The sequence below is a fragment of the Papaver somniferum genome, chromosome 10 (assembly GCF_003573695.1).
Source record: "Papaver somniferum cultivar HN1 chromosome 10, ASM357369v1, whole genome shotgun sequence".
NCBI lineage: Eukaryota > Viridiplantae > Streptophyta > Magnoliopsida > Ranunculales > Papaveraceae > Papaver > Papaver somniferum.
Window position 1 is genome coordinate 107,264,852 of NC_039367.1, and position 144,179 is coordinate 107,409,030.

At 36.9% G+C, this 144,179-nt stretch overlaps 2 pseudogenes; one reads left to right on the forward strand and one right to left on the reverse strand.

Moving 5' to 3' along the window:
• Window positions 1–46,736: 46,736 nt before the first annotated feature.
• LOC113316064 lies at window positions 46,737–104,013 on the reverse strand (annotated as a pseudogene).
• LOC113319414 lies at window positions 52,970–53,998 on the forward strand (annotated as a pseudogene).
• Window positions 104,014–144,179: the final 40,166 nt, after the last annotated feature.

The window sequence follows — 144,179 nt, forward strand, 5'->3', positions numbered from 1 at the left end:
ATATCTTGACAAGATTTGAATATATCTTGGTAGATCCATATTATCTTCCCAAGATTTGTGTATATCCCCACAACATTCATATTTATCTTGAAAGATCCATATTTATCTTTCAAGATTTGATAACTGTCTTGGGAGATCCTTGTTTATCCTCCAAGATTTGTGTCTATCTCAAAATGACTTCCACAATAAGTCATTTGGGCTTCTATAACAAGCTAGACTGGGTTTTTTTACTAAGCCATGTGGATTTCCTCAATAAACCCACAGTCTGGTTTCCTCAATAAACCTCTGGACTTCCTCAATAAGTCCGGCCTGGCTTCCTCAATAAGCCTTGTGGGTTTCCTCAATAAACCCACAGTCTGGTTTCGTCAATAAACCTCCGGACTTCCTCAATAAGTCCGGTCTAGCTTCCTCAATAAGTCATGTGGGTTTCCTCAATAAACCCACAGTCTTGACGCTATTAAACAGCTTGTGTGGCACGCACGTACACTATTTGAATAGGGTACAAACATCTCTCCCTCTTAATTCTCAACTTGTTGACGGATTAAGAAGACAATGGCTACATGTGACGGAGGCATGTACATAATTGCTCAAATGAATCATGGCACATCCTAGTGCATATCCGACATGGTTTTACCTGTAAAATATTTTCATGCTAATTTACCACTCTTAAATAACGCAATACGTACCTGGAATTTTTCTTCCTAAATACGCAGCTTGCCAAGTCCATGTCCGTCCTTGTTGAACTTTCTGTGGGCTTCAAACGGTCACTTGGTGTCATAGGCCCAAGTTCTGAATTCATTAATCCAAATTATGTATCCCATATACTAGTAAAGAACACGTTTGTTCATGATCTTTATACGTGCCTTCACTTCCTTTTTGTGACCAGATTGAGGAAATGTTAGCGCCTCCCTTTTGTGGCCACATGAGATGATGCCAACCCTTTCCAATTGGTGCATACATCGTCACGTCTTAACTTTGGAACATTTGGTTAACGCTTACGTCACCATTCGTCCCTCGTAGTACAGAAAAAACACTTTTCATAACTTGTTCAATCAGTGTCGATATCCACGGATGATAGTAATCAAGTTACTCATAGAACTGCGAATTTGAATCCTCTTAAAACTCCTTTCTGTTTAACTACGAGTTCTACAGCTCGGTATACCTATGCGGCGTTTCCATAGCTGGCAGAAATCCAATCCCTGTTTGAACTTACAAATTTGATTCTTATTGAAATTCCATTACTATCAAACTCTTCGAACTGGTTACTTGCGTGCCACTGTTCTTTTCCAATATAAATATGGAAGAGAGATCACAATCCATGTCACTTCTCCTATAAGTAACAACTCGTCTTGCTACCAGTGTTTTCCAACTTCCACGTACTAGGTACACCCGCTAAGGTACGTTCTAATGGCAACTGCAAGATGAAACTTAGCTTATATAAAGACAACTCTCTTTATTGATGTTTACAAAATCTCTCAAAACTAAACACAAGCTCTAATCTTTCTCATATGATCAACCACAACTTTGGTGATCATATATATATAGAACTATGAATTCCTTTTCCTAGTCCTATTACCTTATTACATGTCTTTCCTTTTCTTAGAACTAGATGACTTCTAATTCCCTTAGGATTACATCAATTTCCTAATCTTGTCCTAACCAGCTTGTTAGTGACTTCTATGTTGAAGTTTAACCAACATTTTCCCCGTTAAGCTTCAACCTTACCCGTGACATATCTTGTACTCCAATCAATTGTATCATTTCTTCAAACTTGATCCGAGCTAATTCCTTTGTCAATATATATGCTTTCTGCTCAGTTCCTGGTATGTGTTCAACGTTGATGACCTCCTTCTCGATGCATTCTCGTATGAAATGATACCTTTTGTGAATATGTTTCGTCTTCCCATGAAACACTGGATTTTTAGTGAGTGCAATTGCAGACTTATTATCAATCTTGATGAGAAATTTTTCAGGTTCTCTTCCTTTGATTTCACCAAATAATTCTTGAAGCCATATTGATTGTTTAGATGCTTCTGTTGCGGCCATAAACTCAGCTTCACAGGATGAGAGGGCTATAGTGTCTTGCTTCTGTGAACACCATGTAATAGGTGCTTCGCCTAGATAAAATATATGACCAGTTGTACCTTTTCCATCATCTTGGCCAATATTATGACTGCTGTCACTATACCCAACAATTCCTTTTGATCCTCCTCGACCATACTTTAATCCACAGCTGATTGTTCCTCTTAGATATCTCAATATCTGCTTTATTACATCACCATGAGACTTGCGTGGACTCTGCATATAACGGCTTGCTACTCCCACAGAGAAATCCAAATCTGGTCTTGTGTGTAATAAGTATCTTAGGCATCCAACATTTCTTTTATAACTCGTTGAATCAATCTCTGCTTCTTCTTGTGCCTTTGAAACTTTAAGTCCAAACTCCATTGGTATCTTAGTTGGATTACAAGTTTCAAGTCCTGCTTCTTTCAGAATTCTCCTTGCATAAGCTTCTTGGTTAATCTGAATCCCATCTGGCTTATCAACTAGAAACCAAGTCTTGTTTCTGTTTATTGAAATAATTTATTCTCTACATGCTTGTGTCCATTTAGTCGAGACCTTTGCTTCCTGAAAATTCCTTGGTTCATCATTAACAGAAAGTAGCATAATCTCACATTCTTCTGCAGCTTGAAGAACATAATACTCCATATACTGTGGCTTTTGTATCTGTCTTGTTGATTTTCGCAGTGGAATGGGTTGAGTTATTTCATTATTCTCTTCTTCTTCTTGATTAACATCATTGTTTCCATTGGTATTGATGATTATGGGTCCTTCGCCTTCATCAATTACTTGACCCCATCTCATGTGAAAAATTCCTGGATCCCTACTTGGTCCGTCATTAGTTTCTTTCCAGTTCCAGTTTGCTTTTTCATCGAATACCACATCTCAACTCACTATCACTCTTTTCGTTGTTGGATTGAATAATCTGTAAGATTTGGATCCAGGCTCAATTCCTAGATGCACAAGAGTCTGAGATCGATCATCCAGTTTCTTAAGAGTTGCAGAATCAACTTTTGCGTATGCTTTGCAACCAAACACTCTTAAATGATATATGTTTGGTTTTCTCTTTCGCAAGCTTTCATATGGAGTCATGTCTTTCAGAGCTTTCGTAGGTATCCTGTTTATTAGGTATGTGGAGTGTCGTAAAGATTCTCCCCATAGATAATTAGGTACCTGCATACCCTTTAAAGAACTTCTTGTCATCTCCATTAGAGTCATGTTTCTCCTCTCCACCACTCCGTTTTGTTGTGGTGTATATGGTGTTGTGAGTTGCCTTTTGATTCCATTTGACTCACAGAACTTGTTGAACTCTAAGGAAGTGAACTCTCCTCCTCTATCAGTTCTAAGCATTTTGACCTCCTCTTTTAACTCTTTTTCTATCATATTTCTGAAAGCTTTGAATCTGTCAAATGCTTCAATCTTTTCTTTCATAAGAATAGACCACATATATCTTGAGAAGTCATCTATAATAACAAATATGTATTTGTTATTTGCAAGGGTTTGTGGTGTAATAGGACCACATAAATCAGCATGAAGAGGCTCTAATGTCTTTGAGGCTCTGAATGTTGTTTCTTTTGGAAAACCTTGACGCGTTTGTTTCCCAACTAAACATGATTCACAGATCCTTGATTCATCGTTTATCTGTGGTAGTCCTCGAACCATCTTGTTCTGAGACATAGTTTTTAAGGTTCTGAAACTTATGTGTCCTAACCTTGTGTGCCACTTCCATGTCTTATCTTCCAGTCTCATATTCAGACACAATGGCCTTCCAATCATGAGACTTATCTTGTAGAGTCTATTATGTGAGCGTGAGACTCTAACTAAAAGTCTTCCACTTGGGTCATGAACTGTTAGATAATCTTGTCGCATTCTAATATCACATCCAACTTTTGTAGCTTGTCCTAAACTTAGAATGTTGCTTTGTAAGTTTGGGATGAAGTAGATTTTTGTGACAAGCTTCTGTTCTCCGGTCTTGCTCTGAAATAGAATTGATCCTTTCCCTTCAATTTCTACAGAAGATCCATCCCCAAACTTCACTTGTCCTTTGATTTTCTCATTGAGTTCAGAAAAGTAGTGTCTCTTACCAGTCATGTGATTGCTGGCTCCATTATCTAAATACCATATTCCTTCTTCTCCATCCTTTGATTCGTAGTTCTTTGGTATTAGTTTCCCTTCGTTTAAGAATACAACTTCGTGCATGAAAAGAGTTGTATCTGCTTCCCTTGTTTCATTCTTGTTTGCTTCTTCCATCTTATGTATTCTTTCAGGGCATGCAGAGGAGAAGTGTCCTGGTTTATCACATCTGTAACAAATAATGTTTGATCTATCCTTCTTTTCTTTCCCTTGGTTTTGATCATTCTGATTTGTTGTTCTATCTTGTGAGTTAAACCTTCCTCCCCTTCCTCGGCCTCTGTTTCCTCTACCACCTCTTCCTCTTGTCGCAGAGTTTTGTTGGTAAGAGTTTGTGTACAAGAGTTTTTCTTGAGTTTCTCCATTGTTTTCTTCATCAAGGATTCTCTCTTCATATGCTTTCAATCTTCCAATTATATCTTCATAGCTAGTCTTCTTTAAATCTAAGACTTGTTCGAGAGAAGCTATGATATGAATATACTTGGATCTTGGTAAACTATTGAGAAACTTCTTTACCAGTTTATCTTCATCAATGGATTGTCCAAGTGACGCAGCTTTTGAGGCTATCTCTGATAGCTTTCCTGCAAAGCTATCAATAGTATCAGTGTCTTTCATCTTCATTCTTTCAAATTCAGACATTAAGGTCTGCAGACGGGCTTCTTTAACTCGATCAGCTCCGAGATTACGTGCCTTTATTGCATCCCAAATTTTCTTTGAAGTTTCCTGTTCACCAACTTGTAGAACAAGACATTCTGGTATTGCTTGAAAGAGTAATCCAATGGCAACATTGTTTTTGTCTGGGTCCAATGTACCAGGATCAATTGTTTCCCACACCTTGTAGATTTTCATCAGTACCTTCATTCTCATGGCCCATACTGTGTAGTTTGTGGCGTTGAGGATTGGAACTTGTATTGATGGTGGCGTGAACTGTTTTGCACCCACAATGGTGGTTTCATTTTCCATGGCTCAGAAACAAGCTCTGATACCAATTAATGGCAACTGCAAGATGAAACTTAGCTTATATAAAGACAACTCTCTTTATTGATGTTTAGAAAATCTCTCAAAACTAAACACAAGCTCTAATCTTGCTCATATGATCAACCACAACTTTGGTGATCATATATATATATAACTATGAATTCTTTTTCCTAGTCCTATTACCTTATTACATGTCTTTCCTTTCTTAGAACTAGATGACTTCTAATTCCCTTAGGATTACATCAGTTTCCTAATCTTGTCCTAACCAGCTTGTTAGTGACTTCTATGTTGAAGTTTAACCAACACGTTCCGCACTCCATCACTCCAGCGCCAAACTCCATGGCCAGTGAGAGTTTGATTCTGCGTAAAACTGTGGATTTGAATCCTTGTAAAACTAAGAAATCGACTCCCTTTGGTCTCCACTCATGTTTACCTTTTCAAACTCCTAGCCAATATTGTATACGTCATTGTTAGACTTCAAGCCCAGCGTGTTTGTATAGCTCTTCCAACAGTCCCTTGGTGGGACCTTTCTTACTCCACCACTTGAGTCATGAGCCCATGTGTCACAAAACACGTCCCCACATGACCCAGTTCACGCCACCTCCTCGCAAGTGATCAAACTGGTTACGCTGTTAGCGTTTTCCAACTTCTACGCGTACTCCAGCTACGGTGTGTCTCATACCGTGTTCAATCAGGGACAATTCCCATAGCCGAGATCCAATTCCCTTTCGAACTAAGAATTTGATTTCTATTGAAACTTCAATCTTACCAAACTCTTAGGCTTTATTGCTTGCATGTCACCGATATTTTCCAATATAAATGCGGATGAAAAATCATCGTAATATCACATCTGAAGCAAGGATTTTGCCGTGAGTGATCCCATTGTTGCTCGTGGAATCGTCAAATCGGGCATGCCGCCTGCTGACAATCACTCCTACGACTCCTTGCTATTTTCAGGGGCTTTCCCTCCTTCAACGAACTGGACAATTTTGTTCAGAATCCATAGCCAACCTGGAAAGGATCCAGGAGCTTGCATTGTAGAATTATCAGTATGACAACGTAAGGCTTAAAGATCATCATGGTGCTCACGAGATTAAAAATGTTGAGGTTAATGAAGCTCTGGAAGTCATGCACGGACAGCGTGATCAAATTCGTACTCGTCTTGTACGCGCTCGATCTCATGGGTACGGAGGGCACGCCAATGACTCTTACAATGATGAGGAAACATACGACCCTTCTGGAGATGACGAACCAAACGACCGTAACGAGTAGTTGATATTTTAAAAATTATTTCGCCACTCTGTAGGCTTCTTTAGGATCTTGATCTCCCACTTTCAGCTTTCGTAAATGTAGTTGCGGGAAATCCTACACTACACCCCTCATATGATTTCATTATTAATCAATTCATTTTTAGGTTTACACTCTTAATTTTATTGATCAATCTTTGAATATTCTTACAAAAAAAGATAAAGAAATCAAGAATGATCTCTGCTCTAGACTTTCTCTCTCCTATTTACTTGTTTCTTACTCAAAAAAAGATCTCTCCCCTCTTTACAACTTTGAACGACTATTTATAAGGAAATACATAGTGGATGACAGCTAATCTGTCCTTTATTTTCGGGTATGGTCTGCGACATTCTCGCAACCTTACAAATGTTAATTTCGCAAGCTCTCTAATTTTCGCAGGACTATCATATCTTTCTCGTGATCTTAGCTGACGTCATTTATTTTATTCTTCCTAAAATTGTTCTGCGACGCTGTTGTATAATGTTGTTGATAATTTCGCTGAAATATTATCGTTACGAGATTCTGATCCTATATCTTGCCTCTTCTCATATCTTCTCTGCAAAGTAGAGAATGATGTGAGAAATGACGCAGCTGTTCATCTTTTCATATTCTGCATTTATCACACGTATTCTTTCTTCCATTTGTTTCTTGACACGTCTTCTGTAACCGCTGCCTTTCAACCGCTCACGTCTTTTCGTCTTAATGGTATTTATTTCTTCGAGTAAAAAAAATCTCCTTTATATACTCTTCTTACTCTTCTTTCCACTTTTCTTTTTACTTTCTCTTCTATTTTTATTTTCTCATCTCTGCAACTCTGTTATTCTTCTGCAAGTTCTGCTGCTGTAATTTCCCCCCCTTCAATCCTCTTACTTTTTATTCATTCCCATACTCTATATTCAAATATGGCTCCAAGTGGTCATAGACATGAGAAGAGTTTAAAAGATGTCCAAAAAGATCTTGCTGATAAAGGTTTCACACTCTCCACCATTCCTGGTGAAAATGCCAAATCAATTCTTTCTGTCAAAATTTTCTCTGACCATTATTGTGATGATCAATCAATCATAATTTCGCTAGGTCAAATTCTCGAAGGTCTCCCTATTCCTCTTTATAACCTAAATCTTCCTTTATTTTATGAAATTATCGCTCACTCGGGATTTTCGCGAGCTATCTTCCAACTGAGTGGGGACTGCATTCGTCTGATGCTAGAATTCGCTACCCGTGGTGCTGGTAAAGGATCTCTATACTCCAAAGAACTTAGGGATCCTAAATTCACATACTTAGAGATAATTGCTGAGAAATACACAGTAGTGAGTTTCTTTGAGAACTATGAACTGATCTCCATGAAGAAAGAGAATACTCACTGGGATATTCGCTTAAAAAGGAAAGATAACATTGATGAAGCCAAAATTCTCATGCAAGATATTGACTGGCATTCTGGTAAAAACACAACTCCTCGCCAATCCAAAGATGATAAATGGTGTGTTTTTTCTTTAATGCTAAAAGGACCCTACATTGCTGGTCAAATGTTCTTCCTGCGAATCTCGCTGCTTATCAACCTTGGGTTTTCTCTTGGCCCGAGAAGGAGAAAGAGGTATGTTTATTCCCATTTAACTCACTTTATATTTCTTTATTGATTTTTATTATTCTGTTCGCTAACTCTTGCGACATTCTGCAGATCCAAAAACTGAATATAACAGGATTGGGAAAGCTAGTACTCTGTTAGCTCTTCGCTCATACACAGATGAGGTAAGAAATTTTCTCTTATGATTTTAAATTTTCTTCAATTTTCTCTTATGATTTTAAACAGTATACTGTTGCTTCCATGCTTCCATTTCTTATTTCTATCTGTGTGTGAAGATTATTGCTGAAGTAGAAGAATCTGCCGATGTTGCGAAGACTGGTGATAAAGGTAAAGGTGCTCTTCGCAGGGAAAAATCAACTGGTCCTCCTTCAAAGAAAAGGAAAGTTCGTTCTTCTTCTCCTTCAAATATCCCTCCTCACGAAAATTCCGAAAGTGACAAGGGTGATGAGGACAATGATGATCTTGCTGCAAGTGAAGATTCTCCACCTGAATCTTCTATGGCTAAGCTCTCTGGCCTCTTTTCTGATTCTCTACAAGGAATGAGAGATAGCCAATTCACAAATACCTGCAAAGCTCTCGCTACCCTTTGCGATGTCCCTTTACTGGATGGTGATAACTCTCTTCGTGGAGTTTCTAGATCAGTGACTCCCGACTTCTTGCATTCTCTCAATAGTCTGGAATACTTTTATCCTTTTACTTCTTCATTGTTATAACTCAAAATTTCTTTCTATATTAATTTTTTTTTTATATTTTCTCGCAAGATGGAAAAGCTTCTTTTGCTGTTGCCTCAGATCTAGAGAGAAGACGCGAAAATCTTGAGAAGAAGAATCTTCAATTTCGCAAAAAGAATGAAGAATTGGAAGCTGAAGTTAAAGGTCTTCGCGAGAAAAATAGACAATTAGAAATTGATTCTTCCTCGTATAAGAACAAAATCTCTAGTCTTCAGCAAGCTAATAATCAGCTTTACGGTATGTTACTTTTCTCTTTTCCCTTTATTAATTCATCCTGTTGTTTTATCTTATTTAAATGCTCCTTTTTGCAGACATTTATGGTCTTTCTGATGAAGCTACCCTTCTTCGTTCATTTCCTAATGCCTTGCATAATGATACCCTTCTTGAGCGTCTTAACAATTCCTTAAATAACTTCTCAAATGATAGAATTTCATCTCTTTCTCTAAATGAGCTTAGATCTAAATTTCGCCTCTTAGAAATTGACCATAGATCTAGTTTAGGCTTATCCAACCAATTTAAGCGTCTCCTTCTTGATTCTAAAGAGAAAACCAATGCGTTAAGAACCAAAATTAGCGGTCTCATAGATGATAAGGATCACATCTCTGATCAAGGTTCCAAGGCTTTGGCGAAATTCCAAGAGGCTCTTCTTGAAGTTCAACTTGAACGAGATGAAGCTAACCGCAAGAACATCGAACTCTGCGAAAGGGAAAATCAAATTCGTTCTCGTCTTCTTATAAGTAGTGAGGATGAATTTGTTTGGGCTGCGAAAATCTTAGATTAAAAAAGATTTAGGTGTAAATGTTAGTCTCCAAGTTGAGCATACAGCCTTGATTAGAGATATGATTTCTGACAGAGAAGGTTACTAACTGCTCTTCTTTACTAATCTTTTGCTTCTTCTTATGAATTCTCATCAAGTTAATAATTGATTGTCTTTTGCTCGCAGATTATGAAAATAGATATCATGAAAAGATTGAAGAACTCGAAGCTGAAAAGGAGGAACTCGCAAAGAACTTTCTTCTCGCAACGACAAGTATTCTATATTAAAGAATCAAATCAAGACCACTGTTGCGAATTTTAAGAATGATGCTATGCATTTTCGCAATCAAACTATCCAAATGGTTTGTGACGATCATAAAATCCCACATTATGATTATCCTTGTCTCTTGGAAGAAATCCCACAGAATGCTCCCAGTTTGATTATCTCTGATAGCGAAGCTGACGATGAAGAATCTGATAGTGATGGAGGTTCTGATGGTAATGAAGATTCTGACGCAGACGAAGAAGGGAACAAGTCTGATGAAGATAATGAAGGATTAACTAAGAAGTTGTAGGATCCGAATATCGCACAACAGTAAGAATTTGTGAAATTATAGATAGAGCCTGTGAAATTATAGAGAGAGTTTGCGAGAAGGTAGCGAAGCTTGCGAGAATGTAGTTTGGGCGCGAGATAATATGAGATGTACTCCACTATATGTGAGCTGGCATCCACTAGGTAGCATCCTATATAAAGAGAAAGGTAGGAGAGAGAAAAGTAACTGGTATTATTATTATCTTCTTATTCTTCCCCAAAAACCAGAGAGAGAGAGAGAGCTCCAAATACTCATTAATGGAGTCTCAATGTAATTCATATGTAATTCAATGATCATAGTGAAACCTAACCCCGTGGATGTAGATCGAATTGATCGAACCACGTAAATCTTGTGTCTTATTTTCTATTTTCATTATCTTTATCTTTATTTTCATATCAAATAAGTTTAGATCTAGAAATCATAGTCATGATAATACAAGGGGTGTGTTGTAGGATTTCCTGCAACTACATAATGACGCTAGAAACAGGGACGAGTAAAGGATTTATCCTTCCTGTAACTTGTTGATTCAAGAAATTTTCATGAAGATTAGCTACTGTTCATATTTTTCTAGATCTACAAAATTTAGGTTCAAAAATGGAAACTTTATGGAAGAAACCACACTTTCAGGGAGTAAACATCATCAACAATTCAAAGACATGAAAAGAGTGAGAGAAAAAATTAGTTGTTGTGGTGAAATTTAAGGAGAAAATGGAAGTTTCAGTGGAAGATTTTCATGTTCAGGAGAAGAAGGCAAATGTGAAAGAAGTTAAGGAAGGACGAAGAAAAGATAAGAGACAGATGCTGCAATTTCTATCACAAACAGAAATTCGCACAGGTGGTTTGAGCTGGAGCGAGTAAGTGATAGGTCACGGGTTCGAATTTCGCAGAGACAAATATTTTTCATTTTCTTCTCATTTGCATGGGAGAATAAAATAATAAGAGAAAAACATTGTGCGTTTATTTCGCAAAGAGATTCTTGAACAGTTGGTCAAGAGAACAATATGTACGTTCGTGGTCGCAAGTTCGAACTTCCCTGCGATCATAGTTTTCTTATTTTTACAGATAGAGAAGAAATGAATAATTTCGTAATATTGTTTCATTAGTTCGCAAACAAGAGGTATCACGGTTGGTCAAGCTTCGCTAGAGTGAGTTGTAAGACTCGAGTTCGAATCCCTCATCAAGCTTAATTTTTCGCACATTTTTGAAATCCTAAAGGCGAAGAAATGGAATAAAGTACAACATTGTGTGTTTCTTTCGCAAGAAACAAGTAGCGCAGATGGTCAGAGAAGGAGTATGCAAACTAGAGGACATGGGTTCGATTCTCCCTGCGACCAAATAATATTTGCTTCGCAAATATTCATTTCGCAGAGTTGATATTTGATTACTTCGCACAATCTTTGATTATTTCTCAAGAGAGGGTTAGCACAGTTGGTCAGGAGGCATGAATGCAAGCAGCAGATCGCGAGATCAATTCTTGCTTCTCGCATGTTTATTTTTATTATGCGAAATTTATACAGAATTTCCTCTTACACAGTTGGAATTTGATTACTTGGCAAGAAATTTGATTATTTCTCAAAAGAGGCTTAGCACAGTTGGTATGGTTCGAGAAAATCCAAGAGGCAGATCAAGGGTTCAAGTCTCACTTCTCACACTTCTTTTTGCTGCGCAAAATTCATACATTTCAGGGCATTTATTCACTTCTTTGACAACAACAACGATTCACATGAAATATAAGTACCACTTCCTTGAACATTTTACTTTATACTAAGAACGAATAAAAGTATTTTTGATTTGATTTACAAAATGCGAAACAATCGCAGAATTACAAAGATTTCACAATTACAAAGATTTCAGAATTATAATGTATTAGAACTTCTCTTGAATATTTACTTTTCTTCAAATGATATGATATTATGAAAATGAAAGAATGAATGAAAGAATAAAAGAACAAAGAAACGCGAAAATTTCGCAAGAGACAATCTAAGATCCATAAAAATCTAAGATTAGAATGGGGCGAACCTTTATGGCGTACACCCTAGTTCGCGAATAAAATTTCGCAAGAGGAAAATGTAAGACCTAAAGTACGTCATAGAAGGGGGTACCTGTAACATGACTCAGGGAAAAGGTTACACCGCCCCTGGAACCTGAATCATGGAGATTTGGGATCAATAAAGCCCATCCGGGAGAGGCACCTTGGATTCTCAGCTTAAGCATATGACTTAGGTTGGGCGACTAAGGTAATAAGGACTCTCCCAAGGAGTGCAGAATCTGGTCAAGGCGCCGAGGTACATGGTTGAGTCAAGAGTGCCAGCGGCGTTTGAAGCGTCCTTGCCATTCTTGACAAGTCTTGGCTGATACTGCACTCGGCCCGAAGAAAACCCCACTTAGGGTGCAGTCTCGTAACCATAAGCCCTATAGGTAAAAGGGATAAGAGACTGCGAAAACAATTGGTTGTTTTTAAGACCGGATGGGAGGAGCTAACCTTGTATGGTAGAAGTACGCCTCCTTGAAGGGGCATCCATGGGGGAGATAAGGGCGACACCCTCCATTAGGGAGCTGATAAGTGTCTTAATACACAAATGTCATGAGGCTTTTTACTCACAAGGGTATTAAGGCTTGTCATATTTGTGCAACAATCCTGAAGAGGCAATAATACTAGAGAAAAAGATAAGACGAGATCAAAGGGTCATTACATGAAAGTGTGAAGACGTCCTGCGATTTCGTCGCAAGACGACAATGTCATGGGGCTTTATTTTCGCAAGAATATTTAGGCCTGTCATATTGTCGCAACAATCCTGAAGAGGCAATAATACAAAGAAAAAGTTAAGGCAAGATCAATGGGTTTTTGCATGAAAGTGCAAAGACGTCCTGCGATTTTGTCGCAATGACAAGAGGTGGCAAAATAAAACCTTTAACTAGGAAGGAAAAATAAGACCACATAAGAAAATGAGTAAGCAAGTAATCTTGCGAGAATGATTATATGTAAGCAAACAAGCTTGCGAATATGTACATGGAAATGAAACTGAGGCAGTGAAAATGCCGCAAACTTGATATTATGATCATACTGTTATGAGATACTAATAGTGCAGGAAAAAGGAAAGATGAAACACAAGTAAGAACTTGTGAGGAACAATAAATACACGAAGAGGAATGCATACACTAAAGAAAAAGCCATAGAAATGGAGAATGGAGGCAATTTAAAGCCACATCAATTTTAGCGTGCAAAATGAGCTAAGTAACGCAAACATTAGCTATACATTGCAATAGATAAGCATTCTCATCATACAAACATCATACTCGCATCATAAAAGCATAGCATAAACATCGCATACACATTTCATAACATAATTATCACATATGCATTATATTCGCACAAGTACTTTACAAAACTGTACGGAATAATATTGCAGAACTTCGCAATAATATCGCAGAATTTCGCAGGATTATTCAGAATTTCGCAGGACTATTCAGAATTTCGCAGGACTATTCAGAATTTCGCAGGACTATTCAGAATTTCGCAGAATTTTTCAGAATTTCGCAGAATGTGTCAGAATTTCGCAGAATTTTTCAGAATTTCACAGGATTATTTTGAATTTCGCAGAATGTGTCAGAATTTTGCAGGATTATTCAGAATTTCGCAGAATGTGTCAGAATTTTGTAGGATTATTCTGAATGTGTCAGAATTTTGCATATGTGATTATTCCGAACGATATGATCATTTCGCTCAATTATTTCGCACAATTATAAGCAACTTGAAGAGATTATACTATCACATGAGCACAAAACATGAGACAGAGGAAAGATGAGAATGAAGAAACAATTCGCACATTCAATATTTTCTCAAAGATTCTACCCTCATAGATAAAGAACAGAGGCAACTATGGATTACCAAGAAAACATTTTATGTTCTTTATCTTCTCGGCAAGAATCACCAAAAATGGAGTAATAATTTCGCATGAATAGAGGCAATACTTATTATTCTCATTCAAGTACGGATACTTCTTACATTTCGAGAATTGAATGCTTCTTATACTTCTTCAAGGATACTTCGTACTTCGCATACTTCAAAAGATGATAATTCTTATTTACTTCGTAACATTCCGGAACTTCACAAAATAATAGAGGCAAGTACGTACTTTCCAAGTCCAATATTCTTTCGCTCGTTCCTCCAACGACTACAACAAGGTGGATTTTTCCTTAAAGATCGCTCTTTAAGCAATATTCAAGGAAAAAGAGGCAAGATGTAGGATCCGAATATCGCACAACAGTAAGAATTTGTGAAATTATAGATAGAGCATGCGAAATTATAGAGAGAGTTTGCGAGAAGGTAGCGAAGCTTGCGAGAATGTAGTTTGGGCGCGAGATAATATGAGGGGTACTCCACTATATGTGAGCTGTCATCCACTAGGTAGCATCCCATATAAAGAGAAAGGTAGGAGAGAGAAAAGTAACTGGTATTATTATTATCATCTTATTCTTCCCCAAAAATCAGAGAGAGCTCCAAATACTCATTAATGGAGTCTCAATGTAATTCATATGTAATTCAATGATCATAGTGAAACCTAACCCCGTGGATGTAGATCGAACTGATCGAACCACGTAAATCTTGTGTCTTATTTTCTATTTTCATTATCTTTATCTTTATTTTCATATCAAATAAGTTTAGATCTAGAAATCATAGTCATGATAATACAAGGGGTGTGTTGTAGGATTTGCTGCAACTACAGAAATAGTCTTTATTTCTTTCTTTGATTCTTTGTAATACTTGTACATTTATTTATTCTTTCTGTATATTTGTGTTTCTTTCATTTTGACCTGCATTAATTAAAACAATTCTTCTTTGCAATACAGTTAATCAATATAATCATTAATTCTTGAATCTTTGAGTAAATCTATCATATGGAGACAAATAACATTTTCTAATTTTATACATTCCCATACTTGCCTCTGTTATTTGAATCCAAATGAGAGATTTCATAAATTTTTTCTTATTTTATGTCTCAATTTCGCGGTTAATTATGTATAACTTCGCAATCTTATGCGAAGTGAATTTTGTTTCTTTTCAAAATCTCATTCCTGTGTGGTCTTATTTTGCCTTCCTAATTAAAGGTCTTATTATGCCACCTCTTGTCATTGCGACAAAATCGCAGGACGTCCTTGCACTTTCATGCAAAAACCCATTGATCTTGCCTTAACTTTTTTTTGTATTATGGCCTCTTCAGGAATGTTGCGACAATATGACAGGCCTAAATATTCTTGCGAAAATGAAGCCCCATGACATTGCCGTCTTGCGACGAAATCGCAGGACGTCTTCGCACTTTCATGCGAAAACCCATTGATCTCGTCTTATCCTTTTCTTTTGTATTATTGCCTCTTCAGGATTGTTGCAAAATATGACAAGCCTTAATATCCTTGCGAATAAAAAGCCTCATGACATTTGCGTCTTAAGACACTTATCAGCTCCCTAATGGAGGGTGCCGCCCTTATCCCCCTGGTTGCCCCTTCAAGGAGGCGTACTTCTACCATACAAGGTTAGCTCCTCCCATCCAGTCTTAAAACAACCAGTTGTTTTCGCAGCCTCTTATCCCTTTTACCTATAGGGCTTATGGTTACGAGACTGCACCCTAAGTGGGGTTTTCTTCAGGCCGAGTGCAGTATAAGCCAAGACTTGTCAAGAATGGCAAAGTACGCTTCAAACGTCTCTGGCACTCTTGACTCAACCGTGTACCTCGGCGCCTTGATCAGATCTGCACTCCTTGGGAGAGTCCTTATTACCTTAGTCGCCCAACCTAAGTCATATGCTTAAGCTGAGAATCCAAGGTGCCTCTCCCGGATGGGCTTATTGACCCCAAATCTCCATGACTCAGGTTCCGGGGGGTGTAGCCTTTCCCTGAGCCATGCAACAGGTACCCCCTTATATGACGTACTTTAGGTCTTACATTTGCCTCTTGCGAAATTGTATTCGCGAACTAGGGTGTACGCCATAAAGGTTCGCCTCTTTCTCTTTTGTCATTTTTCTCTGATTATTCTGTAAAATTCATTATCTCTGCGAGAGTCTCGCAAATCATCATATTGTATCTGAATTTCGCAATCTCAATTTTGCCATTCAATCAAATGTATTTTTGAGAATTTTACTTATTGCGAGAGTATCGCAACAACTTAATCATTCATACATTTTTGTTTTTATTACCTTTGTCATCCTCTGCTTCTTTATTATTTTCTGCTACTGCTTCCTTGGTAGTGGTATGTTCATTTTTATTCTGAGCTAGCATTAGTTTCGCAACATCTCTTCCTTTCCTTTCGATTGCATCCACCATCAACCTCTCACTTCTTTGTGTATCTTTGATTTTGTGTCGCCAGTTTTCCTTCTTGTTTGCTCTTCCTTCGCAAGATTCTATCTCAGTTTCGTAACACCTCTTTCCTTCAACCCAATCTCCCTTTATGATTCCTACACCACTGGGGTGAGGGAATTTGATGCACTGGTGGAAAGTTGAAGCTACACCTAGAATCCCATGTAGCCAAGGTCGACCAATTAACGCATTGTAGGGTGATTCTACATCAACGACACAGAATAAGATTTCGGAAGATATTCCCTTCAATGGAATTCGCATAGTAACCTCCCCTTTAGGCTTGTTAGCAGTACCATTAAAACCATATATCTTATATGTTGATGGTATAAGATCATCATCTCTTCCACCCATGGTTTTATAAGTATGATAAAATAAGATGTTCACAGAGCTTCCAGTATCGATTAGAATTCTATTGATTGCCCATGAATCTTCAGCTTCATCATCCTCATCTTCTTTCGGTTTTGGATTAATTTCTAATTTTACTACCAATGGATTGTCATGCACCTCTTCTCCTTCGGGAATTTCTTCTGCGGTAAAGAAAAAATGTCTTTTCTGCCATTCCTCTAGTGGCGAGATTTTCGCAATATTCATAATTTCTCTTCCATCATTATCTCTTGCGAACACTCTACTCAAAACATTATCATGAAAATCTTCAATTGTCTTATATGAATGTACGATAGAGTGACAGAATAGATTTTTTGCTTTTGCACCAACTTCTATGAAGAATGTTTCTTTCTTTTTCATCGTATTCACTTTGTGATGCTCTGGTGGTGGTGGCAGTGGTTGAGATTGTGGATGCCCTACCAGAAAGTCGTTTAGTTTTCCTTGATCTATCATTCTCAAAATAATTCTTTTTACATTCTGCAATCATTTCTTGTATGTCCATGAAAATGATGATAAGAAAAAAACTATGGCTTCTGTGATTTGGAGGTGTTCGTTCCCATGTTCCATGGTGTTGGTATATTTTCTATCAAGGTTATAGCTTCCCATATCTTCTCCAACTTTCATTTAGAGGTTCTCTTGATTTCTTCCCATACTACCTGTGACCTACTTGTCCTCTATTGTAGTTTTGTCTTTGACCTCCATAAGTTTCTGCGGTTTGATCGAGTCTTTGATCTTTTTATTCCACCAGATTGTAGAAATTTCTTTCTCTTTCATACTCGTCTTAATATCGCTTCCCATAGCCACCAGTTTCTGTTATGTTACTTGTCACCTTCTCTTGTTGTACTGCGACGTATTCGCCACTGTGTTATTAGCTTGGGTAATAAGCTTGCATTCGCTGTTTGTGAGATGGTGTTCGCAACTGGATATGATTCCATTTCATTTAGCCTTTCCTCTATAACAATGTATTCTTCTTGAAGTTCTCGCAATTCAGTCATTGTGATCGTATTCTTGACTCTGAAAATTTGGACATACAATAGGTTTATTGCAAACATAGCATTGATAAATGATAATATAAGATATCTCTCATCTACACGGCCAGCCATTTCGCTACACATAGTTCTCCATCTTTTAGTCAGGTGTTTCAAAATTTCGCCAATCCTTTGTTTTAATCCAAACACATCTTCTATACCAGGTCACGAGGAATTATTACTTATAAATTCCCCCAAGAATGTAGTCTGCAAATGATTGAAGGAGGTTATTGTGTTCTTTGGCAGACCTTCAAACCATTTAACGCCTCTCCTGTTAAGCTGTATGCGAAATATTTGCACAATACGGCATCATGATTTTCCCATTGTAACATGCACCTCACATAGGCTTTAATGTGTTGAATTGCAAAAGTTGTTACAAACATACTGGTTAATACGGGCAAATTGCATTTCGATGGTATTCCTCCTAATTGTACTTCCCTTGTAAATGGAGTTTTCGCAGCTTCTTCTATTGCTTCATCCAATTGTCTTTTGCCTACTTCTCCTCTATTATTTAGCATTCCTCTCATTTCTTCTAATTCTTTCAAGATTTGTTTATTTACACCTGAATCTTGATCCATTGGTCTTTTTAATTTCGCCTCTCTTCTTCTGCGTTCATGTCTATCTTCTCTCGCGAAATTTTGCATTTCTTCTTCATTATCCTCATCTCGTCTTCTTCTGCGATTCTCTTCCTCATCTCTATCTTGAATTCTCATATGATGATTACTTTCATTTTCCCCTCCATGATTTTGTTCATTTCTTATCAATTCAATTCGTTTTCTTTCAACCATCCTCTTTACTCTATCATACTACTCATTGAGATTATCGTTATTCCGGTTTTGTGTACGTCTTCTTTCTCGATTGTCGTGATTGTTCTGGCGAATTGTCTCCTGAAGCTCCTGTTCTTCCATTTCCGCTCTCAATCTTTCACGTTCGCAGATTAAACGTGCTTGTTCAGCATAATGTCTTTCAATTTCTTCTTCAATTGTCTGTTGATTTCTTTGAGTTTCTCTCTCATGTAAAATTCTTCTTCCTTCCTCTCGATTTCCTTCGTCATTTTGGTCATTTCGTCCCTGATGTTGTCCGTTCTCTTGATTTCCACCATTTTTCCCATCATCAAAAGTTTCATTTTGTGGAACGTAACGATCATCAGCTCTTTCTCTATTTTCGCGATATTCTTCATTAGGATTTGATATTTCTTCTTGAATATTGTTTCCAACATTGATTGTGGGTGAGTTTCGCCTCATTTCTCTTCTAGTCGATCTTGAATATGATTTTGTAATACTTCTCGATCTTCTATTCTGTAGTCTTATATTCTCCATCCTTAATTCGTGATTTTGTCTTGTTAAATTTGTACGTTCTTCTGCCTCAGCTCTTCTTTCTTCATGTATTCTTCGTCTCAACGTTTCTAACGCTCCAATTTCCTCATCTCCATGAATTATTCCTTCATCTGCTTCTTGATTTCTCTCTTCCTGTCTATAATTTCTGTTTTGTTGCTCTTCTTCTACTTCTTCTGCCGAATTTGATTGCCAAGTGTGTATGCTCACCCTATCATAATCTGTGTTCCTCCCTTGAACTAGTGTTTGTCGAATTGGTGGTTGAATTTGATTTTCTCTATTACTTCTCATTCTAGTAGATTCTCCCATTTCACTTCTTTCTCTTCCAGCAATTCTCTTGCTTCTTCTAACAGTAGTCGGTTGTTCGGATGTATTTCTTCTTCTAGCCATTTCTCCAATGTTAACAATATTGCAAGAAATTATGGAAAATTCTTAATCAATCACTCTAAATTTTTACAAATCTCAATATCAATATTCAGCTTTTTCTAGAATAATCTTCAATACCTCCCTGTTTCTAGCGCCATTATGTAGTCGCAGGAAATCCTACACTACACCCCTCATATGATTTCATTATTAATCAACTCATTTTTAGGTTTACACTCTTAATTTTATTGATCAATCTTTGAATATTCTTACAAGGAAAGATAAAGAAATCAAGAATGATCTCTGCTCAAGACTTTCTCTCTCCTATTTACTTGTTTCTTACTCAAAAAAAGATCTCTCCCCTCTTTACAACTTTGAACGACTATTTATAAGGAAATACATAGTGGATGACAGCTAATCTGTCCTTTATTTTCAGGTATGGTCTGCGATATTCTCGCAACCTTACAAATGTTAATTTCGCAGGCTCTCTAATTTTCGCAGGACTATCATATCTTTCTCGTGATTTAGCTGACGTCGTTTATTTTATTCTTCCTGAAATTGTTATGCGACGCTGTTGTATTGTGTTGTTGATAATTTCGCTGAAATATTATCGTTGCGAGATTCTGATCCTACAGTAAATTTGCTCTTCGTTGGACTATTTAGTGTTTCCTTTCTAACTGGCAAAGTCCGCCGATTTTCTTCTTGTTCCGTGTATTTGAAACAGCAGCATTACCTTCTCAAGGGATGGCAGTGCTCAAGGTATGAAACCTCAGTTCGTTCTCCCGTAATCGCACACTAACTTTTTGCTTCTTCATTCTCTTAACTTTAATCAGCCTAGTAAATTCACATACACCCCTTCACTGGGAATATGTAGACACTTTCTACCTTGTCCGTCAACGAAAGAACCATTGTTTCCTTGCGAAAACTCCTTCTCGAACTGTACTCCGTTTTACTGATGGTGATGCAAATGACATCACCTTGTCTCATTAATCAAGCAACCATGTTTATACATATAACTACCTTTTTCTTCTTTAATCCAGCTTCTGTTAATTGATCAACTCTTGATTTTTTTCGTTTCTAACACAACACTACAATCTTCTCCAAAGATTTACATTGTTCAAGGTATGAACTATCCTTCTTTCTCTTGTAATGACTTTGACATGCACTATATAATTCAAAGAATATACCTCTACTTAGTTGCTTCTTCCTCTATTAACCTCCCTGGATTTAGTATACATACAGATATCTCTTTATTAGATACTTGTATATATATTCATGTCTCTTGTTTTGGTTCCTTCATGCACAGAATGGCTTCACCAAAAGAAATCAATGATTCCAAGAACATTGGTCCTGTACGTCACACATCCATGATTCGTGGGGGTGGATGTGTTCCTTACACTCTCAGTCGTCGTGCAGCAGCAAGGGACTTTCCCAACACCCTTTCGAATGTTACCGGTACGTCCAATGTCGATCTCCCCACTCGTTCTGCAGCCATGGAGACGGAGGCTGCGCCACACATAATAATTATCAGTGATGATGAGGCTAATGGTGACAACGCTCATGCTGATAGTGTTCATTCGTCACCCAGCTAATCATCCCCCCAATCCCCTCCCCCCCCCCCCCCCCCCCCCCCCCCCCCCCCCCCCCCCCCCCCCCCCCCCCCCCTCCCAGTTCTTATACCGACGTGTCTAGCACGCTTTGAAGTATCCAACGAGCCTTACTTACCAGTTTGGTATAAGCCCAGCAGTTTCGTTATCAATGTTGGAGACTCCGCTATAAGAGATCCCGCCATCGCACGTAGTATGGAGAGAACAGGCATGCTGCCGGAGGATAATCATTACTATCATGCCATGACTGAGGTTTCCCAAGTACTTGATCGTGCTTCTGGTTTGCAGTATGTCTCAGCCACCTCGCTCCTCCAATTCCAACGACATCAGGAAGAAACAAACTACTAGGATGAGGACTGGTGGTTACCCATAACGGATCGAACGCCAGTTTGCTTTTCGCTGTTCTCACCTTTCCTCCCTAGATGGAAGGGCATTTCTCTTGTTCAAACAATCTATCCCAATTCCAAAGGTACGATTCTTCACAGCGTATTTATTTACTCCTTGTACTTGAGTAACCACTTACTCTCTCTGGCTCATGCAGAGGCCATTCACTTGTTGGGGTTAACTCGTCATCCCCGATCGTCTCTAGAGACGATGAGAAATGTTTTCCTATCCCGTAAGCCACTTCCATTCACCAAGCGTTGTTTGCTCCTGTGACGCTCTCAGGTGCGATATTCCCTGATCTACAGGTTGACTGCCTCCATGTCTTTGTCGTCTTTAATACGATGAGTAGTCTCCTTGTTTCTTCTATAATAGATTTTTGTCGTCTTTAATACGACGAGCAGTCTCCTTGTTTCTTTTATTAATAGAACATGACCGCCCTTAATTGTTTTTAATAGAAAAATTTCGGAGCCTTAATTTGATGCCTGGATTCAACCGATAATCTACCATTGGATTCGATAAAAATAACTTATCCGTATACAAGTAGCTCCGGTATTCAACGAGCACCCTAGTCGCCATTACTAGCAATGACGTGGAAAAAGTACATGTCTTCTATTGTTCTACTTCCTTAACCACGTTGGTTTTAATTGCATGTAGGCGTCAGTTTAGCCGCCCCAATATTTGTAGAGATACTCCCAAATTGCAAAGACGCCCTCAGGTGAGGCGGGAAATGGATCCACTATATCCAATCCTCAATTGCCGGATGGCTATGAGCTTAAGATAAGGTGTCTTCTCCGTTGCCGTCTCTTTTCTAGTAAATATAGATGATAGCGCTCCGTAGTGCTCGATTGTTAACATGTTGAGTTGAGGATTTTCGGTAAGTAATTTACCGTTCCTTCCATTAATACCGGAGCTACTTGTATACGGATAAGTTATTTTTATCGAATCCAATGGTAGATTACTTTTGTTACTTTTTCTGTTAACGACTTTTATTTCCGCAACTTTTCTGAAACAGATCTTCAGCAACTTCTAGATCGCAACGTTCAGACTTTTCGAAACTTTCCTGGTCGCAACGTTCTGACTTTCTACAACTTTCTGGGTCGTACAGAACTTTCAGCTACTCTGGGGATCATAACGCTCAGACTTTCTGCAACTTCCTGGATCGTTCAGAACTTTCAACAACTTTCTGGATCGCTACCTTGAGACTTTCTGCAACTTACTGGATCGTGCAAAACTTTCAGCAACTTTTGGATCTTCTGCAACTTTTCTGAGGATGTTGTAAACTTTCAGCAACTTTTCAGAAAATTTTGTGAACGTATTTTTGTTCTTCTCCAAACGTTTTTTGAAACCCCGACTTTCAAAAATACTTGGAAAACAAAACTTTTCTCAAAGGGGGAGCACGATCTTTTTTTTCGGGTCCCCTTAGTCGGCGCCAAAAGATGTTGGTGCAAAAATTAATCACCCCAACAATCTTCGAGATGCGTGTAAGATGATCCAATCGCCGTCGTTGATGAAAAACTACAAAGAATTGTTAATGAAAAGTGGTGGGGGTACCTGCAAAGACACTCTGATGCTAAAGTCAGAGGGTATTCTAAGCAAGTGAGTTGCAGAGAAAAGGAATAGAATTGTGTACCTTTTGAGTTAGGTTTTGCCTCTATTTATGGGCATAAAACCCTAATTTGGTTCCATAATAACCTAAATTTGTAGTTATCTAAGATAACCACCTGGATTTGTACTTATCCTTGAAAATCCATGTTTATCTTGTAAGATCTTTGTATATCTTGACAATATTTGAATATATCTTGGTAGATCCATATTATCTTCCCAAGATTTGTGTATATCCCAACAACATTCATATTTATCTTGAAAGTTCCATATTTATCTCTTCAAGATTTGATAACTGTCTTGGGAGATCCTTGTTTATTCTCCAAGATTTGTGTCTATCTCAAAATGACTTCCACAATAAGTCATTTGGGCTTCTATAACAAGCTAGACTGGGTTTTTTTACTAATCCATGTGGGTTTCCTCAATAAATCCACAATATGATTTCCTCAATAAACCTCCGGACTTCCTCAATAAGTCCGGTCTGGCTTCCTCAATAATCCCTGTGGGTTTCCTCAATAAACCCACAGTCTGGTTTCCTCAATAAACCTTCGGACTTCCTCAATAAGTCTGGTCTGGCTTCCTCAATAATCCCTGTGGGTTTCCTCAATAAACCCACAGTTTGTATTCCTCAATAAGTCCGGTCTGGCTTCCTCAATAAGCCCTGTGGGTTTCCTCACTAAACCCACAGTCTTGACGCTATTAAACAGCTTGTGTGGCACGCACGTACACTATTTGAATAGGGTACAAACAACTGGTTTAATCATTTTAGTAAAATAATGCTCGCATGAGCGTTAGGCAATAGAGCCTAATTATGAAGAGATAAGGGACCGACCAAGAGGTCATGGAACCGGCCCTGGTTGTTCATAGGACCGACTGACGATCGTTTTATGAAATTCCAAGTTGTTTGGAAGAGTTTCAACCTAATGTGAACAAATTAGGTCAAATTATGAAAATATGTGGGACCGGCTTCTTGCAAGCCAAAGGTCCAACCTTGGTCGGTCAAGCTAATATGACCATGTCACCAAAGTGTTCGTGTCTCAGTCCTGAGAATTTTGATATTTTCTGATGCGCGTTCGAGCAACATTTGAGAAAATATGAAGAAATCAAGGTTTTGCTCAAACTGAGGAACTTCATAAGATGAAGGAAATAATAATAATAAAATAAGGAATCATAAAGTGTGGGACCGGCTATGGCTAAGGCATGGTCGGCCAGCCAATAAGCCCGGTCCCATGTCACTTTTTCTAATTTTATATTATTTTCATGATTTTAAGGAAATATCATGAAATCAAGGAGTTTGTTGAGACTAAGGAGTTTCCTTGAAGTGAAGGAGTTTCCATGAGATGAAGGTAACAATAATAATAATAATAATAATAACAACAAAATAAGGGGCGTGTGGGACGGCCATGGCTAGGGCATGGTCGACCGGGTAATGGCCCGGTCCCGTGAACCTTTTCTAATTTTATATTATTTTCATGATTTGAAGGAAATATCATGAAATTAAGGAGTTTCATAAGATGAAGGAAATAATAATAATAAAATAATAAGGAATCATGAGGTGTGGGACCGGACACAACTAGGGTATAGCCGGACGACTAGTAGACCCGGTCCCATGACCCCTTTCCCAATTTTATATTATTTCCTTGGTGTGAAGGAAACACCATGAAACTGAGGAGTTTCCTCAAACGAATGATTTTTGTTCAAATGAAGGGATTTTCATGAGTTCAAGGAAAAATAATAAAATAATGATAAAACAAAGAATTAGGCGTGGGACTGGCCACGTCATGAGTGGTCGGTCGGTGGGCCTAGTCCCCTAGCGCCTTAGCTAATATTTTTTTATTATTATTATTTTTCTTCCTATTTTGCATAGGTTCATCGTTCCTTCGTATTTGGGAATGCTCGTTCGTGCATTCAGGTGCTCGTTAGTGCATTATTGCTGAATACACTTGCACTATTTTGGTCGGAGCTTACTCGATAACGGCTCAGATTCCCGTACATTGAATATTTATCACTAACCCATGGAATTCTGCTGGGAAGAACCACGAATTGAAGTAATGAAATATCATGAAGGACGTAGAATATTTCTGAATATTCAGTTAATGAATTTAATGATTAGAAATAATTAATTGATGGCTCTATACTAGCAGGCATGCTGTCTAGGAGCATTAATTATTTGAGAATTGAGTGATATGAGCTTGTTGAAGCATCATATTTCTTTTATATAGTCAGGGAAAATATTGTTACATCCTGAAGACATTATTGCTCTATACTAGCAGACAAGTTGTCTAGGAGTCGTCCAATCGTTCGATTCTATATAAAAGTAATTACTGAAATTGCTCAGTATTCATAAGATATGTCGTTGCCTCAGTTGAGAGACTGCACATCTACATATGCTCTGAGAGACAGTATTCTCGGTCAGAGGTTCTTGCGACATGATCTTTCATGCTTCAATGAGAGATACATGAGCCTCAATACTCATCTGATTGTTGGATCAGGAGTATGTACAATTATGGTTTTACGATTTTAGCCTTTGTCGAAAATCCACCATCTACACATATCAAACCTCTTTAATAACTCCAGAGAATACTTATTTTGAGTAAGAAGCATTGAATTGGTGTTTGAAGTAAAAAGATCTTCTATACCCAGAAAATAAGAAAGTGATCCTAAGTCTTTCATTGCAAAAGCAGTACTTAAAGACTTAATGAATGTGGATAAAGTATCATCTGAACTGCCAACCAAAATGATATCATCAACATAGACTAAAAGAATCATCTTGACACCATATTGACTATAATAAAACATGGAGTGATCACATTCTGATTGGTTGAATCCTTGAGAGAATAAGAAATTGCTGAATTTATCAAACCATGCCCTAGGGGTTGTTTTAAGCCATATAAGGACTTCTGAAGTTAACAAACATAAGAAGGATTCTCTTTGGAAAAAAAAAACCCAGGAGGCTGCATCATATAAACATCTTTTTCAAATCTCCATGTAGAAAGGAATTGGATACATCCAATTGCCTTATTGACCAGTGCTGATTTAAAGCAAGACTTAAAACACATCTTATAGTTGTTGGCTTAACCACTGGACTAAAAGTCTCCTCATAGTCTACATCATCAATTTGATTGTAACCCTGAGCCACTAATCTTGCTTTATGTCTCTCTAGAGTGCCATCTGCCTTAAGTTTGGTTTTGTATACCCATTTACAACCTAGTACATTCATTCCAAGAACATACGACACCTCTCTCCAAGTGTCATTACTATGAAGAGCTTCATATTCGTTTTTCATTGCTAGTACCCACTTTGGTCTTTTAGCAGCTTGTTTGAAAGTTTTTGGTACATCAAGAGATTTTAATATAGCAGTGTAAGCTACTGGGATATGATGTTTAATGTGAGAATTAGCTATGAAATCTGAGCCTATGGGTTTAGGTTTTGAAATGCTAGACTTTAATCTAGTATGAATGAAATTTGTTGTGTTTCCACAACAAATTAACACATAGAACGAGGATAATTGAGACATCTGATTCAAAGAATCATCCTTAAGAAGAGATTTAGGAATAAGAATCTAAAACTAAACCATTTTCATTAACTTTCTTGAGCAGCCGCAACTGTTCTCTTATACAATTAATACCCTAATCCACTCAGAAACGAAATACAAGGACGAACCGATTATTGACACCTGTCGGCATCCCAACGGCTAAGAGGTTAGCCACTCATTCACTATTATTAGCACACCCCATTTATGTACTAGAGGCACCCCTCAGAGTAACCTAGTAATTACTTAAAAACATGACAATACCCCTCCCATGAAATAATCCTTGTCCTCAAGGATTAAAAACTGGAAAGTGTGCTGAGATATTGGATGAGTCTTCCCATGTAGCCTTCTCTGCTGTTGAGTTGGACCAGTGGATAAGGAGTTGTTGAACAAAATGGTTACCTCTGACCAACAATCTGGAGTCCAAAACTGCAATGGGAGTGACAATGACATGTCCTTCATGATCAACAACTGAAAATGTAGGGGAAGGAGTGTGAGAGACACCGATCATCTTCTTTAACTGTGAGACATGAAACACTGGGTGAATTCTGGCTTCAAGAGGCAGTTGTAACTTGTAAGATAGAGTACCAATCTTCTGAATGACAGGGAAGGGACCATAGTACTTGGCTGAGAGCTTGAAGTTGCTTCTCAGGGATACTGATACTTGTTTGTAGGGATGCAGTTTTAGGTACACCAGATCACCAACTTCAAAATCTCTGTCAGTTCTTTTAGCACCATCAAAGTGTTTCATCATTTCCTGAGCTTTTGTCAGTGTGTCTTTGAGAAGTAGTAGAATGCTCTCTCTTTGTTTCAGATATTTCTCCACTGAGTCCACTGAAGTAGTAACAGAAGGTGGAAAGGCCAAATGTGGAGCTTCATAACCATATAGGGCTTTAAAAGGAGACATCTTAAGGCTGGTGGGGAAACTGGTGTTGTACCACCATTCAGATAAATCCAACCAATGCATCTAATTCTTAGGCTGATGACCAGTCATGCATCTTAGGTAATTTTCCAGACAAGTATTGAACCTTTTAGTCTGTCCATCTGTCTGAGGGTGATAAGCAGTGCTAAATTTGAGAGCAGTACCTAAATTCTTGAATAAGTCCTGCCAGAAGTTGCTGGTGAACACTTTGTACCTGTATGACACAATAGAAGCAGGTAGCCCATATAATCTAAAGATGTGATGCATAAAGGCTTTGGCCACTGAGGAAGCTGTATATGGGTGATGTAAAGGAATAAAATGACTGTATTTTGTGAATCTGTCTACCACCACTAAAATAACATCTTTTCTGTCACTCTTAGGCAAGCCTTCAATAAAGTCCATGCTAATGTGTTGCCAATCATGATCTGGAACTGGTAAGGGTTGAAGAAAACCAGCTGGCAATGTGTGTTCTCCCTTGTGCCTTTGAAAAACATCACAAGAAGACACTAGAGAAAAAACTTCAACTTTCACGTCAGGCCAAAAGAATTGGGTTTTGGCTCTCATAGATGCCAGAATGTCCACCTACTGCAGAAGCATGAGTGGCCAAGAGAATATACTGCCTGACATTGTTGCAAGTGCCAATATAAAGTCTGTTCTTATATCTCAAAAGCTATAAGTGTATGGAAAGTGGAGGTTGGAGACAAAAGTAGTGGAGAGATAAGCTGTTGCACCTTCTGATCTTGGTCATAGCTGGAAAGTACTTCTTGTTTCCAGAGTGGATGAGAAAGTGTAATGCTGCAACAGGAGTTGTCACTGTGATGTCTTCTGGAGAGAGCATCTGCCACCTTATTCTCCACCTATTTTTTATACTGAATATCATAGTTATATCCCAGTAGCTTCATAAGCCATTTTTGTTGTATACCAGTAGTGATTTTTTGTTCTAGAGAATACTTGATGCTCTGTTGGTCAGTCTTGATAGTGAAGTGATGGCCCAATAAGTAGTGCCTCCATTTGGTCACAGTACACCCTACAAATATAAGTTCCTTTTCATAAGTAGAGAGTCCAAGTGTACTAGAACCAAGTGGCTTGCTGAAGAAAGAAATTGGCCTGCCCTCTTGCATCAAAACAACTCCAATACCAGTAGCACAAGCATCAGTTTCCAGAACAAATAACTTTGAAAAATCTGGCAGAGAAAGGACTGGAGTAGTAGTCATAGCTAGATTGAGAGAGTTTAAAGCTTCAGTAGCAGCTGGAGTCCAAGTGAAAGCATTCTTCTTAAGTAATTCAGTGAGAGGCTTGCTAATCACTCCATAGTTCCTGAAAAATTTTCTGTAGTAGCCAGTGAGGCCTAAAAATCCCCTGAGCTATTTGATATTGGTAGGTGTAGGCCAGCTAGTTATAACAAAAATCTTAGCAGGGTCAGCTACCACACCATGAGCAGTAATGATATGGCCTAAGTACTCCAGTTCAGGTAGTGCAAAACATCATTTTGACAATTTGGCATAAAGCTGATGTTGTCTCCATAAGGAAAGTGTGATATGTAGATGTTTTGTATGAGTTTCCATGTCAGGAATATATACTAGAATGCCATCAAAGAATACCAAGATGAATTTTCTCAAATATGGTTGAAAAATGTCATTCATCAAAGCTTGAAATGTTGTAGGTGCATTAGTGAGACCAAAGGGCATAACTGTGAATTCATAATGGCCATGATGGGTTTTAAAAGCTGTTTTGTAGATATCTGTCAGTGTGACCCTAATTTGGTGATATCTTGATCTCAAGTGAATTCTAGTAAACACACATGAGCCAAATAATTCATCCAAAAACTCATCAATAACAGGTATAGGGAACTTAACTTTAATTGTGATGTTGTTTAGTTGCCTGTAATCCACACAGAATCTCCATCTATTGTCCTTTTTCTTCACCAGAAGTATTCGAGAGGCAAATAGGCTATGACTTGGCTGAATGACTCCACTTTGTAACATTTCTTGGACCAGTTGCTCAACTACTCCCTTTTGAATATAAGGACATTTATAGGTCCTTTGCTTAACTGGAGTGGAGTTTGGAATGAGGGGAATGGAGTGATCCAAGGACCTTTGTGGTGGAAGTGAAGTAGGCTCAAAGAAAACATCTTGAAATTGTTGCAAAATGTCAGATATAACTGGTGGTGGAGGATCTTGGGGAGGAGTATGGGTAACAGCAAACAATTGACCCATGATACAATGAGAGTTCTTCTTAAGGAACTCTTGCAACCTTGATGAATCAATCATCTGAAGAGAAGGGGTTGTATGGGTACCCACTAAGGTGATCTTTTTCCCATGATGGTTAAAAGAGATACTTAAGGTAGAAAAGTTGAGAAGAATGTCTCCTAACTTCTTAAGCCAATCAGCTCCATGAACAACATCGCAACATCCCAATGAAAGTAGCCTTAAGTCCCCAATGAAATCATGACTTTGCATTTTCCAGTGAATGCCAGCACAAATACCAGAGATGACCGTCTTGTCTCTATTTTCCACAGTGACTAACAATTTGGCAGTAGGCTGAATAAGACATCCCAATGATTTCGCAAAACCACAATCAATGAAGCTGTGTGTACTTCCTGTATCAATAAGTATTGAAATGGTTTGGTTTTTAATAGAACCTGGAATTTTGATTGTTTCTCCAGTAGCATGGCCAGTAAGGGCATGAAGAGAGATTTCTATGTCGCTCTCAACAGTAGGAGGGTCTTCAGGTTGAGTCATTTCTTCTTCTTCTTCACTGCTTTCAGCCTCAGAGTTATCAGCTACCATTAAGAATAATTGTTGCTTTTTACAAAAATGTCGTGGTCTATATACCTCATCATAGTTAAAACACAAACCATCTTTCTTTCTCTTTTGCATTTGTTCAGGTGTTAATCTCTTAATAGGAATTGGAGTAGAGATGGGTTTTGTAGGAATGGTAGTTGGCAGTGGAAGCAAAGGTGGGAGGGATACAGGTTTGGGTGGGAAATTTTGTGAAGTGGGTTGTCTAGCAGTATTGTAAGAATTAGAAAAAAAATTGTTCTGAGGTCTGTTGTTTTTCTGCTGGTTGGCAAGGGTATGTTCTTGCATTCTAGCTAGAGAAAACGCCTGCATCAAGGTGGTGGGATGGAACATACTAACTGAGTGCTTAATGTTCGTTTTCGTAAGCGTAAAAAATAATTACACTTTCTTACTACTCAAAATATATAATGAAGCAAGGGCAAGAAAGGATCGTTCCCACAGAGAGGACTCAAGTTGTCAATATGTTTTGGTTTCCTAAAGGTAACAATGGGGTTTTTTTGATTTTTATAAACTAAGTTATACTAAAAATAAATAAAGTAAAGCAAACACGCAAATCAAGGTATAAAGATATTGGTTAAGGATATCATTTTCATTCACTAACATGTTCTTGTCTTAATAACTAGAATTGATATTTAATCTCTCATTATCAAAATCCCTAGATCGCAAGTATATCCCGCAAATCTCCTCTTGTCATCAATAAACACATTAAAAGATGTGAATATGAATTCTATCTAAGAGAACAACCTAACGTGTAAAAGCATTAATCAAGTTTAATTCCCTAGATGCATTAAGTTCTATGAAATCAGGCCAATTAAAGCAATTGAACGTGTAAAATAACTAATCCGATTTAACAAAGTTATAATTCAATTGTGATTACTAGGATGTATCACTACAAGCAATACTCACAATTATGCTACTTGCAATCAAAAATTTATCACTTTTGCGTATAATAAACTCTAATCTAGCAATAAAGATGAAAGCAAACTCAATCAATTCGTGACTTGACTAAACAAGCATTCAAATCATGTAACAATATTGATGGTAAATCATAAACGATAATACTGAGACAAAAATAATATATCAAACAAGGATTCATGTTATGTGAAATCAACTTTATCCATAACCAAAAATAATAATCTAGCTCATGCTCATGGAGTTCATAACAAGAAGAAAAGGGAAAGTTTTCATGTTTCTAAAACTTAGAACCAAAAGTAGAGGAAAAGATAATCAAAATCTTCAAATAAGAGAGATGAAACTTGTTTTATATCCCTTCAATGCCTCCCCGAATTCCAAATCCAAACGTAGCTAACTGTTTGCTTCTGCTTAGAAAGAGCCCACACAGTTAAGACCACAACTCTGAGCCCATCAGGTATTTGGCCTGTCAGTTCCAGATAACTGACAACTTAATCTCTTGCTCAATCAGTTCCTCAAACTGCCGGCATCTCCCCTGCAATTTTACATTCATTCATTCGTCCACAAACTGCGTTACTTTCAGCACCATTTCCGGTAATAATTGCTTAAATTACTCCAGATGGCGAGATGCATATACCAAGCCATCATTTCCATTGCCACAAGAACTCAGCCTTTAGTAGCACAACAACCTACTTCCCTGCAATGCACATACTCAACACAATCTCCATAACCAGCTGCTCGAACAACACAAAAATTCCCTGTGAACCTCAAAGCTGTAGATTCTCATCTTGTTTCTTTCCCAGTAGCTTAACACCATCATCTTACTGGCAGAAACACCACACAACACCCTTCAAGTCTCTCATTGCAATTTCAATTATCGATTTCCTTCATGTCCATCTTTGTATGTTGTACATCATGTCCTAACATACATCTAAGCCTCTCCATTCGTTTCTTGCAGCTGCAGTATTAATCTAATTGCTTTCAGAACCCAAAATTCATAATTCTTCCCTGAGCTCATTATCACCACCAACTGCCAAATACCCAGCATTCCACCCCTTGTAGCTCATCTGCAACCCATTGCAGCAACAACAGCTCAAGCAAGCCATTTCCATCTCCAACTGAAACAACATCACTTGTCACTTCATTCCCGCAGTTCCAGATTTGCTCATTATTGCATTATCCTTGGCTACAACTACCACTAATTTCAGCTTGAACCCATTTTCATGTAATAACAACCAGCATTCCTATTTTGTTCTCAGCCACAGTCTCGTATACTTTCAACCAACACCTGCTCTTAATTCATTCTCAGCTAAACAATCCAGCTGAACCCATTCTATGCTCAACAACATCAGTCTCCATTTTGAATCATCACCAGCACCTGACTGTAACCACCATAACATGTACTTGGTTGTTCATCAACTGCAATTTCGACCACGAACACTGCCAACCAGTTGCACATTTAGCTTCCGATCCTTCTACAGCAGCACAAGCTACTGCCAAAACCAAAGCTTATTGGTTCAACTGCAACCAAGCTCTATAATACTAAGCACCTACAACTTCACTTGCACCAGTTGCATTGCCACAATCACCTATAGCTCAGTTCAAACAACTTCACTGCATCAGCTGATGCCATAATCCCTTTTCTTCATCTTTCACAATCATCCAGCTCAAACCATTCTGAATCACCAATGACAGTCACTATTTCTTTATCTGTTTCCGGCTTACCCATTCTCTTACACTTGCTGCAAACTCAAATCTACCACAGATCCCCTTCACATTCATTTCTCACTGGTAACATCAAACCCATTCTCAATTTTCTTTCAACTATCGAACCTCCATCAATCACAGCTGTCGATCCCCTTTTCTCATCCATCACAGACCCTAACAAGGACTCCACCATCTTCTCCAATTTCTGCTTCAAACCCTCGATTTGTCACCACCAAACCAACCTGAAACTCCACAAATTCCTCTCTTAATCTTCACTGGAAAACACCAGATTCAATTTCACAACAAAGCCATCTTTTAGTTCATCATTTGCTTCTTCAAACCGACAACATCCCAGACGGCTTCTGCAACATCCCAATCAAACCCCTTTTCAAATTCAACCAAAACTTTGAATTCAGAACCTAATTATCAGCACAACACTCTCTCAATCGAAGCCACTGCAAAACCATCAGTTCCTTGAATTTCTCCCTTTTCTCGATCTCACCATTAACAACACATGGATCCCCTCCATTTTACGAACCAACATCATCTTCCACAGCTCCAAATTCTTGATCTATCTGAGATACGGTGTCGCCTCCATGTACTCCTCTCTTCCTCTCTCTGGTTCTCTCTTACAACAGTCGTCATGGCTAGCTCTCTGCTCTGAGAATGAAATTCGATCTAGTCTAGGGGCATGTACTGAACAAAATTACTAGAGGCGCCCAACAAATTGATAAGGGACATTTAAGCAATCTTTTCAATTGTCAGTTCAGTGAAACTGACAGTTTAGCTCAGTTAACAAATTCCACAACTCTGATACGCTTCAAATTCTCGCAGCTTCTTCATACAATGTAGGAATGATCCCATTCATTCGCCACTAGCTTCGTATTTTCGTTGTCTTCAAGATGATGATAAGAAATCCTTGATTTGAGCTAGTTCCACTTTATTTTTGCTCTAATGACTCCCTTGCACCTATTAAACTCAAAAGCAAATACAATTCACAAAGACAATAGTAAAGAAAGCATAAATACTATATATAAAACTAGGTGTTTACAACACCTATCAAATTCCCCCACACTTAGACTTTGCTAATCCTCGAGCAAATCAAACAAAACTAATTCTAAAATTTACATACAACTCCGTGTCGTCGAGGCTACGGTCACACTTAGCATGTATAACAAGCCTTTGAACCCCTAGGTGTCCCTAGTGGACGAGTTATATTCTCGTGAGGGCTTACTAGAGATATACCCATAAAACATACTTTTCCAACTTACTAGTTCTCCGAAATGATATCATCCAACGCGCTAAGAAGACATAGATATTATGCACACTAGTCATAAGAAGTTATACACATAAATGAACATAATCTCATCCTTAAAAGTTGAGAGAGAAATAACCATCCCTTATCGAAAGAAATTCGGGTTCGGAGTGATCAAAAGTCTCGACTCTGCCTCACAAGAAAGGGTTTTATGAAGTTGCTCTCAATAATAAATAACTTTTTATGGGTCACACATGTGTCCAGGTAGGAATGAAGAGAGATTTCTGCGACACGTTGAATGCTAGGAAGCTAAAGACCCTCCGAATTGTTTTGAAAACTCACATCTTTTATTCATTTTGAAAACCCTTTTTCTGACGATCTCTAAGAAAGGAAATCAACCACTTAACGAAGGTGAAAATATGCTTACTTACCTCGTTATCCGTTCGGCGTGCAGTTAGCACCACTCTCACAGCATCCATAGAAACGTCTTCGGTCTTCAATCGTTGTCTTCATCTTCGTCTTCGGTCTTCAACTGTCGATGATGAAATCTTGAACTTCGTAGAATCTTGACAATGTGATTCTTTCCTCTAATTTCTTGTTGCTTGAAACTTCATTATGGATATTTTTTCTTTCCATTGGCATTATTGAATGAATACAAAACCAAAAACGAACTAAACAAACCAAAATATGATGCAATGAATTTTTCTTGTCTTTTTTTTTTTCTTATTGAGACAAGAAAAATAAAAAAAATACAAAATAAAAACAAAACAAAATAACAAAACTAATAATAAACCTAACAAAATTTTCTCTTGTCTTTTTTTTTTCTATTTTTTTTTCTTCTTTTTTTTCTTTTATTTTTTTTCATTTTTTTTTTTGACAAGGGACTTACAATAACAACGACCATGTCCCAAGCTTTTTGAGAACATGAGAAAATAATATACAAATAAGATAAAATAAAAAATTCAAGTACAAAGGCCATGGTGTAAGTAGTTTACCGCTTGATTCTTCACAACTTGTATGTCTCGATATCATAAACTCCTTGAACTCTCATCTTAATAATCTTCGCTCTTGTACAATAGTCTTCAACTTGTAAAAATTCTGCTCCTTGTCTTGTTGCTTTACTTGAATCTGAAACCTGCTCATTTCTGTACTGTTGCTTGTAAACCTTGAACGTCTTCAACTTTCCTTCGAATTTGTGATGCTCCTCTTGTTAATGATGATGGTGTTTCTATGGACATGTTGGTGTAGAGAGAGATAAAGTGGATGATGCTAACTGCGAACAAGATTACAAGTGGTATGTAAGTTAGCAATTCGATGGCACCATCATGATTGACAAAATATCACTCAAGAGATCAAAGTAGTGCTTCTATTAGTGGGAGGTTGGGTAGCTCACCATTCTACCCGGAGTTTATGTACGGTGACACACACTCTAAAAGCACAAATTTAGACAGGTACAAAGAAGTGAAGGTCGGTGCCTCTCATGATGTAACATGGGTAGTCTCCACTATAGGGGACCACAACTCTAATATCGATTCATTCTGCACCTCATTTTCCACTGGCATGGTTAAATCCAACTTTAACTCTCATACAAGTAAGAAACCCGATCATGTTCTTTGTCATCTCTAAGTTCAATCACTCTTGTGAGAATATCGATGTAATCTTAGCGACATGTATACTATGTGACTCTAAACTAACTACAAGTTGGAGTTTGTTTATTCACTATTTTACACAAAAGTTGAAAATTTCATGAAAAATTTACAATGCAAATGCTTAACCACTCCCCCACAATTAAACTTTACATTGTCCTCAATGTAAATTGAATCATCCAAACAAAGTCAAGGTGGGAAATCATATAATGATATGCGACAAAAAATCAGAAAAAGTAAATACAAGACAAGAAAAAGATAAAAACGAAACAAGAATATAAAAATAAGACAAGAAATACTCATCGTATGGGTTGCATCCCATTTCGCACTTGGTTTAAAGTCGTCAGCCCGACTTGCACGACAAATTTCCCATACACCAATAATCTGAAAAGTTGGGGATCCTTTCATGTAACCTGTTTTGCAAATAGTAACTTCATACAAACATTAGTATAGTAAAGCAAAAGTGAAGCTATAGCCCAATATAAGTTTCCCCCACACTTATTCTTGTCCACACTTGGAAGTGTATAAAGAACATAAAATTCAGGAACTTCTATGGTTTCTTCTTTGCAAACTTGCATAGTATGAGAATCAAATGTTTCTAATGGCGGATATCGAGAAATAAAGTCATTCAATAATATTCTCGAAGCACATAAATTCTAACCAATAAGAGGTAAAGGAGAAGAAACAATATGCAAAGGGTTAGACAAACCTTGCACAATCTCTTGTATCACATAATCCTCTTCATCCTTGAAAAACTCAAGTGAATTACTCACCTCTTTTATATCATGGTCCTCTATCAAACCTTGCAACCATTTTTCTTCCGTTTCCGCCTTAACCAAAGTCTCGACATAAACATCATCATTACAATTCTTTGCATACTCAATTGGGTCTTCCGCAATATTGGTCAAATTGGTCACATTCTCAACACACTCGTCATCATTAGGCTCAAACCTTGTTGCAAGGAAGTTCTGTAAAACACTAGTTTCATCATACTCATTACCTTTTGAATAGGTGTTTGATCATTATAAAGATCAATAGTTGAGTCAACTACACTAATGTCATCAAATATCTCCAAAGCTTGATCCTTTTCAACACAATCATCTTCATTTTCAGACTCACCATAATAAGAATCGTCGTCAGTTTCCCAACCTTTATCACGACGCCGTTTAAGCTCCATGTAAATGATCCTACTAATTTCATCGACAAGATCTTCCGAGACTCCATCATTTTCCAACTTGTATAATTTATGTGCAAGTTTCTTGACGTTCACACGCTTACCACCGTTGGCTACAATAGGTTCTCTTTCCCATGACTCTTCCCTTTGAATGGGTGAATGAAAATAACTACGGTCTAGTCTTTGTTGCATGTCTTGTAATCCATTCAAAATCTGCATACAACTCGAATGAAGCCAATTAGAAATAGAATTATCTCACCTTGGTGCTTGACTTACATACCAACTACAAGGTTATCTAGGATATGCATCATAGCCAATAAATTGGTTTTGATTGTATCCCATAGATGGTGGGTAATTTTCATAGTGTTGAGGTTGTTGAAAACCGTATCCATTGTTCCAATATGCTACGTCCATAGAAATTGGTACCTGAAACAAGAGGTCTCAAAACTATGTCAAAAACCAGAAATAAGAAAAACTAAAACAAAAATACAAAAACCAAAAACAAATAACAACCCGCTGCCTCCCCGGCAGCGGCGCCAAAATTTTTTCTTTGTCGTAAGCGTCAAAAATAATTACACTTTCTTACTATTCAAAATATATAATGAAGCAAGGGCAAGAAAGGATCGTTCCCACAGAGAGGACTTAGGTTGTCAATATGTTTTGGTTTCCTTAACAAGGGGGTTTTCTGATTTTTATAAACTAAGTTATACTAAAAACAAATAAAGTAAAACAAACACGCAAATCAAGATATAAAGATATTGGTTAAGGATATCATTGTCATTCACTAACATGTTCTTGTCTTAATAACTAGAATTGATATTTAATCTCTCATTATCAAAATCCCTAGATCGCAAGTATATCCCGCAAATCTCCTCTTGTTATCAATAAACACATCAAAAGATGCGAATATGAATTCTATCTAAGATAACAAACTAACGTGTAAAAGCACTAATCAAGTTTAATTCCCTAGATGCATTAAGTTCTATGAAATCAGGCCAATCAAATCAATCGAACGTGTAAAAGCACTAATCCAATTTAACAAAGGTTATAATTCACTTGTGACTACTAGGATGTATCACTACAAGCAATACTCACAATTATGCTACTTGCAATCATAAATTTATCACTTTTACGTATAATAAACTCTAATCTAGCAATAAAGATGAAAACAAACTCAATCGATTCGCGACTCGACTAAACAAGCATTCAAATCATGTAACAATATTAATGGTGAATCATAAACGATAATACTTAGACAAAACTAATATATCAAACAAGGATTCATGTTATGTGAAATCAACTTTATCCATAACCAAAAATAATAACCTAGATCATGTTCATGGAGTTCATAACAAGAAGAAAAAGAAAATTTTTCATGTTTCTAAACCTTAGAACCAAAAGTAAAGGAGGAGATAATCAAAATCTTGAAATAAAAGAGATGAAACTTGTTTTATATCCCTTCACTGCCTCCACGAATTCCAAATCCAAACGTAGGCTAACTGTTTGCTTCTGCTTAGAAAGATCCCACACAGTTAAGCTCACAACTCTGAGCCCATCAGATATTTGGCCTGTCAGTTCCAGAGAACTTACAACTTAATCTCTTGCTCAATCATTTCCTCAAACTGCCGGCATCTCCCCTGCAATTTTACATTCATCCATTCGTCCACAAACTGCGTTACTTTCAACACCATTTCCTGCAAAAATTTCTTCAATTACTCCAGATGGCGAGATGCATATACCAAGCCATCATTTCCATTGCCACCAGAACTCATCCTTTAGTAACACAACAACCTACTTCCCTGCAATGCACAGACTCGACACAATCTCCATAACCAGCTGCTGCAACAACACAAACATTCCCTGTGAACCTCAAAGCTGTAGCTTCTCATCTTGTTTCTTTCCCAGAAGCTTAGCACCATCATCTTACTAGCAGAAACACCACACAACACCCTTCAAGTCTCTCACTGCAATTTCAAGTATCGATTTCCTTCATGTCCATCTTTGTATGCTTCACATCATGTCCTAACATACATCTAAGCATCTCCATTCGTTTCCTGTAGCTGCAGTATTAATCTAATTTCTTTCAGAACCCAAAACTCATAATTCTCCCTGAGCTCATTATCACCACCAACTGCAAAATACCCAGCATTCCAGACCTTGTATCTCATCTGCAACCCATTACAACAACAACAGCTCAAGCAAGCCATTTCCATCTCCAACTCAAACAACATCACTTGTCACTTCATTCCTGCAGTTCCGGATTTTCTCATTACTGCAATATCCTTGGCTACAACCACCACCAATTTCAGCATGAACCCATTTTCCTGTAATAACAACCAGCATTCCTATTTCGTTCTCAGCCACAGTCTCGTATACTTTCAATCAACACTTGCTCTTAATTTATTCTCAGCTAAACAATCTAGCTAAACCCATTCTATGCTCAACAGCATCAGTCTCCATTCTGAATCATCACCAGCACCTGACTGTAACCACCATAACATGTACCTGGTTGTTCATCAATTGCAATTTCGTCCACCAACACTTCCAACCAGTTGCATACTTATCTTTCAATCCTTCTACAGGAGCACAAGCTACTGCCAAAACCAAAGCTTATTAGTTCAACTGCAACCAAGATCTATAATACTAAGCACTTGCAACTTCACTTGCACCAGTTGCATTGCCACAATCACCTATAGCTCAGTTCAAACAACTTCACTGCATCGGTTGATGCCACAATCCCTTTTCTTCATCTTTCATAATCATCCAGCTCAAACCATTGTGAATCACCAGTGACAGTCACTATTTCTTTATCTGTTTCCGGCTTACCCATTCTCTTACACTTGCTGCAAACTCAAATCTACCACAGATCCCCTTCACATTCACTTCTCACTTGTAACATCAAACCCATTCTCAATTTGCTTTCAATTGTCGAACCTCCATCAATCACAGTTGTCGATCCCCTTTTCTCATCCATCACAGACCCTAACAAGGACTCCACCATCTTCTCCAATTTCTGCTTCAAACCCTCGATTTGTCACCACCAAACCAACTTGCAACTCCACAAATTACTCTCTTAATCTTCACTGGCAAACACTAGATTCAATTTCACAACAAAGCCATCTTCTAGTTCATCTGCTTCTTCAAACCGACAACATCCCAGACTGCTTTTGCAACATCCCAATCAAACCCATTTTCAAATTCAACCAAAACTCTGAATTCAGAACCTAATTATCAGCACAACCCTCTCTCAATCGAAGCCACTGCAAAACCATCAGTTCCTTGAATTTCTCCCTTCTCTCGATCTCACCATTAACAACACATCGATCCCCTTCATTTCACGAACCAACATCATCTTCCACAGCTCCAAATTCTTGATCTGTCTGAAATACGGTGCCGCCTCCATGTACTCCTCTCTTCCTCTCTCTGGTTCTCTCTTCTAACAGCCGCCATGTCTAGCTCTCTGCTCTGAGAATAAAATTCGATCTAGTCTAGGGGCATGTAATGAACAAAATTACTAGAGGCGACCAACAAATTGATAAGGGACACCTAAGCAATCTTTTCAATTGTCAGTTCAGTGAAACTGACAGTTCAGCTCAGTTAACAAATTCCACCACTCTGGTACGCTTCAAATACTCGCAGCTTCTTCATACGATGTCGGAATGATCCCATTCTTTCGCCACTAGCTTCGTATTTTCGTTGTATTCAAGATGATGAGAAGAAATTCTGGATTTGAGCTAGTTCCACTTTCTTTTTGCTCCAATGACTCCATTGCACCTATTAAACTCAAAAGCAAACATAAGAGATATAATTCACAAAGACAATAGCAAAGAAAGCATAAATACTAGATATAAAACTAGGTGTTTACAATACCTATCACTTAATATCATCTCTCAATCCCCCCACTGAAGCTCATCACATAGTAATTTTCATTCAACATGGGATATTGACGATACAATAGAGCTTTAAGATTCTCAAATTGCTCAAAATAGTCATCCACTGTGGTAGTTTGAGACAATTTATTGAATATCCCTAATATGTTTTCATTAGCTGGATTTTCAAATCTAAAACAAGCAAGCTCACCTAATTCATACCAAGAAGTAATATATCTACTAGATTGCAAGTTAGTCAACCACTTATCTGCTTTTCCTTCTAGGTGCATAGCTGCCATGATGACTTTCTGGTTTTCATCTCTAATGCCGTTGAGAAGGAAATAATGATCGTATTTTTGAATCCATCCTTTTGGGTTCTCCCCATCAAATATAGTAAAATATATCTTTGGAATCCTTGGGTTAGAGTTGAAATCACGATTCTCATGTTGGTAGATTGAACATCGCTCCTCCATTATTCTGGTTATTTGAGTGAGAACCATCACCACCTGAGTCTCGATGTTCATCATTCCTTTTGTTTGAAAAGTTTTCTATGTATTTGAAGATGTCTTCTCTGGATAATACTGATGATTTAAACTTAGTATCCTGTGTTGCAAGGCCATCTAACCTTTCATTGATTTTGGACAACTTTTCAGAGAACAAATCCTTAAATCTATGTAATTCTTCGTTTACTTCTTTGATTGTAGGATTTTTTTCACCACCCATGATAGGAAAGTAGGCTCTGATGCCAATTGTTGTGTTTCCACAACAAATTAACACACAGAACGAGGATAATTGAGAAATCTGATTCAAAGAATCAGCCTTAAGAACAGATTTAGGAAGAAGAAGCTAAAACTAAACTATTTTCATTAATTTTCTTGAGCAGCCGTAACTGTTCTCTTACACAATTAATATCCTAATCCACTCAGAAACGAAATACAAGGACAAACCGATTATTGACACATGTCGGCATCCCAACGGCTAAGAGGTTAGCCACTCATTCACTATTATTATCACACCCCAATTATGTACTATAGGCACCCCTCAGAGTAACCTAGTAATGACTTGGACACATGAGAACATTATACTCAGAAAAAGTAGATAACTCAGTAGGAGTAGAAGTGTTACCAGTAGGTGAAGCAATAACAAGATAAGTAGCAACTGAAGTATCAAGTGAAGGAGCAGGAAGATGTCCATATGAAGTAGAGAGCTGTGACTGGAGAAGTATATTTGAAGTCCTTGAAGTATCAGGTGAATGCAATCAACTTGATGTTGGTGTAGCAAATGGAAAAACCAATTCATTAAAAACAACATGAATAGTTGTATAAACTTTGTGAGTAGAAGGATCATAACATCTATATCCTTTATGAAAAGGACTATATCCCAGAAAAACACAAGACACTGATCTTGGACTTAGTTTATCCTTCCTAGCATGTACATTATTTGGAAAACAAAGACAACCAAAAACTTTGAGAAAAGAATAATCAGGTTGTTTGCCAAATAATACTGCATAGGGACATTTGAAAGCTAAGAGCTTTGTTGGATTTCTATTTATCAAATAAGTGGCAGTCAAGAAAGCATCAAACCAAAACCTGTTTGGAAGATTAGCTATAAAGGACAAAGTGTTACCTATTTCAGTTACTTGCCTATGTTTTTTTTCTGCAGATCCATTTTGTTGGTGTACATGTGGACAATAGATTCTAACTGTAATACCATTTGAGTCCAAGAATTCCCTAAAAGGACCTGTAACCAGTTCATAAGCACCATCAGTCTGAAATTCTTTAATCTTGTTTTCAAGAAGATTTTCCATTGAAGATTTGAATAATTTGAAACAAGCAAGACTATCAGTTCTACATTTCACTAGATAAATCCAATTGGATTTACTGAAGTCATCTACAAATAGTATATAGTATCTATATCCTAGAGTAGACACTATAGGTGCAGGACCCCATATGTCACAGTGAATCAAAGCCAAAGGATGACAAGATATAAAACTAGAAGAAATAAAAGGCAAGCACTTGCTCTTTCCTAATTGACATGATGAACAAACAACTTCAAATCTTTATTTGAAATCTTCATATCTTCAGATGAAACAAGCTTTTGAACAATCTTTGTTGCTGGCTGACCCAATGTTTGATGCAAAATTGTTGGTGAAGCAAAGATAGAACTGAGAGCTACATGTTGAGCTGATTGAAGAAGTAGCTTAGTTGATAGAGGATATAAACTGTGCTTCATCAATCCCCTGGCTAGTACTTGTTTGTTGAGAATATACTTTATTTCATAACCCCAAGGAAAGAATTCAAATGAACAGTTGTTATCAGTAGTGAATTTAGCAATAGAGATTAAATTCTGTTTCATGTTTGGAACAAACAAACTATTGTTTAACTGAAAAGAAGTAGCACTAGAAGTAGGGTGTAAAGTAGAAGATCCCGTGAGAGTGATAAGAAGTAACTTACCATCTCCCACTATAACCTTCTCATCTCCATCAAACTCTTCAGCAGCAGTTAAGATAGTGGAATCATTAGTCATGTGACTGGTGGCTCCAGAGTCAGGAATCCATACTGGACCTGTTTCATTGGTACTCCAATGACCAGTATAAGAAGAAGGATCTCAAGCATTAGACATATCAGGAGAAGAAGTAGAAGAATTTTGCATTTGGTTAGAGACTTCAATTCCTGCACAAGCTTTTTGCATAACAACAACATCAATTCTAGATGTGGAGTATCTAAACTTACACCTGTTTGCAAAGTGACCTTGTCTGTAGAAAATTTGACAAGGAGGTTGTCCATTTCCAACATTAAAATTTCCATTACCACCATGAAAATTACCACTTCCAGTAGGAGTAGTAGTAGGTGTAGAAAATGGCTTATGAGAAGGATTAAAATCACCTTTTTAAAAGAAATTACCATTGCCATTAGAAAAACCAAATGTGGTGAAAAATTCTGTGAAGAAGAATTAGAAGAACCAAAATTCCCACTAGATTGTCTAGATGAACTTCCAACAGAGTGTTGAGAATTAGAAAATCTTCTAACAAAGAAAGCAGAATTGGTAGGGTCAGACATTAAAGGTGAGAAAGAATCATGTTCTTGATCCTTAAGCCACTGTTCATGAAAGATCAATCTGGATCTTAGTTCTGCAAATGCAAGAGGAGCCTCTCTATTTTGAATCATAATTACGAAGTTAGCATATTCTCTTCCAAGACCAGAGAGTGTACATCATGATATCCTTATCAGACACAGGTTCACCAATTTCATCTAAAGAATCAGAAATAGTCTTGATTTGATGAAGAAAATCAAAGGTCGAAAGATTACCTTTTCGAATAGAGTGAAGCTGAGATCGTAATTGAGAATTTCTTGCAAACATTTTTTGAGTGAAGATCTTAGATAAATGATTCCATTTGTCTCTAGCAGTAGCTTTTCTAAGAAGTTCAGATGCAAGAGAGGCAAGAACAGTTGCATTGAACCAACAAAATGATCTAAAGCTATCCATTCCATATACATAGGATTAACATGAAAAACATTATCTTGAAACAAAAATTGAAGTTGAGGTTCGATAGATCCATCAACATAGATGTATAAATTGGTACCGATCAAAATCGAAGCCATCTGATCTTTGCATACTAAAAAATTAGATAAGTTTGACAGAAACATAGTGAGAAATATTTTGAAAATGTAATTGAAAACAACGATAATGTTGTGAATAAGGTGTAGATTATAATTGAGGTTGATAAAAAGTGTGTTTTTGTGATTGTTGTGTATTAGGTTGTAAATTTGTAGAAGAAGAAGGTTGTTGTGGATAGTTTTGAGGTGGTGGTGGTTGTGAATGATTGTTTGAAGGTTGTTGTGGTTGTAATTGCTTGTTCTGAGGTTTTGAAGGTGGTGGTGGTGGTGATTGTAATGGCAGAAAGTGATGGATGTTGTTGTTGATGAGGTTGTTTGCAGAAGAAGCAACGAAATTCAAAGAATTGTTAGTTTGTCTTCCAATTTCTGAAGAAGATTGTTGAAGAATGTTGATGAGGTTGTAGAATTAGGTTGAAGAGACACATGTAGATGAGGTGTTATGGTATCTGATACCATGAATGAACTGAGTTGTGTTGAATTATCACAGTTAAAGATTACATGGAAATAAAGAAAAGTATTTAAAGGAGACATCCGACAAATACAGAGATAAGGCAAAGACAGGTAACAATGAGTTGTCATTGGTACACATGGACACATATTATTGGTTGAGCATTGGTACACATGGACACATAGTATTGGTTGGATCATCATTAGCAACTTGCTCTTACAGAATCCAACAACATGACTGCAGGGATGAGTTAGGACTCAATGTGGAAGCCGTGTCAAAGAAGGAAAAAAAAAATTACACGAAATCAGTTCAATAATATCTACAGTTTATCATCAATATATATGCTTCTTTAAAGAAAAAATTAAAATAAATAACAAAATAAACTAGGTTTCCGACTAGTTATTTGTAGTAAATAAAATTGTACAAAAAAAAAATTAAGAAAAATAAACAAAATAATTGTTAGATACAATGCAGCTTTCTCTAAAATCTTAACAATCATCAGTAATCCAATTTATGTTAAACTCCTTTTAAATGTAATTATAAAGAGTCTGAAGATCTCATCATTCATTTTATTGCAGGGTTTAATTTTAGCAATAGATAAAGTCAAAAATGGCCGCTCTGAATTGATGCAGAAAACTGATAAAGTGGGTAGAATTAAACGATCAAGGAGGAAAATTATGGAGTATAAATTATGGTAGTTACAAACGAGCATCACGAGGTAAGACTATCGACAAACCAAAAATGAAAAACCTCTCTCCTTTCCAGCTTCTTCCCAAAACCAAAAAAAACTTTCACCACCATTAAAATGGGCTAGATCTGAGCAGGTTTCCTTTCCTTTTCTAGTTTTCTTAGATAGTTAATAGTCTAGGATAGATTTATTTAAGTTTTTGTTTCAATCTTCATTGTTTTTAGGAGATTTTATGGGGTTTTTGTGGGTGTTTTGCCCATTTTGCTTGTGTCTTCTCCTTTATGGAGATTCTTTATGCTCTTTCATGGAGTTTCTTTGTGATTTTCAGTGGAGATTTTAGGTAAGTTCAAGTATGGTGATCAAGATTCAAGACTTTGGGCATATTACTCTCATATTTTTATGAGAAGATCTCTTTTTCAAGAAGAAAAATCCCTTTCAAAATGGTTGGATTATAATCCCAAAACCATTCTCTCAATCTTAGGATTGCTTGATACTCTTGTTGGTAGTTTGTCACTTCTCTTCACAAATTACTCTTTGTTAGTACCTTTTAATTGTAATTTGATCTTTGATCTTGTTGTACTTGAAATTCATGTAATCTCTAGCATATCACGAATGAAATTTATGAGATTTATAAAAAATAAAAAATAAAAAAATAATGGTAGTTACCTGGTTGTTAATGAAAGTTGATGAAAAACTCGACAAGAGCTAAGTAGTTTAAAACATGAGATATCTCAAGTACCTGGATAGTAAAGAAACGATGAAGATGCATTGTATGTGATGACAAAGACGATGGACAATTGAAGGGAAACTTTTACAGTTTAAAAATAAAAGAAGACATTTTATGCTCTAACAAAATTTCATGTCGTGGAGTGTCAAAATTAACTAAGAATCTGCATCCCTTGCCTTCGCATAATGTAGTGATCTTCTTCGGATGCCAGAAAATTTAGCTAATAATTCCAGAAGACCAATCATTTGTGCAGTCCATAATTTGGACTTTACTGCTGAACTTTGAGAACATGAAATGCAACAACATCACGTATATTGGCCGAGTTTGTCAGAAGCATTACTAGCCTGTCAATTCCCAAGTCCCTGCGGACATTTTTGAAGAGACTATTAGAAGTATTTGTATGATAAACAGAGTTCTCCCTCTCTCTTTTACCAACATAATAAATATATAAACTTCAAATATAATTACTCATGTGCTCAATTGCAGTATTTTGCAGACCCACTTTATAAATGCATCTAAAATACCCTTGATCACCCAATTGACTAATTTTACTCAGTTAAAGAATGGTCATTCTGTGATGCCAGAGAATCAATATGGCTGGATTATGCACGTCTAGTGGCTTGTATCAACGTGTAAAAAGGGTCTCAGAAATGGATTTCTCGACTGTGATGAAAACTAAATGGGACCTAGTATAAAGAATCAGAATGTACACTTACACAAAGGATGGGTTTCTTATGCCCCTGCATCACAAATGTTAGAGCACTGCTCTGTCGAACTCACAAGCGTTGCTATCTCAAGCTTGTTTTTCAAGTTTAGTCGTCAAAATATAAGTCTTGATTTCTAATCTACTTATAAATATGTCTCGGATTAGGATAAAATGTGTAGTCGAGCTTTAGACTTCACGGCGTTCATAGATTGAAGACGAAGAACTACTAAGAGGAGCTTGTGGAACTTCATCAACAAAAGGTATGTGGAGACTTGAACTCATCTATCACTCAGAAGTCTATTTCTACTCTATCTCCTATTGAAGCAAAAGTCGTATAGCTATATAGACTTTACTTTATACACATTTGATATTTCGAGTTGAGTTTAACTTGCTCACATATTTCTCGAAATATGTGTTGGTAAGCTTTTGCTTTAGCCAAGTTCATCTTTTATTCTTGACGAAAGTCAAAAGATGATCATGTGAAAATCGCCTGGTAACATCTTACATGATTTGTGTGAGACAGTCATTAGATGTAGACTCAGAATGTTTCGTATCGATCTATTGATCACTTGAAAATTGCTTTGAAGCTAATAGTTTGTGTGAGACAGCTATTCCCGTCTTCTAAGAATGTTTCAATGATTAAAATGGAGTTTAGAACAATTAACCATTGATTGGATATAACATAGTATGCGTACTTGTATGCTAACTGTTGTAAGTTACTGTAAGTCCGGGAACCATAGTATGCATACCCGTATGCGTACTGGTTTAAAAATTGAAGTCTGGGAACTTAGTTTGCAAACCCGTATGCGTACTGGCTTAACAGTTCAAGTCCGAGAATTTAGTATGCGTACCCGTTTTCATACTAATGCATCTAAGTTTGGTCGTGAACGACAGTATGCATACCCGTTCGCATACTGACGGACAGACCAGGTCTGAAACTCTAAGTTTGTTTACCCGTTTGCATACTTGAGTGGGTTAAGTTCTAAAATCGGTTTGTTCATGAACAAATACATTTATATAATAAGGTGAAATCTTTTGAAAACCGTGGCTATAATGTTCATAAATTGATTCGAGTGAATCAAAATCTATTTTGCTTCAATTGTGTCTTGTATACTTCTTTGAGAATATAAACAATTGAACAACTCTATAACTAGTTTCATTTGAGCATTTGAACTAGTTGTGATAAAAATGAACAAGGATGCTATGAAAGTGTTCATATGGCTAACTTCGGTTAACTATTGTTGAGCCAACCAAGTGTACACGTTTAGGTACGGTTACCCATATCTAAATGAAGGCACATTTCATTAATTTGTGTATAACAAGCTAAGTTCAATCTAACGGTTGAAAGATATTAGCTTGAATCTAATCAGGTTTTTATCTAACAATGAATATTCAATGCTTTGTTACCAAGGTAGCATTGATTACAAACCCTGATTTGAAGACTATATAAGGGGAAACTCTAGCAACTGGGAAACCTAATCCCCACACCTCCTGTGTGATACTAGTTGCGACTAGAGTCGATTCTCCTTTAACCTAGGTTTTTCTAAAACCATTATAGGTTAACGACTTAAAGACTTCATTGGGATTCTGAAGCCAGACCCAACTATTTTCTCTGTTATTGCATGTTCTGATCTTACTTTGTTCTATCGTATTGAGTACTATATTCTCTAAGATTTGCTCGAGATTCAATCTCCGATAGGTAAGATAAAAAACAGTCGCAAACATCTTCGTTTCATCGTTTGTGATTCCATAATATCTTGTTCCGCTACCATACGGTTAAGATCATTGTGAGGTGATTGGTATTACTAGGTTGTTCTTTTGGAATATAAGTCTGGTGTATCAATTGGTTCTTGTTCACCTTGATTTATCAAAAGACGGAAAAAATCTTGAAGGAGGGGGAAAGTTAGAGATAGATCTTGCGCCGCTTCATAGTTTACTTTTCTCTAGGGTTGCCGGAGGAAGAGCAATCAAAGCAACGAGCAAATATAAACCTAATAAGAGTGAGAACCGAAAATTGCTAAAACGTTGGATTGCAAAAACAAAATTACATATACCAAAAGGGTATTAAAGTAAAGTGCAAATACATTTTAACATATGGGAATTTTTTTTTTTTAAGTTTATTCTCTTTAATTTTAATTAACATGGACCATTACCAAGGGGTAATTCTAGGACCATTATTCTATCTTATCAAAAAAGGAAAAAAAAAACTGGATCATAAAGACAGAGACGTCGACAAAAACACAATAGACCAAAGTGTGCCTTGATATATCTGAAATGTGATGCCAAAAATTAAGTATCGGATAACATTAATTTCACATCAAATACTAAACCACAACCGGCAAAAGAGGAACCAAACGGCGTATAAATTATCGAACCAAGCAGCAGATGAAAGCCATCAAGGATTATTCTCGACAATAATATTATCAAACCAAGCACCAGACGGAAGCCAACCAGGATTATTCTTAACTACAATATGAAACCATATTGTCCTATTTTTCTTGAACCAAAATGTATTATATAGCTGACTCCTTAGGCACAACATACTCGCGTATAATTTTTTCTAGCCTAATAAAGTTATTTTATGTTTCAAAGAAAAGTCAGAGATTATTGATACGATTTTGGACTTTGTTCGATCCCACGTGATCGCAATGGACACTAGATATCTCAGTGTACATTAACCAGGATCACAAACTTTGATTTAATCTTCATGGTGATTTTTTATGCAATGGTTACATTTTTATTGATTTTTTACCAACGTGAGACCTTGTTTGGTAGGGCTTTATAACTTTACGAATAATTTTTGTTAAGATTTGACAATTTTACTCGATGTACTAATTTTTGTTCAAGTTTCGCAATAAATTTTCGATTTACAATTAGATATTGCTTATAAGGTTTATTGGTGTATCCTACTCAATGATACTTTATTCCGTCAGATCATATTCAACATCACCGGGTCATATTCAGTATGATTTAATTACCCACGTAATTCCATCCAATACAAATTAGTTATACTCAACTTTCTTTCATCATTAGTATAAACTCTTATTTTTACTTCATCCCATCAGATCATGCTCGAAATTGCTAGACGATACTCAATATGACCCATCATCCACCCAATTCCATGTAATTCAATCCAATATGCACAATTTTCTCTCACTGTCATTAGATAACGCTTTTCTTGACTGATTGTCCACAAATTTAATCTAATTCACTTCATTTTATCAAATCATATTCATAATCACCATATCACAATCATTATAACCGATTATCCACCTAATTCAATCCAATTGTATTCAACTTTCTTCCACAATCACTGGATAACACTTACTTTTACCTATTACCTACATAATTAATCAGATTTTACTACTTTAGTCCTTTCCACCAAATTATACTCGAAATCACTTATTGTACATAATATAACTGATTATCCAGTTGTTTTCATCTAATTTAATCTGATTATACTCAACTTTCTTCGAAAATCAATGGATAACGCTTACTTTGACTGATATCCACAAAATTAACCCAGTTTTACTCAAATTTGCCCAATCCGATCGAAACATACTTAAAATCACTTGATCTTACTCAATATGATAGATTATCCACCTACTTTCATTTAATTCAAACCAATTATACTCAACTTTCTTTCACAATCACCGGATAACTCTTACTTTGACAGATTATCCACAAATTTAATCCAAATTTACTAAATTTTACTATGTTCTATCGAATCATACTCAAAATCACTATATGATACTCAGTGTGACCGATTATCCATCCAATCCCATCTGCTTCAGTCAAATTGTACCCATTTTCATCTCACAATCACTGGATAACGCTTATTTTGACTAATTATCCACAAATTTTAAGGATTCTACTACTGATCCACCCTAAATTATTAGCAAATTCAGATTATTGGAGGAACAACTCTTGCGATTGTTGTTTAAATCACATAAAGACAATATGCATGGTATTTGTTCGACCAATCATGATTTGACATGTGGTATTTAAGTCACACAAAGACAATTTGCGTTTATTCGACCAATAGAAGATCAAAATCTTTGATCGAACGAATATAAATGCAAACACAAAAATTGGATTACCATCTTAAACAAAGGAGGGAAAATTGTGAATCTCCATGGGCGGGAACAACGAAGTTTCGGCGCACTATTTCCACCTAAAATTTCAGTAATTTTTCTTTTCCCTCAAAACCCTAATTAACTTCATCTTATCACATTCCTTCCTCTTTGTTTACTCTTCTTCTCTTTCCAAGCTCGAACCCTCCGAGAATACCCATGAACATAACTTCACCACTTCCGTGTTCACCACCAGAATATCAATAAACAAGAAGTAAAGTATTTTTTCTCAAAAAAATCAGAAATCAATACCTCTATGAGTGGTTAATCAACTGTAAATCAAAAACATCTGGTAATTTTAGATCTTCTCTTATTAAGTTATATGCATTTTTCAGAGATTTTGGAGAAAAAGATGATATATGGATTTATCTTTTTCCTTTTTTTTTTTTTTTTTTGCTCGATTAGATTTATCTTTTTCCTATAATCGTACACTGATATCGGGGGTATGAAGGTCTGTATTTATTTATAAATTATGTGAATAGATTATTTGATTGGATTCATAGTTCAAAATATATAAAAGCTAGGTATCTTTATTATTCTTATATTTTTCATGACTGTATATAGATTTGATGATTGGTGTTTTATGATTATGGGTATACTTTGGTTTAAAATTTGTTGCTTGTTCAAAAATTTCATTGTAATCCATGTTTCAAGAGATGAGTCATTTTTTCTTTTTCAGAAACTTGCTGAGTACAGATGCAGTGTGGTGTCATGAGGGTTTGATTATAATTAACATGGCTTATGCAGTATTGAATTCTAGATTCTTGTAAATAAAAGTATAAGTTTTTTGAACTCCTGTAAAATTGTTGGGTGCAATTGATGAATCCTTGCATTTTTGGATATATTGTGCAGTTAGGGAGAAAGCATTTTCGGCATTTTAGATTTCAAATTTCAGGGTGGCATAACTTGACGAGAAAACAGGTGAAGAAGGAGGACATTGATTTTGAAGATGAAGAAAAGAAGGTATATAAATTTACCTTGTTCCCTTTATCACACATTGATTTTGGGGCTTTATTAATTTGATTTTTATTTTTAAAAAATTATTTGGAGGTTTAGTTATCTAATTTGATTTAGTTAGTGCTTTGGTTTAGGAGTTTACTGTGATGGATGCAACTGCACAAGTTGTTCTAACAATGTTGAGAACAAGACTTTTAGGCAAGAGACTGTGGAAGCTAATTTAGAGCTTAATTCGAATGCATTCCGACCAAAGATTGCTAGTAGTTCTCATGGAGTTCTTGACACTAAGGTATGTGGTCTAACTCATCGAGTTTTTAAAAATTTGTCCATGGGTTATTATCTTTTATTTTGTTAGATATTAATGGTTGGTTCAGAGTTGATGAAAATTGCTCTTCCAAGCCAACATTCTCTATTCTGAAAATGCATGGACTGCAAGAATTACGCTGGTAGGAAGAGAGACTCACTGTCTTCCACGGGATAATGTAATCATAGTGAAACCCTACATGCAGCAGTTAGATGCCAATGCTGCAATAACTGGGGATATTGACTCGTCTAGCTATGCGATCTTCCAGTTCTCCACCAATATCTAAGAAAAAGAAGATTCATGGAAAAACTTCTTTCCTACAACAAGATTACAGTGAGATGCTCACTATTTTGATTCTTATTCTGCGAAATAGGTTGAATTATGCTCTTACATACCCTGAAGTTTTTGCTATCTTGATGCAAAGGCATATTCTTGTTAATGGCAAGGTCAGAACATACAAGACATACCCTTTTGGAGGAATGATAAAGAACCCACGATAACTTACCTACAAAAATATTAAGAACCCACGATCATTATTGATGGAATCAACAACTAGTTCATGTTTCGTTGTATGCTTATGTAATGATTTCCCAAGACATTGCATAGCCGATTTTTTATTCTCAGTTAACAAAACGTGATTCCTATTTTTCAGATGTCATGTCAATTCCCAAGACAAATGAGAACTTCCATCTCCTTTACAACACCAAGGGTCATTTTAGACTCCACTCAATCAAGGATGAAGAGGCCAAGGTCAGTCTTTATGTTTTGTTGTTTACACAGCCGTACGGGGTATAATTAAACCTTTTATTTTGTAGCCTAATCAACACTCTCTAGATGTGCTTAGTTTTAAAAAAAGTTGTCTTCTGGGAGTTATAGACTTAAATTTCACTAAGAAAATGTGGTTCACAAAACATTTTACTGTTGCAGTTCACGCTTGCAAGGTCCCTAATGTGCATTTTAGAACAAAGGGTATCCCATACATCAACACATTTGATGGTCACACTATCCGCTACCCAAATCCCCTTGTCAAGGCTAACGATACCATCAGGCTTGATCTTGAGATCAACAGGATTAATTTCATCAAATTTGACATTGACATCGTTGTCATGGTCACTGGAGGAAGAAACAGATACTGTGTTGGTGTCATTAAAGAATAGAGAAAATCATAAGGGAAGTTTTGATACCCTTCACATCCAGGATAACACCGGTCATGAATTTTCCACCTGTTTGGCAAATGTCTTCAACAATGGTAAGGGGTCAAAGACATGGGTGACCCTACCCAAGCGAAAGGGTATCAAGTTAATCATCATCAAAGAGGCAAGGGAACGTCTTGCAGCAAGGATCCGCTACTGCTTGAGTTGCTACTGCTTAAGTTTTACTATGATGATAAAATTCTGATAGGTTTCAGATAGTTTATTAAAGATTTACTTTGGATTGCTCTCTTTCCTTATTTTGAAGTTTTTCTCCAATGCTATTGTGTTTTGTTTTCATTGGTTGGCACTGTATAGAGCAAGATTTTGTAACTGCTATTGTCACCTTATCCTAATTCTTTTGGAATGCGTAGAAATAAATGTTGTCTTGCAGTAACTAGTATAATGAGATGCTCACTATCTTCAATTTACTAGATAGTGGATTTGTTTTGGAATGCGGAGAAGTAAATGTTGTCTTGCAGTAACTAGGATAGTGAGATGCTCATTATCTTCAGTTTACTAGTACAATTTTTTTTCCCCTTAGAATTATAGTGGATTTCCATGATTCTTGGTTTTACTGGATTTTTTTTTTAAGCATGGGATCAGTGAATGAATGTTCGGATAAAGAATTTTATCAATATTTTATCGTTTAATTTATTCTGCGAAGATGTTGTCGTTTGATATAGACATGTCTAACGGACACTACATTTTGGACACATAACTTTTTTTTAAAGTGGCTAAATAAATTCTCTTTCCGTCACAGATTAATAAGTGTGTCTATTACCATCCTACACATTCGACACATACATAATTGCTTAGTGTGCCACATACGTATCTACGACTACATATAGTGGGTTTAAACTGAAACTGATGACCAAACGTTGCACGATGGCTACAGTTGATGGGTTTAGGCTTGAACCCATGACCAAATGGTGCACTATGGCTACAGGGTAGCACAAAACGTGGCTATAGTCATACCTATGACAATTAACCACGCAAATAGACTGAAACGTGGCCTATGTAAAGGTTTGTACTAGTGGATTTATCTATTCAATAGACTTTTCTGTGTGAGACAGATTTGTTTATCAAGTATTCGACTTTGGGTCGTTGCAACTCTTAGTTGTGAGTGAGGTCAGCTAAGGGAATCAAGTGCGTAGAGTCCTTCTGGGATTCAGAGGCATAAGGAACACGACTGTACCTTAATCAGTGTGAGATTGGTTAGGGCTCAACTACATTCCAGTGCGAAGTTAACTTGTAGTAGGATAGAGTATGTAGCGGTTTAATACAGTGTGGTGTTCAAATATGGACTAGGTCCCGGGGTTTTTCTGCATTTGCGGTTTCCTCGCTAAAAAAACTTCTGGTGTCTGTGTTATTTCTTTTCCGCATTATATTTTCTATATAATTGAAATATCACAGGTTGTGCGTAGTTCAATCAATTAGTGAATCCAACCTTTGGTTATTGATTGAAATTGATTGACGCTTGAATATTGGTCTTTGGTACCATCCAAGTTATTTCTCATATTAATCCGGCTCACAAATTTCTATCTGTTTGATTGTAGATTGATTTGAGAAATTGAGATATAACTCTTGGATGTATTTTCCTTGATTGAGTCTGACTATCTAGTTGATTCTTTTGGAAATATATTGGAGTTAGTCCATACAGATTGCCTAAACGAAATATTTGATGTGGTTGTTAGACCCCCGTTTTTTCAACAAAGTTAGCACATACACCATAGCCAGTATACAATAAATGGAATACAGTCCATTCCAAAAGCGGGTGGCGTTCCAATATTCCAAAGCTGTCAGAAAATCTTCTTCTAGAGTAACTTCGTAAGATTTATCATTTTTCTTTTCTCTTTCTTCTGCAGAAACGGTATGTAAACCACTTGCTTCTCTCATCTCATTATGCTGCTTCACTTGTTTTCCTAAGCGTTCTCGCTGCCATAAAATAAAAATCAGCATACTCGTAAATAAAAACCTATTTAAACAAGGTATTAAAGATCTTGACATCAGAATCCATTTTGGCCAGAAAAATAAAAGGTATCAATGAAAGAAAACATCTATTATGTCTCCATGAATATATAATTACCTGATCCGAAGGATCTGTCAACTCAGAGAACGCATTGGCAAGTTCACGTCCACAGATGAATAATTCAAATCTCTCAGTCAAACCAGCTTTACTAATGTATGTACACTTCTCATCATCCTCCACGTGTATGGAAAGAGACACGTGGAAGGCATGTGAAGCGAGACATCGAAACATGATAGCAGGAATTTCATCAGAAGATGTCATCGGTCAACAGATCTGACGATCAGAGACCGAGGACCACAGAGGTATGATGGCACAGAGGAGCACCAGATAATACCCCTTGGGTATTAACGCACCCAATCCCGAGGAAGATCCCAGATCAACGGCCGAGAGGAAGTTTGGCTGACACAGATGTGACCAGACAAAGAGACACTTGTATGACACGAGAAGACATCCATCTGCCCGCATTAAATACCAAAGAGATATACACGTGTCGATCAGCTCGTGGAAGAAGCGAGGATAACCCTTCGTGTTCAAGTTCAGGCTGCGGCATATACCGAAGACCTCTGCGTAATAGGCACAAAGCACATGAAGATAAGATTATAACGGCACTTCAGAGATGGGACCCACGTTCTCTCCCTATAAATACCCCTCTCCAATAAGAGAGAGGGGGGAGGATTTTTGGAGAGCAATTAGAGGAGAATATAGGAGAGAGAAATAGGAAGAGTAAGTAATCCATTTACTTCCGCAGACCCATGTATATTCTAAAGTCATCCGACTATCTTTGTAACCATTCAGTACATAGTGAAACACCAAACCCCGTGGACGTAGGCCTTAGTGCCGAACCACGTAAATCTGTCTCATTCGCATTTCTGCATCTTACATTCTGCGTTATACTTCATATGCATTGTATTTATACTTGTTTCATGATTTATTTCCTTGCACGAGCATTATTTATGATAATATTCGACTATACAATGACAAGCCCGAAGGCTTTGAGTCTATGAATCGATATAATCATCCCATTACGTATACGATGTACGATTCTAGAATTAGGACGTATGTGAATATTGTTTGTGAACACTTGTTTGTGATTTATGTGTTCACAATTTGGCGCTAGAAACAGGGACTCTGTCCCGGTAAAAGATTTATCTTATCCTGTGATTGCACCATAAAACGCACACTATGGTTGTGCCCTTTTCTGGGTTCAGCGTGCCTTCAAAACCTTTTTTATTTTTTTGGGTTGATGTTCTTCATTTTCAAAAACACCATTTCAAAGCAGACAAACCCGCGGCTATCTATCACCGATTTGCACTTGAGGTGTTTTCTCCAACTAAGACTTAATAATCCAGATTCGTGGGTCCTCGTGACAGATCTGCCTTTTCAAGAGTTCTTTTCAAAAGTAGTCGGAAAACAAGATTCATGATCATTTATTAAAAGATTCGTATTTCAAAAACTAGACCCATGAAATCTTTGCATTTCTCTTCTATTAAGGGCCCTTGGGCAACTCATTTCCTTCTATTCCAATAGTCTTGCGGGTACGATTGGCGCTAACCCTATCCTCGTGGATATATTTGGCTATCCTTATTTATTTCCCTATGCAGGAAAGGATTAAACATGGAGAAGATACTATAGGCAGGAAAAACCAAAGCCTCATCAAAGGAGACACCGAGGGTTACCTCGGTCATGACCCGAAGCAAGCATAAAGGAGACAAAGCTAAAAAAACTGCTCAGAGGCAGGATGCTGCGTAAATCACTTCACCTATGAACACTAACACCATAGCATCCGCGGCCCTCAAAGCAGCAGCCACGAAGACTGTTGCGGCCCCCCAGTCCGCGGAAGCTAACAAGACTTGGGTCCCAAGCCAAATCCATCAACAAAAAGAGGGGGTAGAAGAATCCATGACGCATCAGCCCGCACATCCACCAATCTTCGTAATGCCATCAACCAACGGTCAGAATCAAACCATACCAGTGCTTTTAGGACCACGGGCGGAAACTCAACCGAGGGGACCAAACTTGGAGATATCAACGATTGAAGCTGATCCTCGACCACCCTTAATACACACTGTAGACGAAAGGGGAACTGTATCCGTAGGGGTACCCGCCGGAACTCCCAATCAGGGATCAAACCAATCCCACCGAATGATAGTAGAGCTCGAAGAATTGAAAAAGAGCCAGCAGGTCTACGCAGATGCCGTAGCTCTTCTGGCCAGGGAGAACCAAGACTTGAAAGATAAGATTGCCCAAAGCATGAAGACTAGCCAACAATTGGACGAAGAAAATTCTAAAGCGTCAGAGCCCAATCGAGACCGAAGGGTCGTCCTAGCAACTGACTCCAGGGGAAGCAGCGCATCAGATCCGGAATATGCCACCGAAGAGTTAGACTATTATTACATCGAAGATCGAAAAAAGAAACTCTCAACTGAGCATGAGAACATGGGATATTACCGCGCAATGGAGGAGCTGCGTGATGATATGATGGCTAAGATCAAACAGTTAAAAGCCAGACAAGGCGGAGGAAGGCTTGAAGAGGTGATGAAAGAAGCTAACTCCACTCCCCTAACTCATCGCCTGGCAAATACCACCATTCCATTAAAGTGCCCTATCCCAAATTTTGAATGCTACGACGGATCCAGTGATCCCGCGGCACATATCCGGTATTATAACAGTATCTTAGCCCGATGGAGTCAGAACGACGCCGTCCTCTGTAGATATTTCCCTTCAAGTCTGAAGGGATCGGCTTTGTCTTGGTTTGACAACCTACCACCTGATTCCATCAACTCCTACGATAAACTCGCAGAGAATTTTATGAGGACATACATGTACAACAAAGCTGTCAACACGGGAATGGATAAGATTTTTTCTCTGGCAATTGTCTACAAGGAAAACACGAGGGAATACACTAATAGATGGCACAAAATCTGCCAAGCCATAGGGAGTGTGGACCCAGTAGTAAGTATCAACTGCTACAAGTGGGGATTAGACCGAATGAGTCCACTATTTGTCGAGATTCATGGAAGCGTGCCTAAGACAGAAGGATATCTTCGAATAATTATTGAAAAGTACGCTCATCTTGAATAAATCCAGCGTGAGAACCCGAGGGCACACACGCAGAGGTCTCACCGTACCAATTCCACAGAACAAACCAATGGGGCCAAAATAAATAGCTCAGTGGAACGGCCTCACGAAGATAGGAAGGAACGAAGAGATGAACGGCGAAAAGACGATCGAAAATTCGAAGATCAAGTTTACACGAAGCTCAATGCTAGCTATGCTCGGATCTTGCGAGAGATCAAAGGAAGAGAAAATTTGGAGTGGCCGTGGTCTAAGGGAAAACAGCCCCCAAGAACCGAGAAGTCTAAAGATTACTGTGAATATCATTGCTTCAATGGACACCAGACCGAGAAATGCAAAAACCTCAAAATAATGATCCAAAAACTGATTGATGCTGGCGAACTCAAACATTACATACGAAAGGAGGTCGCCGAGGATAGATCCAAATGGACCAAGCCAGTCCAACTTCCAGAGGGAAACCGCAAAATCAACACCATCTCGTGTTCCGAAGCCGCGGGGCCCTCCCTTACAGCGCAGATAGGAAAGAGGCTACGAAAGCAGTTCGAAGACCACTACGAATTATATAAGATTGATGGTGTAGAGGTGGACGAACACGAAGAGTGGATGGACGCACCTATTATCTTTGATGCTGAAGATATCGAAGAAGATATGGAAGATCATAACGATCCCTTGGTCCTAACGCTACCAGTGGCTGGATGTAACCTCAAAAAGATCCTCATAGACGGGGGAAGCTCAGTGAACGTTCTATTCTACGACGCATTCAAACGGATGAAGCTCCATGATGAACAACTAATGACCTCTTATTACACCATCTACGGATTCAATGGAGCACCCACAAAGCCATTAGGAGACATCGGGTTGCAGGTTAACGCCGGACCCATGAAAGTAGAAACACGATTCAGCGTGGTTGACGCCCCATCCCCCTATAACGCCATTATTGGACGAAAGTGGTTACATAAACTCAAAGGAGTGGCGGCATATTACTACCAATATCTCAGATTCCCTACACCTGAGGGAGTGATGGAAATCAAGGAAGATCGGGTCTCTACGAAGGAGTGCCAAACCACTCAGGATCGTATCAACAGCGAACAAGAAGACCTGCGAAAAACCCGAAGAGTTGAAAATAAAGAAGCTGCAAAAGAAAAGGCCGTAGACCAGTTCCTCAAGGAAACCACAGGGAGGGGTTTGACAAAAGATGATAATGTCCTAAACACCGAGACAGGTACTTCAGCAGCCAACGAAGGACAAAAACATACCAAATAGCAATCAAACAACGTCCCAGTCCTCGGGGATCCGAAGCCGTTGTTCACACCAGTAGAGCCCGTAAAAGAAATCAACATAGGAACGGAAGAAAACCCGAAGATGATCAAAGTAGGGACCATAATGGACGAAAGAAGAGAAGATTCCTTAACCAAATTACTTAAAGAATACGCGGATGTATTCGCCTGGAAGCTAGGAGATATGCCGGGGATTGATCCGAAAATAATCCAACACGAGCTGCGCATCAAACCAGGCACGCCACCTTTCAGGCAGAAAATAAGAAAAGTTGCACCGGAGTATCATAAGGCAGTGGAAAAAGAACTTTGGAAACTACTAGAAGCAGGGTTCATCAAGGAAGTCAAGTACCCTACATGGATCTCCAACATGGTCATTGTTCCTAAGAAAAATGGAGGGGTTAGGATATGCATCGACTTTACTAACCTCAACAAGGCATGTCCAAAGGACAGCTATCCCCTGCCAAGCATAGATCAGCTGGTTGAAGAAGTGGAAGGATACGAAGAGCTGTCATTCATGGATGGATATTCTGGTTACAACCAAGTAGCCCTGGAAGAAGAAGATCAACTACACACAACATTCTACACCCCACTGATGTGATTTTAATTGTTTTAGAAAAAGTGGTAATAAAGTTCGTTCAACTCGGATTGTGTAAAGGTTTGTTTTAAGAACTAAGAATAAAAATACTAAAAATATATTCACAAGGTTGTCACGAATATCGAGAGAGACTGAGACTCAGGATTCCACCAAATTCCATTCATGTGATTCAAATAATAATTCCAATCAATTATAGATCAAATATTAAAAATATGGACTCTTATTCTTTGCCAAAAAGTAGATTTTTGAAAAGTAATGATTGTAAATCAAAAGCATGATGTATCAAAAATACATAGACCAAGCATACACCATCAAACGAAATCACACCCATTCAATAAAAATCATAAATCGATTAAAAATCAATGCAAATAGTCATAAAAGAATTATTAGAATTACCACATGCGTGAAATAGAGATTCCTCCGTCATCCCAATGTTGGGGTTTAGCTCCTCATATTAATCACTTGCTCAAAATACATGTTTATGGCCCAAAAGTTGATTAAAAGAGTGAAAAGAATAAAATCAGTGAATCTGCGACCCACAGAAGGCGTCCAGAAAAGAACGATAAAACTGAAGTGATGTTTCTGTTGTTTTAAGACTGTCAAGCGTCTGTCCTTTTCACTGTAGAAGAACGACTGTCTTTGGAAGTCTGTTCTTCGTGTTCTTCGTGCTCTTCAATGGCAGCAGCAGCAGCAGAGACGTAACTTCCTGCAACTCTGATTCTCGCCTCCTGATCTCTCCTCTCGACCCCAAACCTCTATGTTCCTTCTTCTAGGGGACCTAAGCATCCTATTTATATACAAAAGGGTCATTGAATCTTTCCCGAATCGCATCAAAATCTCTTCTTTCCTTCCTTGGCAGTCACGGCAATAATTCCTTCCAGAAATTGTTTTACGCGTTTCTAAGCTCTCCCACTTATATCAAACTCTTCCTTAGATAGAATATGTACCTTTGGAACGAATTTTAGGTCTTTATTCTCTCTGATTTTCCTAATACAAATCCACATATCCGTATTTCCTTATTCACCTCTGTTTCCCTTTTCCGGCCATTCCAGCCCAATTCGATCGATCCAATTGCTTCTAGTAAACTTGTATAGCCATGAGAAGTCCAGCCCAATCAATTTCCGGTGTTGAATCTCTTTAAAACTTCCCAAATCTTCACGTCCAAAATCTGCAGACGTGAAGTCTCTTTTCCCGCCAATATTTCTAATTTGAAACGTGGAGAAGGTGGGCGTCCCCTTATCCTGTGCTGTTCTCCCTTTAGTAGCTGCCTGGAAATAGGTCACCCCTTAGTAATTAGGTTACCCCTTATCCAAAATGAGAGTCCGTATAGTAATTTTCTCCCACGAGCACAAAAACCGCTTTTCGAGCCAATTTCGCCACAAAAGCTTATTTCTCCAAAATACCTACAGGGACAAAAAATCCATAATAAATATAAAATCGAGCACTAATAATATATACAACTGAGATTATATAAGACACAAAAATGTGCCTATCAAATACCCCCAAACTTATTATTTGCTAGTCCTCGAGCAAATTAAATAGAAAATAAAATCCTAACTCACTGTCGCAGGCATCGTCGATTGCATTTAGCGTATGCAATAAGCCTTTAAACCCCTAGGTGTCCCTAGTGGCCGAGTTATAGTCTCGGGAGGTCTTACTAGAGATATACCCACAAAACCTTTACTACTCCAGACCCTAGCTATCTACAACAAACCTTGGAAGGCACTAAAGAATCTCCTTGGTTGGCATACTTATTGACTACAGGAGGAAGTACCCTGATGCGAAATTCCAATTGATGTACACGAGTTTGCACTCAAGCATACTAAAATTCATAATAAGTGACAGATCCCTACTCAGATAGTTTCACTATGGACATCATATTCGGAGTCAAAACTAATCACATGGATAGATCAAGAAGATGGATATAGAAAAACATAGATGGTTTTGATGTTTACTAAGTGAACGGCGTTTCCCATATCTGTCTGAAGGCCTCCGCGAAAATGAACCTATCCTAATGGATTGAGATATTAGTCTGACTAATATCAACACACTGGCATATACAAGGGAACCAGTGATCGATAACCTAACTCTAGGTCAACACAACTGGCATATACAAGGGTACCAGTGGTCGACTTTATTGAATTTATTCCTTTTGGTCAAATGGTCTGGTCTCAATTTTATTTTTTTATTTTTTTTCTTTTTCAACTTTTTTTTTCATGGTATCTCAATCACTCTAATTCAATCTAGCATTGGTAACAACTTGAATCGTGGGCCCCACCTATCACTTAGAGAAACATAGTTTCAAAACAAAATAAAATAAAAATAGAAGTGAAAAGGACTCAACGAGATATGGTGAAACTATCATGTTATTTCTAACAACTGAGCTCTGTGCTTTTATGAATAGACTCTTCTAGATGTTGCCATCTAATCAGATTGGTTCCTCAACTCCTACAATCAAAATGCTTCCATCCACTTAGATTAGTTAGTGCAATCCTCAATAGGCATAAATTTCTAAGATCTGGAGTTTATTTATTCATACTGCAACTAAAAAGTTTCTCCCATACCCCCAAACTTAAATCTAACATTGTCTTCAATGTTCTAAAGATGAAATTAAAAGCATGAACAAGGAGAAACTGTTACCATTTGAAGCAAAAGAGATAAGGAAAGGTATTACCGTGTCGCATGAATGTTGGGTTACCTCCCAAGAAGTACTAAGTTTAAAGTCTTCAGCCAGACTAAGAAAGGATTAGTCACCTCATAAAATCATAAAGTAATAGCCGAAATTTCTGTGGGTCATCAAAACCAAATAGAGCTATCACAAATAAAAGGAATCTGCAACCTGCCAAGAAAATTAACAAATAAAGCGCACCCTTGTCTAGTTTCCTGTTTAAGACAACTACATCTAGCTGTGGTTCAGGTTCAGGTTCTATAACTGGGTCCAAATAAAATATTTTCATGGGTTGGAATTCCTCAAAGCTAAGATCCGGTTTAGGTATTAGAGTCTGAAGAAACTCAAGTAAAAATTTAAAAGCACATAATAATAACGGAATTGCTATTCCACTCACTTGTCACAGCACTAATTGCCACTCACCCACATCTAGACCCTTGATTTTGGGAGTTAAAAACATTTTTGGTAAGCAGGTGGGTCATGGTTGAATAGCCTTGACCAGTATTATTGGGACACTTGGATTTGAGTGGTGAGTAGTGCTGTGAATGGAGTGCAGAAAAGCATTTCCGAAAATAATAACCTGAATAATTGAGGATCCTTAAAGTCAATCAGTTTTGATTCACACAATCGACCATGATGAAACTGGTGGTCAGTCTTAAGCAAATGTATCGACCCTAATCTCTTAAAGTAATTAGGTTTAGTCTCAAAACTAAATAATTGACGCATCGGAAATTTATACGTTCCCACAATTGGATGAAAAATATTTGGTGGGAAAACAAAGTCAATCTGGATATCATAGCCTGGGTAAACCACATCAACCAGAGGATGGGTTTCTAACAACTGAACTTCCTTATGGACATCACTAGGTTCAGGAAAACGTATATGAAGATAATCTTGTAAAATGGTTGAGGCACATATGTCAAGTCCCAAGTCAGAGACCTTTCTAATAGTTAAAGCACATGGAGAATGATAATCACCCCCAAACTTAGAGTTTTCAGTGTCTCTAGAAAGACTAGTCACAACGTCCCTAATTTCAAGGTCATTAGATTCCTGAAAATGGTCAATTGATTCTTCTAAGTATGGTTCATCCTCACTCATCTCTACGAGTTCACTTTCTTTGTCTAAGAACTAATGTTTCTAAATCGCTAGACTCTAAAACAATATTCTCATAAAAAACTCGTTCCTCCAAACCATTATCGGCTTCGTAATCAAAAGGAAATACTACATCGTCTAAAACGGGGGTATCTCTAGTCAAATCCTCGTCCTTTTGAATAGGTGAATAATCATTAAAATTATCGGGATCTGAACCAGAAATAACACTATCATCATAAAGTTCATTTGGAGTAACAAATTCCTGATCACTATGCCTACGTATTTCAAATTCTTCATCAACACTATCCTCGTCATAATCATCATAATAGCATGAAAATGGTTGAACCTCATCTAAAAAAGTAGTGTTACCAATTCTAACCTCGGCATCTTGATTATGCAAATAACTATCCTCATTTTCAAGGGTACTATTGGAAACACTATATTGGAAATTAAGACTATCTTGAGCAGTTCTGTTCTGGGCCTCTAACAACATTTTCTGAGTCAACTCACATGACTTCCTTATGGTATCGTGTATAGAAGGTGCATTTTTTTTATTCATTTCTAACACAAACCTATTTGTATTCTCAGTTAATTGTTTGAGAGACTCTTCTAGAGGAAGAACAGGTTCAGAAGGATCATAATAGGGACTAGTTTTCAACATTTTCATTATATTGTCCAAAGACGAGGAACTAGTACTATAATAATCCTTATTTTCTTTCTCGTATGACCGGTGTGTGTGTGTATAGTAATTGGGCTCACCATGGTATGAGCCGTAACCTTGAAAAGGTTGATGTTCCCAATCATTATTCACACTATGGTTAAAATTGTAACTTCCATTTTGAAACTCAGTCGGATATTCGTTGTATTGGCTATTGTGATACCAGTTCGACATTCTATTGCAGGGGTGTGAGTTGTCACACAAAATAAAACCCACTGACAGGGGATTCGTGGGTGGGGGTGGATAGAGTCTTACCTCCCGTACCAGACGGGCGATGAACCGTTGAAGTCGACTCAGGCCACCGACTCCGATGTCAGTGTACGAACCCGAGGGGCCGAGACAATATCGTAACTGTCGTCCTTCCCTGCAAACAGTTTATATTTAATCTTAACCCTTCCGTAGGGTTTAAAAATAATGTCCAAGAATGTCCAAAAAGTCCAAAAATAAAAATGTCCAAAAAGGAAAAGAAAAATTACAAAAATAATACCCTATTTACAGTTTCTAAAAATAAAACAAAATAACTATATACAAAATCTTCTTCTTCATTCCTTTAGGATTCCTCTTTTCTTTCCTTCTTTGGCGATGCTTTCCTTTTATAACACTTTTTCTTCCCTTGTAGATTCGCTCCAAATCTGAAAAGAATCGAAAAATACCAAAGGCGTAAAAGAGAACAAAAATTCTAAAAGAAATAAAATAAATCTAAAACCTAAAACCTAAAACCTAATACAAATCCCCGGCAGCGGCACCAAAAATTGATGTGATTTTAATTGTTGTAGAAAAAGTGGTAATAAAGTTCGTTCAACTTGGATTGTGTAAAGGTTTGTTTTAAGAACTAAGAATAAAAATACTAAAAATATATTCACAAGGTTGTCACGAATATCGAGAGAGACTTTGACTCAGGATTCCACCAAATTCCATTCATGTAATTCAAATAATAATTCCAATCAATTATAGATCAAATATTAAAAATATGGACTCTTATTCTTTGCCAAAAAGTAGATTTTTGAAAAGTAATAATTGTAAATCAAAAGCATAATGTATCAAAAATACATAGACCAAGCATACACCATCAAACAAAATCACACCCATTCAATAAAAATCATAAATCGATTAAAAATCAATGCAAATAGTCATAAAAGAATTATTAGAATTACCACATGTGTGAAATAGGGCTTCCTCCGTCATACCAGTGTTGGGGTTTAGCTCCTCATATTAATCACTTGCTCAAAATACATGTTTATAGCCCAAAAGTTGATTAAAAGAGTGAAAAGAATAAAATCAGTGAATCTGCGACCCACAGAAGGCGTCCAGAAAAGAACGATAAAACTGAAGTGCTGTTTCTGTTGTTTTAAGACTGCCAAGCGTCTGTCCTTTTCATTGTAGAAGAACGACTGTCTTTGGAAGTCTGTTCTTCGTGTTCTTCGTGCTCTTCAATGGAAGCAGCAGAACCAGCAGCAGAGACGTAACTTCCTGCAACTCTGATTCTCGCCTCCTGAGCTCTCCTCTCGACCCCAAACCTCTCTGTTCCTTCTTCTAGGGGACCTAAGCATCCTATTTATACATAAAAGGGTCATTGAATCTTTCCCAAATCGCATCAAAATCTCTTATTTCCTTTCTTGGCAGTCACGGCAATAATTCCTTCCAGAAATTGTTTTACGCGTTTCTGAGCTCTCCCACTTATATCAAACTCTTACTTAGATAGAATATGTACCTTTGGAACAAATTTTAGGTCTTTATTCTCTCTGAATTTCCTAAAACAAATCCACATAGCCGTATTTCCTTATTCACCTCTGTTTCCCTTTTCCGGCCATTCCAGCCCAATTCGATCGATCCAATTGCTTCTAGTAAACTTGTATAGCCATGAGAAGTCCAGCCCAATCAATCTCCGGTGTTGAATCTCTTTAAGACTGCCCAAAGCTTCACGTCCAAAATCTGCAGACGTGAAGTCTCTTTTCCCGCCAATATTTCTAATTTGAAACGTGAAGAAGGTGGGTGTCCCCTTATCCTGTGCTGTTCTCCCTTTAGCAGCTGCCTGGAAATAGGTCACCCCTTAGTAATTATGTTACCCCTTATCCAAAATGAGAGTCCGTATAGTAATTTTCTCCCACGAGCACAAAAACCGCTTTTCGATCCAATTTCGCCACAAAAGCTTATTTCTCCAAAATACCTACAGGGACATAAAAAGCCATAATAAATATAAAATCGAGCACTAATAATATATACAATTGAGATTATATAAGACACAAAAATGTGCCTATCACCCACATGGCCTTTATTGCTACACTAGAATGCCCTTTGGACTTCGAAACGCAGGGGCAACGTACCAAAGAATGGTCGATGCTATCTTCAGGCCATGGATTGGTAGTACCTTAGAAGTCTACGTTGATGACATGCTCGTCAAAAGTAAGTTGCGCAAAGATCACCACCAGGATCTGAGAGATATCTTCGAAGCAATGAGGAAACATCACATGAAAGTAAATCCAGAAAAATGCACTTTCGGTGTCACCTCAGGGAAATTCCTCAGATATCTGGTAACAAAAAGGGGCATTGAGGTGGACCCAGCGAAGATTCAGGCGATAGTAGAAATGCCATCTCCGAAGAATTTAAAAGAAGTGCAGAAGCTCAATGGGTCCATAGCAGCCTTGGGCAGATTTATTGCCCGTATCCCTCGGACAAATGCAAACATTTTTTCAATATTCTCAAAAAATGGAGTAAGTTTGAATGGACCGCAGAATGCGAAGAAGCCTTCCAAAAAATCAAAGAACACCTGGCTTCAATTCCAATCCTGCAGAAGCCTGATCCTGATGAGGTTTTGGCATTGTACATAGCAGCGACAGAAGACGCAGTTAGCGCAGTGTTGGTCAAAACCAATACGAAGATAGAACAGCCTATCTATTATGTCAGTAAGACCCTCAATTCTGCGGAAAGGAACTACACGAAGATCGAACAACTTATCCTGGCATTGGTGTGGGCTACTCAAAAGCTGAGAGCCTATTTCCTAACTCACTTCATCCGTGTCCCATGCAAAGCACCACTGGAAGCAGTCCTCAAAAGTGCGGGAAAGGCAGGCAGAATAGCCAAGTGGAACACCCACCTGGACCAATTCAACATCATTCATGAAATTCAACATTCCCAAAAATCCCAAGTTTTGGCGGATTTCTTAGCAGACCTCCCCATGGACAACGACGAAGAGATTAAGGGAATACCAGAAGCCGATGAAGAAAGCAAGGATCCAATTGATGTCCTCGAACCCGCGAGTCAAAGACAATGGGAAGTCTTCGTCGATGGTTCCAAAAATAAGGAATGGGCAGGAATAGGCATTGTCATCACCACCCCAACTGGAGAAAGGATCGTACAGGCACTCAGGTTAGAATTCAAAGAGCATACTAACAACATCATCGAATACGAGGCAGTCGTACATGCCCTCCGCTTAATAATAGAGATGAGGGTAACCGATGTAAGACTGACAAGTGATTCGCAGCTTGTCATACGACAAATAGGGCTCGAATACAATGTGTACCACGACACCCTATAAGCTTACATGGCCTTGGTCCAAACATTGGCATCACAAATTCCGAACATCAAATTCCGACATTTATGCCGAAGGGATCTCAGGCACGCGGATGCCCTAGCATATATATCATCCATGCTGAAGGACAATAGTATTGAAGCTATCAAAATCACAAGGGTATACGAACCCTCGATTGCAACACAATTTTCCTTTGCTACAAATAAAGATACAGTGGAAGAAAATATTGAATATCAGGTGGGATAAGACATCCGTGACGATTTTGACGAAGAACATATCCTTTCAAGAGAAAATCAAGACGAAGATTTCAGCAACGAAGATGATTGGAGAATGATGATCCATGCATTCCTCAAGGATGGAATCTTACTCGCGGATCACAAACTAAATAGGAAAATACTCTCTAAAGTAGGAAGATATGACCTTCGGGATGGAATCCTGTACAAAAAATCTTTCCTCGGTCCGTTACTACGCTGCTTATCCAGGAAAGAGGGGCATCGAATTCTAAACGACATCCATTATGGTGACGCAGGAAATCATAGCGGCATGAGATCACTAGCCGACAAAGCAAAAATGCAAGGATATTACTGGCCCACAATGGTACAAGATGCCGCAAGAATGTCCCGACGATGTGAAGAATGTCAGCGTTTTGCCAAAAAGATACATGCACCAGCAACAACGTTGAATTCTGTGGATAGTCCGTGGCCATTCGCAAAATGGGGCATAGATATCGTGGGGCCTTTCATCGAAGGATCAAGGAAAAGACGATTTTTGATAGTAGCCACGGACTACTTCAGTAAATGGGTGGAAGCCAAAGCCTTAGCCAGGATCAGAGACGTGGACGTGTTCACTTTCATATTCCAAAACATTATTTGCAGGTTCGGCATACCGGCGGAAATCGTGTCTGATAATGGTAAACAATTACAGGGGAAAAACATAGACATGCTCTTCGACGCTTTCAAAATAAGGAAAAACAATTCCACCCCCATATACCCTCAAATCAAAGGACAAGCGAAAGCTACCAACAAGACCTTCGCCCTTATACTCAAAAAGAAATTAGACGAACACAAGGGGCGATGGTGTGAACAACTACACAATGTATTATGAGCATACAGGACAACACGAAGATCTGCCACTGGGGAATCCCCGTTTCTCCTCACTTATGGAACTGAAGAAGTCATCCCAACAGAGATCCTCATGCCAACCAAAAAGACCGAAGCATGGGAGAAAAACCTCATAATAGACATGATGTTAGAGAGACTGGACGACCTGGAAGGAAGGAGGGAAACAGCATTGCAGAAGATGGAAAATTATCAATAGAGACTACCAAGGGAGTACAACAAAAAGGTAAAGCTTCGAAATTTTTTAGAGGGGCAGTATGTGCTAAGAACAATCCCGCAGTATCAACGACAGAAGAAATGGGGAAAGTTAGCACCTACGTGGGGAGGACCTTTTATAATACACGACATTGCGGGAAACAGTTCCTACTATCTTCGCAATCTGAAAGTCGAGGTCCTACGACACCCTTGGAATGCTAAATGGCTCAAACCGTACTACCCATAGGAACATCGCAGCTTTGCATCTGCGTGGGGAATACCAGAAGAAGAAGGCAGCGTAACCGCTTTACATGTTTCTATCACTGGACGAGGAGTAGCAGGCCTCAACCTATCAATCAAACAAGCTTTTTGGGGAATCTTCAAGTAAACGAAATTTATTAACAATATTAGGGAAAGTAGTTAATCTACAATCTCTCAGGGTTCCCCTATCAGTGTCTATGAGTGTAAGACCAGGGGGAAGGCACCCGACAGAAAGAGATACCCAACCAATTTTAAGGCAGTGGGTCGACGGAATGGGTGCATGTAAATATTTTCAATTAAGCATTCTATATCCTAGAACGGTGCCTCGGCCCCCACCGTTCGGGAATCCTCTGGCCCAGGGTTCGCCAGCGGGGTGACAGGTCTCAAGACGATCACGAAGGTATTTACCTTCGGTGTCGCACTCAAACACTCTCAACTTTTTACAAAACCAGTTATTTCTAGTTTAACACTTCACAGTACTTTAAAATAAAAAGACGAATTGACAACGCAGGTACGCCAAAAGGATGATCCATTTCATAAAGAGTTGATTACAAGACTCGGCAAATAAAGAAAAACAGGAAACAAATCAAAAAATGATCCGAAATTATATAATCAACGAGGATCAACTTCCTATGACTAATAACAGAAATTTACTTGGACGACACAGCTCCATCAACGGGTTTGTCTCTGCGAGACGAGGGTACTCTTCTACCAGAAGAAGGCCCAGAAGAACCAGGCAAAGGCGCGGGGAGGGGACGGCGCGGATAGTTCTTGACAAGTCCATGTTCGACTTTAAGGCCAAGTTCAATCTTATCCAGGACTTTGTTTGTCTCTTCAGCCAACTGACATCGAGCCTTATAAGTGATAACAGCGGTCCGCTGATGGGCTTGAGACAACAATACCGATAGGCGTTCCATCTCTTTGGAGGCAATCTCCGCTGCTTCCCCACTAGACGCGGCCAACCCTTTGAAATGATTGGTTTGTCCTTCCTGCTGCACTAAGGAAGATGGAGTCTTTTTAAGCTCATCATTTGTTGCCTGAAGCTGTCCCTCGAGTGCTGAAAACAAAAAATACCAAGGGGTTAAAACGAAGAAATAACAAAATCACACTCGATAAAACGAGGTTATACCTTCGAAATTATCCGAAGCCTCCTCATACTCATTGACAACTACGTCCCGAGCCTCATCGAGAAAGTCATATTCGGTGGATAGTTTCTCATAATCCGTTTGAAGGTTCGTTAGAGCAAATTGACTGGAGTCTAAATCTAACTGCTTCATCGAATCCAAGTGACGAAGATGGTTGACTTCATCATTCACCTCCCCCATCCTTTTATGAAGTCGATACACATTCATCTCAAGATCTCTTTCAGACTCCACTTGGCGAGCAACATCCGCTCGAGACGCTGCTAGGGCTTTAGCAAGTGCACCAACCTCGGCCCTAGCATTATCTCTTTCCTCAGAAAGACGCAGCATACTATCCCTAACCCCAGGGCCTAAGAAAGAACGAGCCTGTTGTAACTCTCCTTCTAAAAAGCGCACTCTAGCCTCTAAGTCTGAAGCATGTTCTCGAGCATCACGTAGATTATCACGCGTCCATAGCAGCGTACCATTAAACAAACAACGGTCATGATTGTACTTATTTTGCATATCAACCATCAGTTTTCGCTTTTCACGCCACTCAGCTGTTAAGGCGTTGTGCTCATCAGCACGAGCATTCCACTTTGCGGCTTCACTCTTCAACTTACCCACTAACTCTGCAATACGGGATTTCTGTCGTTCCCTTTCTTTCCGAAGTTATATAAACTCGGGGACTCCACCCACTGAAGATAGGGTGGGGAGACTCAGACAGAACACCAAAATACAGATAGGGAATCACAAGGAGTAAAGAATCCATTAAATACAAACCTGTGAAGGACGAGACACTTCTACGAGTATGCTCTAACTCATTGCGGACTATAGCAAGCTCTGAACGAAGCTCTCCTCAGCATTGCCCAGCTGTTCTTTTTCTTTCAGACGGCCCCTCAGGTCATTTATTTCCGCTTCAGGTGCAGACAACTCCTCTTCCCTATGACGAAGCTTGGCCTCCAACTTTAGAGACTTTGCTTTAAAGAACTGGTATATAACATGGTTACAATGTTCGCTCCTCATCATCTACGTCACAATCAACAAACATTATTATACCAAAGGAATCAGATATCACGAAAAACACAATGCGCGTATATCATAAAAAGAGTACAAACACGCTGCTGGGGATAACCGTACTGGTACCCATCAGCTATGGCCATCATATCAGCAACAGATGAGGGAGGATCAACCAATAAATTAGCTTCCGAAGCTCTAAGATCTTTCCCCCACATCTCAGCAACGCAGGCTTCAGAAGACAGTTGCATCATTCGACGAGTATAAGCGTCGGAATTCTTCTCACCAGTGACCACAAGGGCAGGGTTGGGGACGAACATCAGGTTTTTCTTCCTTAGCCAAGCCAAAATGGCATCTTCACCCTCAGGCATTAGCGACAAAGGAAAATCCTCGAAAGGAGACTCAACCGCAGAATTCCCCTTGGCGGTTATCTCCTCACCCGCGCAAGCCTCGACATTACCAACCTCAGCACAACCACCTGCGTTCTCAGCCTGCTGATCAGTGGTACATTCTTTTCCAAGGTCCCCAAGCACATCCCAATCATCATGTGGGGAAATCAATGAGAAGTCCTCGGCAAGACCCATGGCAGCAGTTACATCGAAGGATTCCCCCGCGGAATATATCCTTCCGAAAGAGAATTCTGGGGAAATCACGGGAAAAGTACCCACACCAACAATGTCATCACCAGCAGGGGCAGATCCACTCCCACCAGTACCACAGACGGTAACATTACCCTCAGCCTCACCATCACCACCCGCGGCAGCTTCTTCTTCAAGATCACCAACCGCGGAAACTTCAGCCTCACCATCACTACCCGCGGCAACTTCAGCCTCACCATCACCATCCGCGGCAACCTCTTCTTCATTACCGCCTTCTTCATCAGGGTAAGAAGTGTCAGTACACTCTTCTCCGTTGGACATTTCTTCATCCTCACCATACCCTTGGTTTACGGGACTCGTAACCTCCCCATTACCCTCAACCTCACTGATAACCGCAGTAGAAGATTGCTTGGGTCCAAGTTTCTTCTTCTTAGACACCTAAAAACCAGTACACATCCCACAAAGACTCATTTTTTCCCTCACTTCAAAAATGAAAATTATTTCAAGCAAGGAAAAAGGGGCAAAAGGATGGAGAATACAAGAAGAAACTATACCTTGGCAGTAGCAGCAACACTATTTGATGAATGGATAGCACCAGAATCCTCCTCCTCATCTCCATCAACGACATCCAGAGCATAAGGAAAGTTCATGCCCGCGAAATTAGGACGCCAAGGACAGAAATCTCCATAACGAGCAGGAGGATTTTCACGAGGCTTGCTATTGTCAGAAGGACGCCAACCACGTGGACCCGGAATCCATCCGTAAGCCCAAGGACCAACTACCTCAATAACAGTAGCATGCCATTCATAATCATGGTCACGCTTAATCCTTTCACGAGAAGGAAAGAGCTTCCGGTTAGCAGATCCCTCAGTACCAGGAACATACTTCGGCTTGGCGTCACTCACCTCACTCAAGAGACGAATTTCACCACGGGGAGCAGCAATGTTACGAAGACTAACACTCCACGGCTTACGGTTTCTGCTATTGACATCATCCCCAAAAGAACTGTTAAAGTTCTGAGGAGTGTACCACTCCCTCTCAGCGGGATTTGGAACATAGCAGGTCATCATAGTCTCTCCCTTGCTCTGCAGATAACATTCCTTCAGTGAACGAAGATAATTCCCAGATAGTTGTGATACGGAACGATTATGAGTGTTCGTAGAAGAGCCTTCGCGATTACCCAACACGTAATAATAAAAGGAGTCACCCGACTTATATAAGGGCAACATAAGACCCGCCTCGAAGGCTCCAACCATAGTCAACAGATGGAACTCGTCAAACTGATAATTAACAAGGAGCTCGTAAGTGATATCATCGTCAGGAGCATAGAAGAGAACCTCAAAATCTTGGAGTTCATGTTTTTCCTTAAACATCTCAAGATCAATATGCTTGAAGTGACCTTCTTCTTACCCACTAAAATGCTGCTGATCACGGTGACAGTTTCTTCCTCGTCTGCGGAATCAGAAGTAGGACCCAATTCCGAAGCTTTCCTTTTAGAAAGAAGATTTGTAGACGGATCAGCTCTCGATATGGTACCCTTGGAGTACTTCCTTTTGGAAGAAACCGCGGGAGGAGGCGGCAGAGATTTATGCGGAGACACTGAAGGAGGAGCCATTGAACGAAGGGGCGGAGCATCCACCACTTCATTACGAGGAGGAGGAGCCCGCGTACTCCTAGAGTCATCACGAGGAGGAGCCTGCGTACTCCTAGAATCTTCACGAGGACGAGAAGAGGCGCGGTTAACAGCATACCTAGACCCAGAGGGATCCTTCGGCATATCCCCTTTTTTAGAAGGCATAATCTTCACAACGGAGGAAGACGAAAACCTATGACCCCGAGAATCAGACATCGAAGACTTGTGAATACCTTCCCCAAGTGGAGATCTATCAGGATCTCTACGCGGAGGGGATCTTGGAGGACTAGACGGCGGAGTTTGGTAAGGAGCCCGCGGACGATCAGACATATCTACAAGGAAACACAAAAAAAGTTTAGAAAAGAATACGAGGAGATCACTAAAGATCAAAAAACCCATAATTGATGGTTCATTCGGATAAACATGAGAAACCCTAAGAAACTAAAAAATACTCCATCCAGGGATAATACTCATACACAGACCCACAGACGCTGTAGACAAAGAACAGGGGCAAGCATATATGCTTCGACATATATGATCTTCATCACAAAACCAAGAACACAGCAGCAGGAGACAAACGAATAAAAATACAGATAAAACAATGGTGAACAACCGATAAGAAAATCCCAGACCTGTATAAAAGAGGACGACAAGCACTAACTGCAGTAGAAGAAAGGAGGATCGGAGGTATCGACGGATGCAGGGGCAGCAACAATCAAGAACAGAAGAAGCAGAAGAAAGAAATAGAAAATTGAATGCTATATTCCTCACAAGGACGGTGATAGTAAATGACTAAAGAACAAGAACAAGAAAACAAGAAGAGAATGAACACTGACAAGAAGAGGATAAAAGTTTTTTTTCACATTCTCTTTCCTATTTATGAAGCTAGAAAAGACAATAACTGCTCCTCGTACCAAGGAGCAGTTACGGGAGAAGTTAATGCAAAGTGGGAAACGTGTAGGACTACCATTCTTCTTCAAAATTGTGAAATACTACCAAGTTAGAAGAAGAGGGGCAAATTGTATGTACACTTCTCATCATCCTCCACGTGTATGGAAAGAGACACGTGGAAGGCATGTGAAGCGAGACATCGAAACATGATAGCAGGCATTTCATCAGAAGATGCCATCGGTCAACAGATCTGACGGTCAGGGACCGAGGACCACAGAGGTATGATGGCACAAAGGAGCACCAGATAATACCCCTTGGGTATTAACGCACCCAATCCCGAGGAAGATCCCAGATCAACGGCCGAGAGGAAGTTTGGCTGACACAGATGTGACCAGACAAAGAGACACTTGTCTGACACGAGCAGACATCCATCTGCCCGCATTAAATACCAAAGAGATATACACGTGTCGATCAGCTCGTGGAAGAAGAGAGGATAACCCTTCGTGTTCAAGTTCAGGCCGCGACATATACGGAAGACCTCTGCGTAATAGGCACAAAGCACAAGAAGATAAGATTACAACGGCACTTCAGAGATGGGACCCACGTTCTCTCCCTATAAATACCCCTCTCCAATAAGAGAGAGGGGGGAGGATTTTGGGAGAGCAATTAGAGGAGAATATAGGAGAGAGAAATAGGAAGACTAAGTAATCCATTTACTTCCGCAGACCCATGTATATTCTAAAGTTATTCGACTATCATTGTAACCATTCAGTACATAGTGAAACACCAAACCCCGTGGACGTAGGCCTTAGTGCCGAACCACGTAAATCTGTCTCATTTACATTTCTGCATCTTACATTCTGCGTTATACTTCATATGCATTGTATTTATACTTGTTTCATGATTTATTTCCTTGCACGAGCATTATTTATGATAATATTCGACTAGACAATGACAAGCCCGAAGGCTTTGAGTCGATGAATCGATATAATCATCCCATTACGTATACGATGTACGATTCTAGAATTAGGACGTATGTGAATATTGTTTGTGAACACTTGTTTGTGAACACTTGGATGGCCTCGTGATTTATGTGTTCACAACTAAAATGAGCAATAATTACCGAAAAGCTTAGTTAGTACACCTCGTGTGGGTTAAGATGATTCACCTTAACAGTCATTTAACGATACACAAAATTGGTTAAAAAGGCCAAAATCAACAAATCCTGGGTGAAAAAGACATTTAGATTTTGATACTGTTTAAATGGACAAAAATGTAAAAATATCCAGGATGTAAACAGTTTCATCTTACCCATTTTCAAATACTTTTTCTTATTTTTAATTTACATCAGGATGCATCCAGTTTCATCCTTGCTATCTTTTAAGTTTAAGTCAGAATGAATCCAGTTTCATCCTTGCTATTTTTTTGGCGTCCATTTCACCCGTAATAATTTTTACTCTCTATTTAAACCATGTTTTAAAAATATTTGGACAAATGATCCATTTTGCGTTAACGATATGCATGACAGCTCGGGAGGTTAACAATAACTTTTATAGTCCGAGTTTTTTCTTTTGTATCCCACCTCTCTATCACTCTTAGAAACGTAACCAAATTACGCATATAATCTAGGAATCCTTAATACCTTCTATGTGGTTTAGCAAGAGGTGATATCTCGACTGGATAATCTAAAACAAATGTTGGTTGCAGGAGTGTTGGTTCTATAACAGTCTTAAAAACATGTATCAACGAAAACATTTACGAGCTTAGAATGATTTATTGCGAACCGTTCTAACTTGGGTATGGAGAGTCAAGGAGAAACAGATACAAATACATATAAACGTTAAGATAACTGCAACAGCTCTAAAAAGAAACGCATTTTTAGGGGCCACCCAAAAGGAATTAGGGGCCAACAATAAGATAAAATAGGGTCACCCAAACCTAAATGAAAGCTAGCCCTTATCTCGCGTATTTCGTAATTGCAAAATTGTCCTTCCACAATCGGTAGTTAATACTACAATCGGTAGTTTAATTACAATCGGTAGTAAATTGTGTTATTTTAACCTCCGAATATACTCAATTTTCGAATTTTAGTACTACTATAATCGGTAGTAAATTTAACTTCCGAATGTATATTGGTCCCAAAATGAGATTTTGCCAAAATTCTAAGATTTTCAAACTTTGGTACTACCATAATCAGTAGTAAAGTGTATTACTTTGACCTCCGAATATACTCAATTTTCGAATTTTAGTACTACCATAATCGTTAGTAAATTTAACTTCCGAATGTATATTGGCCCCAAAATGAGATTTCGCCAAAATTCTAAAATTTTCAAGCTTTGGTACTATCATAATCGGTAGTAAAGTGTATTACTTTAACCTCCGAATATACTCAATTTTTTGGTACTACCATAATCGGTAATAAATTTAACTTCCGAATATATAGTGGCTCTAAAATGTGATTTTGCCAAAATCCTAAATTTCGAACTTTCGTACTACCATAATCGGTAGTAAAGTGTGTTACTTTAACCTCCGAATATACTCAATTTTCGAATTTTGGTATTATCATAATCATTAGTAAATTGTGTTAATAAGTGATGCTTATTATCTACCAATTGTGTTCATGGCCCAAAATTGAAATTTTCAAAACTTAATAAAATTTCGAAATTATCTACTTTCACAATCAGTAGTTAATGGTGTTCATTATTTACCGGTTGTGCGTAACTTTTAGTACAAAAAAATTAAATTTTTTGAATCAAGAATAATCGATAGATAATGATAAATTTACCTACCGATTATGGTTGATGTTCTTAAGAAATGATGAACATCAACCATAATCGGTAGGTAAAGTAGATTATTATCTACCGATTATGTTTCTGCTACTGCAAATCCAAGAACATCAATCATAATCAGTAGCTAAAGTACAATATTATCTACCGATTATGTTTCTGCTAGTGTAAATGCAAGAAAATTTTCGGATCAAAATTTTGATTTCAAGTAATCAAATCCTAATTTTGAATCACAACTACTATCATCTATTCATTTTGTTTGTTTAACTCCTTTTTTTTTTATGTTCTAAGTTTCAACTTTAAGGTTAATGAATTTTGAGTTTTAATTTTAAACAATCAATCAAAACATTTGTTTGATCGACGATCTTTGTTTTCAATCAAAACTGAAATGATGAAAAAAAATTCCAATCGGTAGAAAAGAGAAGAAGAAGAGGAATGATATGAAGGACATACGTTTAGATTTAATATAAAGGTAAAGGATAATATAGACACTTTACTATTTTTAAGACACCCCTTAACCCCCTTTAATGGATGGGAATAAAAAGGTGGCCCCTAATTTCTTTTGAGTGGCACTAAAAAATGGTAGGTTAAAAAGAACAAGCTTCCATACAAGATCTATCCTTGACCTCAAGTACTTTAATAGCAACTTCTTTAGTTACTTTAACATCATTTCCCAACTCAATAAAGTCTATCCCAGTTGCTTCTTTCACGAGATTGTGCATGCTTTCCCTCCTCCAAGGCCTTTCTAGACTTATTTCCAAACCCTACAAGTAATAAGTGTGAAGATTTACTTTATAAACCATACCAAAACATTAACAGTAAACAAAATTCTTCAAGCGATTAGATAAGTAAAAATTAGGCCGGACTGAATCTTCAAGCGATTAGATAAGTAAAAATTAGGCCCGACTGAAGTACTAGTTCCACTCATTTGCAGCTTAATGCGCTTGAGCTTCTGATCTAACTTGATATTTCCAGCATAAAACAACAACAGGAAAGGAAAATTCAGCCGAAGTAATGTATAATCAACAGTAAGCTTCCCCTGAACTGCAAGAGCACATCTAACAACGATTTCCTCTGTCATGTTCATCATGCTTTGGTAGTCTGAATATGCTTCATACAACTAAGAGTTAAAACGTGTCACCATGTGAGTGACGTAATCCAGACTAATACTCTCTCTGTGGTAATTAAAATAAAAGATTGTGAGTAAGATGAGAGGTACCTCAATAGTGGTAAATTCAGGATTATGACGTGTTGAAATGCCTTCATTTCTGAAAATTCGTCCAATTTCATATACCTTTTCAAATCCTCCGACCTATAAGTTGCAAATGAGTATGTTAGACAATCAATGTATTGAAAAAAATCTCATCGAGCTTCATTCTAGAAAATAAATGGTCTAGCTACTGCCCCACCAGTTGCTCCCTGATTGATAAAAACAAAATATGATCAGCTTGCTTCTCTTACGGGAAAAGCAAAACCACTTATCAATTTAGAATGCAACTGATATTTGCTAGGGTACCACTATCACTCATCATGATCATCAGAGTCACCAGTTAAAAACATACTAAAGTGAATATTCTCGTGTTTTTTTTCTTCTTCTGAAATCTTCCCATTTTGCAACAGAATTTTGAACGAACCAAAGGATTAATTTCAATAGAGATTGCTCGATTCAAATGATGGTCACTTAAGATATCCTACAATTTTCACTACATAAAAAAGCGAGTAAGAATCAGATAATACTTCAACATGATCTGAAGTTAGATGCAACTTGACACAACCATTACTGGTTTGATACCTTCAATTTCTTCAAAGTAAGTCTTAATACCAAAGACTAAAGACCAAAGCTCTTTTTCCAGTAACAAGTACCGTGTAGAGCAGAGATAAACCGCATAACGATCTTATCTCTAAAATACGACAAAAGTTTTTCTGCAACGGCCGTCAACCTGTCTGGGAGCAACTTACCCGGAGGCAAGAGTAATCCTTAACACATCCCGTGTCGCGTTGTGATGAACATGGAGTAAGCACACCGCTCTAGTAGGATTTACGTATTCATGACCGCTAGATTAGCATATTCACATTATCCCTACCCAGAAGACAGAGCAAGTCTGCCAACTGGTGGTTTTACAAGTTCGCATGTTGAGGGTATGACCGTCTTCAAAGTGGACCCTGGCGAATGGCCCGTACCCATGGGCCCGAATTCATGGATACGGCTGACCACCTAAAGGGAAATCGCCAGATGCTAAATCACAATGGTTTTGACGCTCAACATTGCTGAAGGGTCCGGTCTTGTCATTCCGGCCAAGGTCATTGCAATGATCTATCCCCATCACGATGAAATTTTCGAAGATTATCCGGGTTTGTAGGCCAAGGCTATATACTCGTTGAATACATCAGTGTAGCGCGCGTGCGTCCCAGAACATCTAAGGACATCACAGACCTGTTATTGCCTCAAACTTATGTGGCCTAAATGACCATAGTCCCTCTAAGAAGCTGTTCGCGGAGGGAATCCTCCGCATAGCTAGTTAGCAGGCTAAGGTCTCGTTCGTTAACGAAATTAACCAGACAAATCACTCCACCAACTAAGAACGACCATGCACCACCACCCATAGAATTAAGAAAGAGCTCTCAGTCTGTCAATCCTTAGTATGTCTATCCATCTTGACAAATTCAGTTTTATGTATATTCTTTCGGGCTTACATATTCTTGCAATCAAGAAGTAAATCAATTAACATAACAGAAAAAAAACTTTCCTGTAGAACTGGAGTTTCAACTTCGATGAAACCAAATGATTTCACTGTCTTTCGTATCTCCGACACAATCAACATAAAATCAGCATGTCATGATATAGAAGATGTAATATAACATTAACTAAAAAACTATAATTTGAAATGAAGAATGAGTAAGGCATGAATTCTAATAAATAATATATAGCAGAAGATGGAAGAATGTGCTCCATTGAACATCATAAGAATGATTATAAACCATATATTTAGATTGAATTGTACTAGAAAATGTATACTTGAAAAATTGAAAACCGAATGATTCCACTGTCTTTTGTATCTCCGACACAATCTACATAAAATCAGCATGTCATGATATAGAAGATGCAATATAAAATTAACTAAAAAACTACAATTTGAAATGAAGAATGAGTAAGGCATGAATTCTAGTAAATAATATGTAGCAGCAGATGGAAGAATGTGCTCCATTGAACATCATAAGAATGATGAGGAAGCCACATTTTTTTCCAGATTGAATTGTACTAGAAAATGTATTCTTGAAAAATTGACCTCTTACTTTGGCTCTTCCCTGAATATGTCAGCTACCTCAGGATTTGCAATCATGTCTACGTACCTAAAAATAAATATGGACAACAAAGTCGAAAAGATATTAGCGTTTGCCAAACATCACTAAATATTGTATTGCAACAAAACACCACTACAACCAACTTATTTAGAATAGCTAGTCATTCTATCTTATTTTAAAACTTTAACTGGAAAGGTCCTACCTCCAGTCTCTTTGAACTTTATTACAGTCTCCATCAAACACTACTTTTAAGGATAACTGTAATATTCGTACTCATATTTTGATGGATCACCCCGAAGCTAGACTTGGCTCAGGTGATCCTCTGATTGTAAACCAGAGTAGTTAGCTTTGACGAGCTCTCTTACTCTTTTACTTATAGAAAAAAAGACTGTACTGCAACAAACTCCGAGGCGTCTAACCACTAAATCAACTTTTTGTTAACTATAGGACCACTGAAGTTCTTCTCGGGTACAGAAAAAGGATATTGTATGACTGTACGTAAATCTACCGGATATGTCACTCCTAAAGGGAAATCATATCTTTTTCGCGTAACTTGCAGTTGGCAGTAATACTTCTTTGCAAATCTAAAATTACAATTATATTTGGACTTCAAACTCACCTTTGACGGTAACGCTTATCTAAATCTGTTAGACCATGGAACTTATCAGGCAATGGGAAGAGAGATTTTTTGAGAAGGGCAAACGAACTTATGTAAACATAAATCTCTCCTGAAACAAACATGAGATGAATTAGCAATAATCTCAACTGAAAACACTCCAATGTAAAAAAAAAAACCCACCTTCTCATGCTTTCACATTCGAATGCCAAACAAAACAGTATGAAGCCAAAGAACACAGATTTGCTATTAGTAGGAGTCGTTTTTATAGCAATATGTGAAACGACATCTAACAAATGTCAGACACAATGAATAACCTTTCTCTGTCCGCTTTATTGAACCACTTGCACCTAATATTTCTGTTAGAGCATAGCTCGGTTGAACCCACCAAGCGTTGGTATGTCAAGATTGGTTGTAATATTTTAGTGAACCAAAACTCATTTAAAGAGTAGCTTGATTATTTACTAGAGTCAACTTCGTATAGGTTAGCTTGAAAGTATTAGGATATGAGACATTACAAGTATTACGTGAAGACTTGAAGAATGTGAAGAAGTAAGGAGCTACAGCGACAACATTATCCTTCCACTTGAGGTTAGTAATATTTGACTTGAACTGTTTCATTCCGTAACGTATCTTTCAAGTCGTGCATATTTAAAACATAACTGCGAAGCTGTGAATATTATACTCTAGTTAGACATAGTATTAAGGAATTACAATACAAAGTATAACGTCTATCTTTTGAACTTCGTATATAAGACATTGACATAATCGTATGAATGCTATTGTGATTATATATGGGTATGGGTGAAGATTTCGTCCTAGGAACAATGTTTTACATTCGTTTAAAAGAAGTAAACTCATAAACTTGTTTTGTGAATCGAAAGGGAAATCGCTAGGCTTATTGATATTGTTATTCATTGCAAATATTTTGAATTACCAATATGTGTGTTTAGTATAACCGCTCATAACTTGTTTATGTGTCTTGGTAAAACTATTCACAAGGCCTGACTTTTTTTATTGGTATGACTTTTATTAGTGAAACTGATCTTAAGTAATCACCTGGGATGGTAAGATCTATATCTTGAAGTTGGTGTGACTAAATATTAGCCATTGGGTAACCGATCGTAGTAAGAGGTGTGACCGATCAAAAGAGGGAGTATAATCGATCCATGTAAGAGGTTTAACAAGTTTTAGTAAGTTGGTGTAACCGATCCTATAACTTGGTCAACCGATCACAAGTTTTACTATAAGAAGTGGTAACCGATCCTAGTACTTAGTTAGCCATTTTATGGTAACTAGTATAACCGATCCTAGTACCCACTTGGAGGTAGAACTGAAACTTTATGTTGAGGTGGAACCGTGAAACCCGTTAATGGTGATTTGATAGGATAATCAATCACATATTTCTTGGAAGTCAGATGAACCAATTCTAAACTTGTTTGGAACTGTGGAAAATCGGTTCCAAGATTGTAAATATGAAAAAGGGTTTACAAAGTAAAGATGTCAACATACTTTGAACATGTGTAGTAACTATTATCTTTTATTGTTCAAAGATATTCCTTAATAGCTAAAGGAGAATCCCGGATCGAAAGATATTCCTTATATGCTTTTAGTTTCCAACAATTAAAATGCATATCTTTAGAAAATAAAAATTAGTAATGTGCATTTACTAGTTGGAGATTTTCTACTGAGATTTCGGTCAATATTTGGACAAAGCATTTTCAAGAATTATGAAAACCGTTTTTTCCCTGATTGCATATCTTTGAGAATATTCGGTTTTGGGAATTCCTTGGTGTCCAAACTTCCTTGTCTATAAATACTGAAGTTTGCATTTCAAGCAAAATAATCCTCAGAGCCAGCAAAACTACCTAGTTGTGTTGTTACTGGTGGAGCCGTCTATTCAGAGAGGAAAGTACCCTAATTAGGAGAAATCTCTTACGACCGCTCGTTTTGAAGACTTCTTTAGGATTGAGAAGCTCTACGAGGACCGTTGGTGGGAAACTATATAATTGCAGTTTATTATTAGTTTTCGATTGATTTGATTGACTAACGGCTGTTGAACTTTGATTGCACCTAGTTTGTTTATGCTTGAGAATCTTCTCTTCTGATATAAGATTCACTCAAACTAGATCGAAATTTCGACGGGGATATTTAGAACTGTTTGTAGATATAATGACGTCTTGTGATAATCCATCGTTAACAGAATTCGTTTTGTGTGTGATTGATCACAAGAGATTCAAGTTGATTGTGTGCAGGTGTTTATTGAAGATCATAGAAGATTTGAATACAAAGAAGATATTTGGGTTCATAATCTTTGGTGTGCACAAAACTTGTTTCGGATGGAAAGGGATCCAACTATAATCGGTTTGTCTTTGTGATAGATTGGATTGTTTAGTTGAGTAGATCTGCATCAATATGTTTTTTTGTGATTATAAGTATTGATTGCATGGTCTTAACAATTACTTTGGTAGTTGTTGAAAAGATAGATCTAAGAACCTGACAAAGGAGTTTATTGGTGAAAAAGCGAGGGTACAACAACCACACCCAATATTTCGCTTAGCAATCTGTATGGACAAACTCTAATATACTTTCTAGAGAATCAACTAGACAGTCAGACTCAATCTAGATAAAAAGTATATCAAAGAGTTTATATCTCAATCTCTCGATTTGATATATACTCAAGCAAATAGAAATTTGCGTGTCTTTATCAAATACTAGAGAGATAACTTGGATGGTACCAAAAACCAATATCCAAGTGTCAATCAATTTAAATCAACAACCAAAAGGTCGGATATTCTAATTAATTGAGAAACGCACAACATGTGATATTTCAATTATATAACAAAATATAATGCGGAAAAGAAATAACACAGACACCAGAATTTTGTTAACGAGGAAACCGCAAATGCAGAAAAACCCCGGGACCTAGTCCAGATTGAACACACATTGTATTAAGCCGCTACAGACACTAGCCTACTCCAAATTAACTTCGGTCTGGACTGTAGTTGAACCCCAATCAATCTCACACTGATCCAAGGTATAGTTATGCTCATACATCTCTGATCCCAGTAGGATGCTACGTACTTGATTCCCTTAGCTGATCTCACCCACAACTAAGAGTTGCTACGACCCAAAGTCGAAGACTTTGATAAACAAATCTATATCACACAGAAAAGTCTACGGTAATAGATAAATCCTTCTCCACGAATATACCTACGAGTTTTATTCCGTCTTTTGATAAATCAAGGTGAACAGGAACCAATTGATAAACCAGACTTATATTCCCGAAGAACAACCTAGTATTATCAATAACCTCACAAAAATCCTAATCAACGCAGCGAAAAAAGATATTTTGGAATCACAAACGATGAGACGAAGTGTTTGTGATTACTTTTATATCTTGCCTATCGGAGATATCAATCTCAAGCCAATTATTACAATTGTATTCATACGATAGAAACAGTAAGATCAGATCACACAACTACGAGAAAGTAGTATCGGTCTGGCTTCACAATCCCAATGAAGTCTTTAAGTCGTTAACCTGGTTTAGAAGAAGAAAACAAAGGTTAAAGGAGAATCGACTCTATCTTAGCACAACTAGTATCACACAGAAGGTGTGGGGTTTAGGTTTTCCACTTGCTAGAGTTCTCCCTTATATAGTTTTTCAAATCAGGGTTTGCAATCAATGTTAGCTTGGTAACAAAGCATTCAATGTTCACCGTTAGATGAAAACCTGATTTAGATTCAAGTTAATATATTTCAACCGTTACATCGAAAACTAGCTTGTTACACACAAATGAAATGCACGTTTCTAGGCTTGTGTAACCGTACCCAAACTTGTACATTTTTTGGTTCAACAATAGTCAACCAAATGGTTAGCCATATGATCACTTTCATATCAACCATATTCTTATTCACCATAACTAGTTCAAGTGACTCAAATGAACTAGTTAGAGAGTTGTTCAATTGAAAGGAAATCTTATGTAACTACCCAAGACACAATCAAAGCAAAAACGATTTGATTCACTCGAATCGGTTCATGAACTATATAGCCATGGTTTGCAATTTGCATTCCTTAGTTTATATAAGAATAAGTTCACAAACATCGTTTTTAGATATAACCTACTCAAGTTCGCGGACTGGGTTTGCGGACGGAGTTCACAAACTCCAGCAGAAATTCTCGGGACGAGAACTTCCGCCAGTTCGCGGACTTGGCTCACGCCACATTCCATTTCTCTTGATCAACAAAGTTCGCAAACTTTGGTTTAAGGAATAAGGACTTATACATATATGTGTTTCCACAACAATGCTTATATCCTCCAATATTTATGTAATCTGAACTCTCATTTCAATCATTGAAACATTCTTAGAGGACGTTGATATTCTATAGTTGTTATTCACAAACTATTTTTCGTCAAAGTAAGCAATTTTCAAAGTGATTGAAACTTGTCATGACTTTCGTCACTAGGTAAAGATGAACTTGGCTAAAGAGAAAGCTTACCAACACATATTTCGAGAAATGGATAGGCGATATAAACTCGGCTCGAAATAGCAAATGTGTATAATCTAAGTCTATATAGCAAAACGACTTTTCTCTCAAGATAGGAGATGAATAGACTTTTGAGTGATAGATAAGTTCAAGTCTCCACATACCTTTTAGTCGATGAAGATCCACCGGTTCCTTGAGTAGTCCTTCGTCTTGTATGATGATTTCCATGGAGTTCTTGAGCTCAACTACACTTTCTATCCTAGTCCGAGACCTTAGCTATAGTAGACTAGAAATCAAGACTTATAGTTTTGATCACTAACATTGACAAACATGCTTGAGATAGCAACGCATGCGAGTTCGACCGAGCAATGCTATAAAAATTGGGATAATCGGAAGAGTCTTTTGTCAAACTCATATCACGTTGTTTGAAAGAGTTGTTATCGAACATATTTGTTATTCCTTTACTGTTTGGAATACGAACCAAAGGAATTGTTCCAAGTTCGTGACTTAATACATACGGAACTAGGTGAACTATAGGTTTAGTTGTTTGGTCTCAACTATAAGAAGTTGGTTTAGATTTTGTATAGCGGCTTAATCCTGAGAGTATTCAATTCTGGACAAGGTCACGGGATTTTTCTGCATTTGCGGTTTCCTCGTTAACAAAATCTTGCTGTGTCATTTGCTTTTATTTTCCGCAATTATAATTGTTGTTATTATAATTTAAAGTAAATTCCACAAACGTTTATTCCTATTTACTTGATAGCAATCCTATTGTGTTTGGTTAATTCCGAACCTTTATCAAGTAAACATACTTCGTTTATCCATAGTCAATCGCAAAAGTTATCTTGTTGTCGTATTGTCTCGATCTCGTATCCATAGACGATCACACGAAGTGTGAATCGATTAGTTGTATCGTCTCGACTCAGTCCATAGACAATCACTTTCGGAGAAAGGACTTATAGGTGGAAAAGTTTTAGATTGAGGTATATTTGGGTACCCTCGTATTTTCAATCGGTATCAGAGCAGGCAAACACGAAAATATCTAACAATCTGTGTTTGGTGCGATCCAACCTATAAGAACGAACTCGAATTCTCATGAATCCACTTCAATTAACGTACCGCCAAGATTTGACGGGACAAACTATCTATGGTAGAAATCTGTTATGAGATCTTTTCTTCAATCACGAGACTTTAATACGTGGCTATTAGTCGTCGATGGTTATATTCGTCCAAAGATAGAAAATTCGGAAACTGAGTATAAACGCTTAGTAGATTTTTCAAACGAAGAAAAGGCTCTTGCAAAGCAGAATTTAGATGATTTGAATGCTATAATACATGTTGTAAGCCGTGATCTACAACATCATGTATCAACATGTCAAACTTCGAATGAAGCTTGGGATAATCTTCAGATCGTTTTCGAAGGAAACACATCAGAGAAATAAGCTAGACTTCAAACTCTTACATCCGATTGGGAAAACCTTCCAATGGATGACAACGACACTTTTGAAGAGTTTCATATTAAACTCTCTGAGATAATTAATGTTTCTTTCTCTCTTGGAAAGACTATTTCTGAAAAGGATATAGTGTGCAAAATTCTCAGATCGTTGCCATCTAGATACGATTCTAAGAAGCATGCAATCATAGAAGCAAATGATCTTTTAACACTCTCACGAAGCACACTCGTTGGAAAGTTTAAGATCTTTGATCATGAATCACAGTCTATTCAAAAAAAAAAGGAATCGCTTTTAAAGCTGCAAAAGTTCTGAAAGCTCCAATGGAGAGGAATAGATAGATAGATGATTCAGATGAACAGATTGCAGAAAATTATGATGATGAAATTGAACAATCATTATCATTGATTACTAGACAGTTTCGAGATCTCTTAAAGAAAAGAAATAAGAGGTTCATAAAGGATACTCATCGATCTTCTTGTCCACATGATCGAGTTCCTGTCAAAAAGGATCATGAAGAAGATGATGAATATAAGCCGCAGTGCTTTAAGTGTAAATGGTTTGGTCATAGTGTTAAAGACTGTCCCAATCTTAAGAAATACACTGGAAGCAAGGCTCTGGTTGTAACTCTAGATGAGAGCTCTGATTCATATGATTCTGAAGAAGAGGAAACAACTAATATTGCATTACTCTTCAATATTATTTCTTCCTCCTCCATTAGTGATTTACCCATTTTAAAAATGGACATATCTTCCGATGTTATTAAATCATCTAATTGTAAAGGGAAAAATAAGACAAGATGCAAAAACTGTCTTAAAAACAGAATTGCTAAAAGTTGCATAGGCAACCTAAGTCAATCTCAAGATACTTCGCTAGTTCGAAGTAACGACAGGAGAATTTATCATACGATACTAGATCAAGGACACTCTGGTTGTTCAAAATTCCATAATGAGAGAAAATCTCATACTAATACCACCTAATCGGTATTAGCATTCTTTCCTCACCTCGTGTGCCAATTTTTGAGTGAGGAAGAAGAAAGATCAAGGAACTTACGTGTAGATTATGAAAATAAAATCTAGTAATTGAAAATATTAGAGATGTTCATATTTTTAGGAATATTATATTTTCGATAGTGTGAAAATTATAAAAAGATCCTTCTCTTTTATTGGACATTCCTTGTCCGAACTATGAGTCTTGATCCAATGTCGTCTCTTGATAAGATGCTAGATCAGAAATATCACTTTAAGAATAAGTCTGCATCTTCTCTTGATATAGAGAAATCAAAGATCAAAATCAAAAAGAGAGATTGGCTTAGAAAGAAGGAAAGAGAGAATATGCTGAAGAAAGATCAGTGCATTGAAGCATTGACACACTTCTGTGTTCAATCAAAGACCGAATTACATGTTCTTGCAGAATCCTTCACGAAAATTTCTCAACTGCAAGAAATCCTGGTCAAACAACAAGGTTATCCACTTGAAGAATTTCACAAGTTGAAGACTGAAAGTAATAATCTACCTTCCTCTAGCATTGAGATGAAGGATTAATCAAGGAAAATAGACATCAGTTTTTGATTTCTTTCAATAATTGTATAAGGTCTATTTTGAATAAAACTATCTTATTTAATGAATATATTATTATTTTATAATTTTTCTTGTGATAGTTTTTGATTACATACCCTGTGCTTCAATGCTTTATCTTATTGCTATGTATGTTTATGGGATGTTTGATTTTGGTTTCATGACCTTAATATTCGATCTCATATGGTGTGAACCCTTATGGTTTGAGTGACTTTTTGATTTAGCAGGACTGAGTTCTAGCCCATGTTGGTAGGCTTTATCAAAGGATCATGAGGGATCCTGATTGAAACAATATGTGAAAAAGTCACAATATGTTGAATCATTTGGTTTAGCATAAAAGCATATGTGTTTCGGGGCTTCAACTTTTGCATTGCATTAGCTAAAACCGGTTTTCAACCTTTCTCTGGTGAAGGTTGATTGTTGTTGTTCTTTTGTTCTTGCGAGAGGATGACAACATGATGATATCAGCCCCGAAAAGATATGAAGAAAAGGGAGAAGAGGATGCAGAATTTGAAGTAACGAATTTGTTAGTTAATCGTTTTCCTGTTTAAGAAAAGCTTGATTTTATTGCATATATTTATTGCTTTTGCTTAACAAAATTTCGGTACAATTGATGTTTATTCCATTGTTTGTGTATGGATGTGTGTGTGATTCAATTGTTTTCAGTTAAGAAAAACTATTGTTATCTTGCTTTATTGTTTGGTATCAATTGTTTAGGCTTACAAAATTTCGGTGCAATTGCGGTGTTGTTTCAATTGCTTCCAATTGAGGTAAATAATTATGCAAGTTGACTTATTTGGTTTGTATGAATTGTTTATGGCTTAACAAAAGAAAAGGTATTCAGGATGAATTGTTTAGTCCAATTCAATTCCGGATAAAAGAAACTAGATTAATTCTGATCTTAGTTAGACTTATCAAAGTGGAGGTTTCGGTTATTCAAGTATAAGCGAATGCCTTAACAAGAAATGCTAGTTAACTAACCTAGTACTTGTCTTGTTTAAAAGTGAAAGGTCTAAGTTATTATTTGAATAATTAGAACTTGATGAGAAAAATAAAGTTAATTCTGATCTTTATTTTGGTCTTATCAAACAAGCGATTGTATTTGTGCAATAGGTTTAGCAAAGGAACTAAGGTGCTTAGTCGATTTTTTGGTTTGCTAAACTATTAGGGAAAAATTGCTTCGGGTAATTGTTTACTTGGTGACATATCAAAAAAAAAATTACTTTTTAGTTTCGGTTTTGATATTGGTTATCAAAAATGGTGTGTGGAACCCTCGTGCTTAACTCTTATTGGTTGCAATTCTCTTGTAAGATTTGTAAGATCCTTTCGGTTTGTCCTTTATTTGCTCATACCTTTGTCATTTTGTGACAAAAGGGGGAGAAATATATGAAGTAAACAAGTGATTTGATATTGATTTGGTATCACTAAGGGAAAGGACAATGGTGCTTAAACGTTATATCTAACGAAAGAGTAAAGCATAGACTAAGGGGGAGTAGCATATCATATTGATACTTGTGGTTATCTTAACTACAAAGGGAATAACAAAGACATGCGGATTGAAAATCTACCTATCTTACCTTTAGGGGGAGTATTAGTTTTGTTATTATAATGTCAACAACGACATTTAAAGGATTGAATGTATACAGGTTATTGTTCTGTTGAAACTTGGAATCAAGCGTATGTGTAATGAATTCTTGTAATTTGTTTATCCATATGATGTAAGAGTTTTGTCACTAAAATTGACAAAGGGGGAGATTGTTAGAGCATAGCTCGGTTGAACCCACCAAGCGTTGGTATGTCAAGATTGGTTGTCATATTTTAATGAACCAAAACTCATTTAAAGAGTCGCTTGATTATTTACTAGAGTCAACTTCGTATAGGTTAGCTTGAAAGTATTAGGATATGAGACATTACAAGTATTAAATGAAGACTTGAAGAATGTGAAGAAGTAAGGAGCTACAACGACGACATCATCCTTCCACTTGAGGTTAGTAATATTTTTATTGAACTGTTTCGTTCCCTAACATATCTTTCAAGTCGTGCATATTGAAAACATAACTGTGAAGTTGTGAATATTATACTCTAGTTAGACATTGTATTAAGGATTTACAATACGAAGTATAACGTCTATCTTTTGAACTTCGTACATTAGACATCGACATAATCGTATGAATGCTATTGTGATTATGTATGGGTATGGTTGAAGATTTCTTCCTAGGAAACAATGTTTTACATTCGTTTAAAGGAAGTAAATTCATAAACTTGTTTTATGAATCGAAAGGGAAATTGCTAGGCTTATTGGTATTTTTATTCATTGCAAATCTTTTGAATTACCAATATGTGTGTTTAGTATAACCGCTCATAAATTGTTTATGTATCTTGGTAAAACTATTCACAAGGCCTGACTTTTGTATTGGTATGACTTTTATTAGTGAAACTGATCTTAAGTAATCACCTGAGATGGTAAGATCGATATCTTGAAATTAGTGTGACTAAATACTAGCCATTGGGTAACCGATCCTAGTAAGAGGTGTGACGATCACAAGAGAGAGTGTAATCGATCCTTGTAAGAGGTTTAACAAGTTTTAGTAAGTTGGTGTAACCGATCCTACAACTTAGTCAACTGATCACAAGTTTTACCATAAGAAGTGGTAACCGATCCTAGTACTTAGTTAGTCATTTTGTGGTAACTAGTGTAACCGATCCTAGTACCCACTTGGAGGTAGAAACGAAACTTTATGTTGAGGTAGAACCGTGAAACCCATTAATGGTGATTTGATAGGATAATCAATCACATAGTTCTTGGAAGTCAGATGAACCAATTCTAAACTTGTTTGGAAGTGTGGCAAATCGGTTCCAAGATTGTAAATATGAAAAAGGATTTATAAAGTAAAGATGTCAACATACTTTTAACATGTGCAGTAACTCTTATCTTTTATTGTTCAAAGATATTCCTTAATAGCTAAAGGAGAATCCCGGATCGAAATAAATTGAGTTTTTATATGCTTTTAATTTCCAGCAATTAAAATGCATATCTTTAGAAAATAAAAATTAGTAATATGCATTTACTAGTTGGAGATTTTCTACTGAGATTTCGGTCAATGTTTGGACAAAGTATTTTCAGGAATTATAAAAACCGTTTTTGCCCTTATTGCATATCTTTGAGAGAATATTCGGTTTAGGAAATTCCTTGGTGTCCAAACTTCCTTGTCTATAAATACTTAAGTTTGTATTTCAAGCAAACTAATCCTCAGAGCCAGCAAAACTACCTAGTTGTGTTGTTACTGGTGGAGCCATCTATTCGGAGAGGAAAGTACCCTAATTAGGCGAAATCTCTTACGACCGCTCGTTTTAAAGACTTCTTTGGGATTGGGAAGCTCTATGAGTATCGTTGGTGGGAAACTATATAATTGTAGTTTATTAGTAGTTTTCGATTGATTTGATTGACTAACAGTTGTTGAACTTTGATTGCACCTAGTTTGTTTATGCTTGAGAATCTTCTCTTCTGATATAAGATTCACTCAAACTAGATCGAAGTTTCGACGGGGAACTTTAGAACTGTTTGTAGATCTAAAGACGTCTTGTGATAATCCATCGTTAATAGACTCCGTTTTTTGTGTGATTGATCACAAGAGATTCAAGTTGATTGTGTGCAGGTGTTTATTGAAGATCAAAGAAGATTTGAAGAATAAGAGATATATGGGTTCATAATCTTTGGTATGCACAAAACTTGTTTCGGATGGAAAGGGATCCAACTATAATCGGTTTATCTTTGTGATATATTGGATTGATTAGTTGAGTATATCGGCATCAATACGTTTCTTTGTGATTAAAAGTATTGATATCATAATCTTAACAATTTCTTTGGTAGTTGTTGAAAAGATAGATCTAAGGACCTGACAAAGGAGTTTATTGGAATAAACGGAAGAGCTTTTTGTCAAACTCATATCACGTTGTTTGAAAAGAGTTGTTACCGAACAGATTTGTTGTTCCTTTACTATTTGGAATGCGAACAAAAGAAATTGTTCTAAGTGCGTGATTTATTGCAAGTTGGTGGCGCGTGAATACAAACGGAACTAGGTGAACTATAGGTTTAGTTGGTTGGTCTCAACTATACGATGTTGGTTTAGATTTTGTATAACAGCTAATCCTGAGAGTATTCAATTCTGGACAAGGTCCCGGGATTTTTCTGCATTTGCGGTTTCCTCGTTAACAAAATCTTGCCGTGTCATTTACTTTTGTTTCCGCAATTATAATTGTTGTTATTATAATTTAAAGTAAATTACACAAACGTTTATTTCTATTTACTTGATAGCAATCCTATTGTGTTTGGTTAAGTCCGAAACTATTATCAAGTAAACATACTTCGTTGTTGTATTGTCTCGATCTTGTATCCATAGTCAATCACACAAGTTATCTTGTTGTCGTATTGTCTCGATCTCGTATCATAGACGATCACACGAAGTGTGAACCGATTAGTTGTATTGTCTCGACTCAGTCCATAGACAATCACTTTCGGTGAAAGGACTTATAGGTGGAAAAGTTTTAGATTGAGGTATATTTGAGTACCCTCGTCTTTTCAATTTCCCCGATATCCACAAACGTCTTTAACTCATCAAACTGATCTTGCAGAAGCTTTTCCTTCTTGCAATAAAGCTACAACTAGGAATGTGTACAGAATCAATATAAGGGAACTAACGAGTACTAGAAATGTTTAACAAGCAAAATGCGCACAAACGAGTACTAGTTTCAACATATATAAAACCCTGTTTGGGATTGCTTTTTTTCTATCAAAAACATTTTGTAACAAACTTGTAACAAACATTTTTTAAAAATTGTGTTTGGTTAATCTTTTTCAAAGTGCTTTTGGAGAGAAACACATCCATTTAAGGCCTGCTTTTAAAAGCTACTCAGCATTATCTTTTAAAAGCTGGAAAAACAGAAGTTGTGGGCCCATATAATTTGACTTAGTTGATTCTCTATTTCAACCTTGTTATTTTATTACAAAAACAAATTTTACCCTGAAATATTGTACACTTATCATTATGTTTCTAACTTCTATCTTGTTCCACTATTTTTCATATTTTCTTTTGAAATAATAAATAAAAATTACTATAAAAATATTTTTTTAAAGCAAACCATAATCATAGAATTCTTTACTAAATGATAAAAATAATTATAAAAAATAAAATTTCCTTATCAAATTCAAATATTTTATATCTTTCTCTTTTTGATTTTTTTTTTGTTATTTTAAATAAAAATTACTCCAGGACAGGTTCTTTCAAGAAGTTAGTTGGCACGCGAGACACAAGTTGTGTGACAACCCCTCTCTGAAGAGCAACCCCTACTCTATGAAAAGAAAATTTCCAACACTAACATTAGCATCATGACTAGCTGAGAAAGTATGCAATCTCTTAAGAAAGTCGATAGTCTCATCACCCAGTCCACCCAAAGTGGTGAAAGCTAAGGTGCCAAAACCGAAACCCTGAGCATTACATTTCACCAGGTACTTCTTACGCTTGAGGGAAACAACTTTTTCAATGGCCTGACCAGGCACAAAGGAACGAACACCATTTCCTGTGAAGGGGGAAACAACAGTAACATCAAGGCACACATCACGGCCATTGTCCCAGTTATAAACCATTATGTCCGCCGGAAGAAGACCAGAGCCATTGTTAGAGATAAGTCCGAAATCAACCTCTTTCCCTGCCGGAACTCCCAACCGATAACATATATCCGCAATAATGTCACGAAGGAGGTCATGTCTGAATTTCAAGCCCAGATCATTTTTGCAATGCAAGGCGTGATCCCAAAACTTATCCATCGCAGACGAGCAACTAGGGAAAAGCCCATCCTCTTCAAAGAAAGGAATCCCAAGCCTATACTTGAGGATTGCACTGAAGTGTCTCGGGACGATTTTTCGTCCCAAGCCTTCAATGGGTATTGCCAATAGGAAAAATTGAGCATGCTGGTCACGGTTGCATTGCCATAATGCACTATCACGATCTGTCATCTGGAATATGGTAGGCATCGAACTAACCACAATATCAAAGTAAATAGTTGCGAGGGAACTCATAGAGTGGACAGGTGCAACATCTTCTAAACCGGGTGTAGAAATGGAGGCACTACAAGCTGTGTTAAAGTCATGTAAGGCATTAGAAAAGCAAGAACTAGCAGGATTAATACCTGAATGTCTCAGAATGGATCTCTGTAAGGCAAAGGTATGGAGGCAGGAAGCAAGGTAACAGTAAGTGCGTGTATCAGACATAGAATATGTACCTAAACCACCATACTTGAGAGGAAGAGTAACAAGCCTATGTTTTAAAAGCCCATAACCCGGACCATCGCCCGTGATTAATCGATGCAAAAACTGGAAAAGATGAGTATCAAAGGTTTCTGCAACCAAGTCTATGAAACCAGGCATGGTAGTTCTCAAGGTAAAATACAATCTTGAGACTCCAGTGCAGTTCCTGAGAAGCAGCAATTCGCATTGAGGATCCTCTAATTTGCTAACAACCTCCATCAAACTGACAGTTTTCTGAACCCTTTTGTGAACCATATCCATACAAAAACCAGAGTTAGTTTTCACTAGACCGCCCAATAATTTGACACCATTTGGTGGTCTGCTAATGTGAGAAGGAAACAGCTCAAAGCTTCTGCTGTCAGGAGAAGGCCAATATAACTCAGTTTTGCTGACATTCATGTGCAGCCCTAACCCCACACCATCTTTTTGAATGATCGTAAAATCCTTAGCAACCTGTGCTGTGTCACCAATGATGGTTCCATCATCTAAGTACCAAGCTTGAAGCTCTAAAGAACAAACCTCAGCAATTTTCTCAGCTTAAAAATAAAATAAAATAATAAAATAAATATTTATTTTATTTTATTAAATACATTAGAATAAAAATATAATTTATTATAGTTATAATATATTTAAAATTAACTATTAAAAGATGTCTATTTTTGTCATTGGATACATCACCATCACTTTAAACTATCAATTTACCAAACAGAATTTATAGTTTGTTAATTTAACAATGTTTTTTAAATTATAGTTTACCAAACGTTATGCCGCTTTATTTTCACAACACATCACACAGCAACACACAACGCAGCACAACAGAAAAGCACTTTTCTAAAACTCACAGCAACACCAAACTCGACTATAGACAGGAAGCCCCAGAATCATACCTGGATTGTCCCAGAATCATCTCTTAGTGTTAAAAAAGCAAGCTTTCCAAAAGATCTACAAGCAATAATTCGTCCATCTATTGACACCAAATCAACCTCTTTACTCGACTCTTCACCATTACCTAAATTCTTATATATTTCTTGAAGTTGACTAGCAGTATGAGTCATGTCCCATCCATAAGCATAAGGTTCATGAACTTTTGTCTTAATTCTTCTACCTAAGTATAATTCACACATTTAAGTGAACGCCCAAGTTACAGTTTCATTCTACAGAAAGAATTTTAAATACCTTTTTGAGACGAATAGCTCGAATAGAATCTCTAGCGGAAGTTGGTGATGAAGAAAATGACCTTCTACGACTATTGGGTTTTGAAAATACTTTATGTTGGTTCTAGTAACAACAATCGTAATAAACTGAGAAATAATACTTAGATCAAACCGACTCTTGATGGATGTTTCGGATGCTACAACGATAAGTGTAGCAGGAAATAATAGAGGCACGTATGAGATACGCTGACCTAAAGACAATATCGCCCGCTACTCTTCTAAACAGAGAGATGCTATATCCACTGACGAGTTGCCTCCAGGATACGACTATTGTTAATATTTTTTTAATGTAGCACACAAAGAAAATACCCTAATACCTTGGAAGTGATATAGAATAGTAAACTCAAATAGTCACAGTGAAACAAAAACAGTCAAAGAAAAACAAAGAAAAAAAGAGGAAAAATAGAAGTCGTTTTTTTTCTGTACTTTCAAAATAAGCAGAAGCTTTCTTTTATAATTTTTAAAACGTTATAAACTAGAAGAGCCATACAAAGACTTAGTAGATTCTCACGCGCACTTGCAAATCTTACAGAAAACAAGAAGATTCAGACAAAGACTGGGTAGATTATCATGCGCACTGACAAAGCTGACAGAAAACATTGACAAGGAAAGACTCAAAACTTTTGTCGGACAACAAAACGGTCATGTCAGAAAGTCATACATCAAAAGAGACGAAAAGATTCTTTTATGGAAAACACGTACCAAAAACTTCAGCAAAAAGATAGGATCTAACGAACCCACACCTACACCCGAGACCCAACAGACCGGACGGACGACGGCAGCGTGCGTGCTTCGGTGCGAAATACCACACGTACGGGAAAGGTAACCTTGCCTAGTCTAGGTCTTCTCCCTCATACACAAGTGTGTAGACCCAAAGGGACATCCCTTTATCCAAAACCCATGGTATTTTAGTCTAACAACTCTTAAAGTTTAGTCTATGCGGGACTAATGTTTTATCTATTCACATGAAAAAAAAACATATAGTGAGCAATAGGTATAGGGATCAAATTATGGTTCATCTATTTTAGTTTAATAACAAAACTTGTTTTTTTTTTTTAACAATCCCCCACATGAATGATAAAACATATCAAAAAAACATGAGGAAACAAAAGACATCAAAATTAGGCTAAGGTGTCCCAAAGATTAATCCTTAACTTAGTGCGAAGTTACCGGAACTACTTGTTGTAACGGTGAACACAATGTCTTGAACTTCCAACAGTGAGTACAATTCAGAAATAACAACTACACTTGATGTCTCAAACGAAAGCTGCCAAGCTCTTCCGGTTGTGCCCATTTTGGCCGTGGGATAAATCCTGGTGTGAAGATGTACCCACTAGTAGAGTTGGACTCATATGAGTCTAATATCCAGTTGGCATCACAATACCCTTCCAGCACAGCGGGATACTTCCCAAAACATAAGAAAAAGTTTGAAGTGCCTCTCAAGTAGCGTAGAACTCTGTTGGGAGCATTCCAATAATCTTGCCTTGAGTTGCAAGTGTACCAGCTAAATCTACTCACAACGTAAGCAATATCAAGTCTTATGCAGTTCATCAAATACATAAGACTGCCAATTACGTGGGAATACTCAAGTTGAGAAATTCCCTCACCCTTGTTCTTTTTCAAGTTACAATTGGGATCATAAGGAGTAGAGACAGTTTTAGCATTTTCATGATTAAATATCTTAAGTAAAGTTTCGACATAATGAGATTGACTAAGACTATATCCATCATATATCTTTCAAATTTTCATCCCTAAGATTACATTAGCAGGGCCTAAGTCTCATGTCACATTTTTTATTAAGCATGTTTTTAGTGGTATTAGTAATATCAATGTTAGTACCTAATATGAGCATATCATTAACATACATGCACACAATAACATAAGCATCATCCACAGATTTAATGTAAACACATTTATCAGATTCATTAACCTTAAATCTATTAGATATCATTACATGAAAAAATATAATCATGCCACTGTTCAGGTGATTGTTTCAAACCATACAGAGATTTATTCAATTTGCATACTTTGTTTTCACAACCTTTTACAACAAAACCTGCAGGTTGGTCCATATAAATTTCTTCATTCAATTCACCATATAAGAATGCATTTTTAACATTCATCTGATGTATAGGAAGCTCATTAATAGAAGCGATACCAATCAACATCCTAATAAAAGTGATTCTAGTGACAGGTGAATATACACTTTGACCAGAAAACCCCGTGCTCGAAATGTATCGAAAAAATCTAATCCTTCCTTTTGTCTATATCATTTAGCTACCAACCTATCTTTGAATTTCTATACAGTTCCATATGTCCTAAGCTTCCTTTTGAAGACCCATTTGCAACCTATGGATTTATTACCAGGAGGTAAGTTTACAATTTCCCAAGTTCCGTTTTGCTGAATGAAATCCCACTCATTTATCAAAGCTTCTTCCTATAAGGGGGCTTCTGTAGAAGTCATAGCTTCCTTATATGTTGGGGTTCAGACTCTACCGCAAGAGTCACAAAGTCGGGACCAAAACTTGTATTGTTTCTTGTGACGCCCCAAATACTAACCCTGCTTAGCTGATAGAATTACAACCTAATTGAAGCATCAAATCCATATTATCGATTCTAAGAATCATAATTACATAAACTGAATCTCATAACAATCCAATATACTCTGATATTATATAAGTGAAAATTTCTCGAGTGATATGAATATAATAATGTGTTGTTTTACAGATTAATAAAACAATACATACATAAAAGATAAACAAACATCTTCAGTTCGTTAAAACCTTAAGCTACGAAAAATGGATATCTTCACGTGCATTATTTCTTCTGATCACTGAAACTGAAGTGGGATCAAGTGAGCACATCATCCCAAAGGGGTGCCCAACGGAAAACAAATAACATTCAAGTAATCACTAACATGCTCCACAGTTCTAAAATAATAACAATAATTTAAGAATGAAAACAAATTGAAACATTCAGAAATCCATGCAATAAGAAGCAAGTGTTATCCTAACATCGTCAAACTCATTGGAGCAGACGATAATAATAACATCGTCCACACAGAGTGCCCATACAAACCATGATTCAGAATATTACCATCAAGATCATAAAAGTTAGTCAATCAAGTATAATATGCACATGAGTGATTCCCCCAAATAAAATAGTATATATAGTATTAAAACAGAAGGGCATCCGCCATACTATCTTAAGACGATAAAATTAAAAGATAATAATATTCAAATGGAAGAGCATCTGCCCTACTAAGTAATATTTAAACGGAAGAGCATCCTCCTTACTAAATAATGTTGCCGACGGAAGAGCATTCGCTTACCTAACTTAGCAGGGAGCCGTGGGGAAACACAGTCACTCCTCGCAGGGAAATCTCACAATACATATCACACAAAAACACATCATAGCAAACATCTTACATACAGATACAAAATAAACATCATACACAAAGATACAGGAATGGTACATCAAAGTACACGCAATCATGCACAAAGATAATAAAGTCTCATCATACCCGCAGATAAAGGAAAGCTTAATTATTACAAGAAGGTTACAAGGTTCCCACCTCTTTTGACGACAAGCAACGCCTACCTTGCGATCCATGATACATTGGTTCATTCTTTTGATTGATCGTTGTTAATAAAGATTAACTGCTAATCACACAAGCACTCTAAGGATTTATCCAATAAACTCGTACAAGACTCATAACATAATCTTATACAATTCTCTAGTTATAAGATAAGTGAACTATCTAATGGTTCTACGTCCATTTATGCTTCTACACCTCTTTCATTCTCTACCTTTAGCATATTAAAGGTTTACTAATTCAATTGCATTGGTTCTATAGTCCATTAGATATGTCTCAAGAAGATCTACAACTTTGTAGAAAGAATCAAAGGTCAATTCGGACCATAAGGGGTCCAAAAAATCAACGAAAGAAAGACTAGTTCTAACCCCAAGCCCACGATCCACGGGCTTGATCCAACCCAGCCCACTAATCGTCCCATTAAGCCAAGGCCTAGTCGACTAACGATCAACGTTTGGTCAACATAGTCAACAAACGGTCAATGTCAATAGTCAAGTCAGGGCAACTCGGTCAAGAATTTAACTTAGTCAAGACTCACTGAGTCAGGTTTGGTCATGTCTAGCCACTGAGTTAACTCAGTCAGATACACTAAGTCAAATGACAAAGTGAGTCAGCTAAACTGACTGAGATGACTAACAGGTTTAAATTCAAGATAAAAGATTTCATACAATTATTACTTTTAGTGTTGATACCAACAGAACAACTCTAACAACAACAACTTCTAACTGAAGTTCCCCTAACAACATCTCTAACAACAATTCTACTGTAATCTAATCTTCATTAACTCATACTAGCACCAACACCTGCAGCTCAGAACAACACCACCATTTCCTTATCACTCAACATATACTCAGACTACATTGATAGTTCAAGCAGTTGTTCATTGAGTAACACTGGTAGCTTCATCACTACCCTGCAATAACAGCATCATACATACCATATCCATTTCAATGCATACCATATCCATTTCAAGGTAGTTGTTCATTGAGTAACACTGGCAGCTTCATCACTACCCTGCAATAACAACATCATCAAGTCCATGCCACTACCTAACATGCATCTAAATTTCATCCTCATCTGCATTACATACCCATCACAACTATTTAAATTTCAACACCAGATTGTACCCACTCCATACGAAGTTGTTAGAGTAGCACAACTACACTTCCTCCTCCAAATCCATTGGCTAACATTGTAACTCAATTCATTCCCTGTAATCACTACTCTTGAACACCAACATTTCTTCCAGCTCTTCATTGTCTCCACTAACAGCTCAATTGACATCAACTGCAGCTCTCAGCATCACCATATTATTAGCTTCATTCTCTGTAATTCATCAATCCTTCCCAGTATACATCTGTATCTCAACTGCACTCTTATTACATTAACACCACCACCACCACCACCAACTGAGCAGCATCACCACCACCAACTACTAATTCAATCCTATACACAGCTTCCACTAACTACAAATAATACAGTTCATACACAATCTTCAACTGTAACTCATTATGACACTAGTATTCTTCATAACTGTATCCTCAAACACCAATCCCTGTAACTTCCAACACCAATGTTTCATTACTAACTTCAGATACATCCATTTACCACAACCACATAACATTCTAAACTCCAGTTCAGGTAACTCTATCTTCTCTACTTAACAACTCCCAACTTCAACGTCCTCTGGTCAGAGAAACCAAATTCTAAATCACCAACAACAATCTAAATTTAACAATTCATATTCTACATTGTGATTCTTCAATTCATCTACATCTTATTTTTAACCTAAACCACCTTCTCAACCAAATTCTTCATCTGTTTCAAGTTTAATCGTTGCCAAACTCATCTCTTCCAGTTCCTGTAAATTATTCAATCACTCCATGAACCCTAATTCCAGTTTGGGGAAGAACAATACAAATCCTAAGTCCCTATGAAATTAAAATTAAACTTCTCATATCCATCTGTACTTCAATTAACAGCAAACCCATTCTATAACCAATCCATTTAAATCAAATTCATAAAAAAGAATTAATCAAATACGAAACCCTAATTTAACTTACCAAAAATGGCATCTTCTAGAGTTCTATCAACAACAAAATTATTACCTTCTCCTTTAATTTGTTGTATCCCTACAACAAATAACACACAGAGAAGATATAATTGGTGAATAATCACCTCTTGAATCGAAGATTCAAACCAAATCTGTGCACCAGGCGCAGCCAAATGGGTATTTCATTAACAACAAAATCAGGTCTGAAGAGACAAAACTCTTCTTACAGCTTTAATAACAAATCATTGAACCCTAATGAGGCTCAATCCTCAACTGACGTGTGGCTAGCAATCAACGGTTCCTAATCAGCCAATAGACAGTTAAGCTAACTTACTAAAGCACACAGTTAACTAGATAAGTGCAGACTACAGTGTAGCCTTGTTACATGAGGGATACAACATTGCCTACCCCTGAAAATTGTCCTTGTCCTCAAGGACAAATCTATGGTAATGAGACCTAATAACGGATATGTCCTCCCAAGTAGCATCTTCTGCTGAAGAGTTGGTCCATTGGATGAGTACTTGGCGCACCAGCTTGTTGCCTCTGAGTATTGTTTTTGTCTTCAACACCTTCTCAGGAAGCATGATAATCTCACTATGGATATCCATAATAGGTAGAGTAGGGTAAGGTGTGTGTTTCATACCAATATGCCGCTTCATCTGTGAAACATGGAAAAAAGGGTGTATCCTTGAATGTGAAGGCAGTTGAAGTTTGTAAGCCACTACACCAATCTTTTGTAAAAATTTGAAAGTCCCATAATATTTAGCTGAGAGCTTGAAGTTATTTCTCAAGGACACTGATGATTTACTGTAAGGTTGGAGTTTCAGGTAGACTAAATCTCCCTCTGCAAAAGATCTTTCCACTCTTGAGGAATCATCATAGAGTTTCATTCTTGCCTGTGCTTGATGTAGAGATTCTTTGATGATGTCAAGCATAGAGTCTTTTGATTTTAAGTAAGCTTCCACAACATCCACAAAAGTAGTAGAGGTAGAAGGAAAAGCTAGGTGGGGAGGTACATAGCCATACAAAGCTTGGAAGGGAGACATTTTTAAACCTCTGTGAAATCTTGTGTTGTACCACCATTCTGAAAGTGACAACCAATTACTCCAACTGCCTGGCTTGTGACCTGTTAAACACCTTAAATAGTTTTATAAGCAAGCATTTACCCTCTCGGTTTGACCATCTGTCTGAGGGTGATATGCAGATCTTAAATTCAAGCTTGCACCTAAAGCTTTGAATAAATCAGTCCAAAATTTACTTGTAAATACCTTGTCTCTATCTGACACAATAGAGGAAGGCAAAGAATGAAGTTTGAATATTTGATCAAGGAAAAACTTTGACACTGAGGAGGCTGTGTATGGGTGTTGCAAGGCAATGAAATGAACATACTTAGTGAGCATGTCTACTACAACTAAGATGACACTCTTCTTGTTGCTGGTTAGAATACCATCAATGAAGTCCATGGTGATATGTTTCCAAGAATGATCAGGCACAGGAAGAGGTTGCAGAAGGCTAACAGCATTAATCTGATCACTTTTGTTTCTCTGGAATGTGTCACATTGAGATACATAGAGAAAAACATCCTTTTTGAGGCCTTGCCAATAGAAATGTGCTTTTGCTCTAGCATAAGTAGCTTGAATGCCAGAATGACCTCCTACAACAGAAGTGTGTAGAGAGTGCAAGAGAGCTTGTCTTATGTTACCACGAATACCAATATATATCTTTGTTTGATATCTTAAGATGCCTTCCTTGTAAGTGAAATACTCAACACTGGAAGGGCTGAGTAGAAGTTTAGAAATAATGCCATGTGCTTTCTCATCATTAGCATAACTAGAGAGTACCTCTTGATCCCATGCTGGTGTAGAAGCATCTAAGGAGTTGCAATTAGCTGAATTAAGAGGCCTTCTAAAAAGTGCATCTGCCACTACATTCTCAGCTCCCTTTTTGTATCTAATATCATAATCAAAGCCCAATAGTTTGATCAACCATATTTGTTGTAATGGTGTAGTTATTCTTTGCTCCAAGAAATACTTGATGCTTTGATGATCAGTTTGAATAATGAATTTAGCTCCTTGCAAGGAATGCCTTCACCTTTGGACTGCCATGACAATGGCCAGAAACTCCTTCTCGTATGTTGATAATGCTCTAGCTCTTGGACCCAGTGGTTTTCTAAAGTAAGCAATTGGCCTTCCTTCCTGAGTAATACAGCTCCAATACTTAAGTCACTTACATCACTCTCAACCACAAATGGTTTAGTGAAATCTGGTAAGGTTAAAACTGGTGTTGTGGACATGTCAGGCTTGAGTTGTTCAAAAGCTGAAGTGGCAGCTAAAGTCCAGAAAAAAGAAATTTTATTGAGAAGATCAGTAAGTGGTTTACTGAGTGCTCCATAGCTCTTGAAAAACTTCCTATAGTATCCTATAAGGCCAAGAAATCCTCTTAATTCCTTGAGAGTGGAGGGTGTTGGCCAAGATTGCATGCAAGCAATTTTACTTGGATCAGCACAAATACCTTCAACTGTGATAATATGTCCCAAATACTCTAGGGAAAATTTGCCAAAACAGCATTTAGATAACTTAGCATAGAGTTTATGTTGTCTGAGTAATGAGAAGGGAAACCTGAGATGTTCCAAATGCTCAGATATGTTCTTGTTGTAGATTAAAATATCATCAAAGAAGACCAGAATAAATTTTCTGAATGCAGGTTGAAATACCTCATTCATTAAAGCTTGAAATGTAGCTGGAGCATTAGTGAGGCCAAAGGGCATCACTTTAAACTCATAATGGCCTTGATGTGTTCTGAAAGCAGTCTTGAAAATGTCTGAGAGATGCACTCTAATTTGACGATATCCAGCTCTCAAGTCAATTCTTGTGAAGGTAGTATCTCTATTTAATTCATCCAATAACTCTTCAATAATGGGTATGGGGAATTTGTCTTTGACTGTAATGTTGTTTAGTTTTCTATAGTCAAAACATAATCTCCATGTGTTGTCTTTCTTCTTGACTAGAAGTATTGGTGATGCAAAGGGGCTATGGATAGGTTGGAAGATGCCAGTGGAGAGCATCTCTTTGACAAGATGTTCTACTACATCTTTTTGAATATATGGGCATTTATAAGCTCTTTGTTCACAGGGACTGAGTTGGGTTGTAAGGGAATTTTGTGACCTAAATTCCTCTGAGGAGGTAGCTGATTTGGCTCTGCAAAAATATCATTAAACTCTTGAAGTAAAGGAAGTATTTCAGGAGGTGTGGAAATGGGTGTAGTGGTGGTAGATATGGAGTATAAGTGACCCACCAAGCCATGGGAATTTGTTTCAAAAAATTTCTTGACTGCATCACTTCTCATCATGGACAAGGAAATTTTTGGTGTTGTACCCTGTAGTGTAATTTTCTTATTTTGGTACTTGAAGGAAATACACAACTTAGAGAAGTTAAAAAGTACATCACCTAAAGTTCTGAGCCAGTCTGCCCCAAGCACAATGTCACATCCCCCCAATGGTAAGACTCTGAGATTTTCCACAAATTTGTTGCTCTGCATAGTCCAAGTAACCTGTGGACAAATACCAGTACTGAAAGTTTTCTCCCAATTTGCAACTGTGACTACCATTGGATTAGTTGACTCAATATGGCGTTGTAGTGAACTTACTAAAGCACTATCAATAAAACTTATAGTGACGCCTGAATCAATTAAAATGGATACTGTTTTGTCCTTGAGAATACAAGGAATTCTAATTGTGTCACCAGTAGCAGTGCATGTAAGAGCATGTAGTAAAATTTCAACATCAGATTGAACTGTAGATTCAGTAGTCTCCTCAAAAACTTCTTCCTCTTCCTCAGTTTCTGGAGATTCAGCATTGTCCATCTGAAGCATGAAAATCTTCGGTTTGCCTTTACAGAAATGTCCAGTTTTATACACCTCATCACATTTGTAACATAAGCCTTGATCTCTCCTTCTATTCATTTCTTCGGGTGTAAGTCTCTTAATTGTGGGAGATTGAGAGTTAAGTTTGTTGGGAAGGGTGATAGAATATTTAGGAGTGAGTGGAGCATATTTTGGATAAGTTAAAATGGGCTTGGGTGGAAAGTTACTATAAGAGTATTGTCTGTTAGAATTGAAAGAATTGTTGAATGACTTAGTAAATGGTTTAGTGGCAGTTGCTGCTAGAGCAATTTTTTGTTCTTGTAGCCTAGCAAGGGAAAAAGCATCTGCTAAGGTTTTTGGATGAAACATAGAAATAGTTTTGCCAATCTCTTCTTTCAAACCACTAAGGAAACTCATAACAAAGTATTCTTCCCTAAGAGTTGGATTCATCTTCAACATTAATGTCTTAAGCAACTCAAATTCTTCATAATAGTCATCCACATATGAAGATTGCACCAATTTATTAAAACTACCCACAAAATTTTTCTCAATAGGGTGCACAGAGATTGGTAGCTCAATCTTGCCAAGTAATTCTATGTCTATTGACCTGAAAATTTAAAAACCAAGTTTCAGCCTTACCCTCCAGGTAGATTGCAACAATATTCACTTTCTTGTGTTCCTCAATATCATTCAACTCAAAGTATCTTTCACTCTTCTGTATCCATGCTCGAGGATTCTCACCATCGAATCTTGGGAAATCCAGCTTAGGAAGGCGATGATGTTGATGTTGATTGTTAAATCGTTTATCTCCCTGAGGTTCTGTACGAGAAGTACTAGCCGGCTCTGGAATGAAATCTAACTTCTTCATAAATAAATCAAATTTAGAAGTCAGATCTGAAGAAAATCTAGTGAAATCAGCTTGCAATTTAGAAATGGCAGCGGTGTTTGCTTCCACCTTATCGTTCACATCTTTGAGTGTTATTGGGAAAAAAATGGTGGAAATTGAATGGGATTGAACGGCTCAGATGCCAATTGTTGTATCCCTACAACAAATAACACACAGAGAAGATACAATTGGTGAAGAATCACCTCTTTAATAGAAGATTCAAGCCAAATATGTGCACCAAGCGCAGCCAAATGGGTATTTCATTAACAACAAAATCATGTCTGAAGAGTTAAAACTCTTCTTACAGCTTTAATAGCAAATCATTGAACCCTAATAAAGCTCAATCCTCAACTGACGCGTGGCTAGCAATCAACGGTTCCTAATTATCCAATAGACAGCTAAGCTAACTTTCTAAAGCACACAGTTAACTATGTAAGGGAAGACTACAGTGTAGCCTTGTTACAAGAGGGATACAACATAATTCGACTACTAAAAGCTTTCTATGAATTTATCATACCGAAAAAGAACTCACTCACTTGAACTAAGATCGACGGAGAGATTGAGAGGAAGAGCAGAAGAAGAAAAGAAAGATAAAGAAGATAAGAGAATGGAATTATCTTCGAGCGGGTTGGAGATAAGGACGGCCAAAAATCTTAAGGCACCCAGATAAAAGATACGGGCAGCCAGGCGGTTGATAGCAAAAATACTACTTTCCCCTCCATACTAATAATAAGATATCTTCTTCGTTCGGTATCCGATTGACACGTGCGAGTATCCCATTCCACAGAACTTTTCGAGATCTAACCAATGGTACTAGTTTCGTATCTAGTTCGTTGTTAGATTAATTACTATTAATTAATATTTGTGTCAAACTAATCGAATCATTATCGGATTAATCGTTTCTTGATGATCCCTATATCGACTCTTGACCCGTCTAATAGCGTTTACGAGCTTGAGGGTCCTTACAGTTCTAACTCTCGTACTTCTTCTAGGTTCGGTCTCAGCCTCTAGAGACGGGGGATGACTAGTATGTGCACTAGTATGGCCACCTTATGACCATAAACCTATGTGCACTAGTATGCTTAGGATAACCAATGAAAATGCAATCCAAAGTTTTGGGTCCTATTTTGGTTCTCTTGGGAGGAGGAACGGCCACCTTGGCCAAACACCCCCACACTTTAAAGTATGCATAAGAAGGTTGTCTACCTTTCCACAACCCATAAGGAGTTTTATCATATTTCTTGAAAGGAAATCGGTTCAAGATATAATAGGTAGAGAGAATCGCCTATCCACAAGTTCGAAGGTAATCCTAAACTAGTCAACATAGCGCTCACCTTATCTATGAGTGTTCGGTTTTTTCTTTCAGCTATACCATTTGACTCAAGTGAAAAAGGTGCAATACTTTCATATATGATGCCATTTAGTCTACAAAATTCTCCTATAGGTATTACATACTCACCACCACGGTCTGACCTAAGAGTTTTAATTGTTACACCTTTTTGGTTTTCTACTTCAAGTTTATATACTGTGAAATCCTGTAAAGCCCCATCTTTAATTTTAAGAGGATAAACCTGACAGTATCGTGAGTATTCATCTGTAAAAGTGATATACCATTTTCTGCCACCTCTAGTTGGTGTTTATTTCAACTCTCCTAAGTCCAAGTGTACTAGTTCTAGGGGAACTGTTCTACGTTCAACCTTTCTATTAAATGGCTTTCTTGCATATTTAGATCAAAACAATTTTAGGAATGCAACCTAAACCAGCAAGTCTTTCCAAAGATTTGAAATTAACATGTCCAAGTCTATCATGCTAAACATATAAGGAGTCACAAATATAGGCAGAAAAAGATGTATTATTATTCAAGTTCAAAGCAAGTACACTAAGCTTAATCATGTTTTCAGTGACATAACCCTTTCCTACAAAGACACCACCTTAGTGATTACAACATTGTTAGACTCAACAACAATTCTAAAACCTTTACCAAGTAAGATGGTCTCTGGGATAAGATTCTTGCGTATGTCCGGGACGTGATACACGTCATTCAATGTGAGAGTTTTTCCGAAAGTGAGCTTCAATTCAGCCTTGCCTTTTCCCACCATTTTCGCGGTGGAAGATTTTACCATAAACAAATTCTCATCATCTCATACTTTGACATAGGAGGAGAAAACATCTTTGAACTTGCATACATGCCTGGTGTCTCCATAATCTAACCACCACTCTCTCACATTGGTCGCATTAGAGAAAAGGTTGACTTCATACACCATGTCAGTATAATATTCAGATTCATCTACTATGTTTGCATTATTTTTCTGTTTCAGATCATTTTTTCGTCTTTTTAGCTCTACAGTCTTTAGCCATATATTCAGGTTTACCACAATTATAACAATTACCTTTGATGGTGTTTTCAGAGACACCTCCCTTAGGTTTAAGATGGTTACATTTGGAGTTACGACGTTTTTTTACATTGTTACCATTTTTGCTGGATTCATATTTTCTATCATGTTCTTTCTTTGGTGCAGTATTATCATCTAGGATATGAGATTTGTTGGACATGTCTTTGCTTAACAATAGGTTCTTGTATTTGCAGCACAATAGTTCCTCAACTGTAATCTTTTTTCCTAGATCTATCACGGTGATTTCACGAGTCTTGTGCCGCAACCTCCTTTTTCATAACTGTAGATACTTGGAAAGCTTCATCAATAACTATTCCTTCAGCAAGAATTTCATTGATGATTAACTGAAGTTTCATAAATTGATCAACCACAAGTTTTTCATCATTCATTTTGTATTCAAGGAACCTAGCCACCAAAAACTTCTTGCTTCCAGCAGCCTCAGCAAGATATTTTTCTTCTAAGGCTTCCCATAAATCAAAAGCAGCGAAATTCTCTTTTGCATTAGAAAAATCATATAGTGAAGCATCCAGACAGTTTAGTATATGATTTTACACATATAATTATTCCTAGTCCACCTATCCAGTCTATCTTCATAACCACTGTCATGAAGCCTTCATGAGGGTTTTGTCAAAGCAACTTCATCTAATCTATGGTCTTTGAGAAAAAATAACATTTTCGATTGCCAAAGTTCAAAATCTTTTCCAGTAAACTTAGTAGGTTTGTCAACAATGCTTTTTTCCCATTGTTGTTGGTTCTAGTAACAACAATCGTAATAAACTGAGAAATAATACTTAGCTCAAAACGACGCTTGATGGATGTTTCAGATGCTGCAACGATAATTCTAGCAGGAAATAATAGAGGCACTTATGAGATACGCTGACCTAAATATAATATCGTCGGCTACTCCTCTAAACAGAGAGATGCTATTGTTAGTATTTATCAACGTAGCAAACAAAGAAAACACCCTAAGAGCTTGGCAGTGATGTAGAATAGTAAACTAAAATGGTTACAGTGAAACATAAACTGTCACATGAAAACAGAGAAACAAAATAGGAGAAGTAGAAGTTGTTTTTGTTTCTGTACTTTCAGAATAAGTTGAAGCTTTTTTTACAATTTTCAAAACGTTATAAACAAGAAGAGCTAGACAAGAAGGAGGAGACTCTCACACAAACTGACAAAGCTAACAGAAAACATTGACAAGGAAGGACTCAAAACTTTTGTCTGACAACAGAGCAGTCATGTAGAAAGTCAGACATCAAAAGAGCCGGAAAAAAATTTCATGCCTAAAATCCAGTGAGAAATCATGTATATGTGTGGAAAACACATACCAAAACTTCCAGAAAAAGATATGATCTAATGAACCCACACCCGAACCTGAGCCCGGCCCGACCGACTGACCGGACGGACGGCGAGGCGTGCGTTCTTCGCTGTGAAGCACGGTGTGTACGGAAAAGGCAACCTTTCCCTAGTCTAGGTATTTTCCCTCACACAAAATTATGTAGACCCAAAGGGCCATGACCTTTATCCAAAACTCATGGTATTTAAGTCTAACAACTCTTAAGGTTTTAGTCTATGTGGGACTAATGTTTTTTCTATCTATTCACATGAAAAAACATATTGTGAGCAATAGATGTAGGGATCAAATCATGGTTCATGTATTTTAGTTTAAAAACAAAACTTGTTTTTTCTAAAAATTCCCCGCATGAATGAAAAAACAGAAGACATCAAAATTAGGATAAGGTGTCCGAAAGATTGAACCTTAACTTAGTGTGAAGTTATCGGAACTGCTTGTTGTAACGGTGAACACAATGTCTTGAACCGCCAACAGTGAATGAAATTTATAAATAACAACCACACTTGATATCTCAAACGAAAACTTTTAAGCTCGTGCGGTTGTGCCCATTTTGGTCGTGGGCTAAATCCTTGTTTGATGAATGTCTTTAAAGAATCAGCTCAAATTCTCATAGGAAGCGACCCCACTTCCAACATCTACATAGGTGGGTCCATCATGAGTGTTCTGCCACACCCAACTTTAAACAAAGCTATGGAATCCATTAGGATCTCAACAGACCATCCTCTCGTGCAGGCAGGTTGCACTATCACACAATTACACCATAGGGAGGGACAAAAATAGTGTTTGTCTCGATATCACTATAAATTAGTTGTCTCATTGAACCTTGATCTTGGATTTTCCATTCACAATGTTGAGTATCCTTCATGGTGATTTATTCTATGAGCTTAAGTCCCATCCCCCTCGATGTGGATCTAACTACCTCTATAGATAAACCTTTCGTCAAAGGATGTGCAATACTATCTTTGGATCTTACAAAGTCAAGAGAGATAATACCAGTGGAGAGTAGTTGTTTCACTTTCTTGTTCCTTCTTCGTATATGTATAGAATTTCCGTTGTATACATTGTTCCTTGCACATCCAATAACAACTTGACTGTCTCGGTGGATTGCGATCGAAGACACATGCTTGGTCCAGAGTTGAATCCCTTACAAGAAAGCTTGTATCCATTCAACTTTCTCTCCAGCTTTGTCCAAGACTATAAACTCAGACTCCACCGTGGATCGAGCTATACATATATGTTTGGAAGACTTCCATGACACAGACGCACCTCCAAGTGTGAAGATGTACCCACTAGTGGATTTGGACTCATCTGAGTCTGATATCCAGTTGGCATCACAATACCCTTCCAACACAGCGATATACTTCCTAAAAATTAAGCAAAAGTTTGAAGTTCTTCTCAAGTAGCATAGAACTATGTTGAGAGCATTCAAATGATCATGCCAGGGTTGCAAGTGTACCTGCTCAATCTACTCACAGCGTAAGCAATATCAAGTCTTGTGTAATTCATCAAATACATAAGACAGTCAATTACGCGGGAATACTCAAGTTGAGAAATTCCCTCACCCTTGTTATTTTTCAAGTTACAAGTGGGATCATAAGGAGTAGAGACAAGTTTATAATTTTCATGATTAAATATCTTAAGTACAATTTCGACATAATGAGATTGACTAAGACTATATCCATCATACATCTTTCTGATTTTCATCCCTTAGATTACATCATCAGGGTTTAAGTCTTTCATGTCAAAGTTTTTATTAAGCATGTTTTTAGTGGTATTAATAATATCAATGTTACTACCTAATATGAACATATCATCAACATACATGCATATAATAACATAAGCATCATCCACAGATTTAATGTAAACACATTTATCAGATTCATTAACCTTAAAGCCATTAGATATCATTACATGATAAAAAATAATCATGCCACTATTTAGGTGATTGTTTCAAACTATACAGAGATTTATTCAATTTGCATACTTTGTTTTCACAACCTTTTACAACAAAACCTGCAGGCTGGTCCATATAATTTTCTTCATTCAATTCACCATATAAGAATGCAGTTTTAACATCCATCTGATGTATAGGAAGCTCATTAATAAAAGCGATACCAATCAACATCCTAATAAAAGTGTTTCTAGTGACAGGTGAATAAGTATCAAAAAAATCTAATCCTTCATTTTGTCTATATCTTTTAGCTACCAACTTATCTTTGAATTTCTATATAGTTCCATCTGTCCTAAGCTTCCTTTTGAAGACCCATTTGCAACCTACGGCTTTACCACCTGGAGGTAAGTTTACAATTTCCCAAGTTATGTTTTGCTGAATGAAATCCCACTCATTTATCGAAGATTCTTCCTATAAGGGGGCTTCTGTAGAAGTCATAGCTTCCTTATAGGTTTGGGGTTCAGACTCTACCGCAAGAGTCACAAAGTCGGGACCTAATAACTTGTCTCGGTTCTAGCTCTCTTACATCTTCTAGGTTCGGTCTCATCCTCTAGATACAGGGGATGACTAGTCGAAGGAACATCTGTGAGATCATCATGAAACCTTTTACGAGGTCCATACCTCAAAGGAAATATGTGTTCAAAAAACACTGCATCTCAAGACTCCATTAAATTGTTCATACCAATGTTATTAAGGTCAAAACTTATGACCATAAACCTATGTGCATTAGTATGCTCAGGATAACCAATGAAAACACAATCCAAAGTTTTGGGTCCTATTTTGGTTCTCTTGGGAGGAGGAATTGCCACCTCGTCCAAACACCCCCACACTTTAAAGTATGCATAGGAAGGTTATCTACCTTTCTACAACTCATAAGGAGTTTTATCAGATTTCTTGAAAGGAACTCGGTTCAAGATATAATAGGCAGAGAGAATCGCCTCCCCCAGAAGTTCGAAGGTAACCCTGAACTAGTCAACATAACGTTCACCTTATCTATGAGTGTTCAGTTTTTCCTTTCAGCTATACCATTTGACTCAATTAAAGAAGGTGTAGTAGTTTCATAGATGATGCCATTTAGTCTACAAAATTCTCCTATATGTATTATGTACTCACCACCATGGTCTTACCTAAGATTTTGAATTGTAACACCTTTTTGGTTTTATAATTCAAGTTTATATAGTTTGAAAGCCTCTAAATCCCCATCTTTACTTTTAAGGGGATAAACCTGACAGTATCTCGAGTAATCATCTATAAAAGTGACATACCATTTTCTGCCACCTCTAGTTGGTGTTGATATTAAATCTCCTAAGTCCGAGTGTACTAGTTCTAGGGGAACTGTTCTATGTTCAACCTTTTTCTTAAATGGTTTTCTTGCATATTTAGATTCAAAATAAATTTTAGATCTATGACCTTTGTCAATGTTTATTTTAGGAATGCAACCTAAACTAGTAACTCTTTCCAAAGGTTTGAAATTAACATGTCGAATTCTATCATGCCAAACATATGAGGAATCATTAATATAAGCAGAAGAAGATGCATTATTATTCAAGTTCAAAGCAAGTACACTAAGCTTAATCATGTTTTCAGTGACATAACCTTTTTCTACAAAGACACCACCTTTAGTGATTACAATATTGTTAGACTCAACAACATTTCTAAAACCTTTCCCAAGTAAGATGGTATTTGGATAAGATTCTTGCATATGTCCGGGACGTGATACACGTCATTCAATGCGAGAGTTTTTCCTGAAGTGAGATTAAATTCAATTAAGCTTGCCTTTTCCCACCACTTTCGCGGTGGAAGAGTTTTCCATAATCAATTTTTCATCATCTCTTACTTTGACATAGGAGGAGAAAGCAATTCTGAACTTGCAGACATGCCTGGTGGCTCCAGAATCTAACCACCAGTCTCTCACATTGATCACATTAGAGACAAGGTTGACTTCAGACACCATGTAAGTATAATATCCAGATTCATCTACTATGTTTGCCTTTATTTTTCAATTTCGGATCATTTTTTCATCTTTTTAGCTCAGTCTTTAGCCATATGTCCAGCTTTACCACAATTATAACAGTTATCTTTGATAGTGTTTTTAGAGACACCACCCATAGATTTGAGATGGTTACCTTTGAAGTTACGACGTTTGTTACCATTTTTGCTGGATTCAGATTTTCCATCATGTTCTTTCTTTGGTGCAGTAGTATCATCTAGGATATGAGCTTTGTTGGACATGTCTTTTGTAAACAACAGGTTCTTGTCTTTGCAGCACAATAGTTCCTCAACTTGAATCTTTTTCCCCAGCACTATCATGGTGATTTCACGGGTCTTGTATGGTGTCCTCCTTTTGTACTCAGTCCACGAAGGTGGAAGTTTTCAATAACTGCAGATACTTTGAAAGCTTCATCAGTAACCATGCCTTCAGCAAGAATTTCATTGATGATTAATTGAAGTTCCATGAATTGATCAACCACAAGTTTTTCATCATTCATTTTGTATTCAAGGAACCTAGCCACCAAAAACTTCTTGCTTCCAGCAGCCTCAGCAAGATATTTTTCTTCCAAGGATTCCCATAAATCAAAAGCAGTAAAATTCTCTTTTGCACTATAAAAATCATATAGTGAAGCATCCAGACAGTTTAGTATATGATTTTTACACATATAGTTCTTCCTAGTCCACTTATCCGGTCTATCTTTATAACCACAGTCACAAGCCTTCTTTATGGTTTTGTCAAAGCAACTTCATCTAATCTCTGGTCTTTGGGAAAAAAATAACATTTTCGATTGTCAACGTTTAAAATATTTTCCACTAAAATTAGTAGGTTTATCAACAATACTTTTTCCCATTGTTTTGTTACAGAAAATTAAAGTAATAAGGTATTTTTCTTTAGATTGTTGGTTCTAGTAACAACAATCGTAATAAACTGAGAAATAATACTTAGCTCAAACCGACGCTGGATGGATATTTCGGATGCTGCAGCGATAATTGTAGAAGGATGTAGGATCAGATTGTTGGATATAATGCCTCAGCGAAATTATCAACAACACAACACAACAACGTCGCAGAACAGTTTCAGAAGTGACATAATAAACGACGTCAGCTAAAATCATGAGAAAAATGTGATGGTGCTGCGAAAATTAGAGAGTTTGCGAGATTAACATTTGTTAGGTTGCGAGAATGTCGCAAGCCATATCCAAAAATAAAGGACAGATTAGCTGTCATCCACTATGTATTTCCCTATAAATAGTCTTTCAGTTGTAAAGGAAGGGAGAGATCAATTTTTGAGTAAGAAACAAGTAAATAGGAGAGAGAAAATCTAGAGCAGTGGTTATTCTCAATTCCTTTATCTTTTCTTGTAAGATTGTTCAAAGATTCATCAATAAAATTAAGATTGTTAATCTAAAATGAGTTGAATGTTAATGAAATCATATGAGGGGTGTACTGTAGGATTTCCTGCAACTAGATAATGGCGCTAGAAACAGGAAACATTGAAGATTATTCTAGAAAAAATTGAAGATTAATATTGAGATTTGTGAAGATTTGGAGTGATTGATTAAGAATTTTACATAATTTCTTGCAATTTATTAACATTGAAGAAATGGCTAGAAGAAGAAATACATCAGAACAACCAACTACTGTTAGAAGAAGCAAGAGAATTGCTGGAAGGGAAAGAAGTAAAATGGGAGAATCTACTAGAATGAGAAGTAATAGAGAAAATAAAATTAAACCACTAGTTCAACAAACACTAGTACAAAGGAGGAATACAGATTATGATAGGGTGAGTATACACACTTGGCAATCAAATTCAGCAGAAGAAGTAGAAGAAGAGCAACAAACCAGAAACCATAGACAGGTGGAGAGAAATCAAGAAGAATATGAAGGAATAATTCATGGAGATGAGGAAATTGGAGCGTTAGAAACGTTGAGACGAAGAATACACGAAGAAAGAAGAGCTGAGGCAGATGAACGTGCGAATTTAACAAGGCAAAATCACGAATTGAGGATGGAAAATATGAGATTACAGAGTAGAAGATCGAGAAGTATTACAAAATCATATTCAAGATCGACTAGAAGAGAAATGAGGCGAAACTCACCCACGATTAATGCTGGAAACAATATTCAAGAAGAAATATCAAATCCTAATGAAGAATATCGCGAAAATAGAGAAATAACTGATGATCGTTACGTTCCACAAAATGAAACTTTTGATGATAGGAAAAATGGTAGAAATCAAGAGAACGGACAACGTCAGGGACGAAATGACCAAGATGGTGAAGGAAATCGAGAGGAAGGAAGGAAAATTTTACATGAAAGAGAAACTCAAAGAAATTAACAGACGATTGAAGAAGAAATTGAAAGACATTATAATGAACAAGCACGTTTAATTTGCGAACGTTAAAGATTGAGAGCGGAAATGAAAGAATAAGAGATCCAGGAGACAATTCGCCAGAACAATCACGACAATCGAGAAAGAAGGCGTACACAAAACCGGAATAACGGTAATATCAATGAAGAGTATGATAGAATACAGAGGATGGCTGAAAGACAGCGAATGGAATTAATAAGAAATGAAAAAAATCATGAAGGGGAAAATGAGAGACATAATCATATGCGAATTCAAGATAGAGATGAAGAAGAGACTCGCAAAAGAAGACGAGATGTGGATAATGAAGAAGAAATGCAAAATTTCGCGAGAGAATAAAGACATGAACGCAGAAGAAAGAAGGCGAAATTAAAAATACCAATGGATCAAAATTCAGGTGTAAATAAACAAATCTTGAAATAATTAGAAGAAATGAGAGGAATGCTAAATAATAGAGGATAAGTAGGCAGAAGACAATTGGATGAAGCTATAGAAGAAGCTGCGAAAACTCCATTTACAAGGGAAGTACAACTAGGAGGAATACCACCGAAATGCAATTTGCCCGCATTAACCAGTATTTTTGATGGAACAACTTGTGCAATTCAACACATTAAAGCCTACATGAGGTGCATGTTGCAATGGGAAAATCATGATGTTGTATTATGCAAATATTTCGCATCCAGCTTAACAGGGGAGGCGTTAAAATGGTTCGAAGGTCTACCAAAGAATACAATAACATCATTCAATCATTTGAAGACTACATTCCTGGGGGCATATATAAGTAATAATTCTTCGCGACCTGGTAAAAGGCGTGTTTGGATTAAAACAAAGGGTTGGCGAAATTTTGAAGCACCTAACTAAAAGATGGAGGACTATGTGTAGCGAAATGGCTGGCCGTGTAGATGAGAGATATCTTATACTATCATTTATCAATGCTATGTTTGCAACCAACCTATTGTATATCCAAATTTTCAGAGTCAAGAATACGATCACAATGACTGAATTGCGAGAACTTCAAGAAGAATATATTTCTCTAGAGGAAAGGCAAAATAAAATGGAATCATACCCAGTTGCGAACACCAGTTCACAAACAGTGAATGCAAGCTTATTACCCAAGATAATAAACACAGTGGCGAATACTTCGCAAGTACAACAAGAGAAGGTGACGGGTAAAAATCAACAGAAACTGGTGGCTATGGGAAGCCGAGATCAAGAGGAGTATGAAGGAGAAAGAAATTTCTACAATCGTGGTGGAAATAATAAGATTCAAAGACTCGATCAGCCACAAGAAACTTATGGAGGTCAAAGACAAAACTATAATAGAGGACAAGGAGGTTACAAGGTAGTATGAGAAGAAATCAAGATGCCACCTCTAAATGCAAGTGTGGAGAAAATATGGGAAGCTATAATTTTGATGGAGAATATACCAACACCATGGAACATGGGAACGGAACCACCTCCAAACCACAGAAGTCATGAGTTTTGTTCTTATCATCATTTTCATGGACATACTACAAATGATTGCAGAAATGTAAAAAGAATTATTCTGAGAATGATAGATCAAGGAAAACTAAACCACTTTTTGGTAGGGCACCCACAATCTCAACCATTGCCACCACCACCAGACATCACAAAGTAAACACGATGAAAAAGAAGGAAACATTCTTCATAGAAGTTGGTGCAAAAGCAAAGAATCTATTCTGTCACTCTATCGTACATTCATACAAGACAATTGAAGATTTTCATGACAATGTTTTGAGTAGAGTGTTCGCAAGAGATAATGATGGAAGAGAAATTATGAATATTGCGAAAATCTCGCCACTAGAGGAATGGCAAGAAACAATTATTTCTTTTACCGCAGAAGAAATCCCGAAGGTGAAGAGGTACATGATAATCCATTGGTAGTAAAATTAGAAATTAATCCAAAACCGAAAGAAGATGAGGATGATGAAGCTGAAGATTCATGGGCAATTAATATTCTAATCGATACTAAGCTCGTGAACATCTTATTTTATCATACTTATAAAACTATGAGGAGAAGAGATGATGATCTTATACCATCAACATATAAGATATATGGTTTTAATGGTACTGCCAACAAGCCTAAAGGGGAGGTTACTATGCGAATTCCATTGAAGGGAATATCTTCTGAAATCCTTTTGTGTCGTTGATGTAGAATCACCCTACAATGCATTAATTGGTCGACCTTGGCTACATGGGATTCTAGGTGTAGCTTCAACTTTCCACCAGTGCATCAAATTCCCTCACCCCAGCGGTGTAGGAATCATAAAGGGAGATTGGGTTGAAGGAAAGAGGTGTTACGAAACTGAGATAGAATCTTGCGAAGGAAGAGCAAACAAGAAGGAAAATTGGCGACACAAAATCAAAGAGACACAAAGAAGTGAGAGGTTGATGGTGGATGCAATCGAAAGAAAAGAAGAAGAGATGTTGCGAAACTAATGCTAGCTCAGAATAAAAAATGGTGAACATACCACTACCAAGGAACAGTAGCAGAAAATAACAAAGAAGCAGAGGATGCAAAGGTAATGTATGAATGATTGATTTGTTGCGACACTCTCGCAATAAATAAAATTCTCAAAAATACATTTTATTGAATGACAAAATTGAGATTGCGAAATGCAAATATATGATGATGTGCAAGAATCTCGCAGAGATAATGAATTCTACAAAAGACAATCAGAGAACAATGACAAAAGAGAAAGGGGCGAACCTTTATGGCGTACACCCTAGTTCGCGAATACAATTTCGCAAGAGGCAAATGTAAGACCTAAAGTACGTCATATAAGGGGGTACCTGTTGCATGGCTCAGGGAAAGGCTACACCGCCACCGGAACCTGAGTCATGGAGATTTGGGGTCAATAAAGCCCATCCGGGAGAGGCACCTTGGATTCTCAGCTTAAGCATATGACTTAGGTTGGGCGACTAAGGTAATAAGGACTCTCCCAAGGAGTGCAGAATCTGATCAAGGCGCCGAGGTACACGGTTGAGTCAAGAGTGCCAGGGGCGTTTGAAGCGTACCTTGCCATTCTTGACAAGTCTTGGCTTATACTGCACTCGACCTGAAGAAAACCCCACTTAGGGTGCAGTCTCGTAATCATAAGACCTATAGGTAAAATGGATAAGAGGCTGCGAAAACAACTGGTTGTTGTTAAGACTGGATGGGAGGATCTAACCGTGTATGGTAGAAGTACGCCTCCTTGAAGGGACAACCAGGGGGAAGATAAGGGCGGCACCCTTCATTAGGGAGCTGATAAGTGTCTTAAGACGCAAATGTAATGAGGCTTGTTACTCGCAAGGGTATTAAGGCTTGTCATATTTGTGAAACAATCCTGAAGAGGCAATAATACAAAATAAAAAGATAAGACGAGATCAATGGGTTTTCGCATGAAAGTGCGAAGACGTCCTGCGATTTCGTCGCACGACGACAATGTCATGGGGATTTATTTTCTCAAGAATATTTAGGCCTATCATATTGTCGCAACATTCCTGAAGAGGCCATAATACAAAAAAAAAGTTAAGTCAAGATCAATGGGTTTTTGCATGAAAGTGAAAGAACGTCCTGCGATTTTGTCGCAATAACAAGAGGTGGCATAATAAGACCTTTAATTAGGAAGGAAAAATAAGACCACACAGGAATGAGATTTTGAAAAGAATCAAAATTCACTTTGCATGAGATTGCGAAATTATAGATAAACAACTGCGAAGTTGAGGCACAAAATAAGAAAAATCTGCAAAATCTCTCATTTGGATACAAATACCAGAGGCAAGTATGAGAATGAATAAAATTACAAAATTTTATTTGTTTCCACATGATAGATTTACGCAAAAATTAAAAAATTAATGATTATATTGAGTAACCATATTGCAAGGAAGAATTGTTTTAATGAATGCAGGTCAAAATGAAAGAAACTCATATATTAAGGAATATGGAAAACCAAAAGAATTCGCAAATATACAGAAAGGAGGAATAAATGTACAAGTATTACAGAAGATTAAAGAAATAAAAAAAAAACTACTTCTTAGTTGATCCTTCATCATCTTCATCAGACTTGTTCCCTTCTTCGTCTGCATCAGAACTTTCATCTCCATCAGAACCTTCATCACCATCAGATTCTTCATCATCAGCTTCGCTATCAGAAATAATCAGACTGGGAATGTTCTTTGGGATCTCCTCCAAGAGAGAAGGATAATCAGAATGAGGAATGCTATGGTCATCACAAACCATTTGAATAGTTTGATTGCGAAAATGCATAGCATCATTCTTAAAGTTCGCAACAGTGATCTTGATTTGATTCTTTAATCTAGAATACTTGTTGTTGCGAGAAGAAAGATTCTTTGGGAGTTCCACTTTTTCAGCTTCAAGTTCCTCAATCCTTTTGCGATATCTACTTTCAGAATCTGCGAGCAAAAGGCAATCAATTAATAACTTGATGAAAATTCATAAGAAACAAAAGATTAGTATTGGAGAACAGTTAATAACCTTCTCTGTCAGAAATCATATCTTTAATCAAGGCTGTATGCTCAACTTGGAGACTAACATTTATACCTAAATATTTTCTGGCATCGTCTAAGATTTTCACAGCCAAGCGAATTCATCCTCATTACTTATAAGAAGACGAGAACGAATTTGGTTTTCTTTTTCGCAGAGTTCGGTATTCTTGCGGTTAGCTTCATCTCGTTCAAGTTGAACTTCAAGAAGGGTCTCTTGGAATTTCTCCAAAGCCTTAGCACCTTGATCAGAGATGAGATCCTTATCATCTATGAGACCGCTAATTTTGGTTCTTAGCTCATTGATTTTCTCTTTAGAATTAAGAAAGAGACGCTTAAATCGGTTGGCTAAGCTTAAACTAGATCTATGGTCAATTTCTAAGAGGCGAAATTTGGATCTTAGTTCATTCAGAGAAAGAGATGAAATTTTATCATTTGAGAAACTATTTAAATATTTATTAAGACGCTCAAGAAGGGTATCATTATCCAAGGCATTAGGAAATGAACGAAGAATGGTAGCTTCATCAGAAAGACCATAAATGTCTGCAAAAAGGATCAATTAAATAAGATAAAACAACAGGATGAATGAATGCAAGGAAATGAGAAAAGTAACATACCATAGAGTTGATTATTAGCTTGCTGAAGACTAGAGATTTTGTTCTTATACGAAGAAGAATCAATTTCTAGTTGTCTGTTTTTCTCACGAATACATTTGACTTCAGCTTCTAGTTCCTCATTCTTTGTGCGAAATTGAAGATTCTTCTTTTCAAGATTTTCGCGTCTTCTCTCTAGATCTGAGGCAACAACGAAAGAAGCTTTTCCATCCTGCGAGAAAATATAAAAAGTATTAAAATAGAAAGAAATTTTGAGTTACAACAATGAAGAAGTAAAAGGATGAAAGCATACCAAACTATTCAGAGAATCTAGGAAATTGGGAGTCACTGATCTAGAAACTCCGCGAAGAGAATTATCACCATCCAACAAAGAAACAATGCAAATTGTAGCGAGAGATTTACAGGTGTTAGCGAATTGACTATCTCCCATTCCTTGCAAAGAATCAGAAAAGTGGCCAGAAAGCTTAGCCATAGAAGATTCAGATGGAGAATCTTCATTTGCAGCAAGATCATCATTATCCTCATCATCCTCATCATTCTCGTAGTTTTCATGAGAAAGAATATTTGAAGGAGAGGAAGAACGGAGTTTTCTTTTCTTTGAAGGAGGAGCAGTTGGTTTTTCCCTGCGAAGAGCACCTTTGCCTTTATCACCAGTCTTCGCAACATTGGCAGGGTCTTCTATTTCAGCAATAATCTTCACACACAGATAGAAATAAGAAATGGAAGCAACAGTATACGGTTTTAAAATCATAAGAGAATATTTCTTACCTCATCTGTGTATGAGCGAAGAGCTAACAAGGTACTAGTCTTCCCTGTCCTGTTATAACTATCTTTCAGTTTTTGGATCTGTAGAATGTCGCAAGTGTCAGCGAACAAAAGAATAAAGATAAATAAGTATAAAGTGAGCGAAACTGGAAGAAACACACCTCTTTCTCCTTCTCGGGCCAAGAGAATACCCAAGGTTGATAGGTAGCGAGATTATCAGGAAGAACATTTGACCCAGCAATGTAAGGTCTTTTTAGCATCAAGGGAAAAACACACCATTTATCGTCTTTGGATTTGCGAGGAGTTGTGTTCTTACCAGAATTCCAATCAATGTCTTGCATGAGTATTTAACTTCATCAATGTTATCTTTCCATTTCAAACGAATACCCCAGCGAGTATTCTCTTTCTTCATGAAGATCAATTCATAATTTTCAAAGAAACTCGCTACCGTGTACTTCTCAGCAATATCTCCAAGTCTGCGAATTTAGTATCCCTAAGTTCTTTGGAGTACAGAGATCCTTTATCAGCACCACGGTTAGCGAACTCTAGCATCATACGGATGCAATCCCCACTCAATTGGAAGATAGCTCGCGAAAATCCCGAGTGAGCGAGAATTTCATAGAACAGAGGAATATCTGGGTCATAAAGAGGAATGGGGAGACCTACGAGAATTTGACCTAGCGAAATTATGATTGATTGATCATCACAATATTGATCAGAGAAAATTTTGATAGAAAGAATTGATTTGGCACTTTCACCAGGAATGGTAGAAAGTGTGAAACCTTTCTCAGCAAGATCTTTTTGGACGTCTTTTAAATTTTTCTCATGTTTATGGCCACTTGGAGGCATATTTGAATATAGAGTATGGGAATGAATCAAAAGTAAGAAGATTGAAGAGGGAAGAATTACAGTAGCAGAACTTACGGAAGAACAATAGAATTGCAGAGATGAGAGAATAAAAAGAGAAGAGAAAGTAAAAAGAAAATGGAAAGAAGAGTAAGAAGAATATATAAAGAAGATTTTTTACTCGAAGAAATAAACACCATTAAGGCGAAAAGATGTGAGCGGTTGAAAAGCAGCGGTTACAGAAGACGTGTCAAGAAACAAATGGAAGAAAGAATACGTGTGATAAATGCAGAATATGAAGAGATGGACAGCTGCGGCATTTCTCACATCATTCTCTACTTTGCAGAGAAGATATGAGAAGAGGCAATATGTAGGATCATAATCTCGCAACAATAATGCCTCAGCGAAATTATCAACAACACAACACAACAGCGTCGCAGAACAATTTCAGAAGTGACATAATAAACGACGATAGCTAAAATTAAGAGAAAAATGTGATGGTGTTGTGAAAATTAGAGAGTTTGCGAGATTAACATTTGTTAGGTTGCGAGAATGTCGCAAGCCATATCCGAAAATAAAGGACAGATTAGCTGTCATCCACTATGTATTTCCCTATAAATAGTCGTTCAGTTGTAAAGGAAGGGAGAGATCAATTTTTGAGTAAGAAACAAGTAAATAGGAGAGAGAAAATCTAGAGCAGTGGTTATTCTCAATTCCTTTATCTTTTCTTGTAAGATTGTTCAAAGATTCATCAATAAAATTAAGATTGTTAATCTAAAATGAGTTGAATGTTAATGAAATCATATGAGGGGTGTAGTGTAGGATTTCCTACAACTACAAAGGAAATAATAGAGGCACATATGAGATACGCTGACCTAAAGACAATATCGAATGTTACTCCTCTAAGTAGAGAGATGATATAACCATTGATGAGTTACCTCCAGGATACAACTATTGTTAGTATTTTTCAATGTAGCACACAAAGAAAATACCCTAAGAGTTTGGCAGCGATGTACAATAGTAAACAAATGGTTATTGTGAAACAAAAACAGTCACAGGAAAACAAAGAAAGAAAATAAGAGAAGTAGAAATTGTTTTTGTTTCTGTACTTTCAAAATAAGTTGAAGCTTTCTTTTATTATTTTCAAAATGTTATAAACAAGAAGAGTCAGACAAAGACTGAGTATATTCTCACGTGCAATGTCAAAGCTGACAGAAAACATTGACAAGGAAAGACTCAAAACTTTTGTCAGATAACAGAACGGTCATGTCAGAATGTCAGACATCGAAAGAGGCGAAAATATTTTTCGCGCGTAAAATCCAGTGAGAAATCATGTACATGTATGGAAAACACGCACCAAAACTTTCAGCAAAAAGATAGGATCTAATGAACCCGAGCCCGGCCCAACCGACCGGACAGTCGTACGGCGGCAGCGTGAAGCACCTCGTGTATGGGAAAAGGAAACCCTTTCCCTAGTCTAGGTCTTCTCCCCCACACAAAAGTGTGTATACCCAAAAGGCCATGCACTTTATCCAAACCCATGGTATTTAAGTCTAACAACTCTTAAGGTTTTAGTCTATGTGGGACTAATATTTTATCTATTCACATGAAAAAAACATATAGTGAGCAATAGGTCGAGATCAAATTATTGTTCATGTATCCTAGTTTAAAAACAAAACTTGTTTTTTTCTAACGCGCTAGTGGTAGGGGAGGGAGAAGAAGAACTACACCTGAAAGGTATGAACTTAGTAGATGTGGTTTTAGTGGTTCCAGAGGCAAAATACATGAAGTGTTTGAACTGACTTGAAGATACTCTCCAAACCTTCAACGCTTCCATTGTGTTTCTCTCATTACTCTCTATTTGAGGAAAATAAAGAAGGGAAAAGAAGATCGAGACGTATATCAGATAGTAACCCGTGCTGCGCACCGGGAGATAACCTTTTTTTTTGCAGGTTCGTTTTCAATATAGTATGTAATATTTATCCGACATGCATCAAGTAAGAGTAAGAAAACTCACCGGTGATAGTCTTTGCATAATTGAATTCTTAACCTCGTGAAACATAGATAGATAAGTAACATAATTTCGCTGTGAGATCATAAAAGAGACCAGACTAGAATCTAAGATGAGTTAGACATTAACGGTTAGATTTTGATATGTGGATCAAAACTAACATGGATATCATTGATTTGACAAATAATAAAAATTGGGAACATTATTTATATATCCCTAGTGAGGCCCATTGAAAAATAAACTTAAAATATACCCCCAAACTTCCAGAAGCCCAAAACCCGAATTAGCATATTACTAAAATAGCCCTAGTTAAATAGACATAAACGTCGCATCTGATTAAACATGGAGGTATTAATTTCATTTCAGGTTTTCGGTTCTCTCTCTCACTTTCTTCCTCTTTCCATTTTCTCCAAAACCTAAAATCTAGACAGAAAAAAATTCAAAAAAATTGCAGAAATCAAACTAAAAACTAGTTTTTGATAGGGTTATAGAGATACAGAAGATCTTCGAAACGGAAAATTTAAAAAAACAAAACATAAAACTAGGGTTTGTAATTGATGTTCGAATATTAATAATGTGTAATCTTCAAATTAAGGTACAAATCAAAGGTACAACATCGATTAACTTGTTTCAAATAGTTTTCATTTCAATTCATTTTGATTTTGTTAGGGTTTAGTAATAAATTTTTGGTTGATTTTTATGCAAATTAATCTTCCTTAACAACTTATGTTGATTTGTATTTAACTGGTAATTTTGTTTGATTCTGATTCGTCAATTTGTTTTTTTTGTTTCAAATCTTCTTCATCTAGTACAGATTTATAAATCGGATATTATTTTTTGTTTCAAATATCCTTTATCCAGTACAGATCTATTAATCGTTGTTGTTTTTTGTTTCATTTACTAATGAATTTTATAATTTCATTGCATGTAATGAGATCAATATATTGATGCATGGAAACCGATGATATTGATGCTAAAAAATCAACATAAACATCTTTAAAAGGTAACTCTCAAAATCTCTGGTAATGAGTTATTGTAAGTTTAGAATTGTGATTTAGTCTACTTTTAGTGTTTATGGTATTAATATATGGAAATTTAGTCCGTTGTAGTAGGGGATTTGTCGACAAGTTTCTCAATTGATTGTTTACTTTTAATATTTTTAATATTGTGGTAGTTGTTCCACAGTTGAGCAAGTTGCTCCAAATTTTGAAACAACATGTGGAAGTTCTCATATTTGTAGCACAATAACTTTGCTATGTATCCAGTTTTCGGATCAACTTGTACTAGTTGACTCCAATTTTGGAAATAACTCGTGCTAGTTGTTTCGGGTTTTGGAGACAAGTTGTGCTAATTTTCATAATTTAAGAAAACTAATTCAGTACTAATTAACTATTCTTTTGGTCAAAACATATTAAGAAAACAAGAAGAAATCATCAAAAGTAAAGGGTTAATTACACGATATTGGAGTTACCGATTTATTTTGTTATTAGATTAATAGGTGACAATCTCTCAAAAAGCATAAGATTTGTCTCATTGTCATATTTAGACCTTTAGTTGTAGCTTGCCAAAAGAATGGATCCGACTATAGTTCATGGAATCAAGAATGAACTGAAAAACACTAAGTTACCCCACATACGATACTGTTAATGTATATCTCCATGTATTTTGGAATATACCAAAGTAGATCAAGTAGAGGTAGAAAGATTTAACAATCTTGGCGACAAGTAGTCTTTTTCATTAACATCAAGTAAGTTGTAGCTGTAGTTGAATCAATAGTTGGAAGCAAGTAGTTTTATTTTCAATTCTTATTTTTTGATATCAAATTAACATAAGAATGAATTAAATAGATTAATATCTTATATCTATTAATCACATTGCAGAAACATGGATTCGACCCTTCTTATACCAGTCGACCATGCATAAGTGTACAATCACCAAGTTTGGATCATGATCCTCAATTTATAAGTAGATACTCGAGTAGAGAAGACGATTATGAAACAGATGCATTCCCTCTTGCAGAAAGATACAATAATAATATACAAAGAAGAATATGAAGTGTTCGTTGGTGGGCTTGAAATAGATGCAGATGAAGATGATTTAATGTATTTAAGTTAGGTAAGTTATATAAATGAGATTAATGAATAGTGCATTAAGAATAAGGTTTTGCATTTGTTAGATTTGTGTCTGTTGAATGACACTCTAGACCGAAACGTGATATGAATAGATATATTATCTTAAAATGAATGAATCACTATGATGCATTGAAGGCATACGTGGGTTATGGAGATATCTTAAATATAAAAACATATCCATGCAAATTAATTATCTATTTTTGAGTCAACTAGCTCAAGTTGGCTCCAAATATGGAGACAACTAGGTTAAGTTGGCTCCAAACAATTTAGGGTCAACTTGATTAAGTTGGATCTGAAATCTAAAGTGCGGGAATAAATGGAGGCAACTAGGACAAGTTGGCTCGAAAATGGAGACAACTTTCTCAAGTTGGCTCCAGAAGTGGAATCAACTTGCGTAAGTTGGCTCCAACAACCTGAGATCAAAAAAGTAATTTGGATCAAGAAGTAGAGTCAACTAGCAAAAGTTGGTCTCAAAATTTAAGTCAACTAGGGAAAGTTGGTCTCAAAAGTAGAATCAACTTTCTTAAGTTGGCTCCAAAAGTGGAGTCATCTAGCATAAGTTGCCCCCAAAAAATGGAATCCAGAAAACAAGTTGGCTTTAAAAAGTGGAGTCAACTAGCTCAAGCTGACTCCAAAATCATACAAATGCGCAGTCATTATATCAAAAATCTTTGAGATCAGATAAATTTTATACAGTCGGTATGACATCACAAACCATATAGCCTTGGCATGCATTATTTGGAGAGAAAAAAGATCCTTAACACAAATTCGTTATAGGAGAAAATGGAACTCGAGTAGTAAGGACAATGCAGATAATCCATCCACTGCTAACACAAATAATTTGATGACTGTTTACAGATATATATAATGTCTCATTTTCATAAACACTGAACCTAGTACATGTTTAGAATGATTAATGGATGTAATTTCTCCATGTAAGCTTGTTTGCAGATCCACTTCAACATTTCTCGCACAAATGAGCCTTAGAGAAGAGATACCTTCGAGTGCAAACAATTTGCAGCCTGAATATTCTTAGCGACATAATAAAGTAAAATAAAAAAGACTTGATAACTAATTGCACCAGTAACCTGTCAAAAAGTGCAAACTATAGACTTGATAACCAAGAATACAAGAAAAAAAAAAGACCATCAAGAGGTTGAATCACTCCCCCGATATCAATCTCATAGGTTTGTGTTTTGAGTAATCAGGTCTTTTCCAAGAAGGTGACATGAAGACCACATAAGCCTGAAATACATGACACAAATATATTTCTTGTTATGAACAAGATAAATATACTTTCCAAGACAGAAATTTAAGAAAGCTTATGCACTACCTTCAAAGTATACATGTAGTAAGGAATTATAACGCTATTAACAATACTCATTTTGAAACACAATAATAAATGAGAGCCTAGACTAGTAAATGAATGTTATAATTTAGAACCTAAATTTGTATATTAAACCACAACCAGAATAGCTTAGCCCAGTAAAGTATCCAAAACCTATAGATACATAAGCATGTCATTTCAGTAGAAAATTGCATCAGCTAATGTATAACAAAAGAGACTATAATACAGATAGGCTTACCAACAATTAAAATGTAAGCAAGATATAAAACCAGAAGAAACTTGTTCAATTTGTATTGAAAGTTGAAAGCGCCTTGCACAAGTTTTTTCAATAACTCTAGACAACTTGTCCAAAGTCAAGAATCCAGGACACTGGTGGTGTCATGCTAAAGGAAATAATAAAGTGTAAACGTCAACTTTGGTAGTCCCCGTATTTGGAAGTATAAAAATGTCTAACCACGTATAAACATACGATAAACAAACACATCAAAAAGGAAGAAAAACGCATACCAAAAAACATCAAAAATAATGGAAGCAACTAGCCCAGAGTCTCCAATTACGAAAGCAACCAACCCAAGTTATCTCTAAATACGGATGCAACTAGTACTAGTTGTCTCCAATATGGAGGCAACTAGTATAAGTTATCACCAACAAAATGTATACACAAAATGAGTGAATCTAGCGTGAGTCGAACACACATCTGCAGACGTGGAGTCAGTCGTGCTACTATTGCACAATATATTTGTCTTGAGATGTCTTTAGTAGTATAAACAAGATAAAACATTCATAACAAGAAAAGAAAAAATCACGTTTAGTCTGCAAATGCAACATAAATTTCATATTTTGAGGATCAAAGAACTAACATGAAGAACAACCAAGCACTAACCCTCGAGTTCAGTTTTTAAAATCGAAGTATCTACATAATATCATGTTTATATTACCAAAAAGATGAAATAATACATGAAGATGAAAGTATCAATTGATAACTCATTAACTGGTAGTTTGCAACACCAAGCTGAAAACTTTCTAACTTGGCTTGAAAGTTCTACTTTACACAATCAGCAATCATGCATAATAAACAAAGCAGTCATTATATCCTTGGAAGTGTACAAGTAAGAAGGGAATAACTAACACAAGTAATAAAAGCTCCTATAACATTTATAAGATCCCTGTACCGCATAACTTACTAATCCCAAAATTCATCATAAGAAGGGCGTAACTAACAACAAGTGAAAAGATGAGGGTACCCAAATATACCAAAATCTTAAACTTTTCCACCTATAAGTCCTCTTACCGAAAGTGATTGTCTATGGACTGAGTCGAGACAATACAACGAATCGGTATTCATACTTTGTGTGATCATCTATGGATACGAGATCGAGAGAATACAATAATCAAAGTGTGATTACTTGATAATAGGTTCGTACTTAACAAAACTCTATAGGATCACTATCAAGTAATACGGAGTTAACGTTTGTGTAATTTACTTTAAATTATAATAACAACAATTATAATTGCGGAAAACAAAAGTAAATGATACAACAAGATTTTGTTAACGAGGAAACCGCAAATGCAGAAAAACCCGGGGACCTAGTCCAGAATTGAATACTCTCAGAATTAATCCGCTATACAAAATCAAACTAACTTCGTACTGTTGAGACCAAGCAACTAAACCTATAGTTCACCTAGTTTCTTCAGTATCCCTGCGCTTCCGACATTCAATAAGTCCACGCACTGGAACAATTCCTTTGGGTCGTATTCCAAACAGTAAAGGAACAACAATTCTGTTCAGTAACAACTCTATTCAATCTCAGTGATATGAGTTAGATAAAGGCTCTTTTGTTTAATCCAATAAACTCCTTTATCGGGTTTAGATCAATCTATCCAACAACTACCAAAGTAGCACAGTTTAGATTATGCAGTCAGTAATAGGATCTATCAAGATACTAAATACTGATGCCGATCTACGCAACTAATCAATCAAATCTATCAAAGATAAACCGATTATAGTTGGATCCCAACCAATCAAGTTTTATGCACACCAAAGATTATGAACCCAAATAAGAAATCTTCTTCGTCTTCAGATCTTCTTAAATATTCAATAAACACCTGCACACCACAACTTGAATCTCTTGTGACCAATCACGCACAGAACGGAGTTAACAATGGATTATCACAAGACGTCTTTAGATATACAAACAGTTCTAAAGATCCCGTCGACACTTCGATCTAGTTTGAGTGAATCTTATATCAGAAGAGAAGATTCTCAAGAATAAACAAACTAGGTGCAATCAAAGTTCAACAACCGTTAGTCAATCAAATCAAATCGAAAACTAATAATACTGCAATTATCTAGTTTCCTACCAATGGTACTCGTAGAGCTTCTTGATTCCACATGAGTCTTTAAACGAGCGGTCGTAAGAGATTTCGCCTAATTAGGGTATTTTCCTCTCCATATAGAAGGCTCCACCAGTAACAACACAACAAGGCAGTTTTTCTGGCTCTTAGGATAGTTTGCTCGAAATGAAAACTTGGGTATTTATAGACCAAGGAAGTTTGGACACCAAGGAATTTCCAAAACCGAAAATATTCTCAAAATATGCAATATATTTCCAAATTCGGTTTTCATAATTCCTAGAAATGCTCTGTCCAATATTAACCGAAATCCTACTATAAAATCTCCAATTAGTAAATGCACATTGTCGTTTTTTATTTTCCAGAGATATGCATTTTAATTGCTGGTAATTAAAATCATATAAAATTGACAACCTTAATTAAAAGATTCTCAACTTATTTCGGTCCTGGATCTCCTTGAGTTATTAAGGAATATCTTTGAACAATAAAAGATAAGAGTTACTGAACATGTTCAAAGTATGTCGACATCTTATTTCTTTGTAAATCCTTTTTCATATTTACAATCTTGGAACCGATTATACCATACTTCAAAACAAGTTTAGAACTGGTTCATCTGATTTCCAAGAACTATGTGATTGATCAAATCAACACACTAATCATGGGTTTACGGTTCTACCAAACACAAGGATCGGTTCTACCTTAATATGGTTACTGGGACCAATTACATCAGTTACCAAATTGGTTACATCAATTACCAGGACCGGTCACCATATTCTCATGGTATTACTTGTGATTGGTCACCCCAGTTACCAGGATCGGTTACACCAATTACTAGGACCGGTTACACTAATTACAAGGATCGGTTACAACTCTTTTGTGATCGGTCACACCAATTACTAGGATCGGTTACACCAATTACTAGGATCGGTCACACCAATTACAAATATCGATCATACCATCTTAGGTGATTACTTAGGATTGGTTACACTCATAAAAGTCATACCAGTACATAAGTCAGGCACTGTGAATAGTTTTACCAAGATACATAATAAATAATGATCGGTTGTAATAATCACACATATTGGTAATCTAAAGATACGCAATGAATAACAATACCAATAAGCCTAGCGATTTCCATTTTCGATTCACAAAACAAGTGTATGAATGTACTTCCTTTAAACGAATGTAAAAATTGTTTCCTAGGACGAAATATTCACCCATACCCATACACATAATCACAATAGCATTCATACGATTATGTCGATGTCTTATATACGAAATTCAAAAGATAAGCGTTATACTTCGTATTGTAATTCCTTAACACTATGTTTACTAGAGTATAATCATTCACAGCTTCGCAGTTATGTTTTCAATATAGCACGAGTTGAAAGATATATCGAGAATGAAACAGTTCAAGTCAAAATATTACTAACCTCAAGAGGAAGGATGATGTCGTCGATGCAACTTGTTACTTCTTCACATTCTTCAAGTCTTAGAGTAATACTTGAATGTCTCATTATCCTAATCTTTCTAGCCTAACCTATACGAAGTTGTATTTAGTACATAATCAATCGACTTCTTAATTGAGTTTTTGATTCACTAAATTATGACAACCAAACTTGACATACCAACGCTTGGTGGGTTCAACAGAGTTATGGTCTAATAATCTCCCCATTTGTCAATTTTAGTGACAAAACTCTTACAATCATATGGATAAACAAATTACAAAAATTTCAAGATATCGATCTTAACATCTTAGGTGATTACTTAAGATCGGTTTCACTAATAAAAGTCATACCAATACAAAAGTCAAGCCTTGTGAATAGTTTTACCAAGATACATAAACAAGCTATGAGCGGTTATACTAAACACACATATTGGTAATTCAAAAGATTTTCAATGAATAACAATACCAATAAGCCTAGCGATTTCCCTTTCGATTCACAAAACAAGTTTATGAATTTACTTCCTTTAAAAGAATGTAAAACATTGTTTCCTACGACGAAATCTTCACCCATACCCATACATAATCACAATAGCATTCATACGATTATGTCGATGTCTTATATACGAAGTTCAAAAGATAGACGTTATACTTCGTATTGTAATTCCATAATACTATGTCTAACTAGAGTATAATATTCATAGCTTCGCAGTTATGTTTTCAATATGCACGATTAAAAGATACGTTAGGGAATGAAACAGTTCAAGTCAAATATTACTAACCTCAAGTGGAAGGATGATGTCGTCGTTGTATCTCTTTACTTCTTCACATTCTTCAAGTCTTCACGTAATACTTGTAATGTCTCATATCCTAATACTTTTAAGCTAACCTATACGAAGTTGACTCTAGTAAATAATCAAGTGACTCTTTAAATAAGTTTTGGTTCATTAAAATATGACAACCAATCTTGACATACCAACGCTTGGTGTGTTCAACCGAGCTATGCTCTAACAATCTCCCCCTTTGTCAATTTTAGTGATAAAACTCTTACAATCATATGGATAAACAAATTACAAAAATTCATTATACATACGCTTGATTCCAAGTTTCAACAGCACAATACCCTGCATATATTCAATCCATAAATGTCGTTGTTGACATTTAAATAACAAAGCTAATACTAGGTAGATTTTCAATCCACACATCTTTGTTATTTCCCTTTCTAGTCCAAATAAATACAATCATTATATGGTATGTTTCTCCCCCTTAGTCAATGCTTTACTCTTTCGTTAGATATAATGTTTAAGCACAATTGTCCTTTGCTACGTAATTACAAATCACTTGTTTACTCCATATATTTCTCCCCCTGTTTATAACAAAATGACAAAGGTCCGAGAAAATACCAAAAACCGAAAGAATTTTACAATCTAAAAGAATTGTACAACCTATAAGAGTTAAGCACGAGGGTTTCACATACCAATTTAGATAACCAATATCAAAACCGAAACTACAAGTAATTTGGTTTTAATATGTTATCAAGGAAATAATTTCCCAAAGCAATTTTCCCTAATAGTTTAACAAATTGACTAATAAAACTTAGTTCCCTTGCTAAATCGATTGCACAAGTACAATCGCTTGTTTCGGTAAGACCAAAATAAAGATCATAATTAACTTTATTTTTCTCATCAGGCACTAATTATTCAGACAATAACTTAGACCTTTCACTTTAGACAAGATAAATACTAGGTTAGTTAACTAATATTTCTTGTCAAGGCATTCGATTAGACTTGAATAACCGAATCCTTTACTTTTGATAAGTCTAACTAAGATCAGAATTAACTTAGTTTCTCTTATCCGGAATCGAATTGGGCTAAACAAATGATCTCGTATTTTGTTAACCATAAACAATACATACAAACCAAATAAATTGACTTGCACAATTATTTTTCTTAACCGGAAGCAACTGAAATAAACATAGACATTAAAGCACCGCAATTGCACCGATATTTCGTGAAGTCTAACTAAACAATAAAGAAAGATATCAAATCAGTTTTTCTTAACCGGAAACAATTGAATCACAGACACATACATCCATACACACATAATGGAATAAACATCAATTATACCGAATTTTGTTAAGCAAAAACAAAATATATGCAATAAACTCAAACTTTTCTTAAACAGAAAAACGATTAACTAACAAATTCGTTACCTCAAATTCCGTATCCTCTTCTCCCCATAAAGATATATCATTAAACGCAAGTTCAAGTTAGAACTCTCTCCCATTTATGTTGTCATCCTCTCGCAAGAACAAAAGAACAACAACAACAACAACAACCTTTACCAGAGAAAGGTTGAATCGGTTTTAACTATTGCAAATAGAAAAAGTTGAAAACCCGAAACACATATGCTTTTATGTTAAACAAAAATTCAACATATTGTGACTTTTCACATATGAGTTACAATCGGAACATCTTATGATCCATTAATAAAGCCTACCAACATGGGCTACAACTTAATCTCTCTAAATCAAAAAGCCACACAAATCATAAGGGTTCATACATCATATGAGATCGAATGTTAAGGTTGTGAAAACCGAAATCAAACATCCTATACATATAGCAATAATATAAAGCAATTGAGCACAGGCTATGTAATTGAAAAACTATCACAAGAAAAATTATAAAATAATAATTTTATTCATAAAAAGATAGTTTTATTCATAATAGACCTTACACGATTATTGAAAGAAATCAAAAACTGATGTCTATTTTGTTTCAAGTGTTAATCTTTAGTGGTGCTCTTATTGTTCACTGAAGTTTCTTCAGTGTTCAAACTCTTGAAGCATGTCTCCAGGGACTTGTCTGCAACCACTTCCTGTTTCTCAAGTTTTTCAACTTGAACCTTCATACCCGCAAGATTAGCTTTTGCTTCTTCAATTTTATCCTTGAGCCAATCTTGATGACGGATCATCATTATGAGGTTGGTTCTTCATTCTTTAAAGCCTTGGATATAGTCAATCATACTGTCAGAACGTATCCACTTGGTCTTTGTTGGATCTTGAAGGTTGTAAGCCAATAAACATGACTCATCTTGAGATCCAGTAGAACTATCAGAATCATAATCAGACATGATTTTTGATATGATTTTCTTCTTCCTTTCTGTATTGATTCCTTGAAAATCCTTAACCTTTTGAGCTTCCTCCTTATTGACCTTTGTAATACTGCGAGTTATTGGAGGCATGCTAGGTATTTAAATAAGAATTGATCAGGGTTTCTTAATACAGGCAAGAGATTGTATCTCTTAAGAAGAGACAATACTCAGACCGAATATATTATGGAAATATCGAAAATATATACATAATATATTTATTTCCTTTGTCCGAACTTCTCATGCTGGAAGGTTTATTAAAATTCGAAAATTTTCAATAAAGCCTAATTTTGGAAATCATAATAAACGTGAACATTTTTAGACAAAAGTGGATTCGCAGTTATCTAGTGTTTGTCACACAAGTTTTGATACAAACTATACAAAAAATGTCCTCTTATTTTTATGTGCTTCTCATCTCAAAAGTATGAGCATGATCAAGGATGAGAGTGCACAGTCTCCATACAACTAGGTTGCATCGGAGTAAGCCTTTTGTTGCTTACAGTGAATATCAGAAACATAGTTCATGTTTTTCTTTGAAAATTTCTGCCCAAAGTATTTTCTCCCAAGAAGATGATCCTTCCTTGATCCAAACTTATGATCATGTGGATAAATAGTACTGATGTGAGAATTTTCAGAGATAGACAAATATCTCTTAATTCTGTCGATGAGATTTTCCTAAGATTTTCTCATTCTAAGGATTTCCATATGATGCATATCAACACGATTACTTGAAACAATTATTGGAAATTCCTGATTGTTTCCTTCGGCAGAGATTCTCTTTTCCCTTTCTTCTGGAATTGTTCTTCATGTAAACAAGGACTGTTTCGACATGAGTGGGGGGGAACCTTTTTCCAGAAGCGATTATCAACTCTTACAACAGATTGTTTTGAGTTGACTTTGTTGGATTGAGATATTGTCTGCCTTTCTGCTGAGGAATGATCTTTCAGTTTTTTAAGACAAGAAACTTCTTTCAATATTTTTACCACTGTATTTTGAAGAAGTATAATTTTCCTGTCAAGTGTCTGAAAGTTGTATTCCTTAAGATTACTTTCATGGAATCGGTTTAAAGTTTCCTTTGGACAAGATTTCATTTGATCATCACTAGATATAGAAGTTGGTTTCTCATCCTCTTCTGATTTGATGTAGTTAGGAAGACTACCATCATTATGATCTGTTTCAGATGTGACTAAACCGGTTTTATCACAGTCTGTAAAAGTCGAACAAGGACTCTTAGTTTCTTCATTATCAGAAGAAATTAAAACAACATCATCAGTCAGAGTCACGGGATGAGTCTCTTGATCTTGAGTAAGAGATTTACTAATGGATTCTAGTTTGACAGTGAGATCCATATTCTCTTTGGCTAGAATATTTAGTTGAATGTCTTTTTCTCTGATCTCATTCTTAAGAATATTAGATTATGTCTTTAGTATTAACATCCGTCTAGACGGAGATCTTATTGGCTTTAGGAGTTTTACCAACTCTTTATCAGAATCTTCCTTTCCATCAGAGATAGACTCAGATGTTTTCGTAACTCCTGGATCATGAGTTAACGAAGTTGTAACATCTTCAACATTTGAGTATTCATACTCTTGCATAACGTTAACCGAATCAGGCATAGATTCAATTCTTATAGGTTGGATCGCACCAAACACAGATTGTTAGATCTTTTCGTGTTTTCCTGCTCTGATACCAATAGAAAAGACGAGGGTACCCAAATATACCACAATCTTAAACTTTTCCACCTATAAGTCCTGTTACTGAAAGTGATTGTCTCTGGACTGAGTCGAGACAATAAAAAGAATCGATATTCACACTTTGTGTGATCGTCTATGGATACGAGATCGATACAATACAACAATCAAAGTGTGATTACTTGATAATAGGTTCGGTCTTAACCAAACTCTATAGGATCACTATCAAGTAGTACAGAGTTAACGTTTGTGTAATTTACTTTAAATTATAATAACAACAATTATAATTGCGGAAAACAAAAGTAAATGACACAGCAAGATTTTGTTAACGAGGAAACCGCAAATGCAGAAAAACCCCGGGACCTAGTCCAGAATTGAGTACTCTCAGAATTAAGCCGCTATACAAATCAAACTAACTTCGTGTAGTTGATACCAAGCAACTAAACCTATAGTTCACCTAGTTTCTTCAGTATCCCTGCGCTTCCGACATTCAATAAGTGCACGCACTGGAACAATTCCTTTGGATCGTATTCCAAACAGTAAAGGAACAACAAATCTGTTCGGTAACAACTCTATTCAATCTCAGTGATATGAGTTAGACAAAGGCTTTTTTTTTAATACAATAAACTCCTTTATCGGGTTTAGATCAATCTATCCAACAACTACCAAAGTAGCAGAGTTTAGATTATGCAATCAATAATAGGATCTATTAAGATACTAAATACTGATGCCGATATACGCAACTAATCAATCAAATATATCAAAGATAAACCTATTATAGTTGGATCCCAGCCGATCAAGTTTTCTCCACACCAAAGAAAATGAACCCAAATAAGAAAGCTTCTTCATCTTCAGATCTTCTTAAATCTTCAATAAACACCTGCACACCACAACTTGAATCTCTTGTGATCAATCACGCACATAATGGAGTCTGTTAACAATGGATTATCACAAGACGTCTTTAGATATACAAACAGTTCTAAAGATCCCGTCGACGCTTCGATCTAGTTTGAGTGAATCTTATATCAGAAGAGAAGATTCTCAAGAATAAACGAACTAGGTGCAATCAAATTTCAACAACCGTTAGTCAATCGAATCAAATCGAAAACTAATAATACTGCAATTATCTAGTTTCCCACCAACGGTACTCGTAGAGCTTCTTGATCCCACTTAACTCTTTAAACGAGCGATCGTAAGAGATTTTGCCTAATTAGGGTACTTTCGTCTCCGAATAGACGGCTCCACCAGTAACAACACAACAAGGTAGTTTTGCTGGCTCTTAGGATAGTTTGCTCGAAATGCAAACTTGGATATTTGTAGACCAAGGAAGTTTGGACACCAAGGAATTTCCAAAACCGAAAATATTCTCAAGATATGCCATATATTTCCAAATTTGATTTTCATAATTCCTAGAAATGCTCTGTCCAATATTAACCGAAATCCTACTAGAAAGTCTCGAATTAGTAAATTCACATTACTGATAGACACATTTTTGTGTCTACATTGTCCTTAATTTTCTGTATTGTTGGTACTCGATTTTGTACTTATTATGGTGTTTTATGTGTTTGTAGGTATTCTTGGGAAATAAACATTTTTGGAAACTTCGGATCGAAAAGTTATCCCGGGAGGAAAAGTGCTAAATGGATCCCACTTTGGATAAGGGGCACCTCAATTACTAAGGGGAGCCTCAATCACTATTTGCACCCCAGGGCGTCACCTGCTAAACACACCCCCATCTCTGTTAGGGGGAGGTCATCTTCTTCATTCAAATTCCAAGTTTTGGCGGGAAAGTTTTGCAGTGGAAGAACAGAATTAGGGTTAGTGATTTGGGAGAGTATTAAGGAGATTCAATGGCTGAAACTATTTGGGATAGCTTGAATCAGATTATCAGGCATGGTATGAGCTTCAGAATCAACTGAATTGGACTGGTTAGCCGTGTGGAAGAAAAACAGGGAACTTTGAAAACCCGAGACTTCTGGTTCGGTATTGGAGGAGATTTGGTCGGCTTCTTCAAGTGATATGGATTAGTATAACTCTGTTTCATCCAAACAGGGCCGGTAATCAAGTTGGATTCGTAAGAAAAGGAAAGGAAAGATGATCTCGTGAAAACAGGGAAAGTTTGGTGATTCTCTGCGTGATTTTCTGGAAGATGTTCTGGGTTGATTTGGTGACATTCTGTTGTTGTTTTTGTTTGAGAATGACTTGTCACGGTCAAGTAAAGATGGTAAATCGTGTGGAAACGAGAAAATAGGAGGGTGTACGTGGATTGAATAAAACATGGGTGAGTGAATATTCACGGGATGTGTTGCACTCTTTCCCGTGTTTTCCTGCGATTAGCATGTGTCTATTGGGTGTTTATATTCTTCATGAGTGTGTAATCGACAAGTTAGGAAGATTTGAAAGCAACAGGAGCGCGTGAAAGAGTAAGAGATGGAAATTGTTTCCGTTTTTGGCAGCAGAGATTAAGAAGTGATTAATGAAGATTATATGGATTTAATGTCGAGTATTTTCTATTCTGAAGAGTATATAATGGGTTCTTATTGTGATGAGAAGGGAGGGAGTGATAGGGGAGCCAACAGAGGGCTTAGGATCGAGAGAAATCAAGTTGCAGAGAAGAACCAGTTCTGCTGGTGAAGAAGAGGACGAAGAACATAGTGTTGCCGAGAACTGTCGTTTCCTAACAGTGTCCGCGACAGTTTTTCGTAACACTTGTTCTCAGCTTCGCAACAGATATTTTGAATTAAGCTTACATTGTAATAGTGTTTCTGCGACGCCTATAAAACGTTGCGAAATTCTGGATTTAATTATTTTCTCTTATTTCCACCTTTGTACACACTTTTTGAGCAATAAAAATTCTTTTGAGAGTGTCTACAACATGAGAAGCTAAATCCCTACACTGGGACGACGGAGGAAGACGATTTTCGTACATGGGTAAAATTATTTAATTCTTTTTAAGACTTTTGCAATAATTTTAATTGAAATATGATTTGAATTAATTCGTTGTCATTTAATTTGATGAGGTATGCTTAGCTTAAATGTTTTGATGCATCATGCTTAGGATTTACAACTAATCTTTTGAGAATCTACCTTGGCAAAATCAGAGTACATGTTAATTTTATTTATTGAGCTTTAATTGTTAAGAATAAATAAATTGAACCCTATGTTATGAATTCGATGAAATCCTAGTCCCAATAACTCTCTTCATCCTGTGATAATATTTTGTATATACTTTTCTTTTATTTTAGTTTATTAATTCTTAAAATCAATCTCATCAAGTCCAAGTGAACGACAACTCTACTTACCACTATATAAAAATCCGATCAATTACCGAATTTTATTTTCCAGAGATATGCATTTTAATTGCTGGTAATTAAAATCATATAAAATTGACAACCTTAATTAAAAGATTCTCAACTTATTTCGGTCCTGGATCTCCTTGAGTTATTAAGGAATATCTTTGAACAATAAAAGATAAGAGTTACTGAACATGTTCAAAGTATGTCGACATCTTATTTCTTTGTAAATCCTTTTTCATATTTACAATCTTGGAACCGATTATACCATACTTCAAAACAAGTTTAGAACTGGTTCATATGATTTCCAAGAACTATGGGATTGATCAAATCAACACACTAATCATGGGTTTACGGTTCTACCAAACACAAGGATCGGTTCTACCTTAATATGGTTACTGGGACCGATTACATCAGTTACCAAATTGGTTACATCAATTAACAGGACCGGTCACCATATTCTCATGGTATTACTTGTGATTGGTCACACCAGTTACCAGGATCGGTTATACCAATTACTAGGACCGGTTACACCAATTACAAGGATCGATTACAACTCTTTTGTGATTGGTCACACCAATTACTAGGATTGGTCACACCAATTACTAGGATTGGTCACACCAATTACTAGGATCGGTCACACCAATTACAAATATTGATCATACCATCTTAGGTGATTACTTAGGATCGGTTACACTAATAAAAGTCATACCAATACATAAGTCAGGCACTCTGAATAGTTTTACCAAGATACATAATAAATTATGATCGGTTGTACTAATCACACATATTGGTAATCCAAAGATACGCAATGAATAACAATACCAATAAGCCTAGCGATTTCCCTTTCGATTCACAAAACTAGTTTATGAATGTACTTACTTTAAATGAATGTAAACTTTGTTTCCTAGGACGAAATCTTCACCCATACCCATACACATAATCACAATAACATTCATACGATTATGTCGATGTCTTATATATGAAGTTCAAAAGATAAGCGTTATACTTCGTATTGTAATTCCTTAACACTATGTCTACTAGAGTATAATCATTCCTTCTTTTTTTTTTGTTAAGCCAAAAAATATATTAAACCAAAAAAGAAATTTACAAGATAGTTTTATGAGAAAAGAGGTCACAGCAACCCCAAAAACTCACAAAACTATTTAAATCTAAAATAAGAAACATTGGGATACTCAACAGAATTTAAAAAAATAGGATGACCTACATAATGCATTCCCACACCATTGGTCAAAAAACAACCACGCTTGGCCATATTATCAGCTGCAAAATTCGCTTCACGATAAGTATGAATGAATCGAACAGAGTCATATTGCCTTCTAGCATCCATCCACCTTCGCACAGCAAACCAAGGGACTGAGTTATCTTCAAAGGCTCGAATAGCACTATGAGAGTCAGTGCGCACCACTACATTTCTAAAACCCCAAAAAATAGCCCATTCCAGGACCACCAGAATAGCATAAATCTCCGCCAAGTAGTTGCTAGCAACTCCCAGCCCAATACTCATAGCCCCAACTACAGTGCAAGTAGTGTCTCTTGCTACAACTCCAGCACCCGCCACCCCCGGGTTCCCCCTCGAGGCTCCATCGCAACAAAGAAAAATTTCCTTCTGACCAGGTGGGCTCCAAAAACATTCAACGGGATCAACAAAATGCACCCTTCTTTTTTTAACACGAAAGAACTCCACAATTCGTAAATCCTCCTCAGTGTTGAACATAGAACCATTCATCCTAGATGAGTATTCGTGTATCAAGTTGAAAACACGTTTTTGGAAAAAACTCCAACATGGCTTCTTCTTCACAGCTACAATATAATCATTCACAGCTTCGCAGTTATGTTTTCAATATAACACAACTTTAAAGATACGTTGGGAATGAAACAGTTCAAGTCAAAATATTATTAACCTCAAGAGGAAGGATGATGTCGTTGATGTAGCTTGTTACTTCTTCACATTCTTCAAGTTTTCGAGTAATAATTGTATGTTTCATTATCCAAATCTTTCTAGCCTAACCTATAGGAAGTTGTCTCTAGTACATAATCAAGCGACTCTTTAATTGAGTTTTGATTCACTAAAATATGACAATCAAACTTGACATACCAACGCTTGGTGGGTTCAACCGAGCTATGCTCTAACAACAAGTATCTTAACAGTCCAAGGTGGTATCACATTTGAACAAGAACAGTTTATATAATCTTAATTTTCAAGATTGTAACACATTTGAACAAGAAAA